Source organism: Tursiops truncatus, chromosome 9 (assembly GCF_011762595.2).
Source record: "Tursiops truncatus isolate mTurTru1 chromosome 9, mTurTru1.mat.Y, whole genome shotgun sequence".
Taxonomy (NCBI): domain Eukaryota; kingdom Metazoa; phylum Chordata; class Mammalia; order Artiodactyla; family Delphinidae; genus Tursiops; species Tursiops truncatus.
The window spans coordinates 2,436,070-2,557,965 of NC_047042.1; the positions used below are offsets into that span (position 1 = coordinate 2,436,070).

The 121,896-nt window shown below is 48.4% G+C and overlaps 3 protein-coding genes across 18 annotated transcripts in view; 1 reads left to right on the forward strand and 2 right to left on the reverse strand.

Annotated features, from left to right (window-relative positions):
* The window catches only part of IKZF1 (IKAROS family zinc finger 1), a 91,077-nt gene extending 82,830 nt beyond the window's left edge, over positions 1-8,247 (forward strand). For 12 of the 13 annotated variants that reach the window (XM_019939551.3, XM_033862765.2, XM_019939564.3 and 9 more), the window contains one exon: positions 5,016-8,247. In XM_019939551.3, coding sequence (XP_019795110.2) covers positions 5,016-5,725 — 710 coding nt within the window. In that variant the 3' untranslated portion in view covers positions 5,726-8,247. Of the gene's footprint in view, positions 1-4,141; positions 4,995-5,015 lie in introns of those variants that run through there. The other variant, XM_073809481.1, reaches the window with a different exon arrangement.
* A 30,937-nt stretch (positions 8,248-39,184) lies between these two features.
* Positions 39,185-44,623, reverse strand: FIGNL1 (fidgetin like 1). 4 transcript variants are annotated; one of them, XM_033862768.2, is made up of 3 exons: positions 44,558-44,623; positions 42,671-42,750; positions 39,185-41,965 (listed from the first exon to the last, which is right to left on the reverse strand). In XM_033862768.2, exon 3 carries the CDS (start codon positions 41,953-41,955, stop codon positions 39,925-39,927), a length of 2,031 nt encoding a protein of 676 aa, XP_033718659.1. In that variant the 5' UTR covers positions 41,956-41,965; positions 42,671-42,750; positions 44,558-44,623; the 3' UTR covers positions 39,185-39,924. The 4 variants fall into 4 exon arrangements, with proteins under 4 accessions (XP_033718659.1, XP_019795098.2, XP_019795089.2 ...); XM_019939539.3 differs by lacking the exon at positions 44,558-44,623 and adding an exon at positions 43,899-44,387; XM_019939530.3 differs by lacking the exon at positions 44,558-44,623 and adding an exon at positions 43,222-43,862.
* Positions 44,624-52,187: 7,564 nt separating this feature from the next.
* Positions 52,188-109,081, reverse strand: DDC (dopa decarboxylase). The gene is made up of 14 exons (XM_033862769.2): positions 108,859-109,081; positions 106,628-106,741; positions 104,414-104,533; positions 96,053-96,187; positions 94,096-94,239; positions 83,288-83,354; positions 77,498-77,592; positions 72,940-73,007; positions 65,001-65,077; positions 62,122-62,141; positions 61,113-61,211; positions 58,659-58,760; positions 55,153-55,360; positions 52,188-52,579 (listed from the first exon to the last, which is right to left on the reverse strand). Exons 1-14 carry the CDS (start codon positions 109,057-109,059, stop codon positions 52,566-52,568), a joined length of 1,464 nt encoding a protein of 487 aa, XP_033718660.2. The 5' UTR covers positions 109,060-109,081; the 3' UTR covers positions 52,188-52,565.
* Positions 109,082-121,896: the final 12,815 nt, after the last annotated feature.

Genomic DNA, 121,896 nt, shown 5'->3' on the forward strand with positions numbered 1-121,896 from the left:
GTGGGATTTCAGGTAGCACCGGGTGGAGGCGAGCCTGGGGCCCCTCAGCTCCTCCCTGGAGGCCTTGTGTGGAGGGGGCTTGGGGGCCGGTGACCAGGAGAGATAGAGCAGTACGTGTGCTCGAGGATTGTTGACAGTCACGGGCCCTGGGGAGCTGGGTACCACTTCCTCCTTCAGGTGAGGAAAGTGAGGGATACCAAGGGCTTTATAAATGGGCATTTCAGCCCCTGCAGCTTATGGAGACTTCAAATAACTATCTGTGAAACTCCGCAGTAGCCACTGCGGGTGAGACCACAATTTAGGTGTTGTATTGAGATTTAGATGCTATTTATAAATAAATAAATAAACAAACAAACAAACAAACAAAACCAGAACCCGTCTGTCTGGTCAAGCAAAGCTAAGGTAAAAAGGAGTCACTGGGGAGAGGTGGACAGCACAGGAGAAGTGGCAGGGTCCCGGGGGGAACGACAGTAGACAGTAGGACAAGGATGGCAGAGTGGAGATTGGAAAAAAGGGCTCAGAACTGGCTGTGTGTTCTGTTAGGTGTTTGCCCAAGAGTTTGGTGATTGGCAGTTTATTTCTAAACTAATGCCTCTTCTTGCCCCCAGATGACTACCTTACCCTCATGTCAACTTGATGGGGTTTTCATCAACCACTCCTAACCTGTGGTTTCTCCATCTCTAAAATTAAAAAGGAGATGGACCTCTAACCTCTAGAAGTGGTCTATCTTGTATACAAATTCAGAAAGAGTGTGTAGGAATGCAGCTGTAACCGTACAAGCTGGCAGGGTATTGGTGGGATTGAAAGAGCTCTGAGATTGAACTCAAGAGAGGCTCAGACCCAGCCCTTCTACTACTATTTCTAATTATTTAGAGTGATCTCTTAATTGATTGGACTTTACATGCCACTCTTTTCAAGAAGCTTCTGTAGGCGTTCTGTTTTCATAATTGCTTTGTGTTTGAGGAGGTCTGCCTGCTGCCTTTCTACCTGAAGAGCATTCTGACAAGTATGTGATGTTGTTCACTCTTTTTTTTCCCCTGGGAACTTTTTAGATCTTGCCATCATGACTGAAGGCAAGATTTTCATTTTCTCTCTGAATGCCTGAAGAGTTTTTTCTTTAACCTAAAAGTTAAATACCCTAACTGGGATGTGTCTTGGTGTTTTTGCATTCTGAATAAAAATTTCCTGACATTTTAATCTGGGGATTCCCTTCTTTTCTCTTTTATTTCTTGGAAATTCTCTTTTTTATAAATATATATTTTTGTTTCATCTGCTGTGATCTCTATTCAGAGATACCAGATATCCTTATGTTGGAGAGTTCGTCTTCCATATCTGTTAGCATTTCTCTAAGTTTATTTTTTTGGCTTTTTCACATTTATTCACTGTTATTATCTTGTGTTTTTCCTCTATGTTAGTAATTCCATTTTTAGGAGTTTATGTTCTATTACTTGATGTTTCTAATCCATGTGTTAATTCTGTAATAATACTGTTTGGACCTCATTTTGTTTCCTGAGATCGAAAATCTCTGTTTTCATCTTATTCTGTTGTTTTAGCCTGCCATGTTTCAGTATCTTTTTTAATTGAATCCGTGTCACAAAGCAATTATGAAACATTACTTCTCTTCCTTGAATTAAGCTTTTCCCTAGGATGGGCTTAGTGGTCTGTGTTTCACTTCCTTTCTTCCCTTGTCTTGCTAGAAAATATCTTCACAGCAACCATGACCTTTTCTTTTCATCTTGCTTATTCAGCTTGGGCTGATAGAGTTTGATTGACATGTCTACATTCTTCCTATTGTATCTGAGATTTTTTTTTTTCTTGTGAGAGCTATTGACTTTTCTCAATACTGAAAGAATGCCAAGGATGGGGTTGGGAGAGTTCAGGTGAGGCGAAGTGCAGCCTTTGTTAAAAGAGTTCCTCTCCACCCTCTGTCCCTCGTTCTGAGACCTGGTTAAATGCCCTAAACCAGTTATCACTGTACTGTACCTGGTTGGGGAGTATTTCCCACAGGGGCCTGCTCTGGTCCTTTGGGCTATTTCCTCCCAGTGTACAGCATTGAGGACTTAACTCCTATCTCCCATCCAGAGAACCAGTCTCACTGCTCACTTGGCCAGGGTCACCTGGTCTCATTAGCAGAGGTTTTAACTGCTTTTCGATCATAAGTGGAAAAAGACACCTATTTGAATTGATTCTCTATGGATATGAGGATATTAGGGAAAATGCTGAAGATTTTGTTGATTCATACTTAAGGTTTTTGTAAGTGAGATCAACGGCCAAGCTTTTCCATGTATCTCATGCCAGAATTTTCTTGCCTTGGTCCTTGATTTTTTATAAACATGTATTTCATTAGACTATGTACCTTTCTTTAGCATATTGCCAAAGTGAACGTTGTGGGATTTTCTCACTTTGTGGAATATTAGGGAAGAGAAATTCTGTGGGTGTTTTTAATATGCCACGTGAGTCTGAAATCTATGTTGTTGTTGTTTATTTCCTACCTCCTTTTGTTGTTGATTCCCAGTTTTAAAACCAACAGATTTCAGTGGTTGCTTAGGAAACCACAGAACCATGACTTTGGGAGAAACAGGATGATTAGGTGGGAAAGCACAATTTTGGTGGAGCTGTAAGCACTTCTATATGTATCAGAATTGTCTGTGAAGTCCACTCCCCTCCCCTCCCTGCTGGGGTTTGGTGGAGAGACAGACTGAGATACCAGCCAGAAGGGACTCCTTCTCCTCTGAGGTTAATGTAACCAGACACTTGACACCTCGACACAAAAACAGGAAAAAAAAAACCCACGTGGTTTCTGTAATGCTACTCAATTACTTCTAACCTTAAATGGGGAGAAACACCACTTCTGTGATCCCTGCCACCCAACTTACGTAGAAATTCCATTCTGTTGCAGTTCTGCAGAGGGTGTGGCAGTCCACTGACAAGTTTCTTTGTGTCATCCAAGGGTCACATTGTACTGTTGTCAGGGCGTGTGTCACTCCTGACCACCAGCAGATTTGAATGAATGAGAGCCAGGCCGCTGTATGATACATATCCCTAGCAAAGCAAGAAGTGGGACCTAATGATGCTTTCTCGTATGATGGGGCATACTCCTGGACAGTTATCAAAGGTTACGGACATTTTTGAGGATTATTAATAAGTCTACGATTTTTCCTTTCGTTGCTAAGAACTAGCAATTTTTCCTTTCGTTGCTAAGAACTAGCTGCAGACCGTGCTGTCAGGTTTCAGTGTGGGAGGTGTGGGGGTCCTTGCTGTCACCAGCCGCTCCAGCCACCATCAGCTGTAACCTGGACCCTTAGGCAGCCGGAAGGCATTCCTCACCTTTGCCTCCCGCCAGTGACCGAGAAGGGTGCTTCCTTCCTTCAGACCTTTCTGTCTTCCTTCAGACACAGTCTCTGCAGGGCTTACCCAGCCTACTGATCCGCCCAGGGCTCTGGCCACCTTCACCCATCCCTTCAAGGCTCCAGTCTCCCTCTCCTCTCCGTCCTCTTGCTTCTCCTGTGTGGGACACACTTCACGGTCTGCAGCCAGCTCTTAGCAACAGAAGGATAAACTGCTCCATACTTCCTAGACTTATTATTAATCCTTAAAAAAATCTGTGACCATTGATAAGTGCCAGGAATATGCCTCATACTAGAAAGCTTCATTAGGTCCCCGTAGCAAACCTTCCTTTCCTTTCATGCAACTTCTCAGACAGGGATGCACTGCATGTTATCATGTGTTAATGCCTGTCTCCCCTGTGGGCTGCTGAGAATGGGGACCACTGTTACGTGTTGGCCATCCCGTCCCTCCTGTCTGCTTCAGGGTGGACGCTTGGTGGAGATTTGGTGCGAGAAGGAAAGAAGCAGAGCGAGGGGTGAAACGTAAACAATTCAGACCTGCCTGTGGATGGCCTCTCGTCCTGTGACTTATTAACTAACCACCGCTGAAAGTCCAGTGAATCAATAGCCCTGACCATGAGGACAGACAGTTCATTAATGAATTTGCTAATGAAGCCATGGTTTCCTACTGAGCTTAGAACCAGTATATCGGGAAGGTGTATCTTCAAGTATATTCATTTTATTTCATTGTGAAAATTTACACTCGAAAGTTAATTACAAGAAGTCAAATCTTTTCTCAAATTTCCCCTTTCCAGGGGAAGCGAGCTCGCCGCCTTCTACAAACCGTGATATTAGACCTTAAGTTTCTTGAGGCTAAGGTTGCTGACAAGTCCTTGACAACAATTCTCGGCCATCGTTCATGTTCAGTAATTGTTTGAAAGGACAAGTAAACGTAACCCCTGGAGCCTCCTTGCTTTGCTCCCGGCTCTCCACCACGTGACTCTGCAGCACAGGCTCAGTGCTGCTAAGGGCTGGGAGGCGAGAGTGGAATTGGAGGCCAGGCAGGATGTGGAGGCCGGCGCGTCCGATGATGGTTTTCACTCTCACGCAAGTCAGAGCCAGCTTTGTGCTACTGACAAGACGGATACCATTTCACTATAAAGAATATACAGTTTTCGTATTTTTGATTAAGCCTTATTCTAGCGTATTAAAGATGGGAATTTAAAACATACGAGATAATATTATTTTAAATAAGTACGTCGCACATTGTTGAAATCATATAATTATGTTTTAATTAAATAAATTTGATAAATTAAGCAGCCATTGTAAATTTCTTACAAGAGTATATTGAAAATACATCATTTAAATATTAATGTTAAATATAAAAATGTTTATAACATCTGGAGTAAAAGACACAAGTATTGGTTTCATTCGTTTAAATATATGCTGTTTAAGTTGGCACACCATCCTTATTTCCCCGATTCATTTATTGATCTGTCCAGACAAATTGGTTTAAACGCCGACCCCGGGCACAGCCCCGTGCCAGGTGCCCGGCAGGCAGAGATGTGTCAGCTCTCCCCCATGTTGGAGGTGCTCCCGAGGTCGGTGCGCCGCAGGTGTAGTTGTCAGCTCTTGCCGCCGGGTGCAGAGGTAACCTGGGCCTCTCTGACTGTCCCCCGCTTCCCACAGGGGACAAGTGCCTGTCGGACCTGCCCTACGACGGCAGCGCCAGCTACGAGAAGGAGAACGAGATGATGCAGACGCACGTGATGGACCAGGCCATCAACAACGCCATCAGCTACCTGGGGGCCGAGTCCCTGCGCCCCCTGGTGCAGACGCCCCCGGGCAGCTCCGACGTGGTCCCGGTGCTCAGCCCCATGTACCACCTCCACAAGCCCCACGCCGAGGGCCCCGCGCGCTCCAACCACTCGGCCCAGGACGGCGCCGTGGAGAACCTGCTGCTGCTCTCCAAGGCCAAGTCCGCGTCCTCCGAGCGCGAGGCGTCGCCGAGCAACAGCTGCCAGGACTCCACGGACACCGAGAGCAACACGGAGGAGCAGCGGGGCGGCCTCATCTACCTGACCAACCACTTCACCCCTCACGCGCGCAACGGCCTGTCCATCAAGGAGGAGCACGTGGCCTACGACGTGCTGCGCGCCGCCTCCGAGGGCCCCGCGGATGCGCTGCGCGTGATCGGCACGAGCGGGGAGCCCCTCAAGGTGTACAGGTGCGAACACTGTCGCGTGCTCTTCCTGGACCACGTCATGTACACCATCCACATGGGCTGCCACGGCTTCCGAGATCCCTTCGAGTGCAACATGTGCGGCTACCACAGCCAGGACCGCTACGAGTTCTCGTCCCACATCACACGGGGGGAGCACCGCTTCCACATGAGCTAAAGCACCCCCCCACCCCCACCCGCGGACCGCGCCCCGCCCCCAGGAAGAGCATCCAGGACCCGCGCCAGCCCCTGCGCGGGCAGCCGGGATGGACCGACTGCTGTGCTTTGACCTCTAGGTCGTGTTTCGTTTTGTTCTGAGTTGGTTTGCTTTTGAAAACAAGAAGTTTTTCTTGTTAGATGCAGGGTTCCATTTGGAGCCCCCGAAATGCTCTCTTACTAGACAATTCTGTAGACCGCTGGCTGAAATCCCCTCCCCTGTTGCTCCCTAGAAATTGCTGTCCTCCAAATGACGGGTCATGTTCGGAGAGAATTTTATACAAACGGGCGGAAGCCCGGGAAGGAATGAGCCGGTTCCGTGCTAAGCATGGGATTCACGCCCCAGATGGGGTTTCCGAGGTCCCAGGAGCCGTGTGCGCAGCCCCTGAGCTGCGGTCGTGAGCCGACCCTGGGGGTGAGTGCCCCTACAGCAGGGCCGGAAGCTGCGTGTGCATCCAGGGAAGACAGGCCACAGGTTCTAAACAGAGAGATGATTCTAAGTCAAATTCTGCACGTTGTTGGGGACGAGTGACCATTGGGCAGAGGGAGCGAGGGGTTGCACAGCCTTTGGACTCATTCTCGATTTCCAGACCGTGAGGTTGCTCAGCCCACAGCTAAGCCCTCCCAGGCCTGTTGTCACGTGGGATGAACTCCTGTTCCCCTGGGGCACCTGGGACTACTGTCCTCTGCTCCGTCATATCAGTACTTTTAAGGGCCCCCCCCTCAAAACCTATCACTACATTTTTAACACCGGTCCTGAAATTAGAACCTTAATTCCTTTTGAAATTTTCAGATAATAAAATCCCCCAGAAACCAAAATTTTATTCTAAATTCCACACTCATTTCTTTGGTTCTGTCCTCCTTCCCTGCTGGGTTCTACCTATGACCAGAAGGCTATTTTCCCTGCAGAAGACCCATCCTAGACCTCAGTTAAGGTTTTGTTTGCAGCCCCAGGCCTGGATTTCTTACCGTCAGTACATTTCTTACCCTGCTCGCTGTGTATATTATTCTCATTTTTAAATCCGTAAAAGAAGGATTCAGAATGACCCTTCATTTTTAGGTCAAGGAAGTTTGACAGGTGAAGTCCGGGAGACGCTTCTTACACACAGCACCTATTTGTTTGAAACTAAACTTTCCAACCATCTGAAACTCTCTCCTGTAAGGACAGCACCCTGCATCCACGTAGGCAGGACGCACCCGTCTGACTCGGGACCATCTCGTGACCAGAACTCAAAGTCCAACAGGACAGAGGCAGGTGGCCCCAGAGGTGCTCTCTGAAGCTCCACGAAGGTGTCCGTGGGTTCTCATCCCAACCAGGAAGGTAATTCTGTCATTAAGGACATTCATCTCTACCATCTAGCAGGAAGGGCATACAGTTTCAAATGTTTCCAGTATTTGTCGTCACCAAAAATGTCCAAGGTGACCATGAAGAAACAGGAAAAATTGTGCACAAGCACCTCTGCATGTCATCTAAATCCAGAGTTCTTGGGCTCAGCTCTCTTGACATCTGGGGCTGGATACTCTGTTGCAGGGGATTCCCCTGGGCATCATAGGCTAACAGCATCCCTGGTCACTACCCGATAGATGCCAGTAAGACCCCGAGTTGGCTACCAAAAATGTTCCCTGGGAACAAGAGTTGCCCCTAGCGGAGAACACTGCTCTAAGCAAATTCGGAACCAGTCAAGGGTCTGGAGGCCTTCCAAAGGGTCTGGAAGGGTCTAGAAGCCCTGCAAGAATGTTTCCCATCAGCAGGCTGGAGCCTGACTCCTGTTCCTTTGGATTCATTATAAATTCCGTCAATGAAGTATCCCTCTTCAGTCTTCAGAAACATACCCTCTCAGGTGCATTTGAGTTTTCTGGAAAGGATGGCGTCCCAGCATCCTTGAGGCATGGGGTTCTTTGCTTACAGAACCGTTTGACATTTTGAACCTGGAAATAGACAAAGTTGTAATAATTTGGGCAGTGACACACTGATGCACTGGGTGAAGGGGCAGAGGGAGGCTCTGGGCTGTGGACAGTGTTAGTTCCATTTGCAGTTACAGAGAAAGACCCACCTCATCCCCAAGAACATATATATTCAAGGTGAGAGACTGCTTAGATTTCCAGTTTGGAGGCCAAGTTCACCTGCCCTGTCCTTTCCCAGCCAGCTCCACAGGGTCCATTGGCCGAACGGAGTTATTTTTCCCTGTGACTTCAGACAGAGCTGGACCCACCACTGTAAATAGTGGCTACAGGAGTTCTTTTCTCCAGGGCTTTCCCCTCCCTGTCTCTGCCTTTTATAGCCAGTATAACTGTTTATTTACACACCTTTTGTTGTGGTTTTCTATTGTAACACCATTTTTCTTTCAAACTATTGTATTTAAAGAAAGTTTCATATAATGTCAACAAGTAATTAAATTATGTTTGAAAAGCGGCCATGTTCTGTACCGAAAGCTGTTAACGTTTTCCTCCTAGCTGGTAAAAGTAGGATTTTGCATGATCTCACTCCCTTTTGTTCTGTGGTTTGTTCTGCTGTTTGATGGTGTGAGTGTGTGTCTTGGGGACTGTCATGGATGCACTAGGTTTCATGCATTCTCGTTTTGTTGAAAATAAATATCAACCAAAGGAGGGGCGCCAGTAGCAGGTGGATTCATTGATCACAACGAGAAATCCCTGCTTGGCGTTCCTGCCACTCCGTGTCACCCAGCTTCCCTCCACGTGAAACACCTGGATGCCCGCTCCTTACCCAGGTCCTCCTGCATCGCGTCCCTTAAAGCATGGGCTTGTCCTAGTAGAAGAGTCACTAAAAGGAATTGTGTTACCGTTGCTTTATCGCCCGAGGGCATGTCCCAGCACCCAGCACTTCAGATACCCGCACGTTTCACTTCCAATTCAGAATCAACCGCAGAATGAAATCTTAGAATCTTCACTGAGAAAGACAGCTACCTGTTATGGAGATGTGAGTTCTTTTTCTTTCTTTTCTATTTTTGTGCTTTTTTCTTGTTTTGTTTTGATTGTGACTCTCCATGGTGTCATCTTCCTGCCGAAACAAAAGCGAGATGGAATGAACTGCTGTAGACAAGTCATGAAGCAAATGTATTTCTCTCTCTTGCACTTCTTAAGTTCCAGCAATAATGAAGGGTCACCACTACTCAAAACCCAGATCCCGCTCCTTCAGTCCAGTGTGTGTGTGTGTGTGTGTGTGTGTGTGTGTGTGTGTGTTTTACTTTAAAATGAACCAAAATTAGAGTTATTTAAGAGATACAGACGTCAGAAAAAAAAAAAAGCGCATAGGCTGTTGGCACCATAGCATTCACTGTGAACCCGTGTAACCAGGTATGAATATGCAATCTTGTTTCCAATCCTTTCTGATATACTTTTTTACAATGTTGTGTGTGATGACTGTTCAGGGTTCAACTTGTTTGTGTCTAATGCAGCTTTAGGTGTTCGGCTGCCTTTCTGGCAGTTACGTGTACAGGATTGTAAATGGGAAAATGCAGTTGTATTTCCAATCTGCCTCTATGACGATGTTAAATTATTTCTGTTTTGCTGTGAACAAGGGGTGTACCCCTGGAGGAATAGAGTATCCTTTTGTACACATTTTGAAAAGCTTCCTCTGTAGTGATAGAACAAATAAATGCAACCAGTACTCTGTCTGCCCTATCCTGTGAAGCCCACGCTAGTCTGAGAGAAGGTCCTGCAGAGCTGCCGCCTGCTACAGACCCCCTCCGGGTCGGAGGAGACAGAGGTGGGCTTGGGGGCGGGTACAGTACAAGTTGGAATCATATGTGATCGTCTGCGTACGACGTTCCTGCCAGTGCGTCAGTTCACTTCAGCAGACTGACACCCCGCCCCCACCCCGGGCCTAGCTGTGCTGGGCTTAGGGTACTTGTGGGTTTGAGGGTAGGTAGAAGTCGTGAGCAGCAAGACATACATCCCTGGCTCTTCATAGAGCAGTGCTTAATGCCGCAAGCAGCAGGCCCGTGGCCCGGGGAGCCCAGAGGCAGTGACCGACCGCAGTGACCGCCTGGTGGCACTCTCCCTGCAGAGCTCCACACTTAGGGCAGGGGCGCTTCAGCTCTGCTGCAGACCCGCACTGCTGCAGACACTCTCGGTGGTGAAAACCCTCTGGTCCTTTTGGACAACTAGCCAGACATCCTATGGGTTCAGGTCTGCTAAACAAGGTGAAGTGACTAAGTTTCCATGGTCCAACACTTGACCCAAATGGGGCGAAACTTTCATGAAATCCATAGACTGTACTGTTTCACATCAGGCTCTGGCACCAGGGGCTCTTCGTAAGTGGTGTTGGCAGCATCCTTCAAAGGAAGTTCTCACGGTGAATGCCTCCTTCGGTTACAGCACTGACAGTGCGCGTGAGTTCTGAAAGAGCGTGTGGCTTAGAGAGACGTGATGACACACCCATTGCCAGATCCATCCCACCGTTTCACAGCTGTGTCCTGTCGTTTCTCAGTGATCACAGGTCCAAAAAAGAAAGAAGGCTTGCATTAACTCAGAAATGACCTAGGCTCAATCTAAGGAGAAAAAGTGACTCAGAAGTGTGGGGTTAGACCGTGAGAGTGAGGACGTGACTGTGTTTGTGTACATCTTACAAAGCCTAACGAGTGTGTGTGGAAGGGGTATGAGGGGAGCAGCTGCCTGCCCTCCTCTCTCCAGCCTCCCTGGTACCCGTCGACCGAGCATGGTGGGTGGGGGCGGCGGCATCCGTCCTGGATCCCGGGACGTGGCGACGAGTGAGGGTGAGTTTTCAAACACCCACTTCGAGAGCCACTAGCAAGACGAGACTTCATTCCTTGGTTTTCATTACCTGTTATTCATTTGAGTCCTCCTAAGAATGATTATTCTCAGCATGTCTTTCTGATGCTGTAAACCATCGTTCCCATTAACCTTCCTCTGGGCCCCTGCGAACTTGTAGTGAGTCAGTGGTATACCCACTCCGTGCGCCCAACCCGGTGGGCCCCACTCTGGGGAGGCTGACCCGGAGGGTGTCACCTCTTGAGGTGACAGTGAGGACCAGAGCGTTTCACCTCCACACCTGGGAGGGAGTGGAGTCAGCATCGGTCTGCCTGATTGGCCCCAGGAGGACTACGCCTGCTTCCAGGTGGACGCAGCAAGGTTCGAAGAGCCGGTGGCCGGCACGGAGGGCCGGGAAGAGGCTGAGCGGAGGAAGCGAGGTATGGACGCAGCTCTCACACCTGACACTGTTCCCAGCGCACCTGGAACAGCCTGGTGCGTGCTGGACATCTCCCTCTCTGGTGGTGCCCCTGGGGCAGCCCTGGAAGTTTCCTGCATGCGGTTTGTCATCCCCCACCCACCCCCGGAAAATAGCTGCTCGTCTGCAGTCCAGTTCTATTCCTGATGAGTGCTGTGCTATACTTTAATTATTAGTGTGAAATCTGGGGAGCTAAACATCAGAATTCGGGGTTCAGATGCCAAAGGTTTCTGATCCCATTTCCATTGGTCATCTTTGCTATCAAAATAAGACGTCTTGGTGGTTCTGTGACTCCTTGGTGAGGTTGTGCATTCTCATTAAAAGCACGTGCATTCTCAAGGAACAGGATCCCTTGGACATTGCCAAAAGTCTTGTTTTTTTTTTTTGTATGGCCACCTCTCAACTCCAAACACAGAGTAGAGCTCAAAACAGACATCTAGGAGCTGGACAATCTGTTGAAGACTCGGAAGACGTTCTCAGACCACTGACATAGGAGTTCAATATTCCTCCAAAGCCCAGGGCATCGCTCTGAACCCCGCTGGCCTTTCTCTGCCACCAGAACCCAGAGCAGCAACCCTGGGTGGAGCCCGAGTACTGCCTACGTAGCATTGATCTTCTCTGCCTTTCCCCAGAGAACCCAGGAACGAGGGGGAAATGGATTCCCTTGGCTCCTGGAATAACAATTCTGCCTCACAGCCAGGCTGCTGTCCTCCCACTGGCCTCTCCCAACATTAACCCAAATTCCCAGTTCCTGGCTCAAGGCTGCTTCTGGACTCCCTAAACCACGCCACCTTCCCCAAGCCCCAGGGCTTCCAAAACTCCCCCATGACCCTGGTTCTCAAAGGCGACTCAGAATCACCTGGCTGATTCTTTAAAATGCAGTTTCCAGAGACCCACTCCTGACCATTCTGGAGCTGGAGGTCTGCATGGAGCCCCCCATACCAGGTGTGGGACCAGCTCCCCAAGTCCGGATAAGCTGACTCCCCCCAGCCCCCTCGCGTCAAGGCAGGTACAGCCTTCACCCTCTCCTCCAGCTCAATCAACCCCCTCTTTTTTGACAGAGGAAGAAAATTAATAATTATTAATAAAAATGAATAATTATTAAAAATTAATAATGTCTCTCTCTTCCCCCTCTTAAGTTTGAGACAACTCAGATATAGACAAGAGAATCAGAGAGTAGGAAGTCAAAATCCTATCCGTGCTACCCATAGAAACCTAGATTAGAGGACATGGCTTCAGTGCATGGACCACAGCGGGCTTGCAAACCTCAGGCAGACTTGCTCTGCTGGATGCAGACAGGACTTAAACTCAGGCACGCCCTGAAGAGGCTCAGCCCCTACCCTGCAAGAAAGGGGAGGGGGACCAAAGCACACATCCTGCAGGCAGCAGACCCCAGGAAAGCAGCAGAAAGCAAGCTCAGTTCCTGCAGCCAGACAAGTGTGGAAAGGTAGAGAACCAGGTGCAGGCGAGCCACTGGAGACAGAGAAGAGAGTGATGTAGTGGGAACCAGGGAGAGCGATGGGAGGGCCAGGCAGCAGTCCTGGCAGGAGAGACACGGCTGTAACCTGTACAGCAGCGGGGCTGGAGCAGAAGCAGAGAGGGGAGGACATGAATCTCTGCCACTGGAATGCAATCTCCAGGAACAGGGACAATTTTTTACTGTCATATCCTCAGTGTCAAGAAGAGTACCTGGCACATAGTAGGTGCTTGCTATTGTCTGAATGTTTGTGTCCCCCCAGAATTCAGATGCAGACATCCTATGCACCCGAAGGTGATGGTATTTGAATGTGGACCTTTGGCGGGTGATGAGGTCACATGGGTGATGCCCTTTTGATGGGATTAGCGCCCTTATAAAGAGCCTTCAAGGAGCTCCCTCACCCTTTCGAATGTGAGGACACAGTGAGAAGTCTGCCACCCGGGAGGGGGTCCTCACCCGACCCTGATCTCAGACGTCCAGCTTCCAGAACTGGGGGAAATAAATTGCTGTTGTTCATAAACCATTCAGTCTTTGGCATTTTGTTATAGCAGCTCACAGATGGAGACGGAGGTCAATAACCATGCATGCATAATCATCTACTGAAGATGATTAAAGTGATTGTACATGAAGGAATCATGAGGCGTTGACCCCAAGTCTCCGGTCCTATATGAGCAGTTAGTAGGGAGGCTGGGCAGTGGGATTGGCGAAGGAAGCTCGGTTTTGTTTAATTGAAGCCATTGGATGACAAGAGTAGGTCAGCTGTGAAGACAGGTCAGAGTTTGAGAGTCATGTGGACAACAGCGAGGAAAGCGGGATGGACACAGGAAGGTGCCCAAGGGGAGAGCCAGGTGGGAGGGTGGGAGACGCTTTGGAACTGCAGAGGGAAGAGGGCGATTGTTCCAGACAGGAGGAAAGCATGCTGAGTCCAGCACCTGGGTCTCCTCTATGAAGAAGAGGCCAAAAAGCAGGTGGTCAGGCAGGTGGGTTCAAGAGGCAATGATGGGCGGAGGATGGCTGGGACCCGAGACGCTGGCAGAGAAGAAATGGGGACTCCCTGAAGCACGGGCCTCAGGCCTCAGCTGGGACCTGATGCTTCAAAAATGCCAAGTACTGGGCTGAACTTTCCTAAGGAGGAAGGTGAAAACCTCAGTGTGAAGTCCCCTCACTTTTTCTGCTTTTTGGCAAAGCCAAGGACGGGAACAAGGCACCATCCCTGTGCGATGTCTCCTGTGGCCACCCTTTCCTGGGGCCCTGGGCACCCCTGGGGAGCCGGCCCCACATCCCTCCCCAACTCAAGCAGCCCGTGCCCCCCTTCCCTGGCAGCGGGGTGCCGCCCCGGCAGAGCAGATGGGCTGTGGCTGCCTGGGGGATCGCAGGGCCGGAAGCAGATGCGGCCACCGTGGTCCCCTGCGCACAACTGGGACCCAGCCGCCTGGGGAGGACATTTGCATAATAAGGATAATTTGGTACCAAAGCTGTCCCCTGAAGTGAACTGCCTGGATCTCGGTACAGTTAACAAATTTCACTTCTTCTTTCCCATGTTTTGTCAAGCCAACTAGATACGACATTGAGTGTGTGACTTGTCCAAAGATGTCTTCTTTCTCCCTGCGTGAGTCAGGCCTCCTCCCTCTCCCCCGATTTTACTCTCCCAGGGTCCCCTCCCCGGCTGGTCCACGGCCCCTGTGGGCAACCCAGCAGTGCCCCCTGCCCAGGCAGAACCCCGCTCCCTCTCAGAGGGACCCCGTGGCAGGGCCCCAGGCTCCTGGCAGCAGCTCCTCCCGGACACCTCACCCCATCCCCACACCTGCGGCTGCATCAGCCCTCCCGCTTCCTGTGGGCAAGGGCAGGCGAGGCCCCACAGCAAGGGGGCGTGCGGTTTCAGGCCCTCAGTTCGATTCCCCTTTCAGGGCCCTCCTCCCTTCTGGGCACTGCCCTCCACAAAACCCGCCGTGGCTCCCCCTGCCCACACCCGGACCCCACCCCTTAAGTCATCACAATTCCTTTGCGAAGTTGCCTTTGAACCATCTTACAAGAAAGCAATCATACGTGTATATCCACTGCTACAAAAATAAAATAGGCACGGGTATGAGCTCAGGGGTCTGTTGCCATCACCGAGGGCCTGGGGGTCAGGGAGACGGGTCTGGGGTTCAAGTCCACCCCCTCCAGAATGGCATCCAGCCTGATCAAGACCTGACCCCCGGCCTCTCTCCAGGCTGCTTCCAACCTTCAAGGCAGCCTGGTACCCAGGCTCCCTCTCACCACGAGCCTGCTGGCCCTGGGATGCCCCCCGAGCCTTGCCAGCTGCTGAACTAGGCGTGTGACAAGGCTGAACCCTTGTCCCTGGCTAATTTTTGGAGTTTTCTCAAGGCCAGTTCTCTGGGCTCCTGGAGCAGCATGTTTAAGTCTGTGTCAGGGCCCTCACGGTGCTGTGTTAAGTGCCAACCTCCCCTGTCGGACTATGAGTCAGGGGTCTTACCTCATCACCCCCAAACCTCCAATCCAAGCTGGGGTCATGCCCCTGTGGCCCCAGGAATGGCACGCGGCATGTAGGATGGACTCTCTTCCCCTGCGTCTGGAAGTCTGTGAGGTCTTATCTCACCCAGGATGATGGCCTGGACCCCAGCCCACGGCTCTTCCTTCTGAAGCCCCCTCGCATCTTTCCACTTGCTTCAGGGCCAGCGTCATCTCCCCAGAGAAAGGCAGGAGGCAATGGGACACAGGGCCCAAGCTCCCGGGGTCTCCAGGAGGGTCCTCTCTCGTGGGTCCTGGTGTTCAGGCCCTGGCAGGGGGGTCTCGTCCAGGGGACAGGCTGAGCAGCCCTGGGGGTGGGGTTGGGGGCTGCTGCTCAGACAGCAGCAAGGACTGAAGGCAGGGCAGCCAGGTTCCACTGACCAAGTGTGTCTCAGCTGAGTCAGGAGAGACAGAGGCAGAAACACTCGATTCAAACCAGGGAAGGCAGAAGGAGTGGAAGACAATTAAGTTTTACAAAAGAAGAGGAACAAGGGCCACAAACAGAACAGTAACAAATGTGGTGGCTACCGATCCAGCTGTATCGATCCTTAGTTTAAATGTCATTGATCTAGAAGCACCAATTAAAACACAGCGGCTGTCAGGGTGGATCCACAGACAAGACCCAACTACACATCGTCCATGAGAAGTTCACTTTAAACATAAGACGCATAGATTGAAGTGAAGGGATGAAGAAGGACACACCCTGCCAACACCAGTCGGAAGAAAGCAGGAGCGGAGCCTATACTGTGTTCAGACACAGCGGACTTCAGAGCCAGGGAAGTTACCAGGGGTAAAGAGGGGCCCTGTGTCACGATAAAGGGGTCAGTCCTCTGGGAGGACGTAACAATTCTTAACGTGTATGCACCTACAAACAGAGCATCCCAATATGCCGTAGGACAAATCCATTCACGGTTGGAGACGTCAACACCCTCCATCAGAAACAGACAGATCCAGCAGACAGAAAACCAGGAAGGACGGGGCTGATTGGAAAGACAGAAGGTGTTTGGGTGAAGAAAGGTGTGAAGGCACTTGGGGCAGAGGGACAGGTGAGCACGGGTCCGGAGGCCAGAACATGGCCATGTGTTTGGGGACGGCCATGCCATTGAGTTTGGCCAGAGGGACCCGGAAGGGCTTTTGGGGTCTGCAGCCTCCATGGTGCTGAGGGGCCAGCCCACTGGGGGTTCCAGCAGGAAGGGGGGCATCCACACTGAGCCTGAGAAGGGCCTTCTCAATGCTAAGCAGAGGCTTGGGGAAAGAGGCAGGAAACGAGCCCCCGTCCTGGTCCTGGAACTGCCCGGCTGTCAAGGGACCTTGGAGGAAGGGCGGGGAGGGGCGTTATCAGCAGCTTCAGGTAGTGAAACGAAGGCCAGGGAAGCAGAGACACTCTTCAAGGTGACAGAGAGTCACCCTTGAACCACACTTCCTGACGCCCCTTATGCCCAAGGTACACAGTCCCTGAATGAATATTTCCCTGGGTCAGACACATAGGAAAAAGAATACTACTGCACAGCAATGCAGATAGTAATCCTGAAACAAAGGTGTCGCTATCCCTGTGCCCTAGAGACGATGTGAAAGAGGCTGAGAGGGTCCCCACCTGGCCTGGGGTCCCCCAGCTGGGGGGAGCTGTCACCACACTACGAGGCCGTGGGGCAGCTCAGACTCCTGGTGACCTGGGCAGGAACTCGCGTGCAACAGGATCGTGTTAAACCACCAGAAAGGAAAACAGGTAACAGTGTCTTACCCTGAGGATTACCTAGTCACTGCCACACACTCTGGGTGCGCGCCCAGCCCCACGCAGGCTGTTCTGAGAGATTAAACACAGAGCAGCCGAAAAGGCGCACGGAAACAAAGGCGCGCAGAAACAAAGAGCAATTCTGCTTCTCGCCTGTTTGCTTCGAGAAACAGGGCATCCTTTTCCACACCTGCAGCTTGGAAATGCCGGAACAGAGTATTGAGATCCTTCCCCAAAGAGAGATCCTACACAGAACGATGCTGTCCCAAACGTTAACTGCCAGCCACCCCCGGCGATTTAAACTTAAAATCATCAGAACTATATAAATTATAACATTCAGCCTGTCTGTTGCAATAGCCTCATTCTAAGTGCTCCATAAGCCACGTGGGACTTCTGGCTGCCATGCTGGACAGAGCAGATAGAAAAGCTTTCCATCGCAGGGGCAGCTCTGTCCCAGGGTGCCAAGCGGCCCCTCAGCGTCCAGCGTCTGGAGGGGGACACCTTAACCCCCTCCCCCGAGAAGACCATGGGCTCGCAGCTTGTTCCTGAGGAAGCCTGCCCTGGGGTACCGAATCCTGAAGGCTGCCGCCAATATTCAAATTATGCAGCAACTTTCACTTCCCCTTGGGGAATCAGGCCTTCCACTCTGCCAGCAGGGACACCGCATTCGCCTGAGACCATGTCCCTTTAATAAAGCAGGCTCGCAGGCCCTTCAAGGTGTCTCTGGGGTAGGGCTGCTCTTCCCCGATGCCCCACGGGATCTCCCAGACTTTCACCCTGCTTCCCCTGGGTCTGTGCCCCGGCGGCTCCCCCTGTGACCTCCAGTTCCCTCCTGGCAGTGGCGACCTGCAGAGCAGCCGCGGGAGGGTGGGATTTCCAGCAAATAGGGAAGGACTCTGACGCCCTGCTGGTAGATTCTTGCAGGACCATTCTCCTCTCAGGAGAAAAAGAGGAAAAAAAGGCAAATCACTTTCCTCTTGCTTCTGCTTCTCCGCGATAAACTGCTTGTCTCATTTCCTTTGCAGTTAGAGAAATGTTCCTCGTGAAAGCGATTTCCACACATCCACATGCTGTGCCACCCAGGCCTCCAGGAGGGATTTGCATGGCAGTTTCCTCCCCGGGCCTGGCTCCCCCATCCCTGGACTTTGGCTAAAGTCCTTGCATCTCTGTCGGAAGACAAACAACAGCTCGAAGCATCCAGCTCTTCCTTTGATGGTGTGTGCTCATCTCCGCTGGACTCCAGGGTGGGACGGGATGCACCTCTGGGAGCTCTGGAAGGTTTCCCCCGAGAACTGGGGGCCTCCCAGGGTAGACGGCGACCTCGTCAGCCAGCAGCAGCCTCCCGAAGGCCCAGGCCTCTCCGCGGCCCTGCTGCAAATGGACAAAGTCCAGGCCTCTGTGTGTGCTGGGGGGCTGGGGGCCCCTCGGTTAGCAACTCACTCTAACCTGCCTCCTCTGTAACAAGCAAGGTTGAACATACTCGTCCTGAGAGCAGGGGGAGGGGTTCAGGAGACGCTAGACGTCAAGAGAGTACGTGTGCACTGCCCTCCCAGGGAGCCATTCCGTGTGTGTGTGTGTGTGTGTGTGTGTGTGTGTGTGTGTGTGTGTGTGTTCAGTGTCTGGGCTGAGGACCTGGGGACTCTCTGGCAGGCGACCGAGCTGGGAAAGCACAGAGGCTGGAAGGGTGGAAGGAACCGACTGCCCGCCTTCCCCCATCTCCACCAGTTCACATGTCTGCTTGGCCCAGGAAAGAACAGGTCCCTTGGAAGGGACTCGAGGCTCTTTCTGTGTACACAGAAGCCAGCATCAGTAAAGCAATCCAGCTGGAAAGCTCCCAGTAACACTATAGGCCAGAGCATTTTTAAAAGCCAATTCAGTAAGCACAATTTGTTTTTAGTTTAAATACAAAAGTGAAGAAACTCAATATTTGAGTTGTGTGGCAAACTAGCTGAACATTCTCTAACATCTGAGTTGGAATTCCTTAAAATAGTATCAAACTTCAAATGGAAAGACAAATACCATATGATATCGCCTATATGTGGAATCCAATTTAAAAAATGATACCAATGAACTTATTTACAAAACAGAAATGGACTCACAGATCTCAAAATCAAATTGATGGTTACCAAAAGGGAAACGTGGTGGGGGGGGGGGAGTGATAAATTAGGACATTGGGGTTGACACATACACGCACTGCTATGTATAAAATAGATACCTAATAAGGACCCGCTGTAGAGCTCGAGGAGCTCTGCTCAATACTCTGTAACAACTTATATGGGAAAAGAATCTGAAAAAGAATAGATACATTGTATACCTATAACTGAAGTACTATGCTATACACCTGAAACTAACACAACATTGTAAATCAACTATACTCCAATAAAAATTAAAAAGTAAAATAAAACAAAAAAGAGCTCACAAATGAAATTAAAAAAAAAAATGTCAAAGGGCTGGCTGGATACAGGCAACTCCAGAGCCCACCCAGAGCCCCAAGGAAAGTGGGAGACGCGCGCCCCCTAGTGGTGAAGGCAGAGAGTGCAGCCGCCAACCCCCTGCTTCCAGGACCGGGTCTCACAGCACCTACCAGGGGAGAGCGTTTCTGCACCCTGAGCCCAGCTCGCCACTGCGACAAGGACAAACGGAGCCCTGAGGCAGTGAAAACTGAACTGGTCACTTAGCATGTTAAGGCTGGAAATGTGTTCTCTCAGTATCATTAGCTTATAGTTTGATGTTCAATACCCTTAAAATCCGTTATTCAGCTGTTATGCCCCCTGAAAGCAGTTCTGGCATAAACTCTGTCAACACCAAGCGCAGGGACCTCCCCCACCCAGAGGGGGGTCCTCACTCTAGCCCAGAACCCTTCTAACTTGATGGGTGCTCCTCTCCGACCCCTACCTGGGATCCCACCTCGACCTCTGTGGAGCTTCCCCCTGGCCTGAGCAAGGGGTCTCGGGAGCTCACCTGCTCAGGAGCGATTCTTCTTTCCACTGGCCCTTAACCCGGGGCCTCCGGGTCCCTGGAACCAAGATGCCTGATGTCTGTAGGGAAGGAAATTGGCCTCTACCCAAGTAAGTTCAGTGGCTGAGTCTGCAAACTAAGCCAACAGTAGGTCAACAGGAGAAAAGGCACACAGTTTTATCTGGTGTTAAAAGTTGTACGTGGCACAAGGGACTTCATAGAAAGGAGAGAACCCCCCCCCCCCAAGAAACAGTGAGGCTTGGGGGCTGTTGAACCATCCAGACAAAGAAAGATCAATTGAATGAGAAGGGCCGAGACGGAGGAAAGGGACTCGATGTGCGGGGCTGGTAGCTTCTGGAAAGGCAACGGTACATAAGGGTTGGCTAGTAAGGTTGGTGCGGGCACTGTGATGTTGTGACTCATAAGAAACACATATATGCTTTTGCTCATTGACCTGAATCACCACGCACGTTTCTCCTATATGACTGGCCTTCACGCACCATCCCTGGCTCACAGATCCTGAAACACTTGGGCTGTCCTGAGTGATAAAAGCAATGGGATCAGCTCCAGAAAACCCTTCAGGGAAGGTGGCTTTTGGGGTCCCACCTAAGGATGGGGCTGGTTGCCAGGAGAACCAACCATGTTGGTTCCAACCAACCAGTTGGAACTTTCAGTCCTACCCCTCACCCCCCCCCCCAGTTTCCCAGGAGGAAAGAGGGGCTGGAGGTTGAATCTATCACAACAGCCAATGATTGACTCCATCCTGTCTGTGCCATGAAGCCTCCATAAAGTCCCAAGAAAACGGGGTTCAGAGAGCTTCTGGGTTGGTGACCACGCGGAGGCTGAGGGGATGGCAGCACCCAGAGAAAGCATGGGAGCCTCACAACCTCTCCCCCACCTTGTCTTGTGCATCTCCGCCATCTGGATGTCCATCTGTATCCCTTATATCCTTTTATAATAAGTCAGGAACTCAGTCAGTAACATGTCTCTGTGAGTTTTGTGAGCTCTTCTAACCAATGAATCGAACCCAAGGAGGGGTTGTGGGAACCTCTGATTTATAGCCAGTTGGTTAGAAGCACAGGTAGTAGTCTGCGTTTGGGACTGGCCCCTGAAGTGGAGGGTGGTCTTGTGGGACTGAGCCCTTCGCCTGTGGCATCTGATCCTGCCTCCAGGTAGAGTGTCAGAGCTGAGGTAAACTGTAGGACCCCCAGCTGCTGTCCGAGAAGTGCCTGGTGCTGTGGGAATTCCCCTGCCCCCAGCACGCTGGAGTTGGGTCCAGGGTCTTTACGGAGGCGCCCACGTGCTTAAGAAAGGGCAACCCCACCATGTGGGGGGGATGGGAGAAAGTGCTCGGGAGATCCCCGCCCTGGAGCTCTAGCCCTCATGCGTGAGGTCTGTTGGCCTCCAGACGGCGGGCTCCTTTAGGTCAGGCCTCACGTCCCGTTCATACTTGTAACCCCACTGTCACAGCAACTGTCCCTATGTGTTTATTGAATAGATGTCTGTGAAGAAGGGCTAAGGCCAGACAGGAGGCTGCAACAATGCACGGAAACCCGAGGGTGGGAGACAACCTGCCAACAGCAGGAGATCGATTGCTGAGGGTTGTGTCCGACTGCCTGGGAACTGACTGCATTCTGGTCCTTGGAGACTGGGGGATCCCCAGAGCCCTGGAAACCGGGAGGCTCCCTGACGTTTACGGATTCTTGGTCTACGCTAGGATGGACTATTTGGGAAAGTGTGAACGTCAGAGCAAACCAGCGACCTCTGATGCCTGGCGGGCAGCCGTGTCCTAGAGCAGATCGGACCCTTGACATTCACGAGCAAATTTGCCTCAGGAGACTCGTGGGTCCCCAGCTTCACAAGGTCCTCCCAACATGCGTGAGGAAAACTGACTAGCCCGTGGTGTCCTTCACCCCAGGCTCACCTTGGGGCCGGGAGACCGGCCTCCGTATACAACGCATCCATTAGGATCCAGTGCAGATAACATCACCGCCCGTCCTGGCATCTGGGACCCTTGCAAATTGTCAAGATCACAAATATTTAACCCCATATGTAGGATTTGCTGGAAACAGGGTCGCATTCCTTGTATTTAGTAGTCATTCTGAAGGTAAAAGGGAAATGACAGCCCTTCAACTTATTTAACTCATTCTGCCTCACTCTGTTAATGGCACAGGCAACAATAAATAATAAACCGCTATTGTGAGAAGTCTGAAAACTGAAGAATTGAAGGAAGATGTTGGCTCTAAATTCAGACTCACCTTGAAATGGGCTTGGATTCACTGGCTGAGTCGCTGGCGTGGTCACGGCAGCGAGGTGGCCTCATCTCGCTAAGTGTGCCCCCTCGTGTGTCAGGCAGTGACTATTCGGGAAAATGATCCAAAACGTGGGGAAAGCAAAGGACGGTGTGTCTTTTGAGGATCACACCGGGGCCCAGGCGCACAGATCCACCAAGGCTCACTTAATTCTCTAGGAGAGACTATTTGTGTTTAACTTATTATTTATGCTATTGCTGTGGATTCAGCCCAGGTTCTGGGAAGTTGTTTGTCCACTTGTGCATCTTGTCCAGCCCCCGATTGCTTTTGGTACCTTTGTACAGGGAGCAGAGCCCGAACCCCATAGCATCTCTGTGGGGATCTGTGCTCGTCAGCAAAGGTAGAGCAGCATCAACCTGGCCTACCTATTGCAGCCCTGATGAGCCCGCCCCACAGAAGGCGCTGGGCTCTCGGGAGAGCTCCCGAGAGGGGCCCAACAGCCCTAGGCTTCAGGGGAAAGCCACACCACCAAAATAACGGCAGCGGCAGCATGGTGATACACACCACAGATTCCAGGAGGAAGGGGGCGCCGCCATTTGGATTCAGGCAAGAGCAAGCATCACTTCAGTCCTGGCTCTGGGCACCTAAGTGTGAGACTTCACAAGACCCTTTCAGCTAAATGACAGACCTGTTCTTGAGTCACACCTCTCAGGATAGGCAAGGGCTCTTGTCAACAATGTCCAAGTTTAAAACCCTGTACGTGTTTCATTTAAGAGGAAGTGTGGAATCAACCTCACAGTGCAGTCCCCAGCAAAAACTCAGAACATTAATGTGGCAAAGCCATTAAATAAGTAGAGACCATTTAGGAAATGATCTGCTCAGGAGACACAGGGTAATAAACAGTTTTTCCAGTGGCATGTAGACCTGTGCTGTCTCAAACAGTAGTCACCATCCACATGTGGCTTTAACTTTAAATTAATTAAAATGAAATGAAATGAAACATTCAGGTCCTTAGTTACACTGGCCACATTTCAAGTGCTCAGTAGCACACGTGGCCAATGGATTTTGTCTGGGACAGTGTAGACACAGAACATTTCCAGCATCACAGAAAGATCTTTGGGACAGCTGGTCTAGACAATGCAAGGATCTGGAAGGAAAGAAAACATGGGATGTGAGACCAGATGTGACGTGGCATGTGAACGGCAGCATGGTCCTTTGATGCTGTTAAATGTCATAGGGTATTTAGATGGATGTTTCCAAATAACTCACCAAGTATCTGCAAAATTTTTGAGTAATGTTTCTTCCCCACTGATATTTCTAATTCCTCCTTTTCCAGGCTCAGGAGACTTTGGGCAAGTGGACGCTTGGCCATTCACCATGGGAACGCCTTTCTTCTTTGAAGAAAAGATGGACTTGGAAAGCTGCCCTAGGAAAGCACGGCCCTGCGAGCTTGGGTCCTTATCTTCACAAGAAGCACTCTCTGTATAGCAAGAATAGAACAGAATAGAAGAGAATGAAGATCAAATAAGGTAAAGCAAGATAAAATAAAAAGCACGAGATGGTCTTCACTTTTCCGTCCTGCTCTCTGAGGACAGAGTGTTTCTTCCTTCTCCTGCCCTGTGACGTCCCTCTGGGTGGAACCAGGAAGCCTGAGGACCCCCCCCCACTCCACCCCTGCCCATCCTGAGACCCTCCCCACGCCAGTGAATATTCTTCTACTCCATCATCTGTCTTGATGGCAAAGCGTTTCATTTCACCACAGCAAAATACTTTATAAACCTTTACAATCGTTTCCTTTCACCAGCCCATTACAAATATTACTTCATCAAGTTTAAACAATATGCTATTTCATATACCACATTATAATTTATATTAATAAGTGAAATTCAGTTATAGAATTTCTTCTAATGTTTCACATGTAACTGGTACTGTGTACTTTTAAACATGTCATTTCAGTTGTTTTTATCACAGTGCTACGAGTGAGGCACACACAGTAGGTACAATCAGACCCATTTTACAGATAAGGAGACTTGGTTCAGAGCAGTTAGGTCGCATCCAGAGTCATCACTGGGACTGAGTCGGGGTTAAAGCCCAAGACTCATTCCAAAGCCCCACTGAGATGCAAGTTGCCACTTTAAAACTTTATCTTTAAAAAGGCAAAATTTTAGTTCATTAAGATGCAGATCTTCCCCAAACAAAGTGCAACATTTTGCCACACAAAATGTGGTGGTGAAATTCGGTTGTGCAATTTCAGAACTTGCAATCCAGTGCAAAAACTCACTCCTAGGTCATTTCCCTCCGTGTGCATGAGCGCCAGAGTGATCTGAGAGCAGCAGGTCTAACCCTAAGTTTACAGGAAAGAGCTGTGATATAGCGAAACAAGAGAAAAGTCCATTAAAACACCGAAGTTTGGGCGGTCTGGTACATAAACAGATAGGAACCAAGACTAGAGAGGAAGAGGGCAAGGAGACCCATTTGCTGCGCATCTGGGAACAGGCTTTTCCTTGTAAGGTGGGCACGTAGGAGTCTCTCTCTGCGTCTCCCTCTGTCTCTGTCTCTCTGTCTCTGTCTCTCACCCCCTCCCCAGCTCTCTCTCCTGTCTCTGTCTCTCACCCCCTCCCCAGCTCTCTCATGTCTCCCTCTGTCTCTGTCTCTCTCCCCCTCCCCAGCTCTCTCCTGTCTCCTGTCTCTGTCTCTCTCCCCCTCCCCAGCTCTCTCCTGTCTCCTGTCTCTGTCTCTCTCCCCCTCCCCAGCTCTCTCCTGTCTCTCTGTCTCTCACCCCCTCCCCAGCTCTCTCCTGTCTCCCTCTGTCTCTGTCTCTCACCCCCTCCCCAGCTCTCTCTCCTGTCTCTCTGTCTCTCACCCCCTCCCCAGCTCTCTCATGTCTCCCTCTGTCTCTGTCTCTCTCCCCCTCCCCAGCTCTCTCCTGTCTCTCTGTCTCTGTCTCTCTGTCTCTCACCCCCTCCCCAGCTCTCTCTCCTGTCTCTCTCCCCCTCCCCAGCTCTCTCCTGTCTCCCTCTGTCTCTGTCTCTCACCCCCTCCCCAGCTCTCTCCTGTCTCTCTGTCCCTCCCCCCCTCCCCAGCTCTCTCTGCTGTCTGTCTCTGTCTCTCTCATTTAACCATGTAAAACCTTCACACAACTCTGCTCCCTGTACGAAAGCACCCAAAGCAATCAGGACGCCGAATGAGAGACACACTGAGTCTGGATCTACGGCTGGAAAGCCAAGGCTGACAGAGGACTGAAAGTCAATAAAATTGTGAAGAACCCGGGAACTCTGCTCTAGAGCCTCAGCATAAACACTGACCTGGAACAGCGAAGTCGTTCTCCCTTCAGCCTGGAAGGACACAGTGCCAGGAAGTGCTCCTTTCACTGGGCGCATAAACCAGAGACCCCAAGACGGAGAACCTGCTGGAAACACCATCCATGCCCGGTTTCCTCCAAGAAGCATCCTGCTTGTGAGGGTCACGGGGGTAGGGGAGACCCGAGAGCAGGTTGGAGGCTGAGGGTGGGCATATCTAGCACCACTGACCAGTGATGACCCGAGGCCTGGGAAGTAGCAGAATCATCTTCCTATCAGCTTGTACCCTGTGAAGTTCCATGGTTTAGGTGGTCCAATGTGGTCCAAAGAGTGGTCCAATGTGGGCAATTGTGTGGGATTCAGCCTAGTGTAAGGCCTGCACGGAGGTATTGGTTCCCATCAATCTTTGGAATAATTTCTGTTAAACAAGAGAAGAATGACGATCTGAAGCCACATTTAGGGGAAGGCTCCAGTGACAGAGACTTTCCATGGAGGGTGAACTCCTACTTATAAATCTGCCAAATAGACTTATTCTTCTATTCAAAAAATAGAGCAGATGATGTTTATGATGAATTACAGTTATGTATGATGTTATCACAGGGGAAACTGGGAGAGGGTACAAAACCTGTACTATTTTTGCAACTTCTTGTAAGTCTGAAATTTTTAAATAGGAAGTATTTTTAATGAATAAAATAGGAGATGTTTTAATCAGAACAAAAAAAAAAGTGGGTGAGCTAGCAAGTTTCAAATAAGGAGTGGGATCCCTGAGTTTTTAAATAAATAGTAGCTATGGGAAAGACACCACGGAATCTATGAAAGCAAATCATAAGTCTTCCTTTTACTGCAAGCGTTTTAGGGGTAAACATATATGGTTAGCAGTGAAATTATGCATACTATTATATGTTTGAATTTCAGGCCACAAACTCAAGTGTGCAAGAAATATCATTTTACAGGCCTTATTGGTTACCTATTGCTATACACACCTTATCCCAAAACTTAGCAGCTTCAAACGGGAAACATTTGTTCTCTAACAGTTTCTGGAGGTCAGGAATGCAGGTGCAGCTTAGCTGGGTTTTCTGGTTCAAGGCATCCAACAAGTCTGGAAACAAGGTTTGCCTGGGCTGAGGTCTTGTCTGAAGGTTCAAATGGGGGAGATTCACTCAAGTTCATTTATGGGATCGTCAAGATGCAATTCCTCTCGGGATGTTGGATGGAGAAACCCAGCTCCTTGCTGACCATGGGCTAAAGGTCTCTGTCCTTGCTGTGTAGGTCTCCACAGGGCAGCTCACACATGGCAGCCGTCCACCCACAGAGTGAGGCAGCAAGAGAGGAGTGAGCTAGAAACCGGCCCTTGAGAACTAATCATGGAGGTGACATCTGATCAATTTTGCTATGCAGTAAGTCCCCTACATGTGAACGAGTTCCATTCTGAGAGCCCATTCGTAAGTCCAATTTGTTCGTTAAGTCCAACAAAGTTAGCCTAGGTACCCAACTAACACAATTAGCCTAGGTACACACTAACAGTGCTATACAGTACCATACTGTAATAGGTTTATAATACTTTTCACACAAATAATATGTACATAAAAAAACAAACACAAAAAATAAACACTTTTAATCTTACAGCACAGTACCTTGAAAAGTACAGTAGTACAGTACAACAGCTGGCACACAGGGGCTGGCATCGAGTGAACAGGCAAGAAGACTTACTGACTGGTGGAGGGAGAGGAGGTGGGAGATGGTAGAGCTGAAAGGTCATCAGCAACAGGGGACGGAGGGCCAGCTGCAACTTCACTCATGCCTGACGTTGATGGAACGTATGTTTGCATCTTTGAAAGTTCGCAACTTGAAGGTTTGTATGTACTGGACTTACTGCATTGTATTCATGGTTTCCTGTAATCCCCCTCAAGGAGAGGGGAATTACAGGAAACCATGAACAAATGAAGTCAGGATCCTGGGAACTGCCTTGTAGTCCATCCACCAGAATCCACCCACTGGCCCCAGTGACTCTATCCTGACACCTGTAAGATACAGTCACCCCTTGAAAAGTCTCATCCCATTCAACTCAAAGTCCAAACTCTTATCACCTAAGTCAAGTCCAGGTCCAGATGTGGTCCCTGAGCAAGTTCCTGGGGTTCAAAATCTCTTGATCTGAGAGCCTGCAAATGAAAGAGACAAGCTGTCTACCCCACCACAACCTGAGTACAATGGTAGGAAAGCAGCTACCCACACCCTCACGCCAAATGGGGACCCGGGAGAGGCACTCAGGTGGGTGGCACTGACCCCGAGAGGTTCTGAAATTCCACCAGGCTAACGCCGGGAGGGGCGTCAGTTTCAAGGCCTGAGTACAAGATCCCGTGGCCCTGGCTCTGCCTTCCGAGTCTCGGGTTCTGCCCTCTGAGCCATCCTTCCTTTCTCATGGAAGGTACTGGCAGGTGAGCAGTTTCACCCGCCAGTTTTCTGCCGGAAGTGTTCGAGAGTCTGCCATCCACCTTCGTCTTTATTCGTTGTCCCTGTTAGTCTAAGCTGACAGTGTTTCCACCAAGACGGTTTTTCTCAGATACTGTATGAGCCTTCTGTGGATTTGGGTGGGTTGACCCCATCAGACATCTGAGGGATGTTGATGCCCTCAGACCATCCCTCCTGTTCCATGGCCCCTGAGCACGGCCAAGGGACAGAGGCCAGCCAGCTGAATGGGGAGGGTCTGTGGGGCACCAAAGTGTCTTTTGTGTGAGTGAGTATTCTGAACTTTTCATCCTTCTGAAGTGACACGCTCTGCTTTTCCTTGAGACATTTTCCTGACAATAAATCTCTTAATTTTAGCACCTTTGCCATCTGGAGAGGCTGAGGATTTTGAGAATCATCAAGCCCTGGTTCTGTTTTGTCTGATGGTTCTTCTATCGGTACCCAACTCTCCTCCTGTGTTTCACTATGAGCAGGAACCAGTTAGCACCTTCCACACTATGCTTGGAAGCCCCGTGTCTGGTCACAATGACGAGTTGGTCACTTACAAGTCCTGCTTTGGGGCTTCCCTGGTGGCACAGTGGTTGAGAATCTGCCCGCTAATTCAGGGGACACGGGTTCGAGCCCTGGTCTGGGAAGATCCCACATGCCGCGGAGCAACTAAGCCCGTGAGCCACAACTACTGAGCCTGCATGTCTGGAGCCTGTGCTCCGCAGCAAGAGAGGCCGCGATAGTGAGAGGCCCATGCACTGCAATGAAGAGGGGCCCCCACTTGCCACAACTAGAGAAAGCCCTCACACAGAAATGAAGACCCAACACAGCCCAAAATAAATTAATTAATTTAAAAAAAATTCAACACCCACTTATGATAAAAACTGTCCAGAAAGTGAGCATAGAGGGAACCTATCTCAACATAATAAAGGCCATATATGACAAACTCACAGCCAACATCACCCTCTATGGTGAAAAACTGAAAGTATTTCCTCTAAGATCAGGAACAAGACAAGGATGTCCACTCTCACCACTCTTATGCAACATAGTTTTAGACGTCCTAGCCACAGCAATCAGAAAAGAAAAAGAAATAAAAGGAATACAGATTGGAAAGGAAGAAGTATAACTGTCACTGTTTGCAGATGACATGATACTATACATAGATAATCCTAAAGATGCCACCAGAAAACTACTAGAACTAATCAATGAATCTGGTAAAGTTGCAGGATACAAAATTAATGCACAGAAATCTCTTGCATTTCTATACATAAAAACAAAAGATCAGAAAGAGAAATTAAGGAAACAATCCCATTCACCACTGCAACAAAAAGAATAAAATACCTAGGAATAAATCTACCTAAGGAGGTAAAAGACCTGTACTCAAAAAACTATAAGACACTGATGAAAGAAATCAAAGATGACACAAACAGGTGGAGAGATATACCATGTTCTTGGATTGGAAGAATCAATATTGTGACAATGACTGTACTACCCAAAGCAATCTACAGATTCAATGCAATCCCTATCAAATTACCAATGGCATTTTTTACAGAACTAGAAGAAAAAATATTAAAATTTGTATGGAGACACAAAAGATTCCCAACAGCCAAAGCAATCTTGAGGGAAAAAAACGGAGATGGAGGAATCAGACTCCCTGACTTCAGACTATACTACAAAGCTACAGTAATCAAGGCAATATGGTACTGGCACAAAAACAGAAATATAGATCAATGGAACAAGATAGAAAGCCCAGAGATAAACCCATGCACCTATGGTCAACTAATCTATGACAAAGGAGGCAATGATATACAATGGAGAAAAGACAGTCTCTTCAATAAGTGGTGCTGGGAAAACTGGACAGCTACATGTAAGAGAATGAAATTAGAACACTATCTAACACCATACACAAAAATAAACTCAAAATGGATTAAAGACCTAAATGTAAGGCCAGACACTATAAAACTCTTAGAGGAAAACATAGGCAGAACACTCTGTGACATAAATCACAGCAAGATCCTTTTTGACCCACCTCCTAGGGAAATGGAAATAAAAACAAAAATAAACAAATGGGACCTAATTAAACTTAAAAGCTTTGCACAGCAAAGGAAACCATAAACAAGATGAAAAGACAGTCCTCAGAATGGAAGAAAATATTTGCAAATGAAGCAAGTGACAAAGGATTGATCTCCAAAATATATAAACAGTTCATGCAGCTCAATATTAAAACAAAAAAAAAGAACCCAATCCAAAAATGGTTAGAAGACCTAAATAGACATTTCTCCAAAGAAGACATACAGATGGCCAAGAGGCACAGGAAAAGCTGCTCAACAACACTAATTATTAGAGAAATGCAAATCAAAACTACAATGAGGTATCACTTCACACCAGTTAGAATGGGCATCATCAGAAAATCTACGAACAACAAATGCTGGAGAGGGTGTGGAGAAAAGGGAACCCTCTTGCACTGTTGGTGGGAATGTAAATTGATACAGCCACTATGAAGAACAGTATGGAGCTTCCTTAAAAAACTAAAAATAGAATTACCATATGATCCAGCAATCCCACTACTGGGCATATACCCAGAGAAAACCATAATTCCAAAAGACACATGCACCCCGATGTTCATTGCAGCACTATTTACAATAGCCAGGTCATGGAAGCAACTTAAATGCCCATCGACAGACAAATGGATAAAGAAGATGTGGTACATATATACAATGGAATATTACTCAGCCATAAAAAGGAACGAAATTGGGTCATTTGTAGAGATGTGGATGAACCTAGAGACTGTCATACAGAGTGAAGTAAGTCAGAAAGAGAAAAACAAACATCGTATATTAATGCATATATGTCGAATCTAGAGAAATGGTACAGATGAACCAGTTTGCAAGGCATAAACAGAGACACAGATCTAGAGAACAAACGTATGGACACCAAGGGGGGAAAGCGGCGGGAGGTGGTGGTGGTGTGATGAACTGGGAGACTGCGATTGCCGTATATACACTAATATGTATAAAATAGATAATAAGAACCTGCTGTATAAAAATAAATAAGAATTTTTTTAAAAAGCTCCTTATGTATCCAAATACTAATCAGAAGGCTTAAATTAACACTTGAAGAAAAGATAAAGAATGGGGGAAAATGGAAGAAAGAAAAGAAAAAAATGTTTTAATGTCTATTGAGCATGTCTCTGATTATCCTTATGAAAAATAAAACATAAAACATCAAGAAGAGACAAGGAGAGCAAATATTCTTAAATCCCAGTAGCTAGAATTTTATATTCTTGATTTTTATGCTTGAACGACCCAATTTCAGTTGTTTCACTTTTTGACCCTGGACCTGTACATACTTTTATGGTTTCCTTAGAAAATGTGTTGGGCTTTTTTCTCAGGCAAAATTCAGCTTTGTCTTTTTAATATACTTTCTCCTGTTTCAAGTTGATAACTAAACTTAGAGGAGTTCATTTATCATAAGTGGATAACACTACTTATAGAATTTTATTAGGGAATTTGTTTCTTTGCCTTTAAAAAAAAGTCTTATTTTCTCTAGGACATGATAAAATGTGTACTATTTTTTACATAAATTAGCAAATTTAATATAATAAAGGAAAGATTATACTGAATTCCCCATTTCTTAGGATAAATATCTATGAATTGATTTCTCAACTTAGGTAGAATTTTAGGAGAGTTTGGAATCGTAAAAGTTTACTTAGACTTTTAGGTCCCCTTCTTAATCTATCTGTTGTGTTGGCTGCAAGAAAGACAGGCCTTGCTCATGACTTAATCACATTGCTCAATAAACCAAGAGTTACCGAATTGGAAGGTATCACAGCCTTTTGTGTTGGGCTCATCCCCATTTGCCCTTTTGTCTGGTACTGATGACAGGCAGCTCTTTCTGTCCAATTCACTCACCTAAATTTTGCTGAATGAAAATACCTTAGAGTCCAGAGAGACTCACTTGACCCGAAGGGCATTTGTGAACTTCTTTCAGTGGTGAGCCTAGGTAATGTGTGACACAAAAAGAGACATAATAGATCACGTAGTGGAGTTGCGTCAGAAAGAGCCTTTGAGATTAGTTATACAGTAGGATTAAGTGTCTCCAAAATACTAAAATGGTTTAGGGAAAACAAATTGTTTTCATTTCTGTGTACAATTGCAGGCTGGATATTGTGTGCATTTTCCACTCTAATTTAGGCCAGTGGAGAGGAATAAATAATGAAGTCCTGACATATTTATTTTGCATCTACTAAGCTTATCCACTAAAATAGATTTATCTGCACCATTTCCCTTAAATTGCAATTGTGCCCTAGTTTTATAGCAATTTCCTATATTTTGTGAAATTATGTCTCAAAAATTCATACATTCAGGCTGCCATGTCCCACAGGGTCAGAAGCATATTTATGGCCATGCCGTTTCTTCCAGATATGAGGCCCCAACATTATCTGCATCCCAAACTCTGATAAAATAGAATTTAACCATTTCTGTGGTCATTGTTGTGATGTTATGCATGTATGTTGCTTTCTCAAAGATTCCTTTGTATAATGGGTTTCTGAGCATTCAGTTTCTTAAAATGCAGATGAAATCTGTATTTGTCTCACAGCTACTTTTTAAAGCAATTTTGATGGTCCTGCTCAATTTGGAGTTGGATGAATGATATTTGCTACAAATTCTGATTCTGAGAGGTTTACTTCTAAATACAATTATATGTATGTGCAAAACGGGGAGCCTTCCACCCTGGTTTTTAAAGATTTATTTTCTGTTTGGTCATCATCTTTTCAGGCTCATTTTCCATATGAAATGCATAATATTTTCTAAAAGGAATTTATGATAGGGTTTTCAGTTCTCACCCCTTGCCTCTTCCTTACTAGCAAACTTCATGGCTCCTCTAATTAAAAAAAATTAAAACTTTCATTATTCAACAAAGCCATGTTCAACACCTTAAAAATACTATTTCACTGAGTTTTTAAAAATTACAAAAAGAGTACATTATTGTTGTCAGATATGGAAATTGGCCACCTCCTCCAACCTCACTCCAAGAGGTAAGCAGTCTTAATGGTCACTGCATACCTTCTGGAGCATTTTTGCATTCCCTTGCTTACACAGAGACACATGATTTACCGTGCAACTTGCTCGTTTCAATGAACAATGGAGCCTGGAGCTCTCTTCCCATCAGTGTATATGCAGACATCGACTTGATTCTTAAAAACCACTACTAAAACCCCGTGGACCAGATTAACGATTCTCCATTGATAGATGTCTGCACTAGTTTTCACAAATTAAAATGTTTCCATGAACGTATTTATGTAATACGTACCTAGCAGTGGAGGCATTTCTAGGCAGCTGTGACCAGACTGCCTTCCTGCAAGGCTGGACTCACCTCTCCTCTCCCCCAGCAGTGTGCGCAATGCCTGCTCTCCAAAGTTTTACCAGCGCGGAGCACCATGGATATTTCACATTGTTGCTGGCGCTTTCATCATTTGTAGTCGTTAATTGTTGATTTTGATGCTTTTGCCTCCACGTGTAAAGGTTCACGAATGGTGTGAAAGGTAGGAAACTTTTATCAACATGAAATATTTTTCCTCACCAAGTTTACTGCTTTTGACCCCGATTCCTCTCTCCTTGGGAGTAAGGGTGCCCCTCCCGCTGTTGTCAGCACTTTCCTGCTTGCATCTCTCTCCATCCCTTTATTGTCACCGTTCTTGTTTCACTTCATAAAGAAAATATCATTGAACTTTGCCTTTTTTACCTCATCTATGAGGCTTTGTTTATTAATCAAGTTCTTCCCATTTATTTTGAACCTGAAGTATTTAATCTTTTTTCTGACATCTTACTTAAAATGTTCTGTTATTAAGCTTTTGTTCTTTTTTTTCTTCATCCTTTTTTAAAAAGTCTTTTTTTCTCTTTCATTGGATTGATCAGGTTTCCCTTGCTTTTATTTTTCTCTGGTGATTTGGAGGTTTTATATCTCATTTCTTATCCTTGTCCTATTTCTCACTATCATTTTCACTTACATTTTAGACAGATGTATTTAAAATATATATACAAACATATACACACATATATCATATATATATATATTAGTTTTGTTTTTACCTTAATTTAGATGGGATATATATTTAAATATGCATATATATTCATATATTACATAGTTAGATGTTTAATCAGTGCTGATTGAATAATAATTTGCCATTTATTCTAAAGGAGTGATTTAATATGAAACATTCATCAATATTCAGTCATCTACCCCAAGTATTAAAGAGAACATAAGAACATGATACAAGAAGTTAAATGCAATATTAAATACACACTACTCTGTGAGTTCCGAACTTCAATATCAACAATTTTAGAGACATTTTTAAATGAAAATTTATGTCAATAAAAGCATTATTGTTTTTAAGCATTTCTATTTTTATATACCTTCTCTTTTTTATAGTAAGTACTTACCTCTGACAGTGATTTTGGATGACAGAATGAGCCTGGGCTACAACAAAATGCCTGACAATGAAGCCTGGGAGAGTTTAAAGATCATTGTCACATTTGCTGCAGTACTGAGGTAACATGATGAGGAACTGTTTGCCCAGAAGCCGACATTGTATGAAGTTCACCAATTCCTGAAGCCAGATTCTTAACGTTAGCTTTAATGGTATAGAAATTACTTCCTACAAGGCTGACTAACACAACAATGTAAAACAATTATACTCCAATAAAGATGTTAAAAAAAAAAAAAAGGCTGACTGCATATATACAACACAGAGTTTAAGAGAACTCCTTACCTTAATTACAAATATGGCGCTGAATATACCATCTTTGGACCTGCTTTGTCCAGTGTGGCGGCCACTGGTCACATGTGACCATCTAGTATTTGGATGTGGTCACTTAGATCGAGATGTGATGTGAATGAAAAATACTCACTGATTTCAAAGACTCAGTACAAGAAAAAGAAAGTAAAATATATCATGAATAATTCTTACATTGATTGCATGTTGGAATGACAATAATTAGATATTAATTTCACCTGGTTCTTTTTAACTGTTGTTACTGGAAAATTTTAAATTACATATGTGGTTCTCATTATATATATATATTGAACAGCCCTGTTCTAGATGTCCTGCACCCATTCAACAGATGAAAGGCTGGGAAAAGTGTGATTACAAAGGAAAAACTATTCCCATGAGCTGCTGACATAAGGATTGCAGGAAGAAAGGATTGCAGGAAGAGCATCAATTCTTGGTAGGGCCCCTGGCTCATTTACAGTAGGCGCTTTACAACCCCACGTGTTGCTTTACTGAATCATGTCTGCTCTGCCTGGAATTGGTGGGTTGGTTATCAGTTTATTAAAACACCAATAATTCTGCTTTGGCAACATCTGTGATTGTTTCAGGCCTGCTTAGTTTTACTTCCATCCCAAGGATTTCAGCAGGAACTTTAGCAGGGATTCTCTGAAAACACAGGAAACAGTTTCCTCTCTTTCATGAGACAAATGTCTACTGACACGATCTTCCTAGCAAAGGTGGAGCTGCCTTTATTCGGTCTATTAGCTTAGGTCCCAAATTCATCATGTGGCCCAGGAATGGGACCAGTGGCTGAACTTCTGACTCTGGATTCATTTCAGTTTTGCACTATGTTAATCCTATCTCTCTTTTTTTTTTGACTGAAGTATAGTTGATTTACAATGTTGTATATAGCACAGAGGTTCATAGATATATGAATGTCTTTTCCCTTATAGGTTATTACAAAATATTGAGTATAGTTTCCTCTGCTATACAGTAGGTCCTTGTTGTTTATCTGTTTTATATACAGTAGTATGTATCTGTTAATCCCATACTCTTAATGTATCCCTCCTCCCTCTTCCCCTTTGGTACCATAAGTTTGTTTTCTATGTCTGTGAGTCTGCTTCTCTTTTGTAAATAAGTTCATTTGCATCACTTATTTTAGATTCCACATATAAGTGATATCATGATATGTCTTTTTCTGACTTACTTTACTTAGTATGATAATCTCTAGTCCATCCATGTTGATGCAAATGGCATTATTTCATTCTTTTTTTTTTTTTTTTTTTTGCGGTACGCGGGCCTCACTGTTGTGGCCTCTCCCGTTGCGGAGCACAGGCTCCAGACACGCAGGCCCAGCGGCCATGGCTCACGGGCCCAGCTGCTCCGCAGCATATGGGATCCTCCCGGACCGGGGCACAAACCCGTGTCCCCTGCATCGGCAGGCGGACTCTCAACCTCATTCTCTTTTTATAGCTGAGTAATATTCCATTGTATACATGTAGCACATCTTCTTTATCCATTCCTCTCTTGATGGACATTAGGTTGCTTCCACGTCTTGGCTACTGTAAATAGTGCTGCTATGAACATAGGAGTGCATGTATCTCTTTCAAATTAGAGTTTTTGTCTTTTCTGGATATACGCCCTGGAGTGGGATTCCTGGATCATATGGTAGCTCTATTTTTAAAGAGACCGCCCTACTGTTCTCCATAGTGGCTGCACCAATTTACATTCCCACCAACAGTGTAGGAGGGTTCTTTTTTCTCCACACCTTCTCCAGCATTTATTTGTTGACTTTTGGATGATGGCCATTCTAACTGGTGTGATACCTCATTGCAGTTTTCATTTGCTTTTCTCTAATAATTAGCAATGTTGAGCATTTTTTCATGTGTCTGTCAGCCATGAGCTATATGAGCTGTTTGTGTATTTCAGAAGTTAAGCCCTTGTCAGTCACATCATTTGCAAGTATTTTCTCCCATTCTGTAGGTTGTCTTTTTGTTTTGTTTATGGTTTCCTTTGCTGTGCAAAAGCTTTTAAGTTTGATTAGGTCCCATTTGTTTATTTTTGTTTTTATTTCTATTGCCTTGGGAGACTGACCTAAGAAAACCATTGTATGACTTGTGTCAGAGGATGTTTTGCCTATGTTCTCTTCTAGTTTCATGGTGTCATGTCTTAATGTTTAAGTCTTTAATCATTTTGAGTTTATTTTTGTATATGGTATGAGGAAATGTTCTAATTTCATTCTTTTACATGTAGCTGGTCCAGTTTTCCCAGCACCACCTGCTGAAGAGACTATCTTTTTTCCATTGTATATCCTTGCCTCCTTTGTCAAAGATTAATTGACCATAGATGTGTGGGTTTCTTTCTGGGCTCTCTGTTCTGTTCCACTGATCTATGTGTCTATTTTTGTGCCAGTACCACGCTGGATTAAGGTAGAATTAAGAATAATAAGATGGAATAGACAATCACATGAAACAGTTGAAAAGAAAATGATTCTTCAAAGCAATGAAGGCAGAATCGAGCTGGATGGGCAGAGGAGGGTGCACAACTGTTGAGCAGTCAGACTTTTCAAACCTGTATTTTACTGTGTCATTCTCATTCTCTAACAAGATAGGTACAGACTACTCTAATTTCATAACTGAGACTGAACAAAGAGGTAGGCTACAGTCCCAACTAGTAAATGACAGAGTCTAACATGCCCATTTTGTGCCAAAGTCCACGCCCTTCACACAGATTCCACCCTAACAACTTGTCGACGCAGACGCAGACTTGGTATTTTGGAACTGAGAAAATGAATTAGAATTTCAAAAGAACGGCAAATACCGTAAATTGGAATCGAATTTCCCAAAGAATACACATCAAAAGAACCAGAAACTATAATTAGATGTATAACAAAAACATTTAAAAAGTCCTGACATTAAAAACTCAGATAAATTTCTGTATTCCTACCAACATTTTTAAGCATTAATATATAAACAAGTTACATGTGTTGGTAAAATGTGTGTATTTCTACAAAGGAAATGTATCTTTCAATGACATAAAAAAAAAAACAGGTAAATATTCCCTTCTCAAAAACAATGGCTAAAGACAGTGCAGCACAAAACACTTGGGAGGAAAGAATTCAACCCAAAATTATCATATTCAATCAAGAGAATATTCATAATGTAGAAATAGAAAGAAATCTCAAGTCTAAGTTTCAGGAAATTTCCTATCCAAATGCCTCAGAAACATACTGTAAATCACAAAACGCTGAGAGAAAGGATGCTTCTAATGTGGTATAACATAGAAGAAACGGCCAAGTGACTCCCTATCTCCTATTTTCTCTCCAGCTTTAAAATATCCTACTTGCTTATTCCTTTCAGGCTTAGAGTCTCACCTGAACAGAGAAGACCTTAATTCAGGAGGGGCCATTTCACAACCTAACAAGGACATGGCTCTGCCTAGTCCAAGATAAGCTGGGCCAATGAGATTTTTTTTTCTCTTGGTCAAAATCTAAAAGAAGTACAGCTGATTCACTCTGCCGTACAGTATAAACTGACACAATATTGTAAAGCAACTATACTCCAATAAAATTTTTTTTTAAAAAAAGAAAAAAGAAGTTCTACAGAGGGACATGGCCCCATGGTGGGTGATCAATGGAGCTGAAAGTCAGAACTGGCAGAAGTTGCTGTCGAGAAAAAACTGCTAATAAACATTAAGACCAAATTACAAAGTTAAATAAAACACTAACACCTCCTGGGCAATTGATGATAAATCTAAATAACTACAGTAATTGTAAGATCCAAGTGGGTGGAAGTGATCTGTAAAGAAGATAGCAATGAATATGGTGAAATGCTTTAAGATTTTAAAAGATACAATAAAAGATTAAGAGATTTAACATCCAAATTCTAATAAAAGATAATTTCATATTTCAAAGGGAAAAACTAAAAGTTGGAGAAATAAAGCTTTTAAAAGAGCATAAAAATAGCAGACAGACCAATAATAAAAATTAAAACAATATATAAATTGCTTAAATTCATCTACTAAAAGTTTCAAATTCCATTTCTTAAGGTGCATTGTTCTCAAAACATTAGAACTTGAACGTAATCTCCAAGAGACCAAGGACTTTTGTCTGTTGTTCACTGGTCTACTTTCAGCGCCTGGAACACTGCCTGGCACCTAATAAATAGTTTTTGAATGGATGGATGGATGCAAAACCTGTGTACTGTCCAATTGGCAGCTGGACAGTGTCCATGACCACCAGGTTCAGGTAAACAGGCACTTTGACTCAGTGCAGATAGGAATTCTACACAAGTACCACTGTTCCAGAAGACAATTTAGAACACATGTCAAAAGCATTAAAAATTGTTAATCCAAGAATTTTACTCAAGAAATGTATGTTTTTTAAAAAGATAACTAAGGCATTTAACATATTTTATTTACTATATACAAAAGGTGAACCTAAGGAACTGCCCTGAATGCTGACTAAATTATAGGCCCCCTCGTATCACGGAATCCCAGGCACTCACGTACGGGAAGATGCAGAAGTACGTCAATGTGGAAGATGATGATGAGGGACTTTAAAGAAAACAGCTGCAAAAGAAAAGGCGTAGCATAACCCCACTCCTGTATAAAACATCTGGAAGAAGTGATGCTGAAATGTTAACACTGTGTTCCTCAAAGTGGTAGGGTAACTGACTTTTATTTTCTTCCTTTTGTTCACCTCTATTTTCCAATGTTTCTACATAGAACATGCACTATTTGGAAAACAAAACAGTCCGTTTTTAAAACCTGAAAACATTTATTTTTGAAAGAGACCAACCCTACAGGTTGTAAAGTAGTGCCAAATAAAATACTACTTTCAAACATCACCCACCCCCTGGAGAAACACAACATTCTTCCCCTTTCAGTTCTGTGGACCTGTCTCTGATGGTAGATTACACTTTGCTATTTCTGAACATGTTCTGATTAATTAGTCTTGGGAAGGAAAGAAAACCATAAGCAGTTACAAGCCAGGACAAAGTAAAAACGGGCACTTTCACTTTAGCTTTGGTTGAGATTTTAAATCTATTAAACAACACTAAGCAACACTCGGTTTCAAATGCAAACCACTGTACTAGCCAATACTAAGAATTATGTGATCCTCAGAAGAAACTTTCTTCAATAAAAGATACATGTAAGTCAGATACATCCTCATATACAAATCAGATTTTCGGTTTCAATTTGAGTTCACTGTTCATCCTATACATCTTGAAAAGACCTCTTAGGAACAAAACAAAAAAAGTACATTCCCATTTCACGTGAATAGGCTTACGTATCAGGTGGTGATTGGAAGGAAAACTGAGCTTATATTAACATAGTCTAAGTCAATCAATTGTAAAGGTTGAGCTACTGTTATTCCATTTTATTTGAGGTACAGAATTCAGAATATACCTTTGATGTACACTTCATCGATTTCCTATGCTAAAAAAACGGAAGCCTGGGCTACAAAAATGCCGCCTTTTAATTTCAAGCGCCCCGTTTACTTTCCACAACCGAAAGTTCTGTTCCAGTTTTCATAAAGCTCCAAATCTTCTGGAGACACACTAGGTCGCACAGTTCTGAAGGCATCTTCAAAGTCACTGTAAGCTATTGGTCGAACTTGATCCGGCGTTACCGTGGCAATGTCGGCAGCCTGTAAACTGCGAATAGGACCCAGAGACGCCTCCCTGCAGAGCTGCGTCATGTCAGCCCCCGAGAACCCACCAGAGTGCCGCACCACCAGGTCGACCTCCTCCTCGCTGAGGCAGCAGTGCTCCTCTGACATCAGATTAATGACTATCTGTTTCCTGGCTGAAGCCTCTGGGAGGGGAATATACAGCCTTTTCACCAACCTTCTCCGGGCAGCCTCGTCAATCTCCTGTGGCCGATTGGTTGCTCCTACCACTAGAATACGATCTTCAGAAGATGTGGCTGCTCCATCCAGCTGAACTAGAAATTCAGTTTTTATCCTTCTAGAAGATTCATGCTCGCCATCTCCGCGCTGAGATAATAGGGAATCGATTTCATCAATAAATATCACAGCTGGTTGCTGGCATCGTGCAACAGCAAACAATGCACGGACCATCTTCTCTCCCTCGCCCACCCACTTAGAAGTCAAGGAGGAAGCAGAGATACTAAAGAATGTTGCCCCAGACTGACTAGCGATGCACTTGCCAATCAGAGTTTTACCAGTCCCAGGAGGACCAAAGAGCAGAATTCCTTTAGGGGGTCCTCGTAAGCCAGTGAAGATGTCTGGCCGCATCATGGGCCACACAACTATCTCCTTTATTGTGGTTTTGGCAAATTCCACTCCTGCAATATCTTCCCAATTTACTGGCGGTCCCTGGTCCATAATCTCATTCATAATAAGTTCAATCATTTTGGGCTCCAAGTTCTTCAGACGCTCATCCACGGGATGTGCTGGGTCTGCAGCTCCTGCGCCATGAGGCTTATACTGTGTCCCCCCGCCCTGACCTCCCCCATCTTGCTTAGGTACAGGGGGAACAAACTTTCCAAATATCCCTCGGGATCTACTAGCTCCCAGAGACTTTTTGACACTACCATGTGAAGACCCTGATGCACGCTGGGGCTGGTGGTACTTTTTCTGCTGATCTACCCATAGCTGTTCTTTTGCAGTTTTAAAAGTAGGCAGGCCGCTCTCCTCTCTTTGGCCATTATCTTCCGTTTTACTAAAAGCCTTATTCATTACTGGAGTGGAAAGTGCATCAATGGTGCCAGAACCATAAAAAGCTTTCATTTCCCGTGGATTTTCAAAGCCAGAAGGAAAACAAGACTGATTAGATGAGAACACACTTAGTCCTGTGTTGGCTTTCGGGAAGTTGTAATTTTCCTTTTTGACATTTCCAAACAATGGTGTGGCATGGAATTTTGCGGTGGCTGACTCACCGAAAGGTCCTGAGACCGTAGGACACGTCTTAGTGGTGTCAGTGACCAGAGGTGGCTGGGCATTCTGAAGGCACTTCAAAGGACTGCCCTCTGGGAAGTCTTTGGTCCTATCGGCACCATGGGCTGAGTTAGTTAATGGGTCACTCTCCCCAGAACCACCACAAACACTAAATTTAGGAAGATCAAAGACAGCGGCCGCTCTGTGGATGACTACTGACTCATCTGCAGGTGCCAACAGAGAGTCTCTGGATTTGCTGCCAGCGTGCATCATTTCCTGCACATTACTCATTTGGAACACGTTATTTATTGACAATCCAGACTTCCACTTGTCACTGTCAGTTTGCCGAGATCTTGCTAGAGTTAAAATGTTTTCTGCATAGTTATTCAAGCCAGTTTCAACACTGTCAGAATCAATAACTGCAGAATATTTCTCTGCATATATTCTGAACAGTCTGGCAGCACAGACCTGGGAGATCTCAGAGTTTGCCCATGCATACTGAATGCGGAGAATCTGTGCTCGGTACGCGTCTGCCTTCTCTCCTGATGGACACGTGCCAGACGTAATTGCAAAGTAATTCTTCTGCCATTCACTCAAGTGTACAGACCTGGAGCCAGAGACCTGCATTTTAGAGGTTCTATAACAGACGACAAAGATGAAAAAGATTCAGTATCCAGAAGGAAACAAAGACATAATACTTTAAACATACTTTTAAAATCTCTGCCTATCTGAAGGAAGGTACACTGGACTTTTCATTTATAAGGAAAGACCGTTTATAGGGGAACATCTAGTTAACCATAGCTTTCAGGCATTCAAGATATAAAAGATTAAAGACTTGACTTAATAATGCTCTAGGGACTTCCCTGGTGGTGCAGTGGTTAAGAATCTGCCTGCCAATGCAGGGGAAACGGGTTCAATCCCTGGTCCCGGAAGATCCCACATGCCATGGAGCAACTAAGCCCATGTGCCACAACTACTAAGCCTGTGCTCTAGAGCTGCAAGCCACAACTACTGAGCCCGCGTGCTGCAACTACTGAAGCCCGTGCACCTAGAGCCCATGCTCTGTAATAAGAGAAGCCACCACAATGAGAAGCCCGCGCCCCGCAACAAAGAGTAGCCCCTGCTCGCCGCAACTAGAGAAAGCCTGTGCACAGCAACGAAGACCCAATCCAGCCAAAATAATAATAATAATGCTCTATTATGCGTTAAACTGTTTTAGTTATATAATAATTTTCCCTGTGATTAGGGAAAGGTTTAAATGGAGAGGATTTAAAATTAATCAGCAAACGAAAGGCAACATGGAAGAACAAGGGATCTAGAGACAAAGCAAAGCAAAACAAACCAAGCCAAGCTCCGTCCCTAGGAAAATCAGACGAATGATCTCACGGAAGCCTCTTCACGTCGCTGGGCCTTCAGTTTTATCTGTAAAATGAGAGAAGTCATTATGAGAATCAAGTCAAACAATGAACACGAAAATACCTAAAAATTGCTAGTATAATCTCTACTGCACAAATGTAGAAACTGAGGCAGACAGCGTTCAAAAGCTTGGTTGAGGTCACACAGCCAGTGAGCAATGGTGCCAAAATTCGCACACGAGCAGTTTCACTGCATGTAGTGTGCACTTCACCACATAAATGCCCCTTCATACTGCCACCAAAGGTCACTGCAGGATGTATCACAAATACGAACAACAGTATTTAGTCATATACTAAATGTTTTCAAGGATTTGTAAATGAGCACTTAAAACAGGATGCCTCAGAATCTCTCACAATTTCCCAATTTCACAGGAAGCATTAAAAAGTGAAGCTGTCGTGATAAATGAAATGAGATCAAGTGTGTGATTGAAATGGTTTTAGATTTTTTTCCTCATGTTACTTTTATAAGCCTCCTTACATTAAGTTAACATGATTTTAACAGGACTGCAGATGGATGTATTCATGTTGACAGATGTGTAGAATTTACCTGCCAATCCAGAAGAAAAATTTGTAAGAAAACTATGAAGCTTCCTAAGGGTACTGAAGTCAAGTAAAAACCAAGAACTATGTTAAAATTTACCTTCCAAATTACCTATAAATATAGCTTAATAATCAGCAGCTCTTTTGGTGCAAGACCCATGCTTAATACAGCTTTGTTTCTCCCATAAACCCTACAAAGAATCTGTCACATTGTAGGTAGGTGTTCATAAATCTTTGTAATTATTTTTGAAAAAAATAAACTTAAGGCCTAGTGAGATCCTAATTTGCTTAAACCATAAAGTCAAAACTAGAACTGACATCTCCTGACAAACAATTCATCCCTCTTTCCACTATTCCATTTTACCCTATTTTAATCTTTTATGCAACAGCTGAAATGAGAAATTGCAAATGAGGTAACTTGGAAACCATTTATCACCAACTTTCCTGTTACTATGAACATCCTGTTCCTCTCCACGGCTTCATCCCATTTTATCATCCGCAAAACTGGGATTCCTACAAAGGCTCAGACAGAGTTCTAGTCACTGTTCCCTAAATACCCTGCTCTTTCCTTTCCACCCTCTCCTGTTTGCTCAACATTCCCCTCCCAAGTCTTACTTCGTCCTTTCAGCGCATTCACCCAAAAACTATGGACACAGGTAACCAAGGACGGCTTGGCCACGCCCGTCAACGGCACAGCCGGGTCCCGAGTACCACTTCCTACGTCTGTATCACTAAAGTTACTCGGCGGCAGCGATGCACGAGCTCCAATCCCATCTTCTGGGGTTTTCCCTGCCTGTTGTAGGACGTGGCGTTCGTCCAGACCGTACATGCTCCCCGCCATACTGACTGTCTCCCCGCACCCGGAGCGGGGCAGCCCCGGGGACAGCAGTCACCGCGCTGACAGGGCTGTGGACCCTGCGGCGCTCACGAGGCGGGACGGCCCACCGCCCGGGATCCCGGGTGCAGTCCCTCCCCTCCGGCCTGGCTCCCAGCCCAGGGCTCGCCCGAACGCCCCCCGCGGAGCCTCCGCGAGCGCGGCGCCCGCCCGCCGGGACGCCCCTCCCCACAGGCCGCCTCCGAACCCGACGCCGCCGGGAGCGCGCCCGCCGCGAGAACACATTCCCGGGCCGGTCTGCCCGTTCGCCCGCCAGCGAAGCCCCTCAGCCCTCCGGCCCCGCGCCCCTCCCGGGCCTCAGCCCCCGTCGCCGCACCCCTGCAAACACCCGCCCGGCGGCCCCCACAGCCCCCACAGCCTCCCCACATTGCCCGCCGACCTGCGGCTTCCGAAAAGCGCGCGGAGCGCGTGCGCCTGCGCGCTGCTGCCGGCTCGGCCCCCGCTGTGCGTGCGTGCGTGCATTCATACGTCTGTACGAGCGTGAGCGTGCGGCGGGGCGGAGGAGCGCGGCGGGGCGTGAGCGCACGGTGGGCGGGGCGCGAGCGCACGGTGGGCGGGGCTCAGGGGCGGGGCAGCGCTGCTCCCCCGGGAGGGGTCTGAGCCCCGCCCCCCCCAGGCTCGTCCCCCCCCCCCGACACGCCCCCAGGCACGCCCCAGGCACGCCCCCGAGGCTCCGCGGCCGAGCGCACCTACAGGCGCGTACGTAGGTGCGCGCTTGCCCCTCGGGAGGGGCTCCTCCCACACACACATTTTTAAACCATATCGGGGAATTGGAATCTGCATCTCGGTGCCGGAGCGTCCCTTTCCTCCCTGCTGCCCTGGGGACACGGTCCTGGAAGACCGGGAAGCGCGCCCTTCTTCCAGCGGACTGTGTCCTGGCGCAGGACGAGGAACGGAATAGCCCTCACAGCGGCCTACGGGTCGTTCGTGTCACCGCGTCACCTGGGAAATGTGGAGGTCTGATGGCGTGACCTGAGGGGGTCCCGAAGGACCGTCTTCCCACCTTGTCACCCTGCCGTCTTCCTCCCCGGCTGGTCGCCTCCGTGTCCCAAGGGCGCCCCCAACAACCCAGGGAACCAGCTCACACAACCCTGTTTAAAGCGAGAAGGAGAGGCCGGACTGGGGAAGAACCTTTCCCCTGGGAAAAGGAGGAGCCATTCCTCGGAAAGCCGCGGTGCCTTCTCCTCTCCTTGGCTCCCGGGTCCTGTGGGTACCCCTTCCCCGGAAAGCGAGTGGCACTGGGCATGGAGAAAATGACTGTCCAGGAGCAATTAACAGCACATGACATTGAAATGCAAGACCTAAGAAGTGTGAGGCAAAACATTTAAGACCTTTCTTTTAAGATTTTTTAAAATGGGCACAAACTAAACAAAAGGGAATGATTGGACAATACCTTTTTAAAAATAGACAAGGGAAAATGACAGCTTACAATTCATCTCTTGGCTTAGATAGTAATAAAAGACTTTTTTATTCTAATTCTTCATAATTTATTAACTAATTTGCTAATTATTATAATTACCCAGAATAAAAATAAAAGAAAATGAAAACGAAAACCATTATTATCTCAAGACCAGTTCAGTTGTATGCTTGCTAGCTATTTTTATTTATTTATTTTTTGTAGTACGCGGGCCTCTCACTGTTGTGGCCTCTCCCGTTGCGGAGCACAGGCTCCGGACGCGCAGGCTCAGCAGCCATGGCTCACGGGCCCAGCCGCTCCGCAGCATATGGGATCTTCCCGGACTGGGGCACGAACCCGTGTCCCCTGCATCGGCAGACGGACTCTCAACCACTGCGCCACCCGGGAAGCCCGCTAGCTATTTTTTTTTACTTGCATGTTTAGAAATCACCATATAAATAATCTTTGGGTAATTAGAAATTTTTGGTTTTTTTATCACCAAAATTTTAGTGATAGCATTTTGGAGAATTCATGTAGACCAGCGTCTTATCCTCCTAAGAGTACTGTTCACATACTGAAGTACATTTATTGTTGCCGGTATTAAAATTTTTCCAACAAGTGACACTAGCGTTGCCACTTTACTTTTGTGTATTTGATAGAAAAGCATTTCCCAATCCGGCAGTTTTTTCTTCCTGCGTAGCTGACAAAATCGAACTCAATTCCGTACCCTCTCTGAACGTCAACCTCCTCCTCATCTATAAAACAGGAATAAGCATCTCTAACTCAGGATGCTATCGTAAGAGTTATGATTAATATGAGATCTAATGATTAAATTATCAAAGCAGGAGCTGGCACATTGCAGACGTTCAACAGAAGCTGTGATGCTATATTTATTGCTACTATTAATGCTATTTGGGGGATCCAAACCCTTAAGCCATAGCAAGACTTTTTCTTCTTTTACAAACGGGATATTTTAGAATAATGTTATAACAGTTTAGCATAATTTGTAGGAGTTTAGCACTTGAGCTATGCAGGTCTTAAACTTCCCTTCTGAGACCATAGGTTGTTTTGTTTTGTTTTCTCCTGGGGAGAAATTTTTGAACCTGCAAGGAAAGAAGTTTACACTTACAGCAAACAGAGCGCCAGTTCTTGGTGCAAGGGATTCTGGGAGCTGGCTGCTCATTTCCATATTCATGAATATTATAAACATGGTCTCCAACAAACGCCAATGCACACTTCAGTGATCTCATTTGTTTTTGAGCGGAGGGAGACTATGGCCCTAAATAATGTGCATCCCCGTGTACAAGGAGAGTCACTTTAATTTTAAAAGAGGTGTGTTTGTAGGTCCAAGGAGGTGGATGGGGTAGAGGGGATGTGGAAGCAGACAGGACAAGAGTAAATTCCTTCTTGGTGGGACTCCTGAGTGTGGCTAGACTCTGACTGATGTCCAGCGTTAAGGAAGAAGGCAGAATGAGGATGGAGGACCGAGGGGATGGGTTCCTGCCTCCATCAGAGGAGTAAGGGGTGTGTGGACCTGGAGTGACTGAGATATGCAACGCCAGCAAAAGGTTTTCCCTGACTGCACTGAATGACCCGCGAGGGCTCTGATGGGCTCCCTGGCATCACCATCATAAACAGAGCTGGTGAGTGGGGAGATGGGCCTCCCCTGAAATGGGGAGGGCAGAGCCGGGAAGGAACCATCTGCTTCGGTTGTTTTCCTCCAGAGCGTCACTGCCAACCTGAGTTCGTACTTCTGGTGCTTCCGGTTTGATACCATATGTTGTGAGTTGAATCGTATCCCCCCAAAAGACATGTCCACGTCCTACCCTCCAGTACCTGTAAATGTCACCTTGCTTGGAAACAGGGTCTGTACAGATGTAATCGAGTTAACACGAGGTTATACGGGATTGAGATGAACTCTAATCCAGTGTGACTGATGTTTTTATAAAGAAGAAGAGTAGAGACACAGAGAGAAGACAACCAAGTGAAAACAGAGGCAGAGGTGGAAATTATGCAGCCACAAGTCAGGCAACATCTGGGGTGCCAGAGGCTGGAATAGGAAAAGAGGGATCCTCCCTGGAGGCTTTGGAGGGAGCATGGCCCGGCTGACACCTTCACTTCCGGATCCTGGCTTCCAGAACTCTGAGAGAGTAAATTTCTGTTCCTTTTAGCAGCCCTAGGAAACGAACACAATGTATTGCTATGGCAGAGGGGTGGTGGAGTCAGCTTTCCAGAGTTCAAATCCTGGCTCCACTACTCATGATCTAATTCCAAGGGCCGCTGGGAGGATAAATGGACTTGACATCTGAAGGGCATTCAGACCAGAGCCTGGCCCCCGGAAACACCACCCAAGTGTCAGGCGTTGTTATCGCAGGGCGAGCCCTTTGCTCAACACAGGTTGCCCAGATTACAGCTTGTCACTGAAAAATAACCCATGCTGATGGTGATGTTTCTGCTTTGTAATTTAGCCAGATTCTCTTATTTTCATAGACTGTTGGAATCTCAGATACAGAAGAGAGCTTAATGGTCATGTACTGTAGGTTTCAGTCCCTTGGAGATGTTTCCTGCACCATTTCTCAACCGTTGACTTTCCTGTCACCAATGAACACCCACAGTGGTGGAGAATTTACTGCCCTGTAAGAAAACACATTCTGTTTGACGACTGGCTGATTTTCACATTGGAAAAATCTGTCTCCCTCTGTACCACTTGCTCTTTGGAGGCACAAAGTCCCTTCAAGTCAGAGTGAGTGTAAAATTTGAAGACAGCTACCAAGTAAGGCCTCTCTGTGTCTTTCCCAGTAGACATCCTGCGTTTTAACCCTCCTCATGTGACTTGGTTCCTCTGTGACACCCGGGGATATGGCCATCACTTACCTGTGGCGGGGTCTGGACTTGACTTCAACCTTCTGGACGTTTTGGGATCCATCCAATTTGCATCTCTGCGTGTATCACACTCAACTTTCTCTGAAGTGGTAGTTCCAAATTTATCCAGTTTGTGCAAGCAAATTACTCTTACTGCTTTCTTATTAATTTTTTCTATTACTTATTACAAGTATAGGTGATGATACTGAAGAAATAGATTTCAATATCAAATTCAGTAAAAAAAAAAAAAAGCAAAAAAAGATTTGATATTTAGGGATTTACATGATTCAGAGAAGCAATAAAACAATCCTTAGCTCAAAAAGTCATCGGGCAATTTCCATTCCTTTCCTCAAAAACAGGCTTTCTGAAGAAAAGATCAGCAATATTTGTTGCTAATTTGCTGAGTCTGTTGGACTCCCAGGTTAAGGGGCACAGGTGTGAAGTCGATGGATGGTTGATACCCGCTTCCTCTGGGGTCTTCCTCTGTTTCCCCTGTGATGATCAGGGGGCCACCCAGTGACAAACTGCCTCTCCTTTTTAAAATTTATTATTTTTTAATTGAATTCTTATTTTATATTGGGGTATATGTTGATGTACAATGATGTACAATGATGTACAATGTTGTGTTACTTTCAGGTGTATAACACAGTGATTCAGTTATGTTAAGTTATATTCTTTTTCAGATTCTTTTCCCATATAGGTTATTACAGAGTATTGAATAGAGTTCCCTGTGCTATACCATTGGTGCTTGTTGGTTATCTACTTTATCTATAGCAGTGGGTGTGTGTTAATCCCAAACTCGTAATTTATCCTCCCCCCACCCCCACTTTTACCCTTTGTTAACCACAAGTTTGTTTTGGAAGTCTGTGAGTCTGTTTCTGTTTTGTAAATAAGTCCATTTGTATCATCTTTCTAGATTCCACATATAGATGATATCATATGATATTTGTCTTTCTCTGTCTGACTTACTTCACTCGGTATGGTGATCTCTAGGTCCATCCATGTTGCAGCAAATGGCATTATTTCATTCTTTTTTATGGCTGAGTAATATTCCTGCTTCTCCGTTTTATCTGGGCTTTTCTACAGATTCCTCTTGTGACTGGCGTGGAGTCAGCCGCCTGCCAGTCTCTGGTTTCAGGAAGTTTGGCTGTTTGCTGCACGTCAGGGAGGACGCATATGATTCCAGGAGATCCCTTAGGTCTGATACTATAAGAACTATGTATTTGGTCTGTGTCCCGGTTCCTGACACAGAGCTCCTAAATCCCTTGGGATCTGTGGGTAACAGGAACCTCTTTTGTTCTAAGGAGGCTACTCTTGGCAGGTCCCTAGAGAGGGTAAGGATGGAGGTGGTCACCATGGTGAGAGGGTTGGAACATTTAGCCCCATCCCAGCCCCAACCTTGGAGCAGGGGAGAGGGGCCAGAGACTGAGTGAATCACAATGGCCAATGATTTAATCAACCAGTGATTTACTGGAACCCCCATAAACATCCCTAATTGACAGGGTTTGGAGCACAGGTTGGTGAGCACATCAGGCTGCTTGGAGAGTGTGCCCTCTGGGAGGGCATGGGAGCTCCCCATCCCCTCCCAATGCCCTGCCCTATGCCTCTCTTCTTTCTGGCTGTTCCTGAGTTGTATCCTTCATAATAAACTGGTAAACGTAAGCAAAGTGACTTCCTGAGTTCTGTGATCTGTTCTGGCCAATTGTAGACCCTGATGAGGGCATGATGGGAACCCCCAGTCTATAGCGAGTCAGTCAGGAGTACAGGGGGTCCCGGGCTTGTGGTGAGGTGAGAGTGTCTTGTGGGACCAAGCCTTTAACGTGTGCAGTACGACACTCACTCCAGGCAGGTGCTGTCAGACAGATGGAGAAGTGATGTTAGAAAAGACTCCATGTCTTTGGTGCCAGGAGGGAAAACCCTTTCATTTGGTGTCAGAAGTGTCATAAGTAAAAACTGTTTTGTTGGTATCAAGAGGTTAGTTGTGTCCAGATTGATCTGGGATTTTCCCAGCACTAACTGGAGGTGCCCGTTATTGGGAGATGCTATCTGGTTCCAGTACCAGCGGTGGTCTGTGTGCTACATCGTGACACTAGATTGAATATAGGTTTAGATGAAGATGCTGTACAGATGGATTAGGCTGTGTAATTCAGACCCTCAAAAACTTCCCCCCATTGGGCTATTTGGGGATTGTCTGGTTAGGGTCAGGGTCCAGGACTCTACCCTGGGAGGCGAAGGCGGGCTTCTCCCAGAAGGAAGTGAATGTCCTCACTGCCAGTTATCCTGAGAAAAGGCTCATCCCAGGGAGCAGACAGCACACTTGACAGCAGAGGGGGATGGGGAAGGGTGCCGCATTCCAGTCCTCATGCGGACAAGTCACTAGGCCTCTTGATGTCTCAGTTTCCTCATCTATAAAATGGGAATAATAGTTGAGGGCCTTAAAATAAGTATTAAATAAGTTAATATTACAAATATTTACAACGGTGCCTGGCATAGAGCACATGGCAGGAGGATGTGTGTTAAATAAACTGGGGGGAAGTATGTCCTCCTGTTTCTAGTCTGAGTGGTTTGGGGTCTGATCGCTATGTTATGGAGATGCCTAGAGAGGTCTGGAGGTGGGGTGAATTGTCATGAGTTACCTAGAAATGAGCCAGAAGTCGGGCAAGCTTCTCTCCCTGCTGGGTCTACACCTGAGCGGATGTCTGAGAATCCCCGACAAAGTAATCCAGCCCGTTCAGAGGGGGGCGCTTCATCATTCAACTAACTTCCTGCCCCCTGTCTGTGCACATCTCCCAGCAGCAAACCTACTGTCGTCTGCCGCCTGGTCTCCTGCCTCGAACTAAATCTCAGTCCTCACAAAGTGCATGTGTGGATGGGCTGGGTGGAGCTGCTCCCAAAAGGCCGAGGGCTGCATGGGTGACTCTGTGGCCCCATCTGGGGGCCCTGTGGCGATCTCAACTCAAGAGCAGACTCAGGTGCAGACAACCTCACTGTAAAATGTAGGCACCTCAGCCCCGACACAGTGGCCTGATCACTCGGCCTCCCACAGCTCCTAATGCGGTGGCCCCAGTGGGTCCCAGTGGCCCGTCCCACATCCCTGCACCATGCTGGAGGTCAGGTCTGCTCCACTGATGGGTAGAGAACAAACCACCTGACCAAATGAGATGGGGACCACATGGCATCTGACATATTTCCAGATTTCCGAAAAACAGATCATTACATCACAGAGATAACAGAGGTCTTTGAAATTCACATATCCATATTAATAATCCAAGGACGCATTCTGAGAGTGTTTTTGATAATTCTGTAGTTTCCAAATGACAAGAACTAGTCTTGGGATTAAAATACACGTTTCTAAGAACAAAAATGATTTCACATAAAGATTGGTTATTTGGATAAAAACTGCATTTTCTTGGTATTTATGTGTAAAGAGCATCTTCAGGTGTTTATTAGTCATGATACCACAGGGCAGGTGGACTGATCAGATGAAGAAACCAAGGCTCCAGAAGGCTTTCCCATCACACCAGCAGAGCTTGGTCTCTGGCTGTGTCTCGGTTCTGAATTCATTTCTTTAGAAGTTGGAGTCATCTCCAAATAAAACTTGTGTATTGTTATTGCATCAGGAGGAGTGCCTGACATATACTAGGCACTCCATAAACATTTGCTGACTAAACGAATACCGTTTAAAAATATCCAAGAATGCCGCTCAATTTGCTACAGTGTAGAACAGGATGCTTACCAGACACAATTACCGTTACACTTCACGTTGTTTATTAAGCATTAAGTCACATGACAGAACAATTTAAAGACCATGGATATAATCTCAAGTCCCGTAATTATAGATCGCGCCGGAAAATATTTCAATAAGCCTTTACCACCACTGACAACTTCAGGGGCACAGAAACTGATGATTTTTTAATCAACAAAAGTCACAGCCAAATAATGAATAAAAGCTATATCCACTGGGGTTAACTTATAGCAAATATTTCTTCATTGATGAGAGGCTGAACAGGTGTAATCACGAGGTTCTTTCTGGATAACTTTGGAGAAGGAAGCATGGGCCACATTCAGACTTGGTTCCATGGAGCTGGGATGATACATCTTTTCCTCTCATTCCAGTATTCAGATCACTTCAGGTTTTGATCTCTACAGGGAAAAAAAAGAACATGAATATATGGCTGTATTCAAAAAAATGCAAAAATCATTTCTGCCACTGAGATCAGCAAACACTACAAATCAGGCTTTCTTCCCCCGGGAGAGGCTTTTACCAGTACAACACTGATTACATGCAATAAACATTTGGAAGACGTAGCACTGTACGTAACACAAAATAAAACGAAAATTAAGTTAAATACTTTTAATTGTTTACTGAGCTCTCAATATGTGCTTATGTCTCTTTTAGGCACTGTATAATGTACTGCTAGAAGAGGACAGGCTGCTAAATGAGAGAACAGCTTAGACTGTGTCCAGAGGACGTGGAGAGAAGGCGTTTGTCACTGCATTCATCAAAGCTGTAGCAGTGGTTACTGCGACCATCTCCATCTCCATCAGACTCTTATTCATCTTTATTTCCCCCAGATTTTGCACAGTTCCTGGCAGAATGGATGCCTGTTGGCTAAATGATTGAATAGATTAGTTTGATCATGCTGTAATAAAGTAATATATATATAATAGGTTATATATCACATTTAAAAAGTGATTTTTAAAGGATTCAACTGACTGGCTGATTGAGTCAGGCTACTGTGGGTAAACTTGGCCAAAATACTCATTATCATCTTTTTCGTTTTCTCCGAGCATGTACCTTTAACAATGAAGCAAATAACACCTAATTTTAAAATACTAAATAAAATAGTGTAATTGCACACACACACACACACACACACACACACACACAAAATGGAAAAATTAGAACTTTGTATACTCCTCATTTGAACACAGAGAAGGAGTATACTCTTTCTCCAACTGTACAATGGAAAAGAGTTTGAACTGGAAGAAATGAGTTTTTATTGCCAATCTGGCTTCTCTATGATAAATTTTATTAATGTCAACTAGAATCTTGGTCCAATTTCCTACCTTTTGTCAAATAGAAATAGTTCCTTCTTTCTCTCAGAACTGTGACCAGTGGATTTGACATAGCCTTACATATGCACCAGTAAAACCAAGGTGTTAAGATGTTCATCACTCTAATTAATCTGACCAAAACAACATACATGCATGGCGATTTACTATTGTATCCTACATTTTAAAAAAATTAAATCCTTTCATTTTTAGCTCTGCAATTCATAGCAAGTATAATGACTCCACAGTAATTGTGACTTCTGTTGGAAACGTGCCTCTGTTTCTGATCATTTTCTGAGCTACAGTCTCTTTCTGTGTTGTTTGGGGCATATGGGAATAAGATATGATGAGATACACAAACAGAGGGCTGCAGAAATGTTCCTCAGCAGCGTTTGCCTGATGCAATTCTGTTTTGAATATATCTTATTCCCCTCCCCCCCCACACACACCCACCACACACACTCATGCTTATTGCGGAGGAGTGGAATAATCTGGAACTATGGGCCTCTCCCCAACACCTTTCAGAGATGCTCAAGCTTGAACTGTGGCATTGCTCTGGGAAGGGTGGCCCCTCAGCTTACGAGCATCCGACCTTTAGGAAAGGGCTTTGCCGAGCCAGGAGGAGGACCTGGTGTTTCAGGACATGTCCTGACAGAGGAGGTGGGTCTCTGACCTCACAGGTCAGAAGCCTGGATGGACCTCTCACATAAACGTAACAGTATTTAGCTTTTGATTTTTTTGAGCACTGTAGTATCTCAGATATTCGCAGTTAAAATTAAGAGCCCAGAAGATCAAGTTGTATGCAGTCAGTAGACTAATCCCATTGCACACTGAAGTTCTGCATCCCCCGTGGGTGACGACAGATGGGCAGTGAGCAGGAAGAGAGAGAAAGAGAAGCAGAAGTTCCCACCACCTGCCTCCTCCAAGTGGGGCGAAAGGCAAAAAGACAGAAAGCAAGACGGTGGACAAACTCTAGTGGAACGATTCCTAAGATAGCTTAATGCCGAGGCTCTGAAGACTCTTATGGTTCAATAGACATCATTCCAACCTGTTGCCAACACTGCGTTTGTGCAGATATTTTCCTTAGAAGTCGCCTGCCCGCTGTCTTCAGGGTTCCTGTAACTGATGCCCAGTATTCTAGACATTTCCTTTCTCTGAACCATTATGAATTTGGTCCTAGCCAGCAGTCACGTCAAATTCCTTTTTGAATGTTTTCATTCATTTTCAGTTATCTACCGTTTGCCAGTTTAATGTATAAGCTTGTGATCGTAAGTTGCCTCAATGCAAACTGAAGAAAGCTGAGGGGAAATCATAGGCATATGTGATTGACGGTCTCGAATAAAAGAATACAAAGCAGAAATCTATCAGAGTTACTAAAGCTTCACTACAGGCTATGTTCCTTCCACTTCTCCGGACCAGACAGGGCCTGGTTGTTGTTTTTTCTTTTTTAATGCAGAGTATTTTATTTTATTTTATTTAGCTTTTGGCCGCACTGTGTGGCACGCGGGTTCCTAGTTCCCCAACCAGGGATCGAACCCGTGCCCACTGAATTGGAAGTGTGGAGTCCTAACTGCTGGAGCACCGGGGAAGTCCCGATAGGGCCTGGGTTTAGCCCCCTCTTTATATGGTGGAGGAAATCTGGCCCCCGCAGCACGGCTTACCGCCTTTTTCCTCCTTCTGTGCTCCCAGCAGGTCGGTCGCCAGCCCTCGGATGTGCTCCCAGGCCAGCTGCACGTGGGCTGACTCCACCGTGCGTGAGCAGATAGCAAAACGCAGCACGAACTGGTCTCTCAGGTGACAGGGAACCAAGTGGATTTTCCTGGCACTGTTTATTCTTTCCAGAAGAGCTTCGTTCAGTCTGTTGGAGCCCTGCAGGGATTGAAAGAGAGGGGTAGTGCTCAGATCTGTGGGGACCCAAACACTCACCACCAAGTGAGGCCCGGGTGGGTGACACAGCCCCAGATCAGTGAGGGAGTCACCTCACCACTGGCCTTTCCTCTGCAATGGTAGAAAATTCAACTAAGTAATCATGACATGGCCCTGAAAGACGGCAGCCCTCCCACAAGACAACTTCTTCATGTTCTAGTGTGCTGTCAAAAGATGAGCCTTCCGTGATCCAGGTTTTTAAAGAAAAATGAAGATTTCTAGACATGTTATCTACAAATTCATGAGCTTAAAGAGCAGAACTGTTTAACGGCACCAGTGAAGAGAAAGCTTCAGAGGAATTCTCAACAATACAGTAAGTCCCCTACATACGAACTTTCAAAGATGCAAACGTGCATGTCCAATCACGTAAGTTAGCTCACGTGTCTCGCGTACGTCGTCAAGTGCGTGCGTCCTCTACAAGTGGTTGTGCGTCTGTGTACTTTACTGTACAGTACTGTCCAGTGTACGGTAGTACAGTATCTTTATTTCAAGCCCAGGATGTCTGCAAGCAAGCCTAAGAGCAGTGGTATACAGCCAGCTGTGTTAGTCGGGTGCCTAGGCTAACTTCGTTGGACTTACGGTCAAATTGGACTTACGAATGTGCTCTCTGAACAGAACTTGTTCCTATGTAGGGGACTTACCTGTATAGAAAATGAAGCGTAATAGCCAACTGCTTGCTAGGATCTGGGAAAACTGTCCATGAACTATGGACCAAGGGACCACTGGTGGATCTCCCTCTGGAAAGGAGCAGCCCAGCAGCCTTGGGCAGGGAGACGGGGGGCCCACGCCTCACACTAACTGGACCAGATGGGAGGCGTGTGTCACACAGAACTGGGAGCCGTCCCTCTCCTGCCCGGTCAGCCCCGTTGCTCCTCATAGCTGCCCCAGCCCTCTCGGTCTCCATTCTGTTCCCAGGCAGTGACTCCACCCCCACACGCCTTATAGTTGCTGCAGAAGGGCCTGGAAGTGGGGCCGAGTCCTGGGTCATGTGACCCTCAGTGGGTTACACTATTCCTGTTCTTGCTTCATCTCAAGGGCAGGGAGGATTGTGGGAAGGGAAGCGTCCTGGTCGTCCGGATGCCAGACACCGGCCTCGTGTCCGTGCAGGGCCTCCAGGCCGCTGGATGATGGCCTGCACGGGACTCCAGCTGATGCCCCATGGACAGTGCATGAGCCAAAGGCCACTCAGAAACTGCTGACATGCACCAGGTCCAGACAGAGCCGGACCTGCTCGAGGATGAGGATGAGAAGGTGGTACAAAAGGATGGAATTTCACCAGGAAGTCTTCACAGGAGAGCAAACACCTGAAAATTACGTATGTAGGAAGTAAAAGCAAGTCACTTGAGAAAAATTTGCTTGCCATTTTCTAATGGATTGGACAAGATATATTTTCTACGAGCTAGAGGCAAAGAGCCCAGCAGAGAAATCCGTCTGAGATGTAACAACAGAAGTAACGGCAAAGACGGACTGAGCAGGTGCAGAGTGGGATCAGGGAGGCTGGCTGAGAGGAGGCGGGGGAAGGAAATTGATGCCATGGCAACAGCTTATCCACTTCAGGTCAGATAAAGACCACGCATACGTTGAGCCATGGATGATGGAGAGGACTTGACATCCAGAATGGGCAGCCACGGGGCAAAGAATAGAATAATGAGATAGCAGATGTGGGGGACAGAAAAGTGAGCCAGGACGCCTGGATAACTTCCTCCCTGAGAAGAAAACTGGATTCGTGGAATGGAAGTAACAAGTTTCACAAAAGACATATTTCGCTTTCTGAAAAGCCCCTGGGCGGGAGGGCACACCATGCTGCCCAGGAGAAGAGTGGGAAGGGCACACACAGGTGGCTTCGGTACCCTTGTAAATGAGCAGAAGAAAATAAAAGTCTTGACTTTGACAACATTTCGCTCAGTGAAATAAGCCATTCACAAAAGACAGCATATTGACGATCCCGTGGATATGACTGTCCAGAGCCAACAGATGCATAGGGACAGGAAACGGGTCCGTGGACCGAAGGATGGAGGCTGGGGTGGCTGCTGGTGGGTGTGGGCTCTCTTTGGGGGAAAATGAAGATGTTCTGAAGTTAGCTTGTTGTGAAGCCTGTGCAACCCCGTGGATAGTCTAAAAATCATTGAAATGTATACTTTGTATGGACAAAGTGTATGTCACGTGGATTGTATCTCAATAAAACGGCTAAAAATTAAAGAATTTAAATCCTACAGGAACACTGGCAGTAGAAGCAAAAACAACTGATTGATGGCTAGCAAGTCAAAGCACACTTGCCCCCAACGCCAGCGCGGACGGAACTGCCCCATCCGGTCACCCCGGGGACTCTGCGCCAGCCTCTGCACACCTGTGCTCAGGCGTCTCTGAGTGACGCGCTGCAGGGACCTCACGTCTCCCTGCCAGCTCTTGTGTCAGGACTCTGCTCTCTCTCTCCTGCTTCCAGGCTTTTCCATGGCTGGTTCCTGCCAGCATTCAAAGCCCCAAGAATCGCTGAGGGGAAAGGAAGGGGGAGCGAAGGGCCACGTTTGGATGGGCAGCACCTTGCCAAGGCGACTGAGCCCGTGGTTCCTTCTCCTGCTGCCCTCTGTGGACTCGGACAAGAAGGCCTGTGGGTGGCGTCAACTCTGCAAACAGAAAGCTAGCCGGAGAGCAGGGAGGGCGTTAGGCCCCAACCCGGCATCCTTCACACAGGGCAGGTTACTAAGGGGCCTGTGCGTGCAGCTCCTCTTGGGGTCTTCGGAGCAATGTGGTCATGATTCCCAGCAAAGGTGGCTGAGGCCCTCAGGCAGCAGAATTACAGAGCCCCAGGGACCAGCAGTCCTCCAGCCCCTGTATAAGCACCGGCAGCCTGAGGGCCATGTAGGGGTCAGCGGGTCCCGGGTGGGCCCGAGACTGGCTTCTCACAGGCTCCCAGGTGATGCCCATGCTTGTCTGGGGACCATGCTAGGACCAGTGAGCCCGTGGGTGGGTCAGTCCTTGGAGGGTTCCAGTGGCAGGGATGGATGGATAGAGAAGATGGCAAGCATCCTCGGGCCGGGTCTACACAGGCAAGAAGTCTGAACACCAGTGAGAAGAGTAGGTGTCCCGGCAGGGAGGTGGGAACAGCAGGCTGGAAAATTCGGGGGGAATCCACGGTCTCTGGGGAGCTCGGGCGGGTTTTGGAGCATGGACATAACGAATGAGAGTTTCCTCTCTGTCCTACTCAAAGAAAATTCAGACAACTAAGTCGACTTAGACGTACCTTTAGCCGGAAACAGACCAGCCCCAGAGTGACTTCCGCACAGATTTCAAAGCGGGGATCCTGGTGCACCAAAGCCTCGAATTCGTGGGACAGCTGGACGTGCTGCAAAGGGAAGGGACATCTGTCTGAGTTTCTCATCACCGCTTGGTTCAGAGCTTAGCCACCTAAAACACCATATCAGACCACACGTGGAACATGATTCGTTGATAAGCTGTGGCCATTTTCCACAGCACTGATGTCACCCACTCCCAGCTTTCCCCGTGCAGCTTGAGAAACTGGCTGCCAGGAGAAAAGGGCGGAAGTCTTCAGAGAAACACCCCTTGTCATCTTCTGCTCAGGGGAGCCTTTTCACCCCACCAAAGAATCTTTTGTAATTTTAGGATAAATGCTGTCAAGGGGGATTTAAACTTTCCAGAAGAGAAACAGCGGCCGACGTTGGCTGGCCAGCTGAGCACTTCACCGGCCAGCTGTCGAGCTGACCCGCGACACAGGGAGTGACACCGCAGTCTCGCCCATTCTGCAGACCAGCAGACCGAAGCTGATTCCGATACCAGAGCTCCAGGTCTGCCGCTGTCTGTTAGGCCGCAGCACCTGCCACCGGAGGTGAGAACCTCATCCGTCCAGGGCTGCCTGCTCTCCCTGAACCCACCCCCTTACTAAACGTCTCGATGTTTACAGAAACCAAAAGCTGCTTCACGCAGTATGTGATCTGAGAGCCAGCTGGCCCGGGTCTCGGCACACAGGGAGCACGTCCTAAACGCCGGTATCCAGCGCGGGGTCACTGGCAGGGGCCCCGGGAGCGTCTGAGCAGAGATCGTGCCGCTCCAAGTGTTGGGACAGACACACCGTTTGAATGAGTGGTCCCCGGGCCCGGGACGAACTAGAGGGCTCCAGAGACTGTGCTGGCAGGGGTGTCCTCGAGCTGGGTCCTGAGGAGCTGCCCACCTGCCGGGGTGTATCCGGCTCCGGCCACTCAGTCCCCTCCTGGGAAGGCAGGGCCGGTCCCTCTCAGGGAGGCTTGCAGGGTTTTTCAGGAAGCAGCGATGTGATCACACCCAGCTCCCCCTGAGCTTCCAGCTGGAATCAAACCACCTGTGCTTTGCCTCCTTTCCCCAGAGCAGCTGCATCCTCCTTTCCCCAGAGCAGCTGGGCGAGAACTCGTGAACTCACGCACACGTCCCTCCTCGTTCGCTTCCCCACGGAGAGCCTCCAGGAGCGTCATGGCCTCCAGAGCAGCCTTGTAAGACAGACGGATGCTCATGTGTACGGCGCCGCAGGGGCCCGGGGCCATGTGCCCTGTCACAGGGGAGGGCACACCCGAAGCTGCACTGTCACCAGAATGAGACACTGCAGGGTGCCCCATCCCCGTGATGTCTGAGGACCTCTGTCCTTCAAGGTGGGCCCACAGGTGAGGAAGGACAGCCAGATGGGAGCGCCCGGCTGGAAATCGGCAGGCCTTCTGCAGCCAGTTAAGGGAGGCCTCCTCTGGACTGTGTCCTCGATTGTTAAAAAAAAAAAAAAGCAGGGTATACACGCTACTCTATATAAAATAAACAAGAAGATCCTACTGTCTAGCACAGGGAACTCTACTCAATATCTTGTAATAACCTATAATGGAAGAGAATCTGAAAAAAGAATAGATATATATGTATAACTGAATCACTTTGCTGTGCACCTGAAACTAGCACAACATTGTAAACGAACTTTACTTCAATAAAATTTTAAAAACACAGGGCTTCCCTGGTGGCGCAGTGGTTGAGAGTCCACCTGCCGATGCAGGGGATGCGGGTTCGTGCCCCGGTCCGGAAAGATCCCACGTGCCGCGGAGCGGCTGGGCCCGTGAGCCATGGCCGCTGAGCCTGCGCGTCCGGAGCCTGTGCTCCGCAACGGGAGAGGTCACAGCAGGGGGACGCCCGCATACCACAAAAAAAAAAAAAAAAAAAAAAATTAAAAAAACAAAGCAGGGTCGTGGGGCTTAGAGTCGATCCATGGTTCTCACAGTTTAGTGTACATCACAGCCACCTGCTGGCTTGTTATATAGAGGTTACTGAAACCCACTCCAAGAGACCAAGGTCGTGCATGTGCTTCTGGTCGGGGCTGTGTCGGAGGACATGCAGCCCACGCAGCCCAATCTCTCCCATTCTGGCAGTCTTCTGGAGAAAAACCTACTGCATCCTCATTACTGCCATTGTGGACTGGGCCTCCCTGTGGGCCAGCGGTGGCTCCAGTGGCAGCTAAGAGTGTTTGTCACTTCGACAGTCTCCTGGAGTGATAGCCTTCAGTCCCCGTGAAAGTGTCTAAAAGACCCAGAATCGTGCATTGAGCATCTTATAAATGCCCCACTCTCAACAGCCCAAACTTCCCCTTAGAGTGGTTTATGAAGACATCTTACTTCCTTTCTAAAGTCTAAGACCTCCCTAATGTCACCCGGATAAATAGTGAAAACAAACTCACCTTGCGGATATAGGCCTGCAGTCCCTTGACTCCGTACATCCTAAAAACAAACCACATCTTCAAAGAGCGGAACCTCCGGCCCAGCGGCAGCTGCCAGTGCTGAAATAAGACACAACACGGCACATCCGTGAGGGCTATGCTACGGGATGCTTTCCTTTATGGCTCATGGCCTTGTCCTCCAGGGTCTTGAGGGCCCTGGAGGCCAAACCCTCCGGCTGCCATGCCCCATCCTGGATGGCAAAGCTGACAGCAGTGGAGTAAGCGGTCCGGCAGCCGGAGGCTGTCTTTACAAAGCTCCGAGATGCTCGTGCAGGGCACACGGGGGCCAGGCCGGTGCTAGGCTCGGGGGCCATCGTGAGCAGATGGGGGGAGGTGCGGGACTGCCCCACGGGGCGTGCGACCCTAAAATGTTTGTGTCACCCTAAAATGCTGTCACTACCTCGCTGGAGTGGGGTAGATTCCCCGGGGGCAGAGGTGCCCTGTGCACCCAGCCCTTTCCCCTCACCCCCGACCAGACATGAGTTCGGAGAAGAGGGGGCCCAGGCTTGTTTGCCATTTGATTCCCAGCCCATCTCCCGGCTCACCGCAGCTGCCAGAGCAGCGCACGGCTCCTGCCTGGGGAAGGAGGCTTGTCACCAGAGCAGCCAGTTAAGAGGCTGTCGTCTGAGCGCTTCTTACGCCCTCTGACCCTTTGCTCTCCCACTGTCCCGGGGATGCCAGCTCCTGGCACACAGCCTGAGCACACGATGGAGGGACCGCCCCACCTTACAGAGGAATCTTCCAGGGGTCACGGGCAGCTTCATTTCCTCTTAACCTGAGACCTGCCATCCGTGGGCTCAGCAGAGCTCGATCTCTAGTTAGGACCCAGTTAGAGGGTGTCCTCTTGTGGGACCCTGATCCTGAGAGGACCGGGAGACTGCAGGGGCTACAGCCCATGACAGTGCCCCGCACTGCATTCACATCTTGCATTACCACAGACCTGGACTCAGGGAGACAAATCTCCACTTACCCTGTAGTCAGTGATAAGCCCTGGAAAAGAGAAAGAAAAAGGAAACAAAAAGGAACCATTAGACACCTCAGTTGATTATGTCCAAGTCTTTTCCATCATCTCCTGAACCAGACATAAAACCCAGGGCAGGGCTGACTGCTCTTTGAGCCACTTCCCAAGGTAACAGATTCAAGAGCGGCGGGGATTCCAGAGAGCAAAGCGTAGAAGGACGTGCCGAATTACGCATGGATGGATGCCACAGCTGATCTGACCTGGGAAGCCGGGGACGCTCCAGCCACAGCGAGCCTCCTCTGGATGCCATTGGAGGATCAGGTGTCCAAAACGCATCTTTCTAATCCCCACCTGATTCTGTGCCCAAGAAACTTAGAAACGTAGAAACTTCTGTCTACGAAATTCTTTGTCCAGCGTTCTTTCCTCCGTACCATCCTTGGCTTTGCAGCCCTTGGCACAAGGGGAGACTAAAATGCAAACTAGTTCGTAACCCCTGTGAAGCCATTTGAATCCCAGATAATGAAACTGACTCGAAGAATACCCAGTGGGTATTTGCTCAGCGCCAGAACCCAGACTAAGATCTGAGAATACAGAGATGAACACCCATCAAAAGTTTGATTCTTTTTTACATTCTAATTGCTCTTTATACCACAAATTCACCTTCCCACGCATGAGTGAATGCGTGATGAGGGCTGTATATGATCTGATGCCAATTTACCACCGGGCACAAGGAGAAAGCTGAGACTTTCACGCTTATGTAAGTGCAGAAAGTGAACTCACATCGGGAGGCCTGGGAGGACCCCTGCGTGGGAGACTTTGGTCCTGGACCCCAGTGATGAGAGGGAGGCGTCCCAGTGACCCACAGGAGGGACTGGGCTGCAACCTGGGGAGCTGCGGGGTGTCGGGTGAGGGGCAGTCCACGTGGGCAGTCCTGAGTGGGTTTTTTAATAGCTAAATAATGAAGAGATTTCTTTTTTTTTTTTTTGCGGTACACGGGCCTCTCACTGTTGTGGCCTCTCCCGTTGCGGAGCACAGGCTCCGGACGCGCAGGCTCAGCGGCCATGGCTCACAGGCCCAGCCGCTCCGCGGCATGTGGGATCTTCCCGGACCGGGCCACGAACCCGTGTCCCCTGCATCGACAGGCGGACTCTCAACCACTGCACCACCAGGGAAGCCCAAGATTTCTTTATTGAAAAAAAAGGATCTTTTTAAAAAACACTCTAAACATATTCCATTTCAAATTACAGCAGGCTTAGCAGGAAAGTGAGATCCATCCAGATAAAATAGACGCTTATATCCAGTGGCCATAGAAGTTTAAAGTTGATTTTGGGTGATTTACTTGGTAAACACAAAATGGGTCATTGCTTTTGTTGATTCATAGATTATTTTAGGGAAAAATTACAAATAACTAAGATTGTTCATCTTTAACAGCCATAGCCAATATTTCTATCAGAAACTGCCTTTCTATAAAAGTGGAATAAAATTACACTTTTTAAAAATTCCTGGAGCAATGAACTTTACTGAGATGGCTTAAACTCATTCTAAGAATTCCTTCTTTTTTTTTTTTTTTTTTTTGCCCATGCCACATGGCTTGCGGGATCCTAGCTCCCCGGTCGTCGGGGATTGAATTGAATCCAGGCCCTGGTAGTGAAAGCGCTGAGTCCTAACCCCTGGACTGCCCGGGAAGTCCCGAGAATTCCTTCATTGTTTAAGAGCCGCATTTTGCTAACTGTCATGATGACTGTGGTTTTCATTATTCAAACATGAAATGCGTTTTTAAATGGAAGAGCTTTGGCAGCTGGTTCCTAATTTCTCATGGCTTTATGCCAACGCCATTTTTAAAAACTAGACTTTATTTTTTAGAGCAGTTTTAGGTTCTGAGCACAACTGAGCAGGGGCTGTTTGTATCCGATGTGCCCCACGGGACGGTGGGCAAGTTTAAGAGGGCAAAACCCAGGTCTGATCTTTCCGTGGAGACCACGCGGGCTGGGGTCCGCATAGGAGGGAAGGGGCTGTGCCTCGACTTATGTCACTACTGTTCAGCGCTCCTGCCACAGTCATCAAAACTGCCTCATCTTCCATCCAGCCCAGTTCCTGCTCAGTACGTGGAGGGTGGGGTCACGTGATCTCCGGTGTCCCTCCCATCACTAACATCCACTGTTGTCTAAGGAAACTCAACGAGACAGTGGCAGAAGTACCCAAAGACTTGGCCTGTCCTTCCCTCCCCGGGGTCCCCGGACCCCATGGTGGCCGGCATGGCACCTGCTGAAGAATGAGAGAATCCTCTCCCACCCGGAGGCTGAGTCCTATAGGGACAGACAAGCATGCAAATCACCGTCCCCAGCGCGTGGATGACAGCGGGTGGGCACAGAGGGACGGGGGAGAGTCTGTGCAGGTTGCCTCATGCATTGTATCTGATCAGGATCTCAAGTAGTCCGTGAGATTTGGGTTTTTTTACTAGGAGACTTAATTTTTAGAGATCCGCATTTGTGTGTGGTTCCTGTCTCAGCCTTGCCCAATTTTCTCTTCCCTCTCCAGGCCCCTGGCCCAGCTGTTTCTTCCCCGGGTGCTACTGGTCTAAGCGATACAAACTCTCTTTAGGGCAGTCATCATTTCAAAGGCTCAGTGCAGGAGGTGCCCATGCCCGTGTTGAGGGCCCTGTGGCCCCTCCGGCCCTATGGGTGCCTCCCCCAACCCTGCCGCAAACAGTGAGGAGAAGAGGCAGGACCACGTCGCCATCAGCGTCCCGCCTCAGGAAGCAGCTCGTCCTGGCTCTGCACCCGGCCCCCTAGGACCAGTCTGTAGGCATGACTCTTCACCTTGGCTCCTGGGTACCATGGATGCAGCTCTGATGGGAATGACTGGAGAAAGCAAGGCCAGTGGCTCACCTGAGTCCTGGTGGCTGTGCTTGAGGTACACGGGGTCCAATTTAAAGGCTCCGGTCAGGTCAGTTCTCTTTTTCACCCTGTTTTAGAGAACAAATCAAGGGGCTTAACGAGAAGGCGTCTCAGGTGGGCCTTCATGCCACCTGTTCCTTCTCCCGCCGGGTTCAGGCTCCCCTGCTCCCCAGTCCCCTCCCTGACACCCCACCCGGCACGCATGGCCCCCATCTGCACCCCCCATCCCCTGGCTCGGCTGTAGCACAGCATTAACCTCCAGAGCTCTGGGCCCCTGAGGTTGGGGGTATGGGGTATAATAAAAATAAGCCTTCGGTCTTTATTCCTGGTCCGACTAGAACTGTGCTGAGACCTGACACTGAGTCCGCATTTTCATTTAGTTAGGACTTCTGGAATGGCTTCCAAAAAACTGTACCCTTTTCTTCATACAAATCTACACAGGTTTTGCTATATTTATTCATAGTAACCTTACATCTTTTCTTGCTATTATAAAAGAATATTTCTTTTGAAAATTTTCCACGTGCTACTTATCATATATGCAAATAAATGCAACCTTTAAAGTGCTGTGTATCTAGAAATCTTGCTGTGTTCTCTTATTAATACTTTCTCGGAAGATTCTGTTCTCATTGAAGACACTCACACCATCTGAGAATCATGAGTTTTACGGCTTCCACTGTAATCCTTACTTTTACTTCTCTGTCATGTCTTACTGCACAGGTTAGGGAAGCACAAAGCTGAATAGGGTGTGTATTAAGGGAATTGTAAAGTTTTCTCCTGACGTTAAAGGCAGTTTTTCTAGTATTTCACCACTAAGAATAGGTTTGCTGTATTTTTTTGGACGATTTTTTTTTATCAGATTTGGGAAGTTCTCTTCTGTTCCTCTTTTACTAGAGCTTTTGTTTTGCTTGGGTTAGAACTTTATCTAATGCTTTTTCCGTATCTAATGAGATGATAACTTTTTTTTCTCCTTTACTATTAAACATGGTCATAACATTTTAAAATCTTTTAATATTTTTCAACCACCCTGGGATGTCTGGAATGAACACATTTTAGTCACGATATACCGTCTTTATTTTCCCCTTAAACATTATTGAATTTTATTTGCTAAAATATACTCGGAATTTCCACATGTAATTTTGTGAGCTTGTCCTGTAGCTTTCCTTTCTCAGCTTCTCATCTGGTGTTGGGATCAAAGTGACACTGACCTCATGATATATGTCCCCCTTGCTGGTCTCTGAACTACACTTATAATTAGACCTATAGATGCCTTGACAGTTGGTAGAACCTGCTGTTAGAAGAATTTGGATGTTTCTGTTGTGTGAAATGTAACTATTGGCACATAGTCTTTACAGCTATGAGACGTTTCAGGTTTTCTATTTATTCTTGAGTCAGTTCTGATGACATATTTTTTGTAGCTATTGAATATGTACATTTTTAGGCAATTCTGGAATGATGTAATTCATAGTACTCTCTGACTCGTTTTTCAAATGCCTGCTGTGTCTGTGGTTTTGTCTTTCTTATATTTCCAGTTCAGTGAACTGTGCCTTCTCCTCTATTTCTGGTCCTTCTTTCTAGAGATCATCTATTTTATTAGGCAGGTCAAGGACCAGCATGTGGCTCTCTTGATCTCTGCTCCTGTTTCCTTATTTCCTAATTCATGTCTGTCTCTTCATCGTCATTATTTCCCTCCTTCTAGTTCTGAGGGTTTATTCTGTCGCTGTTTTCTGGCTTCCTTTGGGCCCTTAGCTAATTATTTTCTGGCTTTCATGTTTTCTGTTTAAGTCTGTTCTCCAAGTCCTGCTTTATCGCATGCCCATGAATTCTGTCACATCTTCATATTCATTCAGGTCCTACGATTTCCAGTTTCCCTTCGTTCATTGATCCATGGCTCCAGTGGGTCTGTGGTGGTTTGCTCTTCAAAATTTAGGTACCAGCTTTGCTTTTCTGTGAATTTTAACGATATTACAGAGAAGAAAACTTTATTTAAACAAGCAAATGGACGTGTGCATGCACATACGCAGACACACACGCTTGCACAGAAACACCCTCTCTAGGCACCAACGTCATCTCACCCCTGATGGGCCTCACGGTGAGGAAATCCTCTCCCTGTCACCGGACACATCCCTGAGGGATGGTCCATGGAGGAGGGGGCAGGGGACGCCTGTCCTGTGCAGAAAGCATGGCTTCTTCAGTTGTCTTTTTAAGAATCTACAACACTGTGTGTGAAGGGCTCCCTGAATGACGGCCCCTGTTACCGCTTGAAACAGTATAAAGAATTATACTGAAACAGTATAAAGAAACAGAAACAGTATAAAGAATTCAAGATGCCAAAAGCATGAGGACCAAAGTGCAAAGAAACAAAGGAGATTCAGAGAAAACTGTGCTGTCATGCACAGGTTCTAGAATACGTCTTACCATAACCAGAGTGACTTAAAATCTTCCCAAGTAACTGAATTTTTCAAAAAAATCCAAAATAACGGGGGTGTACAAAAGGTATAAAACTAAAAAATTTAATTTTATTTGGAAAAAAATTAACCCTCTTTTTTAAAGGCAGAGTAAAACATGCCCTTGGTGGAATTTGAGGCTTTCTTTGGAGAAAATCTGATCATAAGGGACATTGCGGTCAGAGCAGAGTGGTTCATATTTACATATAAAAGATTCAAAATACCCAAATGAACAATAAAGAACTTATGAAGACAATAATGAAATCATTATAAAACGTATTTACTGGGCTTGTAATGAGGTCAAGTTTTTAAAACTTCTGTTATCTTGTCCATTTTAATATGTAGAGAATATAACCAACAAATTGAGTTTAAATTATGGACTAACCATTGATAAAATTTCATTAAACAAAAGACAGACCCTTATGATTTTGAGGAATACAAAAAAGCCAGTGAGAGCAAAAAAACACAAAAAACAAAATCCATTTATACGTTGTTTGTTGTATTAGCAAAACCTTTAAACACATCTATAAAAGATTCACAACCTAGGGCTTCCCTGGTGGCACAGTGGTTGAGAGTCTGCCTGCCGACGCAGGGGACGCGGGTTCGTGCCCTGGTCCGAGAAGATCCCACGTGCCGCGGAGCGGCTGGGCCTGCGCGTCCAGAGCCTGTGCTCCGCAACGGGAGAGGCCACGACAGTGAGAGGCCCGCGTACCGCAAAAAAAAAAAAAAAAAAAAATCACAACTTAGGACTGTTTGTGTTCTACTGTGTTAGGACACCTCATTTTTTGCTGCAGTAACCTCTTAGAATGGCAAAATATATGTATGTGATCCCCTGAATTTTCACAACAGGGCAGAAAAGCCTCTGAGCAGACTCTTAGCCATCCTTCTCTCCCTGCTCTCTGTCACCAGGCCGCAAGGCTCGCTCACCTCCTCTGCAAACACGCAGGGGCCCCCAACCTGGGCCCAGCTTGTTCAGTGGACCCACAGCTCGGGTAGGCAAAGGGGTAGCTGCCTGGAACCAGCAGAGGAATGCTGTGGTCCGTTCACTCTCCTTTGGACTTTAGGCTGCATGGGCCAGGGCTAAAATCCAGGATTATTTTCAGTATTCAGAGGGAAAGCGGAATCAGAGTCAGACTGAATGAAAGTGGACCTAGAATCAGGGCCCAGTTTTGCCTCACTCACACTAAAAACAGCTCTCGCTCTCCAGTTTCTCTGTATCCATCCGGGACAATTCCAGCGTGTTCTCTGTGCATCCTTCTGTCTACCTGTGTGTTTGTGAAATGGGTATTGCTTTGTGTGCTCGTCTTCATTTGCATCCCGGGAGATATCTAATTCTGTATCTGACTCTTTTTACTCAGTTACAGTTTTTGAACCTTCACCCCTATTGCATCAGACACTAGCATGGACGGCTGCATGCCATCAGCAAACCCAGGCACATCTCAGAACTCCAGCTGCCTCACCTGGATGAGGGACGATAATTCCTATACCAGCAGGACTGCGATAGGATCAGGGGAGGTGGTGAATGAGAAAGTAAAAGGCCACCTACTAGCAGGTAATAGCTTGAGCGTAACATTTGTACTCGAAGCATCAGTACTGCTGTAAACCGAAGAATCAGGCACCCCTGGATGAGGGTTTAGGTTCATTTGCTTTGCCCATTCCAGCCAGGGCAGGGGGAATTCTCTTCACACAGCCCAAGGACTTAGGTTTACATCTCACTTCTTCATAGAATCTGGTGCTGTGATTTAACTTGGTACATCATTGCTTCAAACCAGAAGTATCTGGAGAGCAACTATAATCTTTCACGTGTGCGTGCTCGAGGAGCCTGGTGCTCACAGGTGCACAGGGCCAGGCTGGCCACGGGGCTGTGCCAGGTGGGAAGGAGGCCCCAGGATCCCAGATGGGCAGAAATGATGCTTTAAAGGCGCTCAGTAATGGATGAGACATTGGAAAATTGCACATTTATGTAAAAACGCCAACTTTTAAATATGGGCAGCTTATTTAAAAGGAATTTAAACCTACATGGACCACAGGAAACCATCTTCAGTAGCTGTCACCTCTTCTGAGTTTGCTGTCGTGCACACGTGCGCCTCAGGGCCTTTGCACTGGCTGCTGCCCCACACCCCCACACCCGCATTGTCTGGACCCTCCTCACGTGCCCTCTGTCAGACGCCACTTCACCAGACAGGCTTCTGGGCAATGAACCAAGGGGCCGATCACGGGGTCTCGCCCGCACACCCCCCTCTACCCCCAGCTCCCCACGCTTCTCCCCTGAACCGCTCCCCTCTGTCTTCCCAAGCCCTTCCCTGCCCTGCATCTCCTCACCCCATGGATCTCGGTTTGCACTGGACTAGACTTGATTTCATTTAGGTTCTCAGTTTCCTTTGGTTGTATTTTATTTACTGAAAGCTCTATCCCATGGCTGAGACTCCTCGAGTCCAGGAATGATAGCGCTCTGGTTTCAGTCCACAGCGCTCAAAACAAAATGCTTTCCAACTAAATCCTGACCTTCCCTTCTCCTTGTAGGTCTTGGTTTGGACGGGGCTGCCCCCAGTTGCAGATGCTGCTTCACTAGCGTCACCCAGGGCAACCCCTGGGGTGGGGGTCTGGGCGGGTGTGTGAAGGACCTTGTGCTGAGCACCCCACAAGCTGGAAAGTGCTCAACGCGCCCCTGTGGGCAAGGAGAGAGAACTTCTTTGCAGGGAAGGGGTGCTTGGCGCAGTGGGGTCAAAGGAAAACCGGCGTTTGATAAGAATCAAAAACGCAGAAAGTAGTAGGTGGCATAATTAAGATTCTAGGGTTTAAAGTAAGCTGACCTGGGTTAATTCCCTAAATTTTAGCCTTCTGGCTTTAACTAGTAATTTCTTATGAGCACTGTTCTGGGCTGAAGTGTGTCACCATCCCCTAAATTTATACATTGAAATTCTAACCCCTGGTACCTTAGAAAGTGACTGCATTTGGAGACAGGGTCTTCAAAGAGGTAATTAAATTAAAATGTGGTCATACGTCTGGGCCCTGATCCCATATGACTGGTGTCTTTCTAAGAAGAGGAAATTTGGACACAGACATGCACAGAGGGACAACCATATGAAAACCCAGGGAGAAGAAGGCTGTCTACACGCTGAGGAGAGAGGCCTCAGGAGGAACCAGCCCTGCAGACACCTTGGTCTCGGGCTCCTAGCCTCCAGAATTAGATTTCAGTTTTTTAAGCCGCCCAGTATGTGGTACTCTGTGACAGCAGCCCTAGCAAGGTAATATAAACACAGCGCCCGAAATAGTACACATGGGTAATTTTTATGTTAAAACACGAATCCTTCAAGATCAAATTCCATCAATCAATATTCATATCATCATTACCATATCTCCCAGATGTGTGAAATCACCTCAAAACCCTTGACAACCGCTCTGGCCAGGACCTCAATAGCTCAGGAGAGAGAAGGCACATCCTCTATTATAATTAAAATTTTTACTCTCTTTATTTAGCCTTTCAAACCCACAGGCAGGTGGGAGGCCCCCACCCCTCAATTCCCCACTCCGAGGGGATAACTAATCACCCTTCTCTTTGGCAAAATTTCAAATACTGGAGGCTGCTCTTGTGTCTCGTGGCTCATGTGTAAGTTTCTCCTACAGGCTCGTAACGCTCAGGTCCGTTTTCCATCTCCAAACGACGTGGCCTCATCCCTACATTTCCCGTCTCCTGCCATACATCACCTCCCCTCTGCCATATCCCCCTCTACGGGCTGGTCCTGAACAGAAGATGCCAGAAGGGACCTGTCTGCGACAGATTAACACACACAGCCCGCAGCTCTGGCCGCATCTTCCAGCAGCCTCGGCCGTCACACCAGGCTCTGGGAAAGGCCACGGATAAAGCACGTTTTCTCTCATCCTTAACTTGCTCCCTGGCTTTCTGGATGCAAAGGCAGATGCTACATTTATTGTATTCATCCTTATCACATCTCAGCTTTTGGCTCATACATCAGTGGGCCCTGACAGCTGCAGTCTCCCTGTCTGGAAGAGGGGGCAGCCTCTTTGCAAGGCTGCCTGGGGGGGCAGTGACTTCGGTTGAATTGCGTGTGATGACGGCAGCCTGCACGGACGGGGGCTCCTTGCACATCCATTTTTGCTATTACTTTACCCAGGAAATGAATGGAACATCACGGCTTACCACAAGCCCCTCTGGGGTCACCTCGCTCCATCCCCCATCAGCCGTCAGCTGGTCTGTCCAGGCTGGCTCTGTGGCTTTTCTCTGCCAAATGCCTTAGCTAAGGGCCCCTTAGCTGCCAGTTAACTTGCTCTGAGGCCAGCACCCCCCCTCACAGAACAGAGGCCTCGGGGACCCCTGCCGGCCCCATGCCAGCTGGGTGCTCTGGACCCACAATCCACCCGTCAGCTCCCTCGGACAGTTTTTGCACCCGACCCAACACCCCAGCAAAACAGAATTACATCTCAACCCGAATTAAAGTTTGAAAAAAGGGAGTTTTGACACGCTGCATAAACTAGTCTTAAAGTGTTCCGATCCAGGTAAAATGGACAAACACAACCACAAGAATATTAACATTCATAAAAGCTGTATCTTTTATCAGTTCTTATTAACATTTCAGAAAAACTGTAGCCCAAATACGAATGGGTTTTAAAATCATGTATCAGAGTTTGGGTCAAAGACTGACAAAAAAGAGAATTTGATTTAAACAGAAGTGAAGCACTGAACATGTAGTTTATCTTTAGACAGAGTTCAAGGGAAACTGATTATTTGGTGAACTGACTTTAGCCGGATTACGTGAGAGCTGGTTTCCTCACCCTTCTAAGGTGGAAAACCATTCACTTAATTACACAGTGAACAATTTTGCACAAAATTCATGCAAGGCCTCCTGATCTCAAGATTCATTAACCACCTTCTTACTCTAAAAAACTCAGAAGAACTAGTTTCTAGTAAAATCCCTTTCCACTCCCAGTCATCATGATTTCTTTAAATATTATCAATGTAGTGAAATACCCGCCACTTGCATTTTGGAAGTTTGGAATCCTTTTTTCTTGCTCTAGAGATAACCAATGTGATGCCGGTACTGCCGGTAAGAATTTTCAGGGAACTGCTTAGAAAACAGAATTGCTTTTATTTTTCCTTAGCAAATGCTTTTAGGCATATGGACTTAGATTTATGAAATATTTACGAATAAAAACATAGAAGCAAATGATTTAGAAATATGTGCTAAGGTTACTAAGCACTGTTTTTTATTAATGCTAGATAGATTAGACCAGAGATTTTCTCTGTTATCCTCTTTTCTTGTGCCAATATGTTCTAGATAACAGCATACAACAGGGTAAGATTTAGCAAGCATTCCACCCATGGCTCAGAAATGCAGGCAAGCAGTAAGTGATGTATGTGCTTCGCCGGCCATCGCACCTCGCCTGCCGGGTTTCTTTCATATAAACTAGTCTGAGGAGCAGTGCAATTGCAGGGTAATTGACATCTGATGAACAGGGCAACTTACCACATGGCAGAGCAGTCAAAATTCACCAAAAGCCATTTGTGGGGATTAAAGTTAAATGACTCTGCATACTGCCAAGGAATAATAGCAACAAAAAGAAAACAGTTGTTAATGTTTAGCTATAAAACAAGACCTCGTACATAGTAAATAACAGTTTGCAGTCTCAAATGAAAACCAGCATGACCAGACAGAGGAGAAGGGAAGCAGCTGAACCGTGGGGTTTGGGGCTCGCGGGCACTCGGGAAGTTCTGGGCAGCCACCGCTCCTACCTGAGCCTCTTTTCTTTCATTTTCAAATCCTGTCTCGTGAAACGTGAAGCTAATGTAGATCTGATTCTGGGCTGAAGCGCAAGGGGAGGAAGAGAGCTTTGGAGCCAGAGAATCGGGGTTGGCTTCCGGGCACAACCGCCTGTCCATGTGGCCTGGATGGGAGTTCTGCTTCGTGGGGAAGGCGTGCAATCAGAGCCACAAACTCTTCAGTGCAGCTCCCGAGGGTGACGCAGAAACCGTCCAGTGCAAACACTGAGACTGTCGCTGCTCCGTGGTTGTAAAGCCAGCCAGGTCGCTGGCCCAGGGAACCACGTGATGAGAAAATGGCTACTGACCTCCTGCAGCTCTGGTTAAGCGGGGAGACCTGGCAAGAGAACAGTCCCTGGGCCATATGAAAACGACCGCCAGGTAGCCCTCAAGCTGGCTCCCCGCTCAGAGGCGGAGGGAAGGGACTGGCTGAGCCGGGCTGGGATGTACCTCAGGGGAGGGTGTGCCCTGCAGAGAGACACCCACAGAACCAGAGCGACGCTGAGGTCCGCTGGGCGTGAAGGGTACCCGGTTGCCGACTGAAAAAAATGCACAACCTCAAAGTTGAGTTATGCTTTTTTTGGCGGACTTTCCGAGAACTTCAAGCCCAGAAGACAGCATCTCAGGTAGCTCTAAGGGACTGCTCTGAAGAGGCGAGGGGGGAGCCAGGATCTAGAGGGGTTTTTGCAACAAAGACCAGGTAGTGGGAACATCAAAAATTACTGTTAATTAAAGAAAACCAGACATCTCAAGTTAAGGAATTTAGCTCTTTTCTGTGCATCTATGGGAAGATGCAAGAGTCTGGACTCACTGAAATCATCCCTTTGACGGGCACCTCAGCTACCTGGGACCAGTGTCCTGTGCTTTCCCATCCTGAGTTCCCTCAGGGCTCACTTTCAGGGCGGCTGTCATGCGATGGCTTGATGGCTGCAACATCCTTTGTCTACTGATATGGCAGCAGCCTTTTCCACAGGAATTTATAAGTGAGGGATTGGAACGAGGTAGTATCTAGAGCCTTCTTATGATGTATGTGTTAATCCTAATTTGGTGTAGGGCTATCATTTGGATCAAGGGATGCATTTCGAGGACCCTGGATAATTGAAAATATGCAGAATTTCAAAGCATAATCGGAGCCCGACCCTGACAAAGGTCATGGGAAGTTTCCATCATCGTGAGGAGACCCACCCTGGCAGCAACACAGACACAGTTCATATCTGGGGGGGCTCGCCTGCTTTGAAACTGTGGGTCCCAATTCATTTTTAATTGGGGAGATTCACAGTTCTACTTTCCCACATAAAATGAGATGTAACTCACGGCTTATGTTGCATGCTTTCAAATTTGCAGTCTGAAGTCACATAAAATTTATCCACATTTCAAACTACTGGACAATTCGGAATGATCAAAATTTTAATTCACAGGTGCCATGTCAGGCAACTGGACCGATCTGGCCTGGGAAATACCTTATGCATAAGTTTCCTCAGCTTTATGAACTAGCAAAGTTCTCAGAATGTAGGTATCATGAGCAGCAATGGGAAAGTGAAAATTTCATGGCTAATCTTCAGTAATCAGGCTCAGCCCATTTTTTTCATTTAATGGGTTTGGTTCTTTTACCCACATTGATGTAACAGATCAACAACGGTTCCCGTTTATCTAAATGTTTTCTCCTTTATTTCTAAAGACACCATCCACATTCACCGTACTCATAACAGTAACAGGGTCCCTTCCTGGATGCCAGTGGTAACAACTGCCAACAGCTGGCTCTAGGTTCAAGTTCAAGTGTCATCCCATTTTCAAGTAGAAAAATGAGAGATTTCAACCACCGAGACTGGCCAAGGAGGGCAGTCTGCGTTTCCACTGAGCCATCACAAGTGGCGAGCTCTTAAGATTATCAGAGCGCCGGCTCTTGGCATATCCTCTGGCTGATGAACAGGACCTGGGTCCACCTGGAGGACTGATGAACAGGACCTGGGTCCACCTGGAGGCCACACGGCTGCATCTATAATTGAAGCAGAAGGATGGCAGCGGCCATGGCAAGGCCCCAGCTGGGAGGAACCTCGTAGTGGGGGAAGCTTCGAAGTCTCCCCAAGGCTGTGGGACACCTCTTCTCCATCCCAACGAGGGAAGGGAGAGGGGGTAGCCAGGAGGGGCCGACAGGGAGATGCGTGGTCACCAACGGCAACCTCACCTGTCTGCCCGCTCTGGGGGAGCAGATTCATTTCCCTCGAGGTTCCAATAAAAGCAATATTGAGAAAGAGACAGGAAATGACAAGTTTCATTTGTTGATAACGGGAAACAGAAGGTGAAAGAAGGGGCTTTGTTTGCTAGGCATTTTATTAGTTCCCTCCTGGGGGCTGATCTGTGTAAACGTCTTTCATTACCCACTGTGACATTTTCTTCCTGCTGATGGAGAGGAAGGTTCTTATCTGCAGGGAAGGACCGGACCAGACAGGATATTGCACCCCTTATCTGCGAGCTGACCAGCAGGCCCTCCCAGCCCAGGGACCAGTGGCCACAGGAGGACAGATGGCAATGACTCATTGTTGGGTATGAAATCCTGTCTGCTGCTGATAGGATCTCACTGCAGCCCCACCACGGGGGTGGTCTGACAATTGGACACCCCCATGAAAGTGAAACCTCGAGCTGTGGTTCATGGGGAAGAGAAGAGTGTAAGGGGGACAGACCGTGAGATTCCACATCTGATACTCAGAGTTAGAAAAGACCAGGCCTTGGGAGGGGCACATACATCGCACATGAATACTTTGCCCTTGGTCCCTGGAGACCATAGGGACAGACATTCCCAGTGATGTGTATCGTCACACACAAGACCACAGGACCACAACAAAAGGTATTTACATGGTACAGAGATTTATTCTTCACTTCCTAGCACCAAACACCCACCTAACTAGCTACTAGCCGTGAACTATAGAGGCCAGTGTGAGCTTCCCGTTACCAGAAGTTCTCACGTACTACACCCCTTCCCAATATTTCCAGAGGTCTCTGGAAGCTCTATTTACCCCCCGAGGGTTCATCTAAGCCCTCGCACACATTCAGTGATCAATAAGTAATTATTGAGTGAACGAGTGAATAAATGGATGGATGTGAGGGAGCTATAAACCAGAATGCACCTTCATTCATTAGTGATAAAGGCATTTTTCATCCCAAAGAGGGGAATTTTGTATTCTATGCCTCTGACACCCACTTTGCTGGTGTTATGGTGTTATGAGAATCCAAATTAGTCACTAGAAAATCGATCGGCGGCAGGCAAGAGAGCAGAGGGAGGTTTGGAGTGATGGTCTCTCCAGGCCGTGGTGAAAAATGATAGTGGTGTGGAATGCGTGCATAGCTTGCTGTATTCAGACGCTGCTTCTCAGCCCTTGAAATATGGTTAACTTCTCTGATCCTTAAAACAACCCCTCAAAGGAGGCATGATTACGAAATCCATCTTGTGAGGTGGGGAGAGGATACCAGGCTGCCCGAGGGGACATGGCTGGTCCTAGGGCAAAGCCAGGATGCAAACAGGCTGTCCAAGGCCCAAGACCATGCACCTCGTGAGGTCAAGGTCTCGAGAAAGCCCTGCCTCTGAGCATGAAGCCATTCCTGGCCTCCTCTGATTTATTATCCTCTTCCCCCGCTCACTGACAAAGTCTGCCACCCTGGACCCTTCATGGCATGTACATCTGAGTCCCTGGCAAGGAGGAACTTCCTGCCCCGTGAGCTGCCGACAGTGAAACCCGGCTCCAGCCTGAAACAACTCATCACTTAGTGTTAACTCTGCACCCTGCAGAAGCAGAGCATCTGTCAGTCGTTTTGGTGGCTGTTTTTTCCATCTCAGTGAAAGTGAACAGCATGCTCTGTTGCGTGATCAGAACATGACTATTGATCCAGATCACATGGAATTGCAGGTGGTTTTTTAAAAAATTATCCCTTGATCTGAAACTCATTCAGATTTTATTTTCTTCCTAAACAGTTTCCCACCGTTTGTAAGCTCAACTCTATCCTATCATGATAGCTCTGCCCAGGATTTGCAGACGGAGAGATAGTGTAAACGTCAGGTGTATTTTGAGAAGACAAGGCTGTATGATCGGGAAGGTTCTCACCCCTTGTCCCAGGGAAGTGTAACCTCCACTCATCACAGAAACTGGTTTGGAAGTCATTTGCTGAAACGAACCACAGTAGTAAAAATTATAAATGTCACATCCTTGTAAGGAGAAGTCACTGGTCACAGGATACCTTTCAAAAACACTCTTGTGGAAGAGCATACTCACCTCCACTCCATTCAGAAGATGCCGGAACTCGGGGCAGATGAAGGCGCTGCCCGCGTAAGCAGCGTCCACATGCAGCCACACGTCCTCCTCGCGACCTGAAGCCCAGAAGCGACCTGTGAGCGCTCGGAGGGCCGCCCTCATCCCGGGGTCAGAGCACCTGTCCCAGCCCAGCATCTTCTCAAATACAGTCTGTCAAGAGCATTTGTTGGCCTGATGTCTGCATCCCTGACAAGCAGTGATGCTGAGGCAGAGGCCATGTGCTACTGGCCCCGACGGTGCCTGGCACGGGGACCAGAGCTCAGAGAACGCGTGGAGGTGAGGGGAACCCCTGACCCTCGGTGTTGACCCTCACGCCTAGCAGAGCCCCAAGGAACCAGCCTACCCCACACCAGCAGCCCGTCCACCCACATCTACTCCAGGTAGGTGCCATGCTGTGCCCTCCCCACCTCACCCTCGGGGAACTTTCTCCTCGATTCTCTTGGGTCTGAAGTCCTTCCCACAAGCATCTTGTAAGGCTGGGACCACGCGGTCCACACTGGTCTCTCCACCCCCCCAGGAAGTTCAGTCACCAGCTTTACGCTTCCTGAGATCATTCTCAGCTCCCTTCATGAATGAGATTTTTGTGTTCCAGCCGCACTGGAAAAGTCTCGCGGGAAGGGCACTTGCCTGACTTTGAGCTGGGATAGAGTCCTGTCTAAATGTGGTCCCTCGGGACTTCCCTGGCTGTGCAGTGGTTAGGGCTCCGAGCTTCCACCGCAGGGGACATAGGTTCGATCCCTGGTCGGGGATCTAAGATCCCACATGCTACATGGTGCGGCCAAAAAAAAAGTAAAATAAAAAATAAATGTGCTCCCTCAATTCGAGCGTATCTGGGCTCCACTCCCGTCTCCAGCCACCCAGCCACCGTGTGGTCTTACTGCCCTCCTGCAAGCTCGCTCCCCTCTTAGCAAATGGAGATGAAACAGCATCCAGACCTTGAGGGACAAACGAGGTAACACTCATATGTGCCCATCACGACACTAGGACAGACCCGCTCCTAGCGGAGCGACGGGATCCCCGTAATTATTTCCTGCCTCCGTGCTGTAGACTGCCCACAGCCGTGAAATATGCAATCAGGAGAGGTTGCGGGTCTGCAGCAAGGGGTGGGCGTCCTTCCCTTCCAGGGGCGGAGCTGCCCCAGGAGCGCCAGATCAGGGCACCCTGGCAGGGGTCCGTCGGCACCTGCATTTGTGCTGGTGGATGGATTCACGGTTCACTTTTGCGTGCGTGAGGCTGATTGATCACACACGACGCTATGAGGAGTGAGGAGTGGTTCTGAGCTCTGCTGATAAAAGACAGAAGAGGCAATTCAAAGCCTCGATTCAGTTTGAGCTTCAGGATGGAAGGGATGAAGCCTTTGGTTGGATCAGGATCAAATGTGTCCGGGGGGTGGTGATATCACCACAGAGGATCACACTGAGTGAACCTAAAGCACGTCTTACGGGTTCATCGCTGCACTCAGACCAGCCTCCCCAGGCACCCGTGGAGCCCCCCATGGATGTGGCCATGAGCCAGGAAGGGAGAAGGGGGATCAGGAAAGGACAGGACGGCTGTCACTGCTGCAGCAATGCTGTCATCTGTTGCTGCTACAGCTCAGACCCGCTGAGGGGAGGGAGACGCTTCAGACGCACGTGCAGGATAGACACAAAATCTCAAGGCAGGTCTGTGCTCTCCTCGTGGCTGTGGGAGCTGCTAAGGGAAGCTGCATTTTCTGATGGAGGTGCTTGGGTGGAGTTTGACTGTGTCCGGCTCAGGACTGAGCAGCGAAGGGTCAGGCAGACAAGGCAGGAGGGACACAGCCGTGAGGGCTGGAGGAGGGGACGGAGTCTGGGAGCTGCAAACGGGCTCTCCTTCCCCCTCGGCCCTCACCCTGAGAGAGGGATGCTTGTAACACAGTAAAACCCACACCCCCTTACTTTAGCCGGACCTACCTCGGGACAGATGGAAGAGAGGAGATCTGACCCTGAACCCCCAGGACGGGGCTGTAACGATGCCAGCCCTCAAGGCTCTGTCACTCCAGAGGGTACGGGAGATCCAGGAGGGGCAGTGGGTGGGGAATGATGGGGGGCCGCTCAGGGTTTCGAAAGCGGGGCACCAGAAAGAAGGTGGCAGAGAGAACTAGCCTTACCCCAGAAGAGCTCTGGCCTTTGCCCTCGGCTCTAGGGAGGGGACCTCTAGCCCCTGGAAGGCCCGGCCTGAGAGGAGCTGCGGCCCCCAGACGGCCATTCCATGTCCGTCCTGAGTCCTGAAGGACTGGGAACGAAAGGTATGAGCTGGATGTCCGGGAGGGGCTGGGGAAGGAGGGCAGCTTCCCGGCCAGTGTGTGACACAGCCCAGTACACACCCTGACACCGAAGGCTCGGCAAGCTTCCCTGGCAGGGAGGGCCCGCTCTCTGGGCCTACTGTCACGCATCAGGGCTGGTGGGGGGGCCCCAGGGTGACTTCACAGGAGAGGGCGACCCGAAGCCCCAAGTTTGGACCCTTCCCCACTCTGCCCCAGGCACCTCCTCCTGCCATAAACCGTAACCACAAGTATGCGCTCAGGTGTGGAGCGTCAAACCAGAGGGAAGCTGTGGAAGCCCTGACCTTGGAGCTGGTGTCAGGACCAGGGACAGCCTGTGAGGGACTGGATTCCCTCTAGCCGTGTAGTTGGCCTAAAACCCCTGCAGGAGGACCTTCCAGACGCCCATGGGGAGTGGATTCCCAATGGGCTTCTCTTCTCTCCACGGGGAGGGGAACAGCCTCGAGCACCACCTCTGCATCCCAAGTCTTACGTGTGATCGGCTGACAGCACAACCTGCCTTCTGTGCCCACCGAATATGGTGGGCATCTGTAGGGGTCAGGGGTCACTGAGACACCAAGGCCAGAGCACAGGAGTCGCATGCCCCAGGACGAGGCCCACCCAGCACACAGGCAAGGTCGCCTCGACGGGGAGGTTTCTGATGCGTCCAAGAGGGAAGGGGCAGCCCCTGTGCCTGTCGGGCCCCCACTGCCTTGCCTGTTTCCTTTCGAGGCCCCCGTGGACAGGAGCAGACAGACCTCTGGCACCATCAGCTACAGACCCGCCAGGCACCCCTCCCCCTGCCACAGCCCTGGGACCCCCGCTTCCCACTTTCACACCGCCTGCCTGTATACCTGCAACTCTCTTTCTTTTCTTTTTTTTTTTTTTTTTTTTGCGGTACGCAGGCCTCTCACTGCCGAGGCCTCTCCCACTGTGGAGCACAGGCTCCGGATGCACAGGCTCAGCGGCCATGGCTCACGGGCCCAGCCGCTCCGCGGCATGTGGGATTTTCCCGGACCGGGGCACGAACCCGTGTCCCCTGCATCGGCAGGCGGACTCTCAACCACTGCGCCACCAGGGAAGCCCTGCAACTCTCTGCTTTCTGTTTCTCATCCTGTTCTCAATAAAATCTGCCAGGAAATTCCACTGACCGGTCCAAGAGGACCAACTGAAACAGTCTCTCTGGCAAATTGTTTGGAAAGGAGCTAAACAGAAAGTGTCTTTCCTAAAGCAGCAGTTGGGAGAAAACCGAGTTTTGACCTGCTCTCTTGGTCACGCAGTGGTGCGCAGATAAATAATCTGAATTATCTTAATGGTGTAGTCCAACCGCACGGGAGAACAAGGTGGGCCTGGTCCTGTCTGAAGTTACAGGATGCTAAATATTTGGCGACTCAAGTAAATGACGTCAGAGGAGGGGAAGCAGGCGAAAGGCGCTCATTCACCGTCAAGTCACCACGGACGATTAGTAAGAGCATGGCTGGTAATGAACAGAATTGCCCAAATCGGCTTCGTGGATAAACCTCGGCAGCGAGTGGAGCGCTGTGGCACTCGCCACACCTGCCCAGAACAGCCTCGGCTTCTGGCACCGTACGCATCCCCGATCCAGGTCTTCCCATGGCCCCCAGGCCCGAGCGCAGGGGGAGCCCCTGGACATCAGGACAGCCGGCGCTGGGGCGGCAGGACCCTGTGGGCTGTGCCCGGCAGGTGACCCGGCCCTCTAATCCCATGGCCCCGGAGTGACATCAGCCGGCCGCGGGCCAGGACGTCCAGCTCCCGACCTGACATCTGAGTCCAGGGGCTCAGCGCCTTGGCCTGGGACCAGGGTTTGCAGCTCGTGAGGCCACCGCTGCAGCCACGACTGGCTCGTCCCTCCTCCCGGCTCCCAGCCCCCGGCCCTGCGGCCCCACCTCCGGCCAGCTGCTCAGACAGACATCTGCCACGGTCACAGTGGCGGAGCCCATGGGAACGGGCCAGGCCACACCAGCAGCCACTCGACCAACCAGCCACCGGCTCCACGTCCCCTCAAAGCACGAAGGCTCCTCTCTCGCTCTTTTTTTTTTTTTTTTGCCGTACGCGGGCCTCTCACTGTTGTGGCCTCTCCCGTTGTGGAGCACTGGCTCTGGACGCGCAGGCTCAGCGGCCATGGCTCCCGGGCCCAGCCGCTCCGCGGCATGTGGGATCCTCCTGGACCGGGGCACGAACCCATGTCCCCTGCATCGGCAGGCGGACTCTCAACCACTGTGCCACCAGGGAAGCCCTCTTCTCTCGCTCTTGTCTCGCGCCCTCTCCGTGCATTAACTCATCCACTCAGAATCCCATCGCTTTACAATAAATGTTTCCATCTCTACTTCGCAGATGGAGACGCAGCTCAGAATTGAGGCACACGGCTTCAAGGGTGGCCCAGGCTGCACCACGGCTGCCTGTGACGCAGCCCTGCCCAGCACATTCCATCAGACTTCAGTCACACCGGGGGAGAGAGGGTCCACTCCCGCACCCCGTGAGTGTGGTCCACAGGCAGACCCAGGTGAGGAGAGGCAAGAGCCTGCTGGGGCTCCACAGACGGGCAGTGAGCCAGGTCCCAGTGGGACAAGCCGCAGCTCGGCCATGAAACCCCCAGACCCTTCCGATGACCCCTGCCACCCGGCCCTCCCCTTCCCGGGGCAGCAGCTCGGCCTGCAGTGGTGGGACAGGCCCTCCTGCCCCGAGGACAGAGGAGGGGAGGGTCACAAGCCAGGACCCCTGCCTGAGGAAAGGCTTTCTGGCCACAGAAAACCTCCTGGGCCTGCTGAGCTCCCAGGGCCTCCGCTTAAAGAAGCCTCTTATTCATGGCTCACCTTTGAATGCTCTGAATTCTTGTCTCTTGCAGAAAACCTCAGTGCTCCAGTGAGGGGGAGGTGAGGGGGCCCGGCAGACACACGAAGCACACACTCTTCTTGGGAGAAATCCAGTTTTTTGATATTGATTTGCTTAATCACTTTAATGTGCTCAATTATATTCAGGAATTCCAAAAAGGCAAAAAAAGATGCTGGAAGACCTACTCCAAGGACAGAAAATTCTCCTGCCATCACACACATGACCCTCTGAGAGTCTGAAGAGCTGATTCCCCTCAACCGGGGGCAACACAGCCTTTGTAATCTGTCATCACTGTTATAGTTTTCTTACCAATAGCGTGTTGGTACAGCTAAGCTTAGCTTTTGTCCAATTAGCCCAAATTCCGAGTTTATGGGGTTCAAGCTAAGGAGGTTTGTGTCACTGTAAACACGAGAAGAGTTTGGCAAACTATCCTGCAATAAGTTTAACGATGTTAATATTATATTAATATATTTTATTACTATATAATTATATTACATTTTATATACTACATTATGATATGAAGTTAATATTATGAAGGAGAGACCAAAGAGGCAGTCTACTGAAGTCCCCGGATACTGAGCCCATTTTCCAAAGGAAAATTTTAATCAGATACTTACAGATGGGACCCACTTCTAAGAGGTTGTCAAAAGAGCAGCAGGATGTGGTCCCCAGCGTGGCCACCACCTGGAGAGCAGGAAGCAGAGGTCCTTTCAGCCCTGCATCGTAGTCACTGCCGTACCCTACACACACACACAGCTACCACCCCTACCCAGATGGGGCCCACAGCCTGAATACACATGCTGGCTGAACGTGTGCTGGATGGAGAGGTGAGTCTGTGGATACGTATTTACTATTTGCATGGAAGCATCATAACAGGTTGAGAGAAACAGAGCTGGTAACAGAAAACTAGGCTGTGAGATTACAAAGGGCACTGGCACAGATTTCCCAGGATGCCGAGGGACGGGAAGGAAGGCCCAGACCGTGTGAACAGCGTTCCCTGTGATCCGCTTTATTGATACAAGTGTGTATATCGACTATAGGGATATCATTCCTTCCATGAAGTAGGGAGCCTGGATTTTCTTAGCTGAGTGTGTGCGTGTGTGTGTGTGTGTGTGTGTGTGTGTGCGCGCGCGCACGCAGGGCAAGCACACGGAATGATGCACACGGAATGATGCGCACGTCATCGGCCTGGCTGGGGCTGCTCCAGACCTCGTGCGATGCTGCTTCTGGACCAGCCTCCGCGTCAGCTCAGAGTTGGACCAACGGCATCACTCACTGGTGTTTACCTGCTGCCCTTCTCTCTGAATGAAACTGTTCCCAAAGATTAACTTCAACCCTCGAAAGATGAAGCTTTGCTCTCCTAAGGAAATTCACGAGAAAGCCCTCCCGACCCTCAAAATAATTCTTAAAGGGTGTCCCGAGAAAGCTTTGAGAACAGTTGGTCACCCAGCTGGGAGACGTGGCTGGGAATTCTCTGCCGTCTCACTTCTGCTCCCTGAGCGCCCTGCAGCTCTGTGATCACACCTGCGCGCCTGACTTGTAAATTCCCACTCACCAAGCTGTCTCTCCCTCCTGACCCATGAAATCTTGAAACCAGGGTCTACCTCTTATTTCTTTGTGTTGCTAGGAACTCACATTTTGCTAGCACAGAACAGGGGCTGAAACATTTGCTGCATGCAAACGCTCTCCAAATGATCAAAAAGCATCTTATGTTTCCAAACCAAAGAGCCTAATTGATTTACAGTGGCGGGCACAGTCTGGATAATGAAATTTCTCTTTCCATGTGATAAGGCTGTGAAATTTCATTCAATCTGTGTGGCCTTTATGGAGCCCCCAGCAATGCTCTGTGCCCTGAGAAGAGAGACACAGGGGTCGGAAACACACAAGCTAGGAAACCTGAGAACCCAGCTGGAGGCCTCTCTGGTGCATTTCGCCTGCGACCACCTGCATTTGACCTGAAAACCAAATGTGTCTTTCAAAGAGAGTCAAAGTGCTCTGGCCAGGGGGGCATGGGTTCCGCTCTGTGATGGCTCAGCTGATACAGTCACCTGGGCCGGAGAGAGTGTTACTTTGCTATTCAGGTGTGGCAAGACCAACAGGTTGGGAGGACATTGCCAGTAAAAAGATAGCTCGTTATACCCATGGGGAGAGGGGATGCCATGCCATGCAGAGCCACACAGGGAAGCATCAGGGTCAGTCAGGAGGCAGAGGGAAGGGAAAAGGTGGGCGGGAACTATGGGTTCCCTGCAGAAAGGAACAGGTGAGGCAGAGCAGGCAGGCTTAGGATTGACAAGTGTGAATTCTTTCAGATGATTTCAGCAGGCTGTGAGGCACAGGGACTGCCCTGGTTGTCTGGTCCTTGGCTCTGGGGGGATCGGGGAAGGAGAGGTGTGGCCTGGAGTGTGAGAGACTTGTAAAGGGGAGGTGGGCAGGGCTTGTGGGCTCCGGGTGGCTGGTTTGCTTAGGAAAGGCTCACTTGCCTTTCAGCTCTCCAGGAACTGGCTAGACCTCCAGGGTCAGCAAGGTCCTTACGACATCCAGGCATCACCAACACAGAAAATAAAAAGGCAAGATGAATACACAGACATTGAAGCTGAGCATTTGGGGCAAAAAGGCCGGGGCTGGAGGCCCAGTTCTGCATCACACTGGCACCTGCTGGGTTTTTGTTTTCTCATTTTCAACACAAATGCACTAGACCAGGACCTGCCCAGACCCTAAGGTCTGCGGGTGTAGACCTTCTAGCCTCAACGTTTCCCGTGGCTTCTCAGCCCCTTTCCTCCCTGCCTCTGTGCCCATCCCCTCCCTGGTCCAAGTGCCAAGCATTCTCCACATGTTTCATCTTGACAAGATAAATGACTTAGTGGGACTCCAAGTCAGTGAGCGATTTTTCTCTGGTGTTTGCAATATATAACTGAATACTAAAATGTTTTGTCTAAGGGGCCTAGTTTGGTAGGTAGAGCATGGAACTCTTGAAATGCTATGTCTATGTCATAAACCATGTAGCTTCAAAAAACCAAAGGATGATTAAACCTTCTTAATATCACTTGTCATTTATTTTCTCAATTTTAAGAGTCTCTTAGGAATGACGCTTCTGTAGTTCAGCAATTCCTTCAGTTTCATCTCATTTTCCTCAGCTAAATTCTAATGGAAATAAACATCATACCTTCTGTTTTTAAAATTACACCTAAACATTAAAAATTATTAAATTGTTGTTAAAATTATTTTCCGTTAATGTGTACACAGGAGTGTGTCTAGAACGATTCCACCAAATATTAGTACTGTTTGTCTCTTATGATGAGATTTGGCTAATATAAACCGTATATTCTTAGCTTTTCATGTAGTTATTGATGTTTTTGTTCTGAGCATGGAGCATTCTGTAAAAACAACAAGAAAATGATGCCCAGTCCTAGGAGTGGCCTCAGGAGAGAACACGTCTCAGCCAGGCCTGGGAGCTTTGCAGAGATTATATCCAGCCATCATGACCCTCCTGAGCTGGATGCCTTCAGGGACCCCTACTTTACAGTTGGTTTAAGTGAGCCTCCTGTGGCGGGGTCAGGGGTTGGTCCAGGGACACGCAGGCAGGAGCAGACCACAAGGTGAGCCCAGGGGCGTGAACTCTGGTCCTGCCGCCTAGAGAACGCAGCACGCTGGACCGTGCCCGAGGCCCTTCCAACCGACCCCAGCCTTTTGCGGCTCACCGGGCCGCACGTGGGCGGCACGGGGATCCAGGCTCTCGCGAGGCTGTTCCAGGCGGGCCGGAAGGGGACGGGGTTGGGGGGGAGAGGAGGGGGGAGGGGCGGGCCCTGCGTGCTTGGTGTTCTAGTGGCTGTGAGTCAGCTTGTCCTCACTCTCAGACACCGCTTTAAAGCCCAGCACCTGCTCCGCTCCGGGCTCTGATTACCCCAGCTCAGCTCAGTGATGCTAACCTGATTTCAGGCGCTCTGCAGGGGCCTAATCACATTTGTGCAGGGGGAGACAGGCGGGGCCTGTGTGGGCGCCCCATCTCTGAGAGCCCTGGGCGGTCCTGCTACTCCCCGCTGTCCCCTCCCCTCCTTCTCCGCCGCCGCCCTCACCATGGGCCCGCTCTGCTCTAATACAAGCCGTGCAGGCTCCGCCCTCCGCCTCGATCCTGACCTTAGCAAGTCAGGAAGGCAAACCATAGAGATGAGAAAGGGAACATTATTACAAGCCACAGAGAGTTTGTGGAGGGACAGTGATTCTGATTTCCAAGTTCAAATCTGCCCAACGTACCCCTGATCTGAGCGGCGGGTTTTGACTTTGAAGGGGCTGCAGCCTCTTTGCGAAATCATGAAGGAGGTGGTCAGAGCTTGTGGGCTCCGAGTGGCTGGTTTGCTTAGGAAAGCCTCACTTGCCTTTCAGACCTCCGGAAACTGGCTAGACCTCCAGGGTCAGCAAGCTCCCTAAGACATCGAGGCATCAGGGTCCACAACTCAGGGTCGGGCACTGAGTTACGCATGTGCAGAATGATGACCAGCACGCGTTCGTTTCAATGGGAGTAAGAGAGCCACATGGCAAAGCTCAAGCTACCCTCCTGCCCGACCCAGGCGGCCTTCTCTCTGCAGCTTCACAGACCCTTGCCTGCCCCTTTAAGATAACAACCAGCTGCATCTCCTCCTGCATCCTATGATGTTTCACATCTCTGTGCTTTACAGTACTGTTTTCTCTCACAAGACAGGCACGTGCCCGCACGTCCTCCAGGACACTGGCCTTATGTGTTACCTCTTAGCAAAGGCTTCACTGACACCCACTACATAACTCATTGTACCCTCTACCCCTTGTCCACATGCACAGAGTCCTCATCAGATAAGATCAAGGATACATCTGTCTCCCTCCAGGAACATTGCAGGAGGAAAGGGCCACGCCTCTCCACAGATGCCCAGGGCTGGTATAGGAAGTGCTCTAAGGAAACAGACACGTTACGCAGGTCAGACTGTGAGTTCTGATGAGCTGTGAAACCCTCTGCTCTGAATCACAGGACTTCGAACACAGCTCACATTTACCTTGGCGCAAACGACTGTTCCCTTAATGTCTCCACTTTAGCAAATAAGATCCTTGAGGCCCACCCCCCTTAATCTCAGCACCCACAGGCCCAGTACGTGGAGGGTGTTCATTTGTCACACAAGTGAATGACTTAGTGAATGAACATGGAATTGTTGCCTGTTCCATCACGAGAAGCTTTGAAATGCAGTCAGTGGAAGTATCTGGCACCTGCTGCTCCTAAGGCCATGCACTTGTCACCTTTTGCATGAGAGAGCCCACCATGGAGATCGTAAAATGTAGTCGATGGACGTGCAGATGCCTCTTAAAGGACACACACGGAATGTTCCAACAGAGGTCTTGGCCACCCTGAAGAGCTCACAAATGATGCTTATTTCAAAGTCCTCATAAACACAGAGGCACAGAGTAGCAGCCAGAGTGAAACAGGGCTCTACCTCTGAAGTCCCACCACAAGATGATGAGAGTGTGGACAAGAATGTCCCCTGCCACATCAGTAAACAAAGGATGTTGTGGCCATCACGCCCTCAGCACTGCAGCCTCCCGCAGCTGTGCACCCTAAAGGCATTCTGCAGCCTCCCGCAGCTGTGCACCCTAAAGGCATTCTGCAGCCTCCCGCAGCTGTGCACCCTAAAGGCATTCTGCAGCCTCCCGCAGCTGTGCACCCTAAAGGCATTCTGCAGCCTCCCGCAGCTGTGCACCCTAAAGGCATTCAGGATGGAGAAAAGCCTAGATAGTTAAGGTGCGTATTTCACTGAGCCCAGACCCTTGTATGCATCTTCCCATACATAGAAAAGCGCTAAATTCAAAACCAGATGTTTAAAGTACAGTCGATACAATCTCTTCTAGAAAAATAGAAGAGGAGGGAACCACTTCTCCAGTCTTTTCATGAAGCCAGTGTTACCCTAACATCAAAACCAGAACAAGACTATAAAAAAGGAAAGCTACAAACCAATATTACTCATGACCAGAGAAGCAAAAATCCTAAAAATATTAGTAACTGGAATCCAGCAATATATAAAAGGAATTACACGCTATGAACAAGTGAGATTTATTCCAAGAATGCAAGGCTGGTTTAATATTTGACATTCAATGTAACCCGCCTTGCTAACAGACTAAAGAAGAAAACCACATGACCATATCAATCAACGTAGAAAAATCATCTGACAAAATTCAACACGAATTTACGATAAAAATTCTCAGAACTCTAGGAATAGAGAAAACCTTTCTTAACCTGGCAATGAACACGTACCAAAACCTAAAGATAACATCTTACTTAATGGTGAAAAACTAAATACATTTCACTTAACATTGGGAACAAGGTAAGAATGCCCAGTCTCATCACTGCTATACAAATAGTACTGGAAGTTCTATCCAGTGCAAAAAGGCAAGAAGAAGAAATAAAAGGTATACAGGTCATAAAGGAAGAAGTAAAACTGTACCTATTTGCATATAGCATGATTATCTAGATAGAAAACCCCCAAGAAATCCATTAAAAAAAACCCTCTTAGTTTAGCAGGGTTACAGGATACAAGATCAACATACAAAAATTAATTCTATTTCTGTAAGCTACAACAAACACATGGACATCAAAATTAAACATTCAATACCATTTACAGTTGTTCAAAAATAATAATTCTGTAGGTATAAATCTAGCAGAACATGTACAGTCTTATATGATGAAAGAAATTAAAGGAGATTTAAATAAACGAAGAGATATATCATGTTCATGGCTTGAAAGACAACATAGTAAAGATTTTAATTACCATATAGGGCAAAGGGAAAGTCTCAAGAGAAATTTAAAAAATATTTTTAACTCAATGAAAATGAAAATACAACTTATCAAAATTTGTGGAATGCAGTGAAAATAATGCTTAGAGGGAAATTTATAGCATGAAATGCATACATATACTAGAGAAGAAAGGAAATTTTAAATCCATAATGTAAGCTTCCACCTTAGGAAACTAGAAAACAAAGAGCAATTTAAGTCCAAAGAAACTAAAAGAAAAGAAATAATAAGAATTAGAGCAGACATCAGTGAAATTAGGAACAGGAAATCAATAGAGAGAATCAACGAAACCAAATGCCGGTACTTTGAAAACATTGATAAAATTGATAAACATCTAACTAGGTTAACTAAGAAAAAAGAGAGGACACAAATTACTAACATTAGAAATAAAAGAAGGACCATCACTACTGATCCCATGGATGGTAAAAGGGTAGTACAAGAATATTCTGAGTAACTTCATGCCCACAAATTTGAAAACCTGAATGAAATGGATCAATTGCTTGAAAGATGTAATCTACAAAAACTCACATAAAGAAAAATAGATCCTCTCAATAGGCCTATACCATGGCTTGAACATTTCTGTTCCCCCCTCACCTCCGCAAAACCCTTGAAACCAGAGTTGTTTGTATTAGGAGGCTGGGCCTTTGGCAGGTGCTTAGGCCATGAGGGTGGGGCCCTTGAGAACAGGATTGGTGCTCCTGTAAAAGACACCACACAGAGCTCCCTGCCCCTTCTTCCATGTAAGGACATGGCAAGAAGTCAGCTGTCTGCACCCAGGAGAGGGTCCTCACCAGAGCCCACCCTGGCACCCTGATCTCAGACTTCCTTCCTCCAGAACTGTGGGAAATAAATTTCTGTTGTTCATAAGGCACCTAGTCTGTGGTACTTTATTATAGCAGCCTGAACAAACTAAGATGGCCTATATCTATTAAAGAAATAAAGTCAGTAAATTAATAGCCTTCCATAACAGAAAGCAGCAGGCCCAGTTTTGTTCACTGGTAAAATCTACCAAATATTTAAGAAAGGAATTAAACTAGATATAGAAAACAAACTAGGGCTTCCCTGGTGGAGCAGTGGTTAAGAATCCACTTGCCAATGCAGGGGACCTGGGTTCGAGCCCTGGTCCAGGAAGATCCCACATGCCGCGGAGCAACTAAGCCCGTGCGCCACAGCTACTGAGCCTGCACTCTAGAGCCCGCGAGCCACAACTACTGAGCCCGCGTGCCACAACTACTGAAGCCCGCACGCCTAGAGCCCGTGCTCCGCAACAAGAGAAGCTGCCGCAATGAGAAGCCCGTGGCACCGCAACAAAGAGTAGCCCCCACTAGCGGCAACTAGAGAAAGCCCGCATGCAGCAACGAAGATCCAATGCAGCCCAAAATAAATAAATTAATTAATTTTAAACAAGCTAGTGGTTACCAGTGGGGAGAGGGAAGGGGGAGGGGCAGGATAGGGGTACGGTATTAAGAGATAAAAACTACTGTGTATAAAATAGATAAGCGACAAGGATATATTGTACACAGGGAATTATACCCATTATATGGTAATAAATTTTAATGGAATATAACCCGTAAAAATGCTGAATCACTATGTTGTACAACTGAAACTAATATAATACTGTAACTCAGCTATATTTCAGTTAAAAAAAAAAGAAATTAAACAAATTCTCTACAATCTCTTCCAGAAAATTGAAGAAAAGGGGATGTTCCCTAACTCATTCTGTGAGGCCAGCCTTACTCTAGTTCCAAAATCAGATAAAGACATTACAATAAAGAACTGTAGACAAATATCTCATGGATATAGATGTGAAAATTCTCAACAAAATATTAGCAAATTGAATTCAATAATATATAAAAAATAATAACCAGGTGGGATTTATTCTAGGTATGCATGGCTGATTCAGCATTGAAAATCAATTAATATGACCTATCATATCAAAAGGCTAAACAAGAAAAAAATCACACAATCATATCAATAGATACAGAAAAATATTTAACAAAATCCAGCATCCATTTATAATAAAAAATTCTTAGCGAATTTAGGATTAGAGTGGAATTTCCTCAACTTGATAAAGAACATCTATTAAAAACCTGAGAGCACACTTAACAGTGAGAAACTACAGGATTTCCTGATAAGATCAGAAACTAGGCAAGGATATTTGCTTTCACCACTCCTATTCAATACGATGCTGGGAATTCTACCTATAACAATAAGACAAGAAAAGGGACTAAAAGATATACAGATTGGGAGGGAAAAATGAAACTACCTTGGTTTGAAGATGACATGATTGTCTATATAGACAATCACCCCCAAAAAAACCCCAAATCAAAATCAAACCCAAAACCTCCTGAAACTAATAAGCAATTATAAGAAGATACAGAATAAAGGATAATATACAAAAGTCAATTGCTTTCTTATATTCCAACAATGAAAAATTTGAGTTTGAAATTAGAAACACAATACCATATACATTAACACCAAACTAGAGATAGAGAGAGAGACAGAGAGAGAGAAATGCTTAGGTAAAAATCTAACAAAATATGTATAAGATCTATATGAGGAAAACTATAAAATTCTGAGGAGAGAAGTAAAAAACAATCTAAATAAATGGACAAATATTCTATGTACATGGATAGGAAGATTCAGTATTGTCAAGATTTTGGTACTTCCCAACTTGATCTATAAACTTCCATTCAAAATTCCAGCCAATCATGTTATGGCTATGGACAAACCAAGTCTAAAGTTTATAAAGAGAAGCAAAAGACCCAGAATATCCAACACAATATATATGTATATATTTTGCCACGCGGCTTGCGGGATCTTAGTTCCCCAACCAGGGATTGAACCGGGCCCTGGGCCCTGGCAGTGAAATTTCCGAGTTCTAACCACTGGACCACCAGGGAATTCCCTACCCAACGCAGCACTGAGGGAGAAGAACAAAGTCAGAGGACTGACACTACCCGACTTCAAGTCTTACTCTAGAGCTACTGCAATTCAAGGCAGTGTAAAATTGCGGAAAGAATAGACCAACAGATCAATGGAACAGAATAGAGAGCCCAGAAATAGACACACACAAATATGGTCACCTGATCTTTGACAAAGGAGCAAAGGCAATTTAATGGGGAGAGGATAGTCTTTTCAACAATGGTACTAGAACAACTGGACATCCACATGCAAAAAAAAATGGATTTGGACACAGACATTACACCTTTTACAGAAACCAGAGCAAAATGGATCAGAGACCTAAATGTAAAACTAGAAAACTCCTAGAAGATAACACTGGAGAAGATCTAGAACATCTTGGGTTTTGTGATGAGTTTTTAGGTACCAATGACATATTCCATGAAAATAAAATTGATGAGATGGACTTCATTAAAAATAAAAACTTATTCTTTGTGATAGATACTTCAGAGAATGAAAGGACAGGTCACTGACTTGGAAAAAAACATTTGCAAATCATACCTTTTGATAAAGCACTGGTGTCCAAAATATACAAAGAAATCTTAAAGCTCAACAATCTGAATCTTGTTGATGTCCCTACAATTACTTGTTTATGCTCCTGATTCCTCTGGGAAGTCCTCGAATCAGGATCAAATTGTGTATAAAATCATACCCTCTGTGCCTCTCCCAGCCTACATGTTAGATATTCAATAAAGGGCGCTAAATTTGAACCGCTCAAAACAATTTTTTGGATAAAAAAGCTTGTCTCAAAGATTAACTCTTAAAAAGTAGTGGAAGTTATTACTACATGGCCCCTAGAGTCTGTTGAACCTAGATTGCTCTACAACTAGGAAATACCCAGATACTGACAGGTGTGCCTCAGAGCATGGAATCCTGGGTACACAGGAGAATCTGGAAGTTGCTGCGAAGCGTCTCCAATGCCTGGTCCCATCCCCAGAGAGGCTGGAGCAGGGTCTGGGCATCAGCATTCTTTATAGCTCCCCAGATGACCCCAAAGTGCAGCCAGATGACCTCACGGGGTTAGTGCCACAATCACAGCCTTTCAGCTGCCATCACACCTGACGTCCCAGTCCAGACACCGGCTGATGCCAAGATCACACCAGGCCTGACAGCTCCCAGCCTCCAGTTGTAACAGCAACTGTTTCTTCCCCACTGGAAAAAGCCCATCCGTGCACAAGAAAACTAGCTGCTATTTGGCTAGTTAGATATTTTAATTATATCCTATTTATCTGTATTTTAATTAGTCACTGCTTGCTTGCAATACACCTCTCGCAAATGACGCCTCTTAGCATCTACTGAGGACACCAATCTAGGTGGAAAGTGTGTTTTATTTTTAATTTGGCTCACTCGGATGTCCGTCATGCATCCACCGTGTCAAGGGGCCACCCTATGGTGTCATTTTTAACAGGAAGCAGAAGCAAGGCTTCTCGGCTTCACAGCATCCTGCAGGCTGAGTTCTCTGGTATTACTCGTTTCTGAGATTCACACAAGTGGAAGGAAAAATAAATGGAGTTTTGCTCCAGCCACCCTCAAGGAGAGGCGGGCTGACCTGAGCACCACCTGGCGTGTGACCACCGCGGCAGCCTGGAAAGTGGCCCTGTCACCGCGGGCCCACCCCCTGCAGGGCCCAGACACCCCCGTGGAGCCACACAAACTTACGAAGAATGGAATCAGGCCCTCGGCCTTGTCTCTCTCCAGGGCCTCCTGCAGGGCAGAAGCTCGCATGGCAAACTTGCCATCGGAAGGGATCGCTTTTAATTTCACTCCACCAATCAAGCCGGCTCTTTCCACGGAGGAGTGTGCCTGCAAGAGAGCGCAGGGGTAGCGTCTGCAGCAGCTCACAGCCCTCCTGCCCCCACCTTCCGGCCTGGAGCTGTTTCAGGTCCTGAGGAATCTGCTTCCCAGTTTAATGATTCAGACGCTTAGAGCGAGAAGTGCTCGGCAGTACTGGGGGTGTTTTCATCCATTGGTTTGAATTCTAGTGAAGCAGGGAATGCCCATTTGAAAGCCTAGTTGGGATAATGACACGTGATGGTGTGTCCTTAATAAGGGCACTCAGTAAGCTCCGGTTCCTACTCTTTCCCTCCGAGGCTCTAAAATCGTCTGTGAAACGTAAGACAATTCTCGGAAGTAGCTCTCCTCGCGGTTTGTGTGTCCTCTCTAACCTCAGGTGAGGAGTGAGGTGATCAGGTTATTAATTTACAGCCAGCACCTTGACCCCATGCTCCCGGGGGCTAAGGCTCTCCTGAAGTGTAGATTCCATTCGGGAGGCGGTGACAGGCGGGGACTGTCTCAGAGGCCACATCCTTGCTTTTGCTCCGTCACTGCCCATTCTGCTTCCCTAACTCCTACAGGACTCCCCAGAAAGCACCACTGAATAAACAGTGAACCCCTAAAGGCTCGCATAAGGTCCCGCTCCTGGGGAACCTGCCTGAGAGCTGAGGAAGAATTGCGTCCTAGAGCCCATGGCCGTCCGGTAGATGTAAGGAACCCACCCGACTGCCATCACCTAGGATGGTACTAGCCGTGCACCATCCTTGGGAGAATCTAGAAGCATCACAAATCACTTCTGTAGGGCGAAATTCCCTCATGGAAACCCTATTGGGAAAGGCTACACCCTAACGTTCATAGCAACTTATCTCAGCCTAGATTCACTGAACACCTACACATGCATTTTCTTCAAGTCTCCTCGTGTCTTTCTGGAAAACCAGGGAGATAGAAATAGAAGTGAATAGTTTTCTTGATGTGCAGGGAGCTCTAGCGCCTAGAGTTAGGATACACACAGAGACAGTACTCCTGATTAAGCATCAAAATATAGGTGCTGTGTTGATTTCAGGCTACACGTACTTATTAACTAGAACAAAGTTGTCACAGTTGAAATGCCTGGCTTAAGAAATTCCTTACAAATATTATGTCAGCAGAGCTAAATCAGCTATTCCTTGTGGAACCAAATCCTTCAGTGGTACCACTTTTCAGTGCCCCCTTGCTACACTTTCACTCATGGAGCTACTGCTCAATGCTCTTGCCTCCTGTTCCTTCTCACACGATTCAGTTTTGTTTCTGTTTTTAACCGTTTTGAAGTGGGCTGGTCACTGGAATTGACCACATGCTAGATGCCCCTATTTGCAGAGTTCTCGAAACCTTACAAAGCACCGCTGTGTCCTTCATCTTAGTTTAGCCACCAGCTGGTAGAGCAGCATTATCAGGGGACAGGCCTTTTGGGCCCTGTTTGATAGTTAAAAATAATGGCTCAGAGAATTGGCGTGATGAGCCTGAGGTCACAGAATTTGAAACAGCAGAGCTGGGATGCGAGCCCAGGTCTCTGAGCCCACGTCCCACATGAGTCTCCACAGCCCCGCTCTGAAGGCACCAGGTGACCTCAACACGAGCAGGTGCAAGTGGGGTCACGGTGACCTCATGGTCCATTTATTTTCTTTTCAACTTGATCTACTAAGTTCCCACCTGCAGCCCACACCTTGTCTTCAGCATAGGTCTCCCTGGGGAGCTGTTCCTGGATTGGAAATGATGCTGCACAGCTTGGTTGGGTTTTGACTTGCTACCACACCAATCATTCTGCCTTGTGAGGCCCCATGGGGCTCCGGGCAGCCACACCCACCTGGTCAGATGCGTAGGCCACCAGCTTCTCCATGATGGTGGCCTGTGTCAGCCCCGGGGAGGCAGCCTGCAGGCGTCGTGTCACTTTGGTCCGAGCGGCCAGCAGGGCCACCAGGGTGGCTTCACTGGCACTTCCCTAAATCAAAGAAAAGGTCGAAATGGGCTTCCAAGTACAGCCAGGGAATCATCTTAAACTTGGGAGACGCAATTTGGGGTCCCCATATTTTCTTAAAAGATGCATCTCAAATTGCCAAGTTCACTCTCCTTTCAGCGGGAAAAGGCTGCACACCTGTGACTGCCACTGCAGCTCTTATTATCGATTCAACGTTGCTCTGTCTGTTTTTCATAAGATAACCTCCCACATGTCTGAGCACTCAGCGCGTACCAGGCATCACCGGGCCCACTTCACAGGCACTTTCCCACGGACGCCTCCTGGTCTACCCAGGAGGTGCTAGCCCATTTCCCGGGGAAGAGGAGAAGATGGGGCCCAGGGCACAGCTCTCAACCCAGCTCTGTGTGCACAGCAACGTGGACAGATAAATCTGTATGTTTCTATAAATGGGATTCCTCTTCTTTGAGACTCAAAAATTGCCTTGCAGGATTTTCCTCAGTCACTGATGGTACAGGTTGAAGTGTGTCCCCCAAAATTTCATACGTTGAAGCCCTAACTCCTAGTACCTCAGGACATGACCATATTTGGAGACAAGACCTGTAAAGGGGTCACTAAGTTAGAGGGTCCCTGATCCAGCCTGGCTGATGTCCTTGTAAGAAGAGGAGCTGAGGATGTGCACGCACACACACACACACACACACACACACACACGCACGCACGCAGGAGAGGCCACATGAGGACACAGGGTGGAGATGCCCGCCTGCCAGCCAAGGGCAGAGGCCTCCGGGAAATCAGCCCTGTTGCCACCTTGACCTCAGACGTCCAGCCTCCGGACTGTGAGACAATCAATGTCTGTTGTTTAAGCTGCCCCGTCTGTGGTTGTTTGTTGTGGTAGCCTTAGCAAGCTAACACAACGAATGTCGACAACTTATTTTGGCGAAGTAGTCAAGAAGGATGCAAAATTCACTCTTCTGAGGGTGGGGGGAGGTGAAAGAGAATATGGATTCAACACCCATCGTGTTAGCCCAGCTAATTTGCAAAATAATCCCACTTCTAAATTTTATCATCTTAGGGTGGGAAACTAAGCTCAGAGAGGGTAACTTGCCCCAGATCAGCAGCTGGGGAGTGGCGTGGTTAGGAGTGAGCCCACATCTGCCCGGTGGGAACCTCCCCACATTTATAATCAACTTTCCTGTTCCCCCTGCTCTTGATCACGGAATCTTAGTAAATCCTGGAAGAAACCAGGAGCTGAACAGTATTACCATTAGAAAGAAAAAATTTAAAAGGTAGAGTTTTGTTGACTATGAGAAGGTTTATAAGATTTTAGGGGAGGGGGGCGGAGACAAGATGGTGGTGTGGGAAGACGCAGAGTTCACGTCTCCCCACAACTAGGGTGGCTGCTGGATGCTGGTGGGGGACCCCGACGCCCATGGAGATGGGCAGAACCCCCAAGGGAACCAGTAGCACGTGGGGGGACTGAGGGGGGAGGAGAAGTGGAGGCTGGACAGGACCAGTGCCCCTGAGGGATGGCTGAGGGGGGGACGGGTTCCCATGCCCAGAGGGACCCTTGCGGGGGCTCAGGTCAGGGGGGAGTGCACCCAACTTTTTCCCTGCCCAATCGGTCGGGGAAGTCTGCCTGGCTCTCGGAGCAGGTCCTACGCCCTCAGAGGTCCCCTCCGGGCTGGGTTGGTCCTGGGGACGTAGGAGGGAGGCCAGAGAGAACAGGAGAGGCAGGCGGGAGGGGCCCACCAGGAGAGGAGCGGAGGGCGTTCGCCCCGCCCACTCGGACTCAGGGAGCCTGCTGAGCTCCCAGGCTGCTGCCCCGCCCTCCAAAGCCCCCTCCAGGCCATGTGGGTCCTGGAGGCATAGGAGGGAGGCCAGGAAGATCAGGAGAGGCAGGTGGGAGGGGCCCTCCAGGACCGGAGGAGCAGAAGAGGAGTGGAGGGTGATTGCCACGTCCACTCGAACCCAGGAAGCCTGCTGGGCTCCCAGGTGGGGTCCCCCGCCCTCTGAGGACAGAGGCTGGAGGCACGTCTGAGCCCCTTCTGTTCCGTTGAGCCTAAGCCCCCATCCCCCCGGCCTTTTCCAGCCCTGTGGGTCCTAAGCATAGGCCCCGCCCACTGCCCAAACCTCGCCCTTGCTTTGGCCCCGCCCTCCACAGCCAAGGCCTTTTCCACCTTTTATTCTCCTCTTTTTTACTATTGTGCTTCTGTTTTAGCTTCAGTTGTTTCATCTATATTTTTAATTTTTTCTAACATACCTGTTAGTTTCCTAGTCTAATTTTATTTTTTACTTTGTTATCGTTCTCCTCTCTCTCTCTTTTTTTTTTGGCCACCCTTACACAGCTTGTGGGACCTTGGTTCACAAGCCAGGGGTCGGGCTGAAGCTCCTGCGGTGGGAGCTCCGAGTCCAAGCCACTGGACTAAAAGGGAACGTCAGACCCCAGGAAATATTCATCAGAGTGAGGTCTCCAGGAGGTCCTCCTCTCAGCACCAAGACACAGCTCCACCCAACAGCCTACAAACTTCAGTGTTGGAAGCCTCAGGCCAAACAACCAGTAAGACAGGAACACATCCCCACTCATAAAAAAAAAAGGAAAAAAAAATGAGACAGCAAAAAAATATGTCACAGATGAAGGAGCAAGGTAAAAACCTACAAGACCAAAAAAATGAAGAGGAAATAGGCAATCCACCTGAAAAAGAATTCAGAGTAATGATAGTAAAGATGACCCATGGGCTTCCCTGGTGGCGCAGTGGTTGAGAGTCCGCCTGCCGATGCAGGGGACACGGGTTCGTGCCCCGGTCCAGGAGGATCCCACATGCCACGAAGCGGCTGGGCCCGTGAGCCGTGGTCGCTGGGCCTGCGTGTCCGGCGCCTGTGCTCCACAGTGGGAGAGGCCACAGCAGTGAGAGGCCCGCGTACCGCAAATAAATAAATTAAGAATTTTAAGAAAAGTAAAGAAAATGTGATTTTTTATATATATACATATATTAATATATATTTTTCAGCCTTAACAAAAAAAGGGGAAACCTTGTCATGGATAAACCTGGAACATGGATAAACCTAGAGGGCATTGTGCTAAGTGAAATAAGCTAGACAGAGCAAAACAAATACCACATGGTATCACATATATGTGGAATTAAAAAATATTAAAAAAAATATTAACAGGGATAGTTATAGCTGAAAGGGTCATTACACACTTCTAAAGGAAGTTTCACTAAATGTAGTCAGCATTCAGGAGATGTGTTGACAAGAAGAATTGAAAATAAAACTCGAAACAAACAAACAAAAAATTGCCCAGTGAAATAATCGTCAGCCCAGCATCCATAAGTGTCATGGCTTGGAGACCGGGACAGGAGAACGAGCCGGTCTCCAGGCCTCTGTGGGAAGCAGATCTGGGCCGAGGTAGGGGCAGGGGCAGTCTTGCTCGGAGGACAGTAATGATACCTTTGCTTTCCTGCCTCAGACAAAGGTTGCCATGGCAAAGCCGCTAGGAGGCAGAAAGAAACACGGTGAGCGCGGCCGCTCGGCTGTGAATGCTGGGAGCAGAAATGTCCTTTCATCTTCTGGGTTTTCAAGTGTCACCCCATACACGGCGGGAAATGGGCTTTTCTTCCAAGAGAGCTTTCAAACCCAATTAAGAGACCATTTTCATGGCCCCGTTTGTCCAGATCAAAGGATGATTTGCCGTTTGATGCAGACGCCCGTCACGGTGCCGACGCCCAGCAGCTGTGATTACGCCTCTGAGGGGCTCCCCCCGCATCCCCGCATCCGGGCCCCCCGTCTGTCAGCAGGCTCAGGCGCTCCAGGACCTCGCAAATTACAGACAATCAGCCTTGTCAGCGGGAAGGGCGGGATTCCTGCCTCATACTGGGTGGGTGGGCTCCAAGGGGGACTCAATTGAATCCTGGGCTGAGTGATGTCAGAATTATTCCTATAATCAAATGCCGGGGCTTCTGCTGTTTCTGGAAAACGGGATTGTCTTTCAAAGAAGAGATAATTTAAAGATGGAGCCCATGGCAGCATGCCCACCTCTGCACACTCACCCAAGCAAAGGGTCAGGGACAGGCTGGTGGAACACTCGTGGGTCCAGCTCACAGGTGCCCCAGCCTTGCCTCTAAATAGCTCCTGCCCTTGGGTCCCATGCGTGACGTTCCTGGGCCTCGGTTTCCTCATCTATGAAAAAGGTTGTTGATAATCCAATCAAGCCTGATAAATATTTGGAGGTTGAAAAATGAGCACATTAAACACAAGAAATAAAACTAAAACACAGGCTAGCTCAGAGTGGGTGTGCAATACCAAGTGGCTATTATTATAATACACACGCCTTGATTGACAGGGTAGTTGTTAAGAGTTTTGAGAAGTATCAAACTAGAGGAATCAGCTTGGGCTGCTGAAAAGAATTGAATGTGAAATTATTTTAGTTATAATCTCCAGTGACCCAGAAGAACTTTTTTGTTTGGTTTTGATTTTTGGTGGAGCATGTGTGGTGAATATGGACTCAACCAGGGGAGCCCCAGCAGAAAGCTGAGGATCTTCTTAGGAGATTGTTAACCTTCATCCTAAAGGGTATCCTTTGAAATATGATTTACAAGAGTGAAAGATGTGACACAATGTATATACTGCATCTCCTATTTATATAAATTGTGACACATCATAGCAAATCATGCAATAATAATATTCTCAGAGACTATTTAAACAATGGGAAATGCTCACAATAAAATAGTAAGGAAAACACCACACAGAAAATCTGTATGATGTGTTGCATTATCCCAGTTTTGTTTATATTATGTACACATATATGTACACACACACACACAAACACATCGGTATTAAAATGACACTAAATGTTTCCGCATCTCTTCCCTTTTTCTAATGGATGTCTAGTTTTCATAACTAGAAAGGGGATGATACTCTTAAGTGGAATAACGGAACCAAAATTGACATCGAAGGCAATCAATTGGCAGTGTGGAAAATGGAGATGATGATGTAGAAAAAACCATGGGAAAGTTCCCAAAAAACACATAAGAGAAAATGACAAAAAAAAAAAAAAAGAAAATGACAAAAGAAAGTTAGAAATTATGGAAGAGGTACCCAATCCGTGGAAAATGGAAGTGCCTGAAAAACAGAGTGAAGTGGCCCAGAGGCAACGACTAAAATGTCCCCAGGTGAGGGAAGAGCTGAGTCTCGGATTAATAGGGCTTCCCAGATGCTGGGGGTTGGGGTCAAGATGAACAGCACAGATGGAAAAAGTAGATCTTGGCAAAATGTGTGGAATTACAAAGAAAAAGTAAGTTTACTGCAAGGGTCCAGGTCGTCATGAACTATCAGATCACCCCCAGGCCCAGAACTGAGTCGAATAGAATTCAACACCAAGAACCCCATCGCAGCCCCTCTCTTGCTCTTACTATGGCCACTTTCTGTTCTGCCCACAGCCGGGCTCTGCTCTCCATTGGCAGTGGAGCCCCAGAACATCAGGACCCATGTGCTGGGGACTGGAACACCTCCCCACTGTAAGGTGAGATGCAGCTGGCTGATGGGGGGCGGGTGGGGGGTGGTGGAAGGGGGCCACGTACAGCAGTCCCCTCCCTAAAGCTGGAAGCAGCTGAGAACTCAAATCTTTGTGTGTGGTTTTTCCAAGGTTGCCCAGACTGCGTCACCTCTGACCAGCAGAAAACTGTCCAGGGTGGCTGAAATGTTTGCAGTTGTGAGAAAAATCATCGTTGCCGCTACGTCTAAGTCCCGTTCACAGCATCGCAGGGAAACTTTGCTTACCCATGGCTGATGCTTCATTCTCATCAGCCCCACTCAGAATCGCTGATGTAGGAGGGAAAGTGCTGTAACCAAAGAGGTGAGGTAGGAGGGGACAGAGAGAGTGGGGCTGATTCATATGAGGTGACACAGCAGTTATCCTCTTACCAGTCCTACTGATAAACGGGTCGGTGACGCTCTCAAGCGTAATCATTACGCAAGAGCATCTGTGCCTGATCTTCCCAGCACCACCTGGAGCCGGCAGAAACCACCGGGCCCCAGTCGATCTGACAGAGGGAGAATTCTTCTCCGGCTTCAGCGAGGACCATGCAGCAGGCCCATTTGCCCTGTTTTTCCTAGAGAATCTGCCAATATCATCGTCATAAACATCTTCGAAACCATCCTAATCCTGGGAGCATTCCATAATCCCTACATGCCAGAATGACACACAGCCACCTTCATCATCAAAACCCTCCTCCTGACCGTCGCTTTTATGAATCCGAGCATGCTAGCCAGGACTCCAACTGAACCAACCTATATCATATCCCTTATGAAGAGCCTGTCTACCACTAACACCTGCCCTGTGCTGACGTGTCTCACTACCCATCATCACCTCAGGCATCCCACCATAAACATAAGAAATCTGACAAAAGAGTTACTTTGAGAGAGCAAATAGGCCGTGGGTCAAAGAGAACTCAGCCATGGGTCACAGCCCAAGGCTTATTTATCAAAGTGCATGTCAGCATCTCTGCATCAGAATCACCTGACATGCAGGTTAGAATGCTAATTCCTGGGCCCACCTAAGACTTGTTGAATCTGAATCTGTGAGGGTAGAGGAAGACTCCCTCCCTGACCCTGAGCCGTACTGCCTGTGTTTGGGAGAATAAGGCCTCCCAAAGATGTCATGCTTTCATCCTGGAAGCTGTGACTCTCTACCTGACAAGGAAGAGGGACCTTGCCAATGTGATTAATTTAAGAACCTTGACAGGAGGGGAGGGGGGATTATTTTAGATCATCTGCATGGACCTGATCTAATCTCATGCATCCTGCAACATGAAGAACCTTTCTCATCTGTGGTCAGAGGGAGAGGTGGACATGAAAGAAGGGTCAGAGAGATGCAACACAGCCACCTTGAAGACGGAGGAGGCGCCATGGTCCAGGAATGCGGGAAACTTCTAGAAACTAGAAAAGACAAGGACAGAACCTCCAAGCTGTCAACCCTGATTGTAGCCCAGTAAGATCCACCTCAGACTCCCGACCTACAGAACTGTAAGATAATAGGTTTGTCAGAAAACAAACACATGGGAGTTTAAAAACCCTGGTCGGCTGAGCAGCCTCGGGCCTGGAGGCTGGGGCTCGCATCCTGTCACATTTGGCCACTCCGGCAGGTGACCTCACACTGAGGCATGCGGGCCTCAGTTCTCATCGTTGAGTGAACAGAATCACAACTGCCATGACAGATTCTTAGAGAGAAGACGGTGTCTGAAAAAGGAAATTCCCTCTTCTCCAAAGTAAAGGTTGCTTTCCCTGGGAGGGCGGTGGGTTTAGGGGCATCCCTCTTCCCTACTAGAAAAGAAGAAAGCCAAGAACTCCAAGTTTTCTTAGTGGCATTTGTGCCGCAGGTGTTCCACTGTGACTGTCATTGTGCGTGTCCTGTCCCCTGATGGGCCCTCTGGCACGTAGTTGCGCTCAAAGGTACATGTCAGGTGAAGAATGAATTAAATCAGCGCATAGAAAAGGCAGCATCTTTAGGTGAACGGTGGGTTCCCATAGGTGCAGCCGTTTCTAGTGGCCTCTGCCACTGAGGATGGCCCTGAGTGGCGGTCACACGGGTGTAGGCTCAAACCCTGGCTCTAGAACTTACCAGCTGGGAACCAATGGGCAAGTTCCCTGACTGCTCTGAGCCTCAGTTTCCTCACCTGTAAAATGGGAATCTTCAAATGGCCCCTAATCATAGCGTTGTGAGAACTGAGTCCAGGCCTGGGAAGTGCTCCAGCACATTGGCGGGCAATGGGGAACCACGCAAATCTCCACTGTTGTTTTTTGCTTGTTTGTTTGTTTGTTTTTTTGCGGTACGCAGGCCTCTCACTGCTGTGGCCTCTCGCGTTGCGGAGCACAGGCTCCGGACACGCAGGCCCAGCGACCACGGCTCACGGGCCCAGCCGCTTTGCGGCATGTGGGATCTTCCTGGACCGGGGCACGAACCCGTGTCCCCTGCATCGGCAGGCGGGCTCTCAACCACTGCGCCACCAGGGAAGCCCTCCACTGTTGTTTTTATTGCTATGCACCAGCCAGGCGATAGCCACCACTCTGCCCACCCTAAAGAGGGGCCTGGCTCGGGGATCCAGATCCAGAGCTTTCCTAAGGCTCAGCCCTGCTCATTCTCCAGAAGAAACATGAGGACACAGGAAGCTCAAGGGCCTCTAGCCCACCTGCTGCTGTCCGCCTTCCGGGAGCCCACGTACCCCAGAGGTGGGACCCCCGCCCTCTGTGCCTTACCTGGATCACTCCGCCCCCTTCTCCAGCTTCTCCAGCCAAGAACACCGCAGGCAGCTGCAGCATCTTCCCCAGCCAGTCCATCATCACTGTTTCCAGCTCTGTGCACGCTGGGCTGGCAGCCTGCGGTGGGAGGTGGGGGTGAGCCATAGGCTGGCCGCCCTCAGCTTCCCGCCAGCTTGGTGTCCAGTGGAGTGACAAACAGGGAGGCTTCCTTACTCCCCTCCTTTTGATGGGTCGATTTAGCAAAAAGTTCTCAACATTTTCAAAAGGCCTCTCCCTGGGTGGGAACCCCTTTGAAGGTGGGCTCTCCCATCACAGATTTCCCAGAGAAGCAGTGGCAGAGGCTGGACTCCTGCCCCACAGCAACCCCAAAGCATCACTGAGGATCACTGCGGGGGAACTTGGTGCTGAGAGCGGCACATGTGACCTTCTGCTCCGCCCCCCGACCCCGGCACCTGGAGGCATGGAAGGAGCCACCATCCCCGGGGCCCAGGGTGGCCGCTGGAAGTCCAAGGTCACTGCCTGCAGGGGTTTACATGTCTCTACATGCCTCACCCGTAGGCACGGGTCCCTGCTGACGTCACCTCTGACTCTGACGTCACCCCACGCTTCTCCAAGAGAAACCTCTAAGGGCTGGGGCCAGCAAGTGCCCAGGTCTTGCTGAAAATCTTCCACTGAATCCCACCCAGACTAAACTCTCCCAATCCAAGATGCTGTTCAAATGCCCCCAAAAGGTGTCAAACATGCTCTTTGACAGTGACTCGAGGAGAATGCCTGGGCAGGAAGGCAGTGACCGTCACGATGGCCTGCTCCCCAGCCGCACTGGGCCCACACAGGGAGCTCATTCAGCCACCTGTTTACAGAAGGAGCCAGAAAGCCTCCCTGGTGGACCCTGGTCTACAGTCGCAGTGGGAGGAGTGAGATGGGCTGAGCAGAGGATGTGCAGCCCTGGGAGCCCCCACAGGCCCCTGATCCTGCCTTCCGCGCTTGGGGTTGGGGGGGGGGCGGCTTGGCCCCAGACTCCGCCAGAGGGTGGACGGACCTCCCGTCCGTGTGGGTCTCACTGTGGTGGTTCGAGTGCTCTCCAGCTCCCCATGCACTGCTGGCCAGCCCCACACGGAGGGTCCCACTCCATCCTGGCCGAGCCCGGCTCCAGGCATGGGGACCTTCCTCACTGTGCAGAACCCGGGGCTCGGCCAGCACACCTTAGAGACAGCAAGGAAGCCCTCCAAGGCCCCAGACCATCAGACTGTCCTTGGGAAGGACAGACATAGTTGGAAAGATGCTATCATCCCCTTGGATGGCTCTGGAGTGGCAGAGCTGAGTGGAATCTGCTGCGGTGTCTAATGTAAGGAATGTCCTTGAGGGGAGGGTGTGCTCAGCCCGGACAGAGGAAGGTCCCCGAGGCCACACAGGGCGGCCCCAGGCTGCTCTCCGCCGAGAACTGCAGCGGGACCCGGGGGTGACCCTCCGACCCTGCTCCTTGGGGCGCCGAGGCCCACCCCCCCAGCAACTGCGGACCCCAGGCTAAAGAGGAGCAGTGGGGGGTGGAAGTGGGGAGCTGGGGGCAAGGGGGAGGTGGCAGGGGCAGCAGGCAGCTCTGCTCGTGCGTTCAGGAACCCACATCTCCTGCAGGCCTCAGGCAGGAGTCGTGAGTCCGCTTAGCTCCAAGGCACAAGCAAGTAGGCAGGCACTCTGGACCCAAAGGGCCAAGAGCAGACGCTGGCCTGGGGAGAAGTCCCAGCGTGCGGGCAGCCCTGGGGTCCTGGGCGCAGTCAGCAAGAAGCCCTCCTTCCGAGCGCTCTGCATTTGGGAAGGCAGGACTCTCTCCCGTTATGCTGGGCTGGGGTCTCTCTCGGGACGGCAGGCGTGGCCGAGAACAGAGGGGATGGGAGGAGGGCAGAAGTGTTTCTCAAACTGCAGATTGGACAGAGATCCCTGTTCTGCCTGGGAGACGTGCTGGGGCTGCAGAGGCTCCAGGGCCGTGGCTGCGGTTTGGATGCAAGCCAGGTACCCCTAAACACACCGCTGTGCAGAACCGGCTATTGCATGTGGACGTGACTCCCCCGCTCTTTCCCCAAATGCCCTCATGAGGCCCCCCCTCCAGGGCTGAGTCCACCTCCCTCCTGCGGGGGCACCGCCACCTGCTCACCGGCGGAGTCCTGGCTGCACGTCCCCGTGCAGGGCCCCCAGGGCGCCCCCGCCGACACTCACCCAGGAGAAGCCGATGCAGCCGATAGCCCCACACAGCATGTCCGCGAGCATGGCCGGGTACGAGCTGGCCGTGGGGAAGTAGGCGAAGAAGTACGGGCTGTGCCAGTGGGTCACCTGTACGGGACATGGCGGTCACTCGGGGCCAGGGAGGCCGGCCCCGGGGGCAGGGGACCCAGGGCGCTGGGTTTGCCATGGTCAACCAAGTCTCTCAGAACAACCCTGCTTTAAATCCTGGCCAGGAGCACGTGCCAGTGAGGGGTCTGCCCCTGAGGCCCCATCTCTTCCAGTTACGAGATTGTTTTTCCTGAAAGTACTCCAAAAACTAGTCTATATCAAAAAGAACAAAAGAGGTCTGATTTTTGAGGTTTCTTTAGCCGCCTTACTGCTGCCCCCTCACTCTCCCATACAATCGCTTCCTTGCTAATGGAGCAAAGCTTCCGGGTTCCACAGTCTCCCTGTGCCCCCATCACGGTCTGTAGTGTGTGTCCCCAAATTCCTGTGTTGAAGCCCTAACCCTGTGCGATGTGCCCAGGGCTGGGGCCTTTGAGAGGTGATGGGTAGGATGAGATGGTGAGGGTGGGCCCCCCTAACCTCACCCCCGCAGGGAGGAGAGGCCAGGATGAGGACCTCCCAGGAGGGGAATCTGCAGGAACCTTGACCTCGGACGCCCAGCCTCAGCCCCGTGAGAAGTGGATGCGCTGTCCAAGACGTTAGCGGTGGTGTTTGCAGCTGCAGAACAGCCAGGACAGCCCGGGGCCTGACATTTAACCACACTCCTGGGAGGGATTTGATGCTGCGCGGCTTCTCGTGTTTGCACAGACAACCTCCCGGCAGGTGAGAACTGGAATCCTGTGCTCCGCTCAAAGCACAAATGTCACGGGAACTCCAGGGAGGACGAGAGAGGGGAGCTGGGCTTGAGGGACTTATCAGGGAGCTGAGGCCGGAGGCCCAGTACCCCGTGGGCAGGGGCTCTGCACCCTGAGCCCCAGGTCCTGAGATCCCAGGCCCCGGGGTCCTGACTGCAGATGAGAGGGTAAGGCTGAGGGGCTGGCCCTCCTGCCACAGCAGTGAACATGCTTTTAGGCGAGTCCTGGGCAGGGAACATCTCACCACGCAAGCATGAAGCCACAGTGCAGTTTCTTTTGAACTGGAGCTGTCTGCTCCCTTCCAAGTGACTCTTGTGGACACAACTGTCCTGGGTCCTCCCCACTCCTGTCTGCGGCCCCTGGCGCACCCCACACCGAGGCACACTGGCCTCAAAGAGGACGCAGCACCACGCAGCCCATATTCTCACGTAAAATAAAGGAAACATTTCTTCCACACGTGTGATCTCCCCTCTGCTGAACACAAAATAGTAAGAGTGTGCTTTATTTGGAGCAATTAACTTACTTGAAACCAGCCTCCAGGGGTTCACTTCCTCAACAGTCATGTGACGACTCTCTCACCTACCAGGGTCTCAGGGTAGGGGTCTAACCTTGTAGGAGAGCAGGACCCCATGGGGCCTTCCCAGGACAGACCCCTCCCCCATGTCCTCTGCTGTGGCTCCTCTCTGAAGTACCCAGATAACAGAATCTGATGCACATATTTCCTGAGTTATTTTACCAATGCTAAAACCCTCACCAAATGGAAAAAATTAACTACCTGATGACCATGACCACATAGCCCCCAGACCTACTGGCGCCTGAGAATTCCCATTACCTCACCATCAACCAATCAGAGAACTGTGCACTAGCTGATGACTTAAACGGGGACTCCCCTCCCTCACCTGGCCTTAAAAATGCTCTGCTGAAACCCATCAGGGAGCTCAGGGTTTTTGAGCATTAGCTGTCCAGGACTCCTTGCTTGGCACCTGCAGTAAACACTGCACTTTCCTTCACCACAACCTGGTGTCAGTAGATTGGCTTTACTGCATGTGGGTGAGTGGACCCAAGTTGGTTCGGTGACAAATTGCAAGGCTGGGGGGAAAGCACAGTCACTGCCTTTGGAGCCCACACAATCTGGGTTGTAATCCTGGCTCTGTCACTTACTAGCTGTGTGACCTTAGGCTGATCACCCAACCTCTCTGGGCTTCAGTTGCCTCAGTTATAAAATAGAAATAAAAAAGTTTCTATCCAAGGAAATGGTTGTGAGGATTAGGTGAAATAATTCATACGAATTGCCTGACGCCCAGTCAGTATCAATATTAAGTTAGCACTAGCCCTCCTGTTTTCCGATCTTGGACACAGGCTTACCCCTGGCATGATGATCTTCTCGACGTCCTTAATGATGTCCTCAAATGTTTCTGGCTCCTGGGGGGCAGCAGTGGGGAGCAGGGGGCGCAGGTAGCCAGGCTCCACGTCGGGGTACACCTGGCGCCCCTCGACGCCCTCCAAGTAGTCAGCCACGTAATCCACCATCTCCTTCCCTCTCCTGCGGAACTCATGTGCATTCATGGTGACCGGGCTTCCTCAGAGGCAAAACCTGCACAAAGAGAAAAGAAACCAGTCTGCAAACATGATGAGGTCTCACTTGGAGCAGGGCAGTTCCAAGCAAGCTGACAGCTGGGGCTGCCTGGGTGGAGACCCAAACACCCTGGAGTCCACCAGACCCCAAGCCAGCAGCACTTTCCTTCCTTGTCTGGATGGGGTGGAAATGACCCTGGATTTGGAGATGGCAGCAAAAAACCTATTGTGCTATTCGCCAGCTACTCAGCTGAAGACAATGCCATGTCTCGTTTTTTTCTACCTGCATCCGTGAAATGGACCAGGGCACACATGAATGTCTATGGTCCCTCCCAGCTTTAATAACAAGCCTCGGTCCAAGTCCTACCTTGCTCTCTGCTAGCTGTGGGACAGAGACTCTCCGAGCCTCTCTCTTTATCTGAGAAGAGCACATGACAGTGTGTTGATCTCTCCAGAAGCTATGAAGGCAATCGCATGGCCTGAGTACAGCACTCAGACAAGGGCCCGAGCAGCACAACCCCCATCAGTGAGTCTGCTTTCGTTATCTTGACTCCATCACCAGATGGAGCCGCACCCCTGCATACAACCTGCTTTTCAAAACTCGCACTTTCTTGCTTCATCACATAACAATGTACAGATGATCCTGGTACCCTGTGGTAGTAACATTCTATAAAGTCTCCACAAATTAGCAAACACTGGCCCTTTCCCGGGGAAATGCAAGGTTACATTCCTGTGCGTTTCTGGTCACATTTTTTTTTTTTTTTTTTTTTGCGGTACGCGGGCCTCTCACCGCTGTGGCCTCTCCCGTTGTGGAGCACAGGCTCCGGACGCGCAGGCTCAGCGGCCATGGCTCACGGGCCCAGCCGCTCCGCGGCATGTGGGATCTTCCCGGACCGGGGCATGAACCCATGTCTCCTGCATCGGCAGGCGGGCTCTCAACCACTGCGCCACCAGGGAAGCCCTCTGGTCACATTTTTGTCAATCAATCAATACATAATCTTTTTTATGTGTTTCTTGTTAAAGACACTTTATTTAATATGCACTGACTCATGAACTTCGGACTCCTGGCCAACAGCTCTCTGACTCATGAATGAAGCTTATGAGACAAACGTGATTTCTCCCTAAGGCACATCGCAGCCTTCTTGCATGTAGGACCCCTAGAAGGCACTTCAGCACTATATTTGGGGGCCATTTAAAATAGTCAAATAACCAAGAATAACACAAAAATGTGGCACTAAATAGGCCCGCTTGTTGAAACAACCAGGCAGAGCATTGCCTTGTTAGATTCTGCTGGGAACAAGTGCGTTTGGGCAACTCAAATGTATCACCCATGAATGATCACGAAAGCACCACGACTACTGATGTGGGGATCATGAATGAATTGTAGCAAAGAGTGACACCTGCATACAGAAAATCTGTGAATGATAAGCATAGACTGTATTTTCAAAACAGGAAACTTGGACAACACACAGAAAAATATTCATCAAGAATTCCACCACTCGGGCTTCCCTGGTGGCGCAGTAGTTGGGGGTCCGCCTGCCAGTGCAGGGCACATGGGTTCGTGCCCCAGTCCGGGAGGATCCCACGTGCTGCGGAGCGGCTGGGCCCATGGGCCGTGGCCGCTGGGCCTGCGCGTCCGGAGCCTGTGCTCCGCAACAGCACGGGCCACAGCGGTGGGAGGCCCGCGTACTGCAAGGTAAAAAAAAAAAATTCTGGCACACACCCTTCTAGATTGTTTCTTATATTTAGGAGACAATTGTGTGCTGAGCCAGGGACGCATCTCTGAATTCCTCCCATAGCTCAAAACTTCGTAAGTCAAGAGTGATTTTCCTATGGGAGTAAGTGCTGGGGGGCGATTCTACCTCCACTGTCATTAGCATAGACCCTGATCTTGATATCATGTTCCCAATACTTCTTCCATGGCTTCCCACTGTCTGTACTACTTTGCTTTGCTTTGCTTTGCTTTGCTTTGCTTTGCTTTGCTTTGCTTTTTGACGCTTTTAATGTTAAACACTCCAAGACAGGTTTTATTCAAGATTATCGCAGTAGGGGAGGGAGACTGTCTCCCGATATCACAAGGGCCAGTGGGGATGTATAGCCGACAGGTAGGGTTAGGAAACAGATGGGACATTACTAAGAGCAGCTTGGCTGGGTGTCCAGGTGGAGGAAGGTGATCTGGACTGTATCCCAAGGGTAGAGGCTTCCTCGACAAACCAACTTCGCATGATTCTCTGTTACAGCTGGGCTCAACTCACTGAAGTGGGGACCTACTCAGGAAGAGGGTTCATTGGAGCCTGACTGGGTTTGACCAAGGAGGAAGTCTTCATCAAAGGGAATCAGCTTGACAGTATGTCTCCTCTCTCAGAATTCTCTCCACTGTTCTTTGTTCAGATGTTCTCCATGAACAGCATGGAAGCCATCCCACGGAAGGTTCCAGGTTTCCTCAAGGTCAGTGACTGGACCAAACCCCCATTTCCATATTATTGTTTGGGGGTAGTGAATGCCCCGGCGACAGGGACTGGATACAATTCAAAATCATAGCAACAGCAAATGCTAAAATAACAGCATGAGAAAAACCAAAGTGAGTCTTTGAGTTTCCATTGCACCTTTGTGTTTCATAAACTGCAGGCCAAGGAAGCTTATCATTCAAAACGTCACGCCCAGATTTTCCAAAGGCTCTTAATGCAAAGCTATGAAGCTTTATACATATAGCTTCAGGTTTATAATTCCGTGGGTCTGCAGGCTTCGAAATGAATTTTTCATTTGGAATGACTCTGATTATGTCAAACGTCGCACATAGAGTGCAACTGGGTCTTACCTCAAATTGAAGTATTTTTAGTTGACTTGATTCAAATTCAACCAAAATTGCATCAAATGGCAGATCTTTTTGCTAGCTTGTTTTTTTCACAAAGCAATTACGAGTACGTTTCCCACGTTGATAAACACTTTTCTATTGCATGATTTTTCCCGATTGCATGTTGTTTCACAGTGCGAATGTGCTATATTCAGGATGTGCATCACTACTGTTGAACATTTACATCATTTCCGGTTCTCACCTATGTTAGTGGGAAGAGTTGGTGTAGCCCAATGGCCAACCCTTCATGATCAAGAACTGAAAGGCTCTGCACAGCCTGACAGGGATGCCACTGCAGTAAAAACCTCATTTTCCTCAACTGAAAACAAACACCGTAATAAAGTTCTACCTCAAATAATTTTTTTGGTGATAATTAGGTAAGTACGTGGGAACGGCTAAGGAGTAGAGGCACAAAATAAACATTCAACACATGTTAGTTGTTAGATTTTCTATAAAGCACTGAAATATACAACCTCATACTTTTATTTTTGCACACTTTATTTTGTGTTAAAATTTTCTTTAAAAAGCATTTATCTTATAATTTCTTTAGAACAAATTATTATAGAGATATGTATTTTAGCGTGTTAAGATTATATGGCCAAACTTGTCCCCAGAACATATTTTTACCAAATTACTCTTCCACAGGGAGTGTGAGAGAACCCTAGTTTTATACTAGGGTTCGAGATACATATTAAGATTTGCCAGTCTGGCAGCCATTCATGATTTCATTTTACTTTGATTAATGAAGTTAAATAGTTTTCTCACACTTCTTTGTATTTCTTTTTTTATGAATTGCTTGTTAATTGCCTTCTTTTCTGCTAGGGTGTTAGATGTTTTCTTATTTAACTGAAAGAGCTCTAATATAATAAATACTTGCACCCTAAGTGTGTGATATATTTTGCAGACATTTTCCTTATCTTTATTTGACCTAGTTTTGCTTTTAATTTTATTTCGACCTATAAGAATTTTAATTTTCATGCAGTCACATCTCAGGATCTGTTTCTTTGTGATTTGTTCCTTGTGTATGACTATTTAAAATGCCTTTTAGAGCAAGTATTCGCGCGACCTCTGTTTGCCCTATTAAAGGGTAGCACCTGCACCGCACAGGCTGAAGCCTCAGGGGAGGAGCCGTGCAAAAATTAAGAAAGTTGCTTGGGTTCCTGGAGTATCAGCTGCTTCCTTCTAATGGGAATGCAAGAGTACGATGGCCAAAACGGGCTGCCTCGTGAAAAAAATAAACTGACAGACACACCAACTTGCCCCCCCAAAGAAATACTACCAAATTGTAAGATAAGACCTAATTATTATTTTCGAATCATTCTGTCATTTATTTGTCAGTTCTTTCCCACAAAGACCTTTCCAGAAGGCTTTTGGTGCAAAGCCACAGAGAATCTTGTGTTCATTTTGGAGCTGTCTGATATTTCATGCCTCCAGGCTGGGCAAATATTGGCTGAAAGATGTAGATGATGATAAAGGTTATGACTGATATCTTTCCAGGCCTTGAAACGGCGCCTGTTGACATAATCTGATCGTAGCCCCCGCCAGCAGCCACAGCCGCGGTACTTTACGTGCAGCCCCTGTGGGACACGCAAGCGCCTGGTGAACCCCACCTGCTCGGGGAGGTATGAACCCCACTGCAGGCCCTTGGACCTCCTGGCTGACCTGGGGGTCATTCATTTTTGTACTTTATCATTCCACTGACATCCTTTGCTAGGTGCTGGCTTCTCCAAGCAGAGTCCTCAACTCTTTATTTTGCTTTCTCGGGACCAATCAGACCCTGGGCCACAGTTAGCACTCTGAATGTTTGCTGAATGAGGAATGAATAGATGAATGAGCGCATGAACCAGAGAAGGAACGGAAAACCTTTTTGTCCTCGGAACGTTTTGTTTCTGACATATGGTATATTAGATCCTACTCTCTACCTTTAAGCCAACAGCCCATCACATACCTGCCACAAAAAAGCCACAGGGGACAATCACGGCTCAAGAACAATGGGCCCCTTCCTCAGGGAATCCTGACCCGGTCCCCGCCACCCTGGGCCTCTGGTGTTCAGTTCATGCTGAGCCTCTAACCCTGCAGGCTCAGAACTGACTCGGTTTCCCCAGTCTTGGCCCCGGAAGTTCATCTTGGATCTGGGCTTCCCTCTGCTCTGGCCCCAGCAGTCCCTGTGGTCCTGGATGGAAATATCCCCCTCTCTGGACCCCTGGAGCCCTACCTTTGACACAGGTGTTTGGCAAGAACCCAGCCCAGGCTCTAGCTGATGCTTCGCTGGCAGTGGAGGTGGTGGGACTGGGGCCCATGGCCTCAGTGCAGAGCTTGTGTGGTGACTGAACATCAGCACTGTCAGCACAGGGCCAGCCATGCCCCATGCATGAGGGTCTGAGCGAGGCCACCCCTCTGGGGGCAGAGGACCAGAATCAAGATGCTTTGTGCCTGCCCATGGTCCTGCCTATCGGTACAGACAAGCGCTGCTCCTGCTTCAAACCCTGGGACATTGGGCCCTTCACTCAACATTTCCTGCTTTTCCTTCTCTATCTGGATAAAAAGAAAAGTGTTTACATTTTCTTTTTACGCTATTCCAGGAAAAATAAACTGTAATTTACGTTTCAAAAAACACTTCTCGCTCTGGGACTGTGAGGCCTTGTCTCTTGTTTTTAACCTCAGGCACGTAAGTATCAATCCAGGCGCAAAACGAAATTGGCTGATTTTCCCCTGAATCGACTGGTTTCTTGATGAACATCTTCTCTGTGGGCACAAAGAGCATAAATAAACCCAACGGGAGAAACGTTTCTAACAGGGACGGTCAGGAAGGGTCTAACAATGAGAGCTTTCTAACAATAAGGATGGCAGTCTGGGGCTTCCCTGGTGGCGCAGTGGTTGGGAGTCGGCCTGCTGATGCAGGGGACACGGGTTCGTGCCCCAGTCCGGGAAGATCCCACATGCCGCGGAGCAGCTGGGCCCGTGAGCCATGGCCGCTGAGCCTGCGCGTCCGGAGCCTGTGCTCCGCAACGGGAGAGGCCACAACAGTGAGAGGCCCGCGTACCACAAAAAAACAAAACAAAACAAAACAAAAACAGTCTGTTAACTTGCCTCAAAACAAAAACAAACAAACAAACAAAACCCCACCCCTCTAAGACCTTTTGTCCCTCTTAAGACTCTAGTTAACAGCGATGTATTTAGGAGCCTTAGGGACAGGGGTACCCGGGTCATTTGTGCAAAGCTGCAACTTGGTCAGCCTTGCCCAGAAGGAGCTGGCACCGCAGAGGAGACAGCCAGCGTCACAAAGGAGGTGGATACCTCTGCCCCTCAACCTCCCACCAGAGCCTCCTGTTGGCAAAAGGCTACCAGGATCCAGGTGTCCTGGGAGCCGGGGAAACACAGCCTGTGGGGGTCTGAGGGTGGGGCAGGGAGAGATAGGAATAGAGACCCAAGCGGGGTACCCTAACTCACTGCATGCGTTATTACGTCTGTGCCGTTACTACCCTCATTTTACAGGAGGAAGAGGTGTTTAGGCTCTTCCCAGGTGCGAAGCCAGTGGTGGCAGAGCTGAGGCAGAGCTCATGTGTCCTGCCAAGCAGTCTGTTCCTTAAGCCAAAGTGCTGCCACTTGTCACTGCAATCGTTAGCCCGGTACCTTGTAGAACACATGTGCATGCACACGCACACGCACACTTACCACTTTCTTCCACTCATACAATTGCTTTACCTAAACTGGGGTGTTCTCGTTGAAATACAGGCTGTCTCACTGGTTTAAAAAATGGTCAGCATTACGAGTAATAAGTGCTGGAGAGGGTGTGGAGAAAAGGGAGCCCTCCTATACTGTTGGTGGGAATGTAAATTGCTGCAGCCACTATGGAGAACAATATGGAGGTTCCTCAGAAAACTAAAAATAGAACTTCCATATGATCCAGCAATTCCACTCCTGGACATATATCCAGACAAATCTCTAATTCAAAAAGATACATGCACCCCTATGTTCATAGCAGCACTATTTACAATAGCCAAGACATGGAAATAATGTAAGTGTCCGTCAACAGATGAAAGGATAAAGAAGATGTGGTACATAGATACAGTGGAATACTACTCAGCCATGAAAAAGAATGAAATAATGTCATTTGCAGCATCATGGGTGGACCTAGATATTATCATACTAAGTGAAGTAAGTCACACAGAGAAAGACAAATATCACATGATATTGTAACCGAAAGTGAGGTCCAGCTGCTCACCACTCAAAAGCCAATAAAGAGGCCAGGTTGGTGGAAAGCAAAGTTTGCTTTATTTTGCATGCCAGCAACCGGGGGGCTGGGGTGGGGGGAAAGTCAGCTGTCCAAAGGCTGACTCCCTCCCTCCTACAACCAGTGGGCAAGAGCTTTTATAGGTTGAGGGAGCGGGCTACGTGCAGAAAGAGCACAGGCAGCTCTGACAGGCATCTTGAAATTGGTCATCAGTGGTCTGACCAGCATCATCTTGACTGTTTTAGGTACAGTTAATCTTCATTTCCAGGGTCGGTTTGTTTTCATTTCTTTGAGACCAGTTCTCGGAATTGTGGCAGCTTATGTCATGGCTACAGCCTGGTCATCACGTAGTTAACTTCTTCCACCTGGTGGAGGTTTCAGTATCTATAAGACAGCTCGCAGGACATGGCTCAGAATTGTATATAGCCCTTTTAGCCCTTAAGGAGGAACCAAAAGTCCTTGACTATGCTTAATGACTAAACTATTATGATTTGGTCTCCTTTGTTTTCCTCTGTTTCTGCATTTTCTCACTTCTCTGATTAAACTTACTCTTTGGCTAAAGTTTCTCCCCAGATGAAAGTCAGGCTGAGGACATGGGGCAAGGACCGTAGGGTCCTGTCCCATTTCAATATCACTTGTATGTGGAACCTTAAAAAACGATACAAGTAAACTTATCGATGAAACAGAAACAGACTCACAGACATAGAGAGCAGACTTGTGGTTGCCAAGGGGGAGCGGGGTGGGAGGGGTGGATTGGGAGTTTGGGATTAGCAGATGCAAACTATTATATACAGAATGGATAAACACCAGGGCCTACTGTACGGCATAGGGAACTATATTCCATATCCTGTAATAAACCATAATGGAAAAGAATATTTTTTTAAAAGAATGTATATATGTGTATAACTGACTCACTTTGCTGTACAGCAGAAATTAATACAACATGGTAAGTCAACTGTAGCTCAATACAATTTTTTTAATGGTCAGCATTTATATTAGCTTACATGCACCAAGTGCTACGTCAACTCTTTGCATATGCTCTAATTAATCTTCATAACAACCTTCTTGGGACTATTATCACCCCCTGAACAAATGATAAAGGCTGGGGCTCAGAGAAGCAGGACCCAGCGCTCTGACCTCCGACCTGCCACGTCCTGAACGCACTGGACTCAAACACAGGCGCAGTGCATCTCCAACAGCTTTGGGGTTTCCTGAAAAAAAAGTACGACGAACCCTCCAGATGAGAAACTTGAAAAACAGGTTTCTCCCTGAGCTTCCAGGAATGATTGCCCGGATGCTCCCTAGAGGCCACCTCCACAGGCGAGGCAACGTCCACGGGCGCCTCCCTTGCTCCTGACAAATGGTAACTAGGAAGAAAAGGGGCTCGCAACATTTTGTGAGGTGTGTACCCGTGGCCGGGCCAGCTGACTTCCGAGCCTCCATCTTCTATTGGTAAAATGACCATAACACTAAGTACTACAGAGAATTCTACATAGGGTACAAAATCACTTATATGGTTGGCGGTCCATGCCATGGCAGCATCTCTAGGGAGTCTGCTGTCAGAGGGGAAATCTCACAGAAGCCTGAGCAGACAGGCAGTGGGTTTTCCCCGGTCAGGGCCGGAAGCACCTCCCCTCTGGCCAGCTGGGTCTGGATTACAGAGGTTCCCTGCTACACTGTCAAAACAAGATTCTTCCCCGCTGCAATCCTCAGCTAGTGATCTTCCTCCCAGCAGCCTAGAAAGAACAGCGGTTAAGGTCAGAGAGAACAGGCTCGAGCCCTGGCTCTGCTGCAAGAGGCTGGGCTGCTGTCGGCTGCCTCCGTGGCCTCTGGAGTCTCAGTTCAGCCCCTTGTAACGGGGCAGCGAGATGCTGCAGGCAGGAGCCACTCAGGACTGTAAAGCTGTCTGTGTCTGGCCTCTGCGGATCCTGATGTTAGGAAAGAAGCAGGTCGGATCATCATGAGGTCAGACAGAGCACCAGGGCAGCAGGAGAGAATCGGGGGATGGGGAGGGTGGAGGCCCACCCTGGACCCAGATCAGACTTCAAGGGGAAAGCCTTGCTCCTCTGATGTGCGAGGAACTTTGCGTCTGTTTCCGATCCGGTCCCTGATTAATAGACAGTCGCCATCTCAGTATTTTCCTGGCCAACAGCTCTCCGTGGGGTGGAGGCATGAAGAAATTTATACCATGATTTTCAATTTTACTCTCGTGGGAAGATACTACTATTTCCACTCACATCCCTGCAAACGGATTGTGATGGATTATAAAGCTGGCTGAAAATTTCACAACTTAAGCAATTTCAAAAGTTGATAAATAACAGTGACATTAAACTAGTTGATATCATTCCAATTTACCCCTGAGCTCAGACCATTCCAACAGCTGGCATCAGGCTATGTGTATCATCCGTTAGCCTCTTTTCACTTATTTTCCCCATAACCCTAATTACACTGTGCATAATTACGTTAATATCGTGCACATATGTACCCTTATCGATACCTGCCGGTTTCGCAGGGTCGCCTCCCGCGTGGATTGAGGGCCATTGGCTGTTGTGAACAGCACTGCCGAGGGGAACATGGCCGTGTGCTACCCGTCACGGCGCTTGTCACTTTATCCCCCTGTTGACTTCATCCCTCAAATATACTAAGTCCCCAGTGGAATCCAGAGGTGCGAGTTTCACGGTTCTTTTGCGTGTTGCCAAATTTCTTTCCAGAAAAACCAGAATGATACAGAAATGTCACCCACCTTCAGGCTGGGTAGGCATGACAAACACCCCCTCTCTGCTAGCTTTTATCGTTTGCTCACAGTTTCAATTTAAGCTTAAAATTTTATCACTTTTATCATTTTCACTCATGTTTGCTCTCCTACAACATTTACATAAGAATGATCAGTAATTTTAATTTTAACTTTCCTCCTCTGTTTCCATTTTAATTGGGTGTCAGACTAGACCTCCTCCCCCTTACTTTATTTCCTCTTTCTTTCCCTCAATCCTTTCCCCCCTTTCTCTCATTGAAGTCACATTAATCGTTGATAAAAGGTCACAACCCTCTGCCTTTTCTATAGACTTGAGACTATTAATTGATGTTCTAGTTGGTTGCTTCTTTCCACGACAGCCGGGATGCCCCGTGACTACGACACACACGACACAGCGAGAGTAAACACAGGACACCTGCCGCTGTGCATCTAGGCAACATCTCTAGCACATGCTTTGGGGAGTCTCCGCTTTTCTTCACCAGTCAGCTCAGCAGTAAACACTGACTCCTGGATTCACTGTGAACACGTACCCCTTGGGCATGGCTGCAGGCCTGTCACCCGCATGGCTAAGAAGCCTGCATCTGAGGCTTCCTCCAGGCCAAATCCTGAGAACACTTGGACCTTGGTGGCCACATCTGACGGTCCAAGAAACCAAATGAATCAGTGTCGCCTGACCTTCTGCTAAGCTTACCGTATGCCTTATGCCCTTAACACTCTCATCACCCCTGCCAGTATTATTACTGCTGTTTCACCAAGGCTCTGAGGGGCTGGTGCCCCGACGGAGGCCAGAGAACCAGTAATGCGAACAGTGGTGCTGGCATTTCTGACTCTGAAGCCAGCCTCCCCCTAACCCCCGTGGCCGAGCATCCGGGGCACACCCGGGATGCCTGCCACCTGTGCCCTCACACGGCCCAAGGGGTCAGAGCCCACAGACCCCAGGGCCCCCACTTGGGCTGGGGAGGCAGTGCCTGGCACCCAGAGTGTGGTCGGGGTCCCACCTGATCACCACACCCAGAAGAGGACGCTCCAGGTACGGGCACCAGGCCCCCGCCTGGGCTGGTCCCCACACAAACGGAAACCGGCAGAAGCTGAACAACCCAGGAGCAGCGCTGCTGCCCCGGTTCCTCCAAACCCTGACAAATGCCGGATGGTGACCGTCCACAGGGCCTGGTGGTAACCCTTCATCTCTGTTCTCTCTGTCTTCACAGCCGCTCTGCAGAGAAGCAAAATTATCCCCACCCTAGAGATGAGGAAACAGGCTCGGGGAAGCAGGGGCTGGACCAAGCCACACAGCTCAGGAACGGTTTCACACGTGGGTCTGTGCACTCAGAAGACCAGACCACTTCCCCTTGGCGTGGGGTCCCCCACGACTCTCGCTTACAGGGAGCCTAGCCACTCAGAGAATGCAGGGGGATTGGAGCTTTCCTCGGAGGCCGTGTGCCAATTCGCTGCCCCTGTCGGCCCCGAGCATCCTCCTGCAGAAATGCCGATGAGACCCAGAGAAACCTTGGGACCGCTCTTTTAAAATATCGAGAGCGTCTAATTTTCCTGGGGTCTCTCCCCAAACTTACCACCAGACTCAGATGGAGAGTTAACAGGGTAAAACCTTCAGAATAAACAACAGCCTGAAGAGGGGGAAATATGTAAATAACACCCCCCCCCCCAGCAATTTAGTTGAATCTGTGGAGGTTTAAATGGGTTTTCTCTTATTTTCATTATTTTAAGCAAACTGGCGTTGTGCGGCAGCCCACCTGCCATGGGCCCAGAGAGACAGAAAAGCCTGCTGTGAACGTCATGTTTTTTTCTTTCAGATACACCCAGATGCCCCTCATCTTGCCTGTGTGTTCACTGTTCCAGGGTGACCACTGCCCTGGCCACTTTTTATGCCGCAATTGTCCCCTTTGTTTTGGTTCTTCCTCAGAAGGAAAATACTGCTGATTTAAATGAGAAACCAACTGTAAAGACCCAAGTCTTGGAACCCTTCAGAGAAATACGATGAAGGGGAAAACCCAAGCCACCTGCTTGAATTTCCCTTGGAAACTGGAGGAGACAACATACTCGGGGCAGATGGACCCCTCTCCCACTTTCCCACCTGCAGTTTACTTGCTTATTAATAATGTAGGTCCCATTAGTGACCACCTACTGTGTGCTCAGCCTTCGTAAACATCAGACCCAATTGATTTTTACAAGCATCGTGCAGGAGGATGTCCTTCACGGCAGAGGACCAGAGGAGTCCATCTTCTCCCCCCACCCCCGTCATCTCCCGGCCTCTGTGGGCTCCAGATGCACCATGAACCAGCCTGGAAAAGAATTTCCACTCGCTCTGTTATGTTGCTATTATGGCTCAGAGATCATGGGCTAAAAAACCCTTGGAAGTTTCTGATTCTTTATCTGACTTGTCACTTGGACACGACACACACAAAAGCAGGTGATTTAGGTTGACACCTCTTGTCTCAGAAAGTCCCTCCAGTATGCCATACCTGCACAGCGCTGGACGCTCACCCCTCCCAGCTGGCCTGAGGAGACCCACCCGGCTGCAATCAACAGGTGGACCTCCTGTCCCCAAAGTCCCCACACCGGAGGGGCGCTGCCACCAGGAGCTGGCTTCCCCCACGAGTCTGGTCCCCCAGGCTCTGAGGACAAAGGAGCGGTACTCACAGGCAGCCCGAGGTGCTCGTTCTCTGTCTGTCTCTCTCTCTCCTCCTCGGTGACAGTTAAAAGGCACAGAGGCTGCAATTGCCATTTATGTAGACAGAGTGTCCGCCTCCCCGAAGCCAATCAGAGCGGCCTGCTCGGCTTATTTACCCGGCAGCACGTCCCACCCCCGCCCTCCTGCTTCCCATCCTCCACAGGACGTGAGGGTCGGGCCGGGCAGAGCAGGGCCCAGAGACGGTGGAGCCTGCAGGGGCTGCGGGCCTAGAAGACAAGGGAAAGGGGCTCTGTGTCCCAGTGCCCTGTGCCACACCCAGGCTGGGGCCAGTTCTCCTG

Bases quoted from the DNA above. Each gene is read 5' to 3' on its own strand.
- FIGNL1 (XM_033862768.2), bottom strand. From the start codon at position 41,955: ATGCAGGTCTCTGGCTCCAGGTCTGTACACTTGAGTGAATGGCAGAAG.
- DDC (XM_033862769.2), bottom strand. From the start codon at position 109,059: ATGAATGCACATGAGTTCCGCAGGAGAGGGAAGGAGATGGTGGATTAC. The intron at 96,188-104,413 runs GTAAGGCACAGA...TCTTTGATTTAG, and splicing joins AAGGGGGCGGAGTGATCCAG to GGAAGTGCCAGTGAAGCCAC. The intron at 94,240-96,052 runs GTGGGTGTGGCT...GCTCTCTTGCAG, and splicing joins TGGCCTACGCATCTGACCAG to GCACACTCCTCCGTGGAAAG.